Source organism: Hesperophylax consimilis, unplaced genomic scaffold (genome assembly GCF_061612785.1).
Source record: "Hesperophylax consimilis isolate HC1 unplaced genomic scaffold, BYU_Hcon_1.0 scaffold_38, whole genome shotgun sequence".
In the NCBI taxonomy this organism is placed as follows: domain Eukaryota; kingdom Metazoa; phylum Arthropoda; class Insecta; order Trichoptera; family Limnephilidae; genus Hesperophylax; species Hesperophylax consimilis.
The window spans coordinates 463,466-607,644 of NW_028301268.1; the positions used below are offsets into that span (position 1 = coordinate 463,466).

Below are 144,179 nucleotides of genomic sequence, written 5' to 3' on the forward strand. Positions count from 1 at the left end.
AATTATATACGAATACATCTATTATTACAAAATTGTTTATGTGGCATTTTTGTCTAAATGATTAAAATACGTTAAAACTTAGTGTCAAAATGTTAAAAAACAAAATTGAAACACTTATCATCATTTACTTCTCAGTTTATCACTACATCAATTAATTGAATATAATTTTTTTTTCACGTAAACAAATTAACAATTTTGGATTTTTTAAATTTATTTTATAAAATACAATATAATTATTTAACTTTACATAATACGAAAATATTTCAAATACTAATTAAACATGTTTACCATTACAAGAGTCTAACACTCGAGTGTAAAGGGAAAAAAATAAAAATTAAAACTTAACATACATATGTATGTAAGTGAAAAGATTTTTGTTTTTTATGTAATAATATAATATAAAATAAAATTATGAGATCTCACCATGATTCAAATTAGCCAAATTATTTAAGGTAGTAAAGTTTTTTATTTTTAAATTTATTAGAATTATTGCTTAAAATATTCCGTTGAGGGAATAATTTGATTAATTATAACGATTTTAGATAAAAGAAATAACACAATTTTAAACAATTAAACTAAAACTGTAAATTTCATTTAAAAATGTGTGAAATTGACCGGAAAGGAAATCTATACCGGCAACAAAGGATTTCAAAAATATATAAAAAAAAATTATAAAATCATAATAATATGTATTTTTAAACGAAAAAATAAACCAAAACAACGCAAAATACTAGATAATTCATCAAATTATTTATAAATGTAATAGATTTGATTCGAAGGGTAGAAAAGAGAAATGAATTTACGAAAAATATACAACACTGAATGAAATAATTACTAGAAAATAATAATTTTGACTTACCATTATTTTGATTCTTAAAACAAACAACACATGTTTACGATATTAAATTGTGATATTAAGCACTGAATATATGACTGAGATGTTTAGTTGTTCACTACACGAGCTCTGTGTTCAAACTGATTTTGTAAGGGCGCGAACCTTCTAAGGTAAACTCAGGAAACAGCCCTAATGATATTTCTGGAAAGGTGTGCCAATGACAGCCTTAATCCCGTTTCGAGCGCCGCGGCGGCGAAACTTGTAAGCTACATTCAACGTTGGCGATCATAACTAACTAACTAACCATCACGCCGTTTCCCCGCAGGGGTAGGCAGAGAGGACGGACCGCCAAACAACTCGGTCTTGGCACACACTCCTTGCCTCATTCACATTCATACATCGTCTCATACATACTCTTCTATTATTCTGACTCTTGACATGGCCCGACTCGAGTATCTGATTCACTTGATCGTGCCATGTCTTCCTCGGGCGTCCCCGACTTCTGCTACCATTCACATTTGCATCATATATCCTCCTTACACTCCTATCTTCGCTCATTCGCTCTACATGCCCAAACCATCTAAGCGTCCCTTTCTTAATCTTACTCATTACGCTTACATCAGCCTTGCACTCTTTGCGGATCTCCACATTCCTCACACGATCAAACATGGTTTTACCACACATACGCCTCAGGGATCTCATTTCAAGTTGGCGATCATAGCGGCAAAAATGCGCACTATCGAAATAATACATTTGGAATTTGATTGTTTGATAATATTTTATATTGAGATTTTGTAAGTTATATGTTTGCCCATAAAATCGCTAGTTAAAAATGTTACATTTTGATGACGTTACATGTCGCATTGACGGCGAACACGCATATTTGCGATCGGAATTGCAAAAATGTAGTATTCAAATAATTCGTATGAAAAAATATATATTCCGATGAAAATATTATCCGATATAGCTCCTTGGTCTTTGACCCAGAGGTCACGGGTTCGAATCCCGGCGTTAGATTTTTTTTGTTTTTGTTTTCGTGTTTGTTTTTGTTATATTATCAATAATATAGTGTACGAAATATTTATGTATCGAGTTCCAGAGTGATACTCTTAGCATCCCCCTGGTGAGTGGCAATGACTTAAGGAGATGCCATACGTAGTAATGCAAAATCATATGTTTTTGTTTGAAAATGTTTCAGATGCTTTAATTAAATACTGCGAGTAAAATACATATTGGCCTTTGAAACAGTCGAGTATTTTTTAGGTAAGTCTTTTTATAAGCCCAGAAAAAAAAATGTATAAGGCCTATGAAAACTGCTTTAAAGTTCAAAATCTCCTACTTACGAACCCATTTTCGGTTATGATTTTATTGTATAATGTGGCAAATTAAGTTATTTATATAAAATGATCGGAAAAAATATATGTATGCCTGAACATCCACAAAATAAAATAAAAGGCACTTTTTGGCCATGTTTTTTCTTGCATAAATCAAAACAGGCGGATGGTGTTAAGCGGGAATTTAAACCTTATCGCCATCTACGTAGGGGTTATTATTGATAGCGGCTCAATTTAAAATATTACACGACGTAGTGCATCGCCTTAAGCAATGTTTAGTAACAAAATGCTTCACAATCTTCCACTTCTCTATCTCCTTCCCATCCCTACCCCCTCATCTTCAAAACGGTTCGATGATATTTCATCAAAATGACAACACACCTTTAAAAAGTGATATAGTCATTAAAAGTGATGAACTGTCATTTTCATGAGATACCCGATCACCCTTCAAAACATACCCCAATTGGGAATGTCACAGTCTCACTGGCTCCTAATAAAATAATGAATAATAAAACTTTTTGATGCACCTTAATTACTATAAAAGGCAACTATATACATTTGGGAATTTTTAATTTTAATTTTCAATTAAGTAAAATGAAAATTCGATTTCGTTGTACGGGATGACAGCTATTTACAATAATTTAATCCTTTCTCCCTTCCTTTCCACTAAAAACACCCTCCACACAGCATCCCAGAGATGACATAGGCCCTGAGGGAAATTACTTTCCTCGGGGTCTTCTTTGCGGAGTTAAGAGGAGCTACAAGCCAAAAATGTGTATATTCTTGGTATACCTTATATCGTAGGTAATACGGCATCACAATCGCTTGACAAAAGGAGTCTAGAAACGTTCGATTTCAAGCACAAAACTAGTTTAAATTCTGGTAAGTTTTTAGATTCTCACGGCCAAAAGCATTTTTGTTGTTTGTTTTTGGGGTGTTATGCCGTGTTGCGCTAACTCCTTCTTTACACATCTTCGGATCTACTGGATCTGCCCTGATGATGGACACTGCAACGCTGTCCGAAACGTCGGCTAAAGAAGGAGTTAGCGCAACACGGCATAACACCCCAAAAACAAACAACAAAACTAAATTTAATTCTTTTCGTAAATAATTTTATAAGAAAGAAAAAAAGTTGATCAAGTGAAACTGTCACAGATAATCTTAGCTAGAATACTGTATTTTTTAAAGTTGTTTCCTTTGTGCGTTCATACATTTCTATAAAAAAATTATGTTTTTTAGTAGTTTGCATATTTAATGGTATTCATAATGTACACCAATTCGTTACAGAGATTAATCAAAATAGTGATTTGGCATTAAGCTTCATCTTAATGCTAATAATCTTAAAAATATATTCATTTCAGGTAAGTACTTAATAATAATGTAGGCTTAAAATAGATACTTTTATGAACGTGATTTACCAAACGAATGCACTTAATTTTTTGAATTTCCTTAAATACCTGCGTAATTATAATATGGTGGGTTTTATTTATGCACTTAAGTACTCGGTAACTGCAATGCGTCCAATACTAATTAGGTAGGAACCAAATTTCGCCGAAAGATATTATAACCATAACAGAAACTCACAAAAGGTTGGTACCTACTTAACGAAAGCCATGGGTTTTACTGCAATTTAATGGCCACTGTTAATGTGAACTACATAATAATAATTATTTCGTGAAAATCCAATAAAAGGATGAGTCACTACCACAATTACTTTACCTGCCCTACAAGCAAACGAAGATTAAAAATAAACAAATCGAAAATATAATTCTAAACTAAACTAAATACATTTTCCTGTAGATTTGTATGTTTTGAATTCTTATTTATGTTCGTTAACCCCTCAGTCCTCTGGAATATTGACCGTTATATTTCCTAAAGACCGAAATAAATTTAATATTTCTAAACGTATCCAACAATTAAAATCTGTTTTTGAAAGGTGATGAAAGAGGAGTTTAATTTTTATTATCTCTAAATAGTATAAAATAAAGTCGCTATTCGCGTCTGTCTGTTTCTGCGCTTATTTCTTCTAAACTACGCAACGGATTTTTATAGGGTTTTCACTAACATTTAGAGAATTTCTTCCGGAATGTTTATATATACAATACATGCATAGGTATTATATTTATAAAAAAGTATAGAAAAGTCGTAAAAAATATATTTAACATTGTTAACGCTGGCTAAACCTTATGAAATATAACGAAATAATGTACCGCGGAATTGTATATCTTAAAAATGCCTACAGAAAAGTCCGTTTTGGTTTATGTCTATCTCCTAAAGATAACCCCCAGCAACGCCGGGTACACGTTGGCTAGTTAGGAATAGACATACTTTTTGAAAACAAACGAAAAAAAATTAACATGGTCAATCTTACGTTTTTTCGTCAAAACACTAAATTAAAATTACTGAAACGAACAAACGACAAAAACAACATATTTTAATAAAAAAATGTATTTATATGAATAGTGCACATATAATAGGAATTGGGGAATTTTTTCGAATGTTTGTTCTACACGAGGGTAGATAAAATAAATCAGATTGTCGGGTTGATCTAGACGGAATATGAAGATTTATTAAATTGGTAAGTTCTGGTAATAATTAATTATAACAATGCTTAGATATTTGATTTGTTCGTCATTGAAAGGATGAATAATTATTCTTCTCAGTTTGTATCAAATATTTATAAATTATTAGGTACATTTGATAAGATAAAATAAAATGTCAAAGTGCGTGATTACGAATTGGTGGGATTTTTTCATTGAGAGTTGAAAGTTAACACAATATTAATATTTTTTTATTCTATAAACGGTATGAAAAGTGATGTGACAGTTTTCTTACTCATTACCTACACAAAATAAATGTGTTATAAACATATCGAATTCTATCAAAATTGAGGACGTTTTGAGTCAAAATGTTCCGCTAAGTTTTTTTGTTAACATTTTCATATTAAAAAAATATTTTTTAGAAATACCTATCAATGTGTATTTCATCAAGTAGAAACATTTCAAAGGTATTTTTATTTAATTTCTAAAATGGTATTTCTTTTTACGACAACTTTTAAAATAAGCAAAATATAGAACATTTTAGATAGGTACCTCGGGAGCATTCTTGTTGGTAAAAACATTTTAAAACCTCTTGTGTTAAATACCTGATGGCGCGGATACGCTTGCGAGCCGTTAATATTAGTACGAGAGCCCACGACCAAAATTTTTGTCTCATAGCAATACGGCCAAAACCGCATCAAATCGATAGATACGATTATCCTGAACTCGAAAATACCAATATCAGACATTTTCCGCGTAGCGTTTGATCTGACCGAATTTTCAAAATTGTCAAAGAATTTTACCGAACTGCATCATAGCAATAGGTATGTCTGATTTGCAGACTGTAGTTGAATGATAGTTCTGAGATACCGGAAACATATTTTTCAGATGTTAGTGGTGTAGCGCAAACCCGTAAAATCACTTAAAAAAATTAAAAAATGAGACAAAAAAAAATGTCTCATAGCAATACGTCTGAAAATCTTTTTTATTAGTAAATTTTGGTTATTTGATGCGAACAAAACAATTTTCAGACGGAAATGTGAACGCATTAAATTTTGAGACCGTTTTGAAAATGTTAACAAATTTTACCGATCGGTATCATAGCAATATGTCTGAAAATTGTTGGACATGATAAAATAAGTTGTCCACATGTGCAAAAAATTTATATCAGACAAATTAAGTGTAGCACCTTCTCTATCAGACAACTTTTCGATACTCAGATATCATTTAAAAATCGTATTAAGGCATCTTGAATTTTCTGTTACAAACCAATGAATACGTTGCGACCCTGAATTTATTAGATGATAATAATAAGTAATGACATCTGTCATCTGTCAATAAAGAAATAAGTAATGACATCTGTCATCTGTCAAAGTACATATAATAGACAAGGGAGATTCTTGAATATCTATGAAGGCTGTAAATTTAAAAAAAAACATTTAACAGAGGCGTCGGCCAGGCGACTCCGAAACGTTATTTTCGTTTTTGGGAGTATATGCTACACTTAAAGTGTCTGAAAACAGGTTTTTGGTAATCATGGCAGCAAAACGAGAAGTTGAAAAAAAAAATTATCCGTATTGCTATGATACAGGTCGGCTAAATTTGTTGACATTTTCAAAAATGCGCTCAGGCTATATGCTACGCGCAAAATGCCTGAAAACAAACTTTTTCGTAATACAATTATAAAATCTATGTAAATTTTCACTATCAGACGTATTGCTATAATACCGACTGTCTTTTTTTTGACACAGCAGAAATGGCCTCCCACGCAGTTGCTACACTTTCGACCGTTACTACACACCTAGTCGGGTTCAGAATCATACAATCTAACGATTTTATAGGGTTTTTGCCGTATTGCTATGAGACATGGTTTTGGTCGTGGGCTCTCGTACAACCAGGGACGAATTAAAATGTAGAACAGTAAATACATTTACATTTTGTATTAAAACCTTAACCAGGGACGAATTAAAATGTAGAACAGTAAATACATTTACATTTTGTATTAAAACCTTAACCAGGGACGAATTAAAATGTAGAACAGTAAATACATTTACATTTTGTATTAAAATCTTAGGGACAAATTATAATGTAGAAAAGAAAAATACCATGCTCTGTATTCAAATCTTAACCAGGGACGAATTAGAATGTACAACTCTATGAAACCAAAGGTTCCAACCACAATTTGTGAAAAAAATATAAATCTTTACTGTTATTTATTTATTTATTTGGAAAAGTTGACAGCAAATCTTTAATTATATAATGATACAATAATAACATTATTAATTATGCCAATTATAAACTTTCCACTGATGAATAGTTAATGGTGTTACAATGGTGTACAACGGCATAGAGATGTTCTCTTAAATTAATTTCTTGTTTAGTTAGAAAATATTAAAATAAAGGAGGGTGGGGGGGAGGAGGGGGAAATATAGGATAAGGATTAAGAGGCAAAGGACGGGAATATATAGGAATTGACCTTCTAGTTTGAGTTTTGTTGATTATTGAGTTTTTGTTTTATGTCGCGTAAAGTCGAGTTAAATATGTCAATATGGTAATAATTTATGTTAAGAGAGTGTGTGTGAATTATTTTTATATGAAACGAAATAAAGTGATTGTGACTATTTTGTAAAAAAATACATTTGTCTAAATAAGTGTTTTTTGTTTTTCGTTGTCAGTGATTTACATTTTTAAGATGAAAAACGTAAGATGACCAATGTTGATGTAAGATGTCCTGTTTTATTTTATGAATTCAATTTTTTGATTGTTTTCTAATCTTAAAAAATTCTAAAGTGCATTTCATCACTTTTCAACAGTTTTCGAATATGTTTTATTCATTATCAGGATTTTATTGCAAAGCAGAAATATATTCATATACACTCGGAAGGAATATGCAAGAGGCCTGAGAGGTTAAAACTTATATTATAATATGCAAAAAGAAAAATAATTATATACGAATACATCTATTATTACAAAATTGTTTATGTGGCATTTTTGTCTAAATGATTAAAATACGTTAAAACTTAGTGTCAAAATGTTAAAAAACAAAATTGAAACACTTATCATCATTTACTTCTCAGTTTATCACTACATCAATTAATTGAATATAATTTTTTTTTCACGTAAACAAATTAACAATTTTGGATTTTTTAAATTTATTTTATAAAATACAATATAATTATTTAACTTTACATAATACGAAAATATTTCAAATACTAATTAAACATGTTTACCATTACAAGAGTCTAACACTCGAGTGTAAAGGGAAAAAAATAAAAATTAAAACTTAACATACATATGTATGTAAGTGAAAAGATTTTTGTTTTTTATGTAATAATATAATATAAAATAAAATTATGAGATCTCACCATGATTCAAATTAGCCAAATTATTTAAGGTAGTAAAGTTTTTTATTTTTAAATTTATTAGAATTATTGCTTAAAATATTCCGTTGAGGGAATAATTTGATTAATTATAACGATTTTAGATAAAAGAAATAACACAATTTTAAACAATTAAACTAAAACTGTAAATTTCATTTAAAAATGTGTGAAATTGACCGGAAAGGAAATCTATACCGGCAACAAAGGATTTCAAAAATATATAAAAAAAAATTATAAAATCATAATAATATGTATTTTTAAACGAAAAAATAAACCAAAACAACGCAAAATACTAGATAATTCATCAAATTATTTATAAATGTAATAGATTTGATTCGAAGGGTAGAAAAGAGAAATGAATTTACGAAAAATATACAACACTGAATGAAATAATTACTAGAAAATAATAATTTTGACTTACCATTATTTTGATTCTTAAAACAAACAACACATGTTTACGATATTAAATTGTGATATTAAGCACTGAATATATGACTGAGATGTTTAGTTGTTCACTACACGAGCTCTGTGTTCAAACTGATTTTGTAAGGGCGCGAACCTTCTAAGGTAAACTCAGGAAACAGCCCTAATGATATTTCTGGAAAGGTGTGCCAATGACAGCCTTAATCCCGTTTCGAGCGCCGCGGCGGCGAAACTTGTAAGCTACATTCAACGTTGGCGATCATAACTAACTAACTAACCATCACGCCGTTTCCCCGCAGGGGTAGGCAGAGAGGACGGACCGCCAAACAACTCGGTCTTGGCACACACTCCTTGCCTCATTCACATTCATACATCGTCTCATACATACTCTTCTATTATTCTGACTCTTGACATGGCCCGACTCGAGTATCTGATTCACTTGATCGTGCCATGTCTTCCTCGGGCGTCCCCGACTTCTGCTACCATTCACATTTGCATCATATATCCTCCTTACACTCCTATCTTCGCTCATTCGCTCTACATGCCCAAACCATCTAAGCGTCCCTTTCTTAATCTTACTCATTACGCTTACATCAGCCTTGCACTATTTGCGGATCTCCACATTCCTCACACGATCAAACATGGTTTTACCACACATACGCCTCAGGGATCTCATTTCAAGTTGGCGATCATAGCGGCAAAAATGCGCACTATCGAAATAATACATTTGGAATTTGATTGTTTGATAATATTTTATATTGAGATTTTGTAAGTTATATGTTTGCCCATAAAATCGCTAGTTAAAAATGTTACATTTTGATGACGTTACATGTCGCATTGACGGCGAACACGCATATTTGCGATCGGAATTGCAAAAATGTAGTATTCAAATAATTCGTATGAAAAAATATATATTCCGATGAAAATATTATCCGATATAGCTCCTTGGTCTTTGACCCAGAGGTCACGGGTTCGAATCCCGGCGTTAGATTTTTTTTGTTTTTGTTTTCGTGTTTGTTTTTGTTATATTATCAATAATATAGTGTACGAAATATTTATGTATCGAGTTCCAGAGTGATACTCTTAGCATCCCCCTGGTGAGTGGCAATGACTTAAGGAGATGCCATACGTAGTAATGCAAAATCATATGTTTTTGTTTGAAAATGTTTCAGATGCTTTAATTAAATACTGCGAGTAAAATACATATTGGCCTTTGAAACAGTCGAGTATTTTTTAGGTAAGTCTTTTTATAAGCCCAGAAAAAAAAATGTATAAGGCCTATGAAAACTGCTTTAAAGTTCAAAATCTCCTACTTACGAACCCATTTTCGGTTATGATTTTATTGTATAATGTGGCAAATTAAGTTATTTATATAAAATGATCGGAAAAAATATATGTATGCCTGAACATCCACAAAATAAAATAAAAGGCACTTTTTGGCCATGTTTTTTCTTGCATAAATCAAAACAGGCGGATGGTGTTAAGCGGGAATTTAAACCTTATCGCCATCTACGTAGGGGTTATTATTGATAGCGGCTCAATTTAAAATATTACACGACGTAGTGCATCGCCTTAAGCAATGTTTAGTAACAAAATGCTTCACAATCTTCCACTTCTCTATCTCCTTCCCATCCCTACCCCCTCATCTTCAAAACGGTTCGATGATATTTCATCAAAATGACAACACACCTTTAAAAAGTGATATAGTCATTAAAAGTGATGAACTGTCATTTTCATGAGATACCCGATCACCCTTCAAAACATACCCCAATTGGGAATGTCACAGTCTCACTGGCTCCTAATAAAATAATGAATAATAAAACTTTTTGATGCACCTTAATTACTATAAAAGGCAACTATATACATTTGGGAATTTTTAATTTTAATTTTCAATTAAGTAAAATGAAAATTCGATTTCGTTGTACGGGATGACAGCTATTTACAATAATTTAATCCTTTCTCCCTTCCTTTCCACTAAAAACACCCTCCACACAGCATCCCAGAGATGACATAGGCCCTGAGGGAAATTACTTTCCTCGGGGTCTTCTTTGCGGAGTTAAGAGGAGCTACAAGCCAAAAATGTGTATATTCTTGGTATACCTTATATCGTAGGTAATACGGCATCACAATCGCTTGACAAAAGGAGTCTAGAAACGTTCGATTTCAAGCACAAAACTAGTTTAAATTCTGGTAAGTTTTTAGATTCTCACGGCCAAAAGCATTTTTGTTGTTTGTTTTTGGGGTGTTATGCCGTGTTGCGCTAACTCCTTCTTTACACATCTTCGGATCTACTGGATCTGCCCTGATGATGGACACTGCAACGCTGTCCGAAACGTCGGCTAAAGAAGGAGTTAGCGCAACACGGCATAACACCCCAAAAACAAACAACAAAACTAGTTTTAATTCTTTTCGTAAATAATTTTATAAGAAAGAAAAAAAGTTGATCAAGTGAAACTGTCACAGATAATCTTAGCTAGAATACTGTATTTTTTAAAGTTGTTTCCTATGTGCGTTCATACATTTCTATAAAAAAATTATGTTTTTTAGTAGTTTGCATATTTAATGGTATTCATAATGTACACCAATTCGTTACAGAGATTAATCAAAATAGTGATTTGGCATTAAGCTTCATCTTAATGCTAATAATCTTAAAAATATATTCATTTCAGGTAAGTACTTAATAATAATGTAGGCTTAAAATAGATACTTTTATGAACGTGATTTACCAAACGAATGCACTTAATTTTTTGAATTTCCTTAAATACCTGCGTAATTATAATATGGTGGGTTTTATTTATGCACTTAAGTACTCGGTAACTGCAATGCGTCCAATACTAATTAGGTAGGAACCAAATTTCGCCGAAAGATATTATAACCATAACAGAAACTCACAAAAGGTTGGTACCTACTTAACGAAAGCCATGGGTTTTACTGCAATTTAATGGCCACTGTTAATGTGAACTACATAATAATAATTATTTCGTGAAAATCCAATAAAAGGATGAGTCACTACCACAATTACTTTACCTGCCCTACAAGCAAACGAAGATTAAAAATAAACAAATCGAAAATATAATTCTAAACTAAACTAAATACATTTTCCTGTAGATTTGTATGTTTTGAATTCTTATTTATGTTCGTTAACCCCTCAGTCCTCTGGAATATTGACCGTTATATTTCCTAAAGACCGAAATAAATTTAATATTTCTAAACGTATCCAACAATTAAAATCTGTTTTTGAAAGGTGATGAAAGAGGAGTTTAATTTTTATTATCTCTAAATAGTATAAAATAAAGTCGCTATTCGCGTCTGTCTGTTTCTGCGCTTATTTCTTCTAAACTACGCAACGGATTTTTATAGGGTTTTCACTAACATTTAGAGAATTTCTTCCGGAATGTTTATATATACAATACATGCATAGGTATTATATTTATAAAAAAGTATAGAAAAGTCGTAAAAAATATATTTAACATTGTTAACGCTGGCTAAACCTTATGAAATATAACGAAATAATGTACCGCGGAATTGTATATCTTAAAAATGCCTACAGAAAAGTCCGTTTTGGTTTATGTCTATCTCCTAAAGATAACCCCCAGCAACGCCGGGTACACGTTGGCTAGTTAGGAATAGACATACTTTTTGAAAACAAACGAAAAAAAATTAACATGGTCAATCTTACGTTTTTTCGTCAAAACACTAAATTAAAATTACTGAAACGAACAAACGACAAAAACAACATATCTTAATAAAAAAATGTATTTATATGAATAGTGCACATATAATAGGAATTGGGGAATTTTTTCGAATGTTTGTTCTACACGAGGGTAGATAAAATAAATCAGATTGTCGGGTTGATCTAGACGGAATATGAAGATTTATTAAATTGGTAAGTTCTGGTAATAATTAATTATAACAATGCTTAGATATTTGATTTGTTCGTCATTGAAAGGATGAATAATTATTCTTCTCAGTTTGTATCAAATATTTATAAATTATTAGGTACATTTGATAAGATAAAATAAAATGTCAAAGTGCGTGATTACGAATTGGTGGGATTTTTTCATTGAGAGTTGAAAGTTAACACAATATTAATATTTTTTTATTCTATAAACGGTATGAAAAGTGATGTGACAGTTTTCTTACTCATTACCTACACAAAATAAATGTGTTATAAACATATCGAATTCTATCAAAATTGAGGACGTTTTGAGTCAAAATGTTCCGCTAAGTTTTTTTGTTAACATTTTCATATTAAAAAAATATTTTTTAGAAATACCTATCAATGTGTATTTCATCAAGTAGAAACATTTCAAAGGTATTTTTATTTAATTTCTAAAATGGTATTTCTTTTTACGACAACTTTTAAAATAAGCAAAATATAGAACATTTTAGATAGGTACCTCGGGAGCATTCTTGTTGGTAAAAACATTTTAAAACCTCTTGTGTTAAATACCTGATGGCGCGGATACGCTTGCGAGCCGTTAATATTAGTACGAGAGCCCACGACCAAAATTTTTGTCTCATAGCAATACGGCCAAAACCGCATCAAATCGATAGATACGATTATCCTGAACTCGAAAATACCAATATCAGACATTTTCCGCGTAGCGTTTGATCTGACCGAATTTTCAAAATTGTCAAAGAATTTTACCGAACTGCATCATAGCAATAGGTATGTCTGATTTGCAGACTGTAGTTGAATGATAGTTCTGAGATACCGGAAACATATTTTTCAGATGTTAGTGGTGTAGCGCAAACCCGTAAAATCACTTAAAAAAATTAAAAAATGAGACAAAAAAAAATGTCTCATAGCAATACGTCTGAAAATCTTTTTTATTAGTAAATTTTGGTTATTTGATGCGAACAAAACAATTTTCAGACGGAAATGTGAACGCATTAAATTTTGAGACCGTTTTGAAAATGTTAACAAATTTTACCGATCGGTATCATAGCAATATGTCTGAAAATTGTTGGACATGATAAAATAAGTTGTCCACATGTGCAAAAAATTTATATCAGACAAATTAAGTGTAGCACCTTCTCTATCAGACAACTTTTCGATACTCAGATATCATTTAAAAATCGTATTAAGGCATCTTGAATTTTCTGTTACAAACCAATGAATACGTTGCGACCCTGAATTTATTAGATGATAATAATAAGTAATGACATCTGTCATCTGTCAATAAAGAAATAAGTAATGACATCTGTCATCTGTCAAAGTACATATAATAGACAAGGGAGATTCTTGAATATCTATGAAGGCTGTAAATTTAAAAAAAAACATTTAACAGAGGCGTCGGCCAGGCGACTCCGAAACGTTATTTTCGTTTTTGGGAGTATATGCTACACTTAAAGTGTCTGAAAACAGGTTTTTGGTAATCATGGCAGCAAAACGAGAAGTTGAAAAAAAAAATTATCCGTATTGCTATGATACAGGTCGGCTAAATTTGTTGACATTTTCAAAAATGCGCTCAGGCTATATGCTACGCGCAAAATGCCTGAAAACAAACTTTTTCGTAATACAATTATAAAATCTATGTAAATTTTCACTATCAGACGTATTGCTATAATACCGACTGTCTTTTTTTTGACACAGCAGAAATGGCCTCCCACGCAGTTGCTACACTTTCGACCGTTACTACACACCTAGTCGGGTTCAGAATCATACAATCTAACGATTTTATAGGGTTTTTGCCGTATTGCTATGAGACATGGTTTTGGTCGTGGGCTCTCGTACAACCAGGGACGAATTAAAATGTAGAACAGTAAATACATTTACATTTTGTATTAAAACCTTAACCAGGGACGAATTAAAATGTAGAACAGTAAATACATTTACATTTTGTATTAAAACCTTAACCAGGGACGAATTAAAATGTAGAACAGTAAATACATTTACATTTTGTATTAAAATCTTAGGGACAAATTATAATGTAGAAAAGAAAAATACCATGCTCTGTATTCAAATCTTAACCAGGGACGAATTAGAATGTACAACTCTATGAAACCAAAGGTTCCAACCACAATTTGTGAAAAAAATATAAATCTTTACTGTTATTTATTTATTTATTTGGAAAAGTTGACAGCAAATCTTTAATTATATAATGATACAATAATAACATTATTAATTATGCCAATTATAAACTTTCCACTGATGAATAGTTAATGGTGTTACAATGGTGTACAACGGCATAGAGATGTTCTCTTAAATTAATTTCTTGTTTAGTTAGAAAATATTAAAATAAAGGAGGGTGGGGGGGAGGAGGGGGAAATATAGGATAAGGATTAAGAGGCAAAGGACGGGAATATATAGGAATTGACCTTCTAGTTTGAGTTTTGTTGATTATTGAGTTTTTGTTTTATGTCGCGTAAAGTCGAGTTAAATATGTCAATATGGTAATAATTTATGTTAAGAGAGTGTGTGTGAATTATTTTTATATGAAACGAAATAAAGTGATTGTGACTATTTTGTAAAAAAATACATTTGTCTAAATAAGTGTTTTTTGTTTTTCGTTGTCAGTGATTTACATTTTTAAGATGAAAAACGTAAGATGACCAATGTTGATGTAAGATGTCCTGTTTTATTTTATGAATTCAATTTTTTGATTGTTTTCTAATCTTAAAAAATTCTAAAGTGCATTTCATCACTTTTCAACAGTTTTCGAATATGTTTTATTCATTATCAGGATTTTATTGCAAAGCAGAAATATATTCATATACACTCGGAAGGAATATGCAAGAGGCCTGAGAGGTTAAAACTTATATTATAATATGCAAAAAGAAAAATAATTATATACGAATACATCTATTATTACAAAATTGTTTATGTGGCATTTTTGTCTAAATGATTAAAATACGTTAAAACTTAGTGTCAAAATGTTAAAAAACAAAATTGAAACACTTATCATCATTTACTTCTCAGTTTATCACTACATCAATTAATTGAATATAATTTTTTTTTCACGTAAACAAATTAACAATTTTGGATTTTTTAAATTTATTTTATAAAATACAATATAATTATTTAACTTTACATAATACGAAAATATTTCAAATACTAATTAAACATGTTTACCATTACAAGAGTCTAACACTCGAGTGTAAAGGGAAAAAAATAAAAATTAAAACTTAACATACATATGTATGTAAGTGAAAAGATTTTTGTTTTTTATGTAATAATATAATATAAAATAAAATTATGAGATCTCACCATGATTCAAATTAGCCAAATTATTTAAGGTAGTAAAGTTTTTTATTTTTAAATTTATTAGAATTATTGCTTAAAATATTCCGTTGAGGGAATAATTTGATTAATTATAACGATTTTAGATAAAAGAAATAACACAATTTTAAACAATTAAACTAAAACTGTAAATTTCATTTAAAAATGTGTGAAATTGACCGGAAAGGAAATCTATACCGGCAACAAAGGATTTCAAAAATATATAAAAAAAAATTATAAAATCATAATAATATGTATTTTTAAACGAAAAAATAAACCAAAACAACGCAAAATACTAGATAATTCATCAAATTATTTATAAATGTAATAGATTTGATTCGAAGGGTAGAAAAGAGAAATGAATTTACGAAAAATATACAACACTGAATGAAATAATTACTAGAAAATAATAATTTTGACTTACCATTATTTTGATTCTTAAAACAAACAACACATGTTTACGATATTAAATTGTGATATTAAGCACTGAATATATGACTGAGATGTTTAGTTGTTCACTACACGAGCTCTGTGTTCAAACTGATTTTGTAAGGGCGCGAACCTTCTAAGGTAAACTCAGGAAACAGCCCTAATGATATTTCTGGAAAGGTGTGCCAATGACAGCCTTAATCCCGTTTCGAGCGCCGCGGCGGCGAAACTTGTAAGCTACATTCAACGTTGGCGATCATAACTAACTAACTAACCATCACGCCGTTTCCCCGCAGGGGTAGGCAGAGAGGACGGACCGCCAAACAACTCGGTCTTGGCACACACTCCTTGCCTCATTCACATTCATACATCGTCTCATACATACTCTTCTATTATTCTGACTCTTGACATGGCCCGACTCGAGTATCTGATTCACTTGATCGTGCCATGTCTTCCTCGGGCGTCCCCGACTTCTGCTACCATTCACATTTGCATCATATATCCTCCTTACACTCCTATCTTCGCTCATTCGCTCTACATGCCCAAACCATCTAAGCGTCCCTTTCTTAATCTTACTCATTACGCTTACATCAGCCTTGCACTATTTGCGGATCTCCACATTCCTCACACGATCAAACATGGTTTTACCACACATACGCCTCAGGGATCTCATTTCAAGTTGGCGATCATAGCGGCAAAAATGCGCACTATCGAAATAATACATTTGGAATTTGATTGTTTGATAATATTTTATATTGAGATTTTGTAAGTTATATGTTTGCCCATAAAATCGCTAGTTAAAAATGTTACATTTTGATGACGTTACATGTCGCATTGACGGCGAACACGCATATTTGCGATCGGAATTGCAAAAATGTAGTATTCAAATAATTCGTATGAAAAAATATATATTCCGATGAAAATATTATCCGATATAGCTCCTTGGTCTTTGACCCAGAGGTCACGGGTTCGAATCCCGGCGTTAGATTTTTTTTGTTTTTGTTTTCGTGTTTGTTTTTGTTATATTATCAATAATATAGTGTACGAAATATTTATGTATCGAGTTCCAGAGTGATACTCTTAGCATCCCCCTGGTGAGTGGCAATGACTTAAGGAGATGCCATACGTAGTAATGCAAAATCATATGTTTTTGTTTGAAAATGTTTCAGATGCTTTAATTAAATACTGCGAGTAAAATACATATTGGCCTTTGAAACAGTCGAGTATTTTTTAGGTAAGTCTTTTTATAAGCCCAGAAAAAAAAATGTATAAGGCCTATGAAAACTGCTTTAAAGTTCAAAATCTCCTACTTACGAACCCATTTTCGGTTATGATTTTATTGTATAATGTGGCAAATTAAGTTATTTATATAAAATGATCGGAAAAAATATATGTATGCCTGAACATCCACAAAATAAAATAAAAGGCACTTTTTGGCCATGTTTTTTCTTGCATAAATCAAAACAGGCGGATGGTGTTAAGCGGGAATTTAAACCTTATCGCCATCTACGTAGGGGTTATTATTGATAGCGGCTCAATTTAAAATATTACACGACGTAGTGCATCGCCTTAAGCAATGTTTAGTAACAAAATGCTTCACAATCTTCCACTTCTCTATCTCCTTCCCATCCCTACCCCCTCATCTTCAAAACGGTTCGATGATATTTCATCAAAATGACAACACACCTTTAAAAAGTGATATAGTCATTAAAAGTGATGAACTGTCATTTTCATGAGATACCCGATCACCCTTCAAAACATACCCCAATTGGGAATGTCACAGTCTCACTGGCTCCTAATAAAATAATGAATAATAAAACTTTTTGATGCACCTTAATTACTATAAAAGGCAACTATATACATTTGGGAATTTTTAATTTTAATTTTCAATTAAGTAAAATGAAAATTCGATTTCGTTGTACGGGATGACAGCTATTTACAATAATTTAATCCTTTCTCCCTTCCTTTCCACTAAAAACACCCTCCACACAGCATCCCAGAGATGACATAGGCCCTGAGGGAAATTACTTTCCTCGGGGTCTTCTTTGCGGAGTTAAGAGGAGCTACAAGCCAAAAATGTGTATATTCTTGGTATACCTTATATCGTAGGTAATACGGCATCACAATCGCTTGACAAAAGGAGTCTAGAAACGTTCGATTTCAAGCACAAAACTAGTTTAAATTCTGGTAAGTTTTTAGATTCTCACGGCCAAAAGCATTTTTGTTGTTTGTTTTTGGGGTGTTATGCCGTGTTGCGCTAACTCCTTCTTTACACATCTTCGGATCTACTGGATCTGCCCTGATGATGGACACTGCAACGCTGTCCGAAACGTCGGCTAAAGAAGGAGTTAGCGCAACACGGCATAACACCCCAAAAACAAACAACAAAACTAGTTTTAATTCTTTTCGTAAATAATTTTATAAGAAAGAAAAAAAGTTGATCAAGTGAAACTGTCACAGATAATCTTAGCTAGAATACTGTATTTTTTAAAGTTGTTTCCTATGTGCGTTCATACATTTCTATAAAAAAATTATGTTTTTTAGTAGTTTGCATATTTAATGGTATTCATAATGTACACCAATTCGTTACAGAGATTAATCAAAATAGTGATTTGGCATTAAGCTTCATCTTAATGCTAATAATCTTAAAAATATATTCATTTCAGGTAAGTACTTAATAATAATGTAGGCTTAAAATAGATACTTTTATGAACGTGATTTACCAAACGAATGCACTTAATTTTTTGAATTTCCTTAAATACCTGCGTAATTATAATATGGTGGGTTTTATTTATGCACTTAAGTACTCGGTAACTGCAATGCGTCCAATACTAATTAGGTAGGAACCAAATTTCGCCGAAAGATATTATAACCATAACAGAAACTCACAAAAGGTTGGTACCTACTTAACGAAAGCCATGGGTTTTACTGCAATTTAATGGCCACTGTTAATGTGAACTACATAATAATAATTATTTCGTGAAAATCCAATAAAAGGATGAGTCACTACCACAATTACTTTACCTGCCCTACAAGCAAACGAAGATTAAAAATAAACAAATCGAAAATATAATTCTAAACTAAACTAAATACATTTTCCTGTAGATTTGTATGTTTTGAATTCTTATTTATGTTCGTTAACCCCTCAGTCCTCTGGAATATTGACCGTTATATTTCCTAAAGACCGAAATAAATTTAATATTTCTAAACGTATCCAACAATTAAAATCTGTTTTTGAAAGGTGATGAAAGAGGAGTTTAATTTTTATTATCTCTAAATAGTATAAAATAAAGTCGCTATTCGCGTCTGTCTGTTTCTGCGCTTATTTCTTCTAAACTACGCAACGGATTTTTATAGGGTTTTCACTAACATTTAGAGAATTTCTTCCGGAATGTTTATATATACAATACATGCATAGGTATTATATTTATAAAAAAGTATAGAAAAGTCGTAAAAAATATATTTAACATTGTTAACGCTGGCTAAACCTTATGAAATATAACGAAATAATGTACCGCGGAATTGTATATCTTAAAAATGCCTACAGAAAAGTCCGTTTTGGTTTATGTCTATCTCCTAAAGATAACCCCCAGCAACGCCGGGTACACGTTGGCTAGTTAGGAATAGACATACTTTTTGAAAACAAACGAAAAAAAATTAACATGGTCAATCTTACGTTTTTTCGTCAAAACACTAAATTAAAATTACTGAAACGAACAAACGACAAAAACAACATATCTTAATAAAAAAATGTATTTATATGAATAGTGCACATATAATAGGAATTGGGGAATTTTTTCGAATGTTTGTTCTACACGAGGGTAGATAAAATAAATCAGATTGTCGGGTTGATCTAGACGGAATATGAAGATTTATTAAATTGGTAAGTTCTGGTAATAATTAATTATAACAATGCTTAGATATTTGATTTGTTCGTCATTGAAAGGATGAATAATTATTCTTCTCAGTTTGTATCAAATATTTATAAATTATTAGGTACATTTGATAAGATAAAATAAAATGTCAAAGTGCGTGATTACGAATTGGTGGGATTTTTTCATTGAGAGTTGAAAGTTAACACAATATTAATATTTTTTTATTCTATAAACGGTATGAAAAGTGATGTGACAGTTTTCTTACTCATTACCTACACAAAATAAATGTGTTATAAACATATCGAATTCTATCAAAATTGAGGACGTTTTGAGTCAAAATGTTCCGCTAAGTTTTTTTGTTAACATTTTCATATTAAAAAAATATTTTTTAGAAATACCTATCAATGTGTATTTCATCAAGTAGAAACATTTCAAAGGTATTTTTATTTAATTTCTAAAATGGTATTTCTTTTTACGACAACTTTTAAAATAAGCAAAATATAGAACATTTTAGATAGGTACCTCGGGAGCATTCTTGTTGGTAAAAACATTTTAAAACCTCTTGTGTTAAATACCTGATGGCGCGGATACGCTTGCGAGCCGTTAATATTAGTACGAGAGCCCACGACCAAAATTTTTGTCTCATAGCAATACGGCCAAAACCGCATCAAATCGATAGATACGATTATCCTGAACTCGAAAATACCAATATCAGACATTTTCCGCGTAGCGTTTGATCTGACCGAATTTTCAAAATTGTCAAAGAATTTTACCGAACTGCATCATAGCAATAGGTATGTCTGATTTGCAGACTGTAGTTGAATGATAGTTCTGAGATACCGGAAACATATTTTTCAGATGTTAGTGGTGTAGCGCAAACCCGTAAAATCACTTAAAAAAATTAAAAAATGAGACAAAAAAAAATGTCTCATAGCAATACGTCTGAAAATCTTTTTTATTAGTAAATTTTGGTTATTTGATGCGAACAAAACAATTTTCAGACGGAAATGTGAACGCATTAAATTTTGAGACCGTTTTGAAAATGTTAACAAATTTTACCGATCGGTATCATAGCAATATGTCTGAAAATTGTTGGACATGATAAAATAAGTTGTCCACATGTGCAAAAAATTTATATCAGACAAATTAAGTGTAGCACCTTCTCTATCAGACAACTTTTCGATACTCAGATATCATTTAAAAATCGTATTAAGGCATCTTGAATTTTCTGTTACAAACCAATGAATACGTTGCGACCCTGAATTTATTAGATGATAATAATAAGTAATGACATCTGTCATCTGTCAATAAAGAAATAAGTAATGACATCTGTCATCTGTCAAAGTACATATAATAGACAAGGGAGATTCTTGAATATCTATGAAGGCTGTAAATTTAAAAAAAAACATTTAACAGAGGCGTCGGCCAGGCGACTCCGAAACGTTATTTTCGTTTTTGGGAGTATATGCTACACTTAAAGTGTCTGAAAACAGGTTTTTGGTAATCATGGCAGCAAAACGAGAAGTTGAAAAAAAAAATTATCCGTATTGCTATGATACAGGTCGGCTAAATTTGTTGACATTTTCAAAAATGCGCTCAGGCTATATGCTACGCGCAAAATGCCTGAAAACAAACTTTTTCGTAATACAATTATAAAATCTATGTAAATTTTCACTATCAGACGTATTGCTATAATACCGACTGTCTTTTTTTTGACACAGCAGAAATGGCCTCCCACGCAGTTGCTACACTTTCGACCGTTACTACACACCTAGTCGGGTTCAGAATCATACAATCTAACGATTTTATAGGGTTTTTGCCGTATTGCTATGAGACATGGTTTTGGTCGTGGGCTCTCGTACAACCAGGGACGAATTAAAATGTAGAACAGTAAATACATTTACATTTTGTATTAAAACCTTAACCAGGGACGAATTAAAATGTAGAACAGTAAATACATTTACATTTTGTATTAAAACCTTAACCAGGGACGAATTAAAATGTAGAACAGTAAATACATTTACATTTTGTATTAAAATCTTAGGGACAAATTATAATGTAGAAAAGAAAAATACCATGCTCTGTATTCAAATCTTAACCAGGGACGAATTAGAATGTACAACTCTATGAAACCAAAGGTTCCAACCACAATTTGTGAAAAAAATATAAATCTTTACTGTTATTTATTTATTTATTTGGAAAAGTTGACAGCAAATCTTTAATTATATAATGATACAATAATAACATTATTAATTATGCCAATTATAAACTTTCCACTGATGAATAGTTAATGGTGTTACAATGGTGTACAACGGCATAGAGATGTTCTCTTAAATTAATTTCTTGTTTAGTTAGAAAATATTAAAATAAAGGAGGGTGGGGGGGAGGAGGGGGAAATATAGGATAAGGATTAAGAGGCAAAGGACGGGAATATATAGGAATTGACCTTCTAGTTTGAGTTTTGTTGATTATTGAGTTTTTGTTTTATGTCGCGTAAAGTCGAGTTAAATATGTCAATATGGTAATAATTTATGTTAAGAGAGTGTGTGTGAATTATTTTTATATGAAACGAAATAAAGTGATTGTGACTATTTTGTAAAAAAATACATTTGTCTAAATAAGTGTTTTTTGTTTTTCGTTGTCAGTGATTTACATTTTTAAGATGAAAAACGTAAGATGACCAATGTTGATGTAAGATGTCCTGTTTTATTTTATGAATTCAATTTTTTGATTGTTTTCTAATCTTAAAAAATTCTAAAGTGCATTTCATCACTTTTCAACAGTTTTCGAATATGTTTTATTCATTATCAGGATTTTATTGCAAAGCAGAAATATATTCATATACACTCGGAAGGAATATGCAAGAGGCCTGAGAGGTTAAAACTTATATTATAATATGCAAAAAGAAAAATAATTATATACGAATACATCTATTATTACAAAATTGTTTATGTGGCATTTTTGTCTAAATGATTAAAATACGTTAAAACTTAGTGTCAAAATGTTAAAAAACAAAATTGAAACACTTATCATCATTTACTTCTCAGTTTATCACTACATCAATTAATTGAATATAATTTTTTTTTCACGTAAACAAATTAACAATTTTGGATTTTTTAAATTTATTTTATAAAATACAATATAATTATTTAACTTTACATAATACGAAAATATTTCAAATACTAATTAAACATGTTTACCATTACAAGAGTCTAACACTCGAGTGTAAAGGGAAAAAAATAAAAATTAAAACTTAACATACATATGTATGTAAGTGAAAAGATTTTTGTTTTTTATGTAATAATATAATATAAAATAAAATTATGAGATCTCACCATGATTCAAATTAGCCAAATTATTTAAGGTAGTAAAGTTTTTTATTTTTAAATTTATTAGAATTATTGCTTAAAATATTCCGTTGAGGGAATAATTTGATTAATTATAACGATTTTAGATAAAAGAAATAACACAATTTTAAACAATTAAACTAAAACTGTAAATTTCATTTAAAAATGTGTGAAATTGACCGGAAAGGAAATCTATACCGGCAACAAAGGATTTCAAAAATATATAAAAAAAAATTATAAAATCATAATAATATGTATTTTTAAACGAAAAAATAAACCAAAACAACGCAAAATACTAGATAATTCATCAAATTATTTATAAATGTAATAGATTTGATTCGAAGGGTAGAAAAGAGAAATGAATTTACGAAAAATATACAACACTGAATGAAATAATTACTAGAAAATAATAATTTTGACTTACCATTATTTTGATTCTTAAAACAAACAACACATGTTTACGATATTAAATTGTGATATTAAGCACTGAATATATGACTGAGATGTTTAGTTGTTCACTACACGAGCTCTGTGTTCAAACTGATTTTGTAAGGGCGCGAACCTTCTAAGGTAAACTCAGGAAACAGCCCTAATGATATTTCTGGAAAGGTGTGCCAATGACAGCCTTAATCCCGTTTCGAGCGCCGCGGCGGCGAAACTTGTAAGCTACATTCAACGTTGGCGATCATAACTAACTAACTAACCATCACGCCGTTTCCCCGCAGGGGTAGGCAGAGAGGACGGACCGCCAAACAACTCGGTCTTGGCACACACTCCTTGCCTCATTCACATTCATACATCGTCTCATACATACTCTTCTATTATTCTGACTCTTGACATGGCCCGACTCGAGTATCTGATTCACTTGATCGTGCCATGTCTTCCTCGGGCGTCCCCGACTTCTGCTACCATTCACATTTGCATCATATATCCTCCTTACACTCCTATCTTCGCTCATTCGCTCTACATGCCCAAACCATCTAAGCGTCCCTTTCTTAATCTTACTCATTACGCTTACATCAGCCTTGCACTATTTGCGGATCTCCACATTCCTCACACGATCAAACATGGTTTTACCACACATACGCCTCAGGGATCTCATTTCAAGTTGGCGATCATAGCGGCAAAAATGCGCACTATCGAAATAATACATTTGGAATTTGATTGTTTGATAATATTTTATATTGAGATTTTGTAAGTTATATGTTTGCCCATAAAATCGCTAGTTAAAAATGTTACATTTTGATGACGTTACATGTCGCATTGACGGCGAACACGCATATTTGCGATCGGAATTGCAAAAATGTAGTATTCAAATAATTCGTATGAAAAAATATATATTCCGATGAAAATATTATCCGATATAGCTCCTTGGTCTTTGACCCAGAGGTCACGGGTTCGAATCCCGGCGTTAGATTTTTTTTGTTTTTGTTTTCGTGTTTGTTTTTGTTATATTATCAATAATATAGTGTACGAAATATTTATGTATCGAGTTCCAGAGTGATACTCTTAGCATCCCCCTGGTGAGTGGCAATGACTTAAGGAGATGCCATACGTAGTAATGCAAAATCATATGTTTTTGTTTGAAAATGTTTCAGATGCTTTAATTAAATACTGCGAGTAAAATACATATTGGCCTTTGAAACAGTCGAGTATTTTTTAGGTAAGTCTTTTTATAAGCCCAGAAAAAAAAATGTATAAGGCCTATGAAAACTGCTTTAAAGTTCAAAATCTCCTACTTACGAACCCATTTTCGGTTATGATTTTATTGTATAATGTGGCAAATTAAGTTATTTATATAAAATGATCGGAAAAAATATATGTATGCCTGAACATCCACAAAATAAAATAAAAGGCACTTTTTGGCCATGTTTTTTCTTGCATAAATCAAAACAGGCGGATGGTGTTAAGCGGGAATTTAAACCTTATCGCCATCTACGTAGGGGTTATTATTGATAGCGGCTCAATTTAAAATATTACACGACGTAGTGCATCGCCTTAAGCAATGTTTAGTAACAAAATGCTTCACAATCTTCCACTTCTCTATCTCCTTCCCATCCCTACCCCCTCATCTTCAAAACGGTTCGATGATATTTCATCAAAATGACAACACACCTTTAAAAAGTGATATAGTCATTAAAAGTGATGAACTGTCATTTTCATGAGATACCCGATCACCCTTCAAAACATACCCCAATTGGGAATGTCACAGTCTCACTGGCTCCTAATAAAATAATGAATAATAAAACTTTTTGATGCACCTTAATTACTATAAAAGGCAACTATATACATTTGGGAATTTTTAATTTTAATTTTCAATTAAGTAAAATGAAAATTCGATTTCGTTGTACGGGATGACAGCTATTTACAATAATTTAATCCTTTCTCCCTTCCTTTCCACTAAAAACACCCTCCACACAGCATCCCAGAGATGACATAGGCCCTGAGGGAAATTACTTTCCTCGGGGTCTTCTTTGCGGAGTTAAGAGGAGCTACAAGCCAAAAATGTGTATATTCTTGGTATACCTTATATCGTAGGTAATACGGCATCACAATCGCTTGACAAAAGGAGTCTAGAAACGTTCGATTTCAAGCACAAAACTAGTTTAAATTCTGGTAAGTTTTTAGATTCTCACGGCCAAAAGCATTTTTGTTGTTTGTTTTTGGGGTGTTATGCCGTGTTGCGCTAACTCCTTCTTTACACATCTTCGGATCTACTGGATCTGCCCTGATGATGGACACTGCAACGCTGTCCGAAACGTCGGCTAAAGAAGGAGTTAGCGCAACACGGCATAACACCCCAAAAACAAACAACAAAACTAAATTTAATTCTTTTCGTAAATAATTTTATAAGAAAGAAAAAAAGTTGATCAAGTGAAACTGTCACAGATAATCTTAGCTAGAATACTGTATTTTTTAAAGTTGTTTCCTTTGTGCGTTCATACATTTCTATAAAAAAATTATGTTTTTTAGTAGTTTGCATATTTAATGGTATTCATAATGTACACCAATTCGTTACAGAGATTAATCAAAATAGTGATTTGGCATTAAGCTTCATCTTAATGCTAATAATCTTAAAAATATATTCATTTCAGGTAAGTACTTAATAATAATGTAGGCTTAAAATAGATACTTTTATGAACGTGATTTACCAAACGAATGCACTTAATTTTTTGAATTTCCTTAAATACCTGCGTAATTATAATATGGTGGGTTTTATTTATGCACTTAAGTACTCGGTAACTGCAATGCGTCCAATACTAATTAGGTAGGAACCAAATTTCGCCGAAAGATATTATAACCATAACAGAAACTCACAAAAGGTTGGTACCTACTTAACGAAAGCCATGGGTTTTACTGCAATTTAATGGCCACTGTTAATGTGAACTACATAATAATAATTATTTCGTGAAAATCCAATAAAAGGATGAGTCACTACCACAATTACTTTACCTGCCCTACAAGCAAACGAAGATTAAAAATAAACAAATCGAAAATATAATTCTAAACTAAACTAAATACATTTTCCTGTAGATTTGTATGTTTTGAATTCTTATTTATGTTCGTTAACCCCTCAGTCCTCTGGAATATTGACCGTTATATTTCCTAAAGACCGAAATAAATTTAATATTTCTAAACGTATCCAACAATTAAAATCTGTTTTTGAAAGGTGATGAAAGAGGAGTTTAATTTTTATTATCTCTAAATAGTATAAAATAAAGTCGCTATTCGCGTCTGTCTGTTTCTGCGCTTATTTCTTCTAAACTACGCAACGGATTTTTATAGGGTTTTCACTAACATTTAGAGAATTTCTTCCGGAATGTTTATATATACAATACATGCATAGGTATTAGGTATATTTATAAAAAAGTATAGAAAAGTCGTAAAAAATATATTTAACATTGTTAACGCTGGCTAAACCTTATGAAATATAACGAAATAATGTACCGCGGAATTGTATATCTTAAAAATGCCTACAGAAAAGTCCGTTTTGGTTTATGTCTATCTCCTAAAGATAACCCCCAGCAACGCCGGGTACACGTTGGCTAGTTAGGAATAGACATACTTTTTGAAAACAAACGAAAAAAAATTAACATGGTCAATCTTACGTTTTTTCGTCAAAACACTAAATTAAAATTACTGAAACGAACAAACGACAAAAACAACATATTTTAATAAAAAAATGTATTTATATGAATAGTGCACATATAATAGGAATTGGGGAATTTTTTCGAATGTTTGTTCTACACGAGGGTAGATAAAATAAATCAGATTGTCGGGTTGATCTAGACGGAATATGAAGATTTATTAAATTGGTAAGTTCTGGTAATAATTAATTATAACAATGCTTAGATATTTGATTTGTTCGTCATTGAAAGGATGAATAATTATTCTTCTCAGTTTGTATCAAATATTTATAAATTATTAGGTACATTTGATAAGATAAAATAAAATGTCAAAGTGCGTGATTACGAATTGGTGGGATTTTTTCATTGAGAGTTGAAAGTTAACACAATATTAATATTTTTTTATTCTATAAACGGTATGAAAAGTGATGTGACAGTTTTCTTACTCATTACCTACACAAAATAAATGTGTTATAAACATATCGAATTCTATCAAAATTGAGGACGTTTTGAGTCAAAATGTTCCGCTAAGTTTTTTTGTTAACATTTTCATCTTAAAAAAATATTTTTTAGAAATACCTATCAATGTGTATTTCATCAAGTAGAAACATTTCAAAGGTATTTTTATTTAATTTCTAAAATGGTATTTCTTTTTACGACAACTTTTAAAATAAGCAAAATATAGAACATTTTAGATAGGTACCTCGGGAGCATTCTTGTTGGTAAAAACATTTTAAAACCTCTTGTGTTAAATACCTGATGGCGCGGATACGCTTGCGAGCCGTTAATATTAGTACGAGAGCCCACGACCAAAATTTTTGTCTCATAGCAATACGGCCAAAACCGCATCAAATCGATAGATACGATTATCCTGAACTCGAAAATACCAATATCAGACATTTTCCGCGTAGCGTTTGATCTGACCGAATTTTCAAAATTGTCAAAGAATTTTACCGAACTGCATCATAGCAATAGGTATGTCTGATTTGCAGACTGTAGTTGAATGATAGTTCTGAGATACCGGAAACATATTTTTCAGATGTTAGTGGTGTAGCGCAAACCCGTAAAATCACTTAAAAAAATTAAAAATGAGACAAAAAAATGTCTCATAGCAATACGTCTGAAAATCTTTTTTATTAGTAAATTTTGGTTATTTGATGCGAACAAAACAATTTTCAGACGGAAATGTGAACGCATTAAATTTTGAGACCGTTTTGAAAATGTTAACAAATTTTACCGATCGGTATCATAGCAATATGTCTGAAAATTGTTGGACATGATAAAATAAGTTGTCCACATGTGCAAACAATTTATATCAGACAAATTAAGTGTAGCAACTTCTCTATCAGACAACTTTTCGATACTCAGATATCATTTAAAAATCGTATTGAGGCATCTTGAATTTTCTGTTACAAACCAATGAATACGTTGCGACCCTGAATTTATTAGATGATAATAATAAGTAATGACATCTGTCATCTGTCAATAAAGAAATAAGTAATGACATCTGTCATCTGTCAAAGTACATATAATAGACAAGGGAGATTCTTGAATATCTATGAAGGCTGTAAATTTAAAAAAAACATTTAACAGAGGCGTCGGCCAGGCGACTCCGAAACGTTATTTTCGTTTTTGGGAGTATATGCTACACTTAAAGTGTCTGAAAACAGGTTTTTGGTAATCATGGCAGCAAAACGAGAAGTTGAAAAAAAAAATTATCCGTATTGCTATGATACAGGTCGGCTAAATTTGTTGACATTTTCAAAAATGCGCTCAGGCTATATGCTACGCGCAAAATGCCTGAAAACAAACTTTTTCGTAATACAATTATAAAATCTATGTAAATTTTCACTATCAGACGTATTGCTATAATACCGACTGTCTTTTTTTTGACACAGCAGAAATGGCCTCCCACGCAGTTGCTACACTTTCGACCGTTACTACACACCTAGTCGGGTTCAGAATCATACAATCTAACGATTTTATAGGGTTTTTGCCGTATTGCTATGAGACATGGTTTTGGTCGTGGGCTCTCGTACAACCAGGGACGAATTAAAATGTAGAACAGTAAATACATTTACATTTTGTATTAAAACCTTAACCAGGGACGAATTAAAATGTAGAACAGTAAATACATTTACATTTTGTATTAAAACCTTAACCAGGGACGAATTAAAATGTAGAACAGTAAATACATTTACATTTTGTATTAAAATCTTAGGGACAAATTATAATGTAGAAAAGAAAAATACCATGCTCTGTATTCAAATCTTAACCAGGGACGAATTAGAATGTACAACTCTATGAAACCAAAGGTTCCAACCACAATTTGTGAAAAAAATATAAATCTTTACTGTTATTTATTTATTTATTTGGAAAAGTTGACAGCAAATCTTTAATTATATAATGATACAATAATAACATTATTAATTATGCCAATTATAAACTTTCCACTGATGAATAGTTAATGGTGTTACAATGGTGTACAACGGCATAGAGATGTTCTCTTAAATTAATTTCTTGTTTAGTTAGAAAATATTAAAATAAAGGAGGGTGGGGGGGAGGAGGGGGAAATATAGGATAAGGATTAAGAGGCAAAGGACGGGAATATATAGGAATTGAACTTCTAGTTTGAGTTTTGTTGATTATTGAGTTTTTGTTTTATGTCGCGTAAAGTCGAGTTAAATATGTCAATATGGTAATAATTTATGTTAAGAGAGTGTGTGTGAATTATTTTTATATGAAACGAAATAAAGTGATTGTGACTATTTTGTAAAAAAATACATTTGTCTAAATAAGTGTTTTTTGTTTTTCGTTGTCAGTGATTTACATTTTTAAGATGAAAAACGTAAGATGACCAATGTTGATGTAAGATGTCCTGTTTTATTTTATGAATTCAATTTTTTGATTGTTTTCTAATCTTAAAAAATTCTAAAGTGCATTTCATCACTTTTCAACAGTTTTCGAATATGTTTTATTCATTATCAGGATTTTATTGCAAAGCAGAAATATATTCATATACACTCGGAAGGAATATGCAAGAGGCCTGAGAGGTTAAAACTTATATTATAATATGCAAAAAGAAAAATAATTATATACGAATACATCTATTATTACAAAATTGTTTATGTGGCATTTTTGTCTAAATGATTAAAATACGTTAAAACTTAGTGTCAAAATGTTAAAAAACAAAATTGAAACACTTATCATCATTTACTTCTCAGTTTATCACTACATCAATTAATTGAATATAATTTTTTTTTCACGTAAACAAATTAACAATTTTGGATTTTTTAAATTTATTTTATAAAATACAATATAATTATTTAACTTTACATAATACGAAAATATTTCAAATACTAATTAAACATGTTTACCATTACAAGAGTCTAACACTCGAGTGTAAAGGGAAAAAAATAAAAATTAAAACTTAACATACATATGTATGTAAGTGAAAAGATTTTTGTTTTTTATGTAATAATATAATATAAAATAAAATTATGAGATCTCACCATGATTCAAATTAGCCAAATTATTTAAGGTAGTAAAGTTTTTTATTTTTAAATTTATTAGAATTATTGCTTAAAATATTCCGTTGAGGGAATAATTTGATTAATTATAACGATTTTAGATAAAAGAAATAACACAATTTTAAACAATTAAACAAAAACTGTAAATTTCATTTAAAAATGTGTGAAATTGACCGGAAAGGAAATCTATACCGGCAACAAAGGATTTCAAAAATATATAAAAAAAAATTATAAAATCATAATAATATGTATTTTTAAACGAAAAAATAAACCAAAACAACGCAAAATACTAGATAATTCATCAAATTATTTATAAATGTAATAGATTTGATTCGAAGGGTAGAAAAGAGAAATGAATTTACGAAAAATATACAACACTGAATGAAATAATTACTAGAAAATAATAATTTTGACTTACCATTATTTTGATTCTTAAAACAAACAACACATGTTTACGATATTAAATTGTGATATTAAGCACTGAATATATGACTGAGATGTTTAGTTGTTCACTACACGAGCTCTGTGTTCAAACTGATTTTGTAAGGGCGCGAACCTTCTAAGGTAAACTCAGGAAACAGCCCTAATGATATTTCTGGAAAGGTGTGCCAATGACAGCCTTAATCCCGTTTCGAGCGCCGCGGCGGCGAAACTTGTAAGCTACATTCAACGTTGGCGATCATAACTAACTAACTAACCATCACGCCGTTTCCCCGCAGGGGTAGGCAGAGAGGACGGACCGCCAAACAACTCGGTCTTGGCACACACTCCTTGCCTCATTCACATTCATACATCGTCTCATACATACTCTTCTATTATTCTGACTCTTGACATGGCCCGACTCGAGTATCTGATTCACTTGATCGTGCCATGTCTTCCTCGGGCGTCCCCGACTTCTGCTACCATTCACATTTGCATCATATATCCTCCTTACACTCCTATCTTCGCTCATTCGCTCTACATGCCCAAACCATCTAAGCGTCCCTTTCTTAATCTTACTCATTACGCTTACATCAGCCTTGCACTATTTGCGGATCTCCACATTCCTCACACGATCAAACATGGTTTTACCACACATACGCCTCAGGGATCTCATTTCAAGTTGGCGATCATAGCGGCAAAAATGCGCACTATCGAAATAATACATTTGGAATTTGATTGTTTGATAATATTTTATATTGAGATTTTGTAAGTTATATGTTTGCCCATAAAATCGCTAGTTAAAAATGTTACATTTTGATGACGTTACATGTCGCATTGACGGCGAACACGCATATTTGCGATCGGAATTGCAAAAATGTAGTATTCAAATAATTCGTATGAAAAAATATATATTCCGATGAAAATATTATCCGATATAGCTCCTTGGTCTTTGACCCAGAGGTCACGGGTTCGAATCCCGGCGTTAGATTTTTTTTGTTTTTGTTTTCGTGTTTGTTTTTGTTATATTATCAATAATATAGTGTACGAAATATTTATGTATCGAGTTCCAGAGTGATACTCTTAGCATCCCCCTGGTGAGTGGCAATGACTTAAGGAGATGCCATACGTAGTAATGCAAAATCATATGTTTTTGTTTGAAAATGTTTCAGATGCTTTAATTAAATACTGCGAGTAAAATACATATTGGCCTTTGAAACAGTCGAGTATTTTTTAGGTAAGTCTTTTTATAAGCCCAGAAAAAAAAATGTATAAGGCCTATGAAAACTGCTTTAAAGTTCAAAATCTCCTACTTACGAACCCATTTTCGGTTATGATTTTATTGTATAATGTGGCAAATTAAGTTATTTATATAAAATGATCGGAAAAAATATATGTATGCCTGAACATCCACAAAATAAAATAAAAGGCACTTTTTGGCCATGTTTTTTCTTGCATAAATCAAAACAGGCGGATGGTGTTAAGCGGGAATTTAAACCTTATCGCCATCTACGTAGGGGTTATTATTGATAGCGGCTCAATTTAAAATATTACACGACGTAGTGCATCGCCTTAAGCAATGTTTAGTAACAAAATGCTTCACAATCTTCCACTTCTCTATCTCCTTCCCATCCCTACCCCCTCATCTTCAAAACGGTTCGATGATATTTCATCAAAATGACAACACACCTTTAAAAAGTGATATAGTCATTAAAAGTGATGAACTGTCATTTTCATGAGATACCCGATCACCCTTCAAAACATACCCCAATTGGGAATGTCACAGTCTCACTGGCTCCTAATAAAATAATGAATAATAAAACTTTTTGATGCACCTTAATTACTATAAAAGGCAACTATATACATTTGGGAATTTTTAATTTTAATTTTCAATTAAGTAAAATGAAAATTCGATTTCGTTGTACGGGATGACAGCTATTTACAATAATTTAATCCTTTCTCCCTTCCTTTCCACTAAAAACACCCTCCACACAGCATCCCAGAGATGACATAGGCCCTGAGGGAAATTACTTTCCTCGGGGTCTTCTTTGCGGAGTTAAGAGGAGCTACAAGCCAAAAATGTGTATATTCTTGGTATACCTTATATCGTAGGTAATACGGCATCACAATCGCTTGACAAAAGGAGTCTAGAAACGTTCGATTTCAAGCACAAAACTAGTTTAAATTCTGGTAAGTTTTTAGATTCTCACGGCCAAAAGCATTTTTGTTGTTTGTTTTTGGGGTGTTATGCCGTGTTGCGCTAACTCCTTCTTTACACATCTTCGGATCTACTGGATCTGCCCTGATGATGGACACTGCAACGCTGTCCGAAACGTCGGCTAAAGAAGGAGTTAGCGCAACACGGCATAACACCCCAAAAACAAACAACAAAACTAGTTTTAATTCTTTTCGTAAATAATTTTATAAGAAAGAAAAAAAGTTGATCAAGTGAAACTGTCACAGATAATCTTAGCTAGAATACTGTATTTTTTAAAGTTGTTTCCTTTGTGCGTTCATACATTTCTATAAAAAAATTATGTTTTTTAGTAGTTTGCATATTTAATGGTATTCATAATGTACACCAATTCGTTACAGAGATTAATCAAAATAGTGATTTGGCATTAAGCTTCATCTTAATGCTAATAATCTTAAAAATATATTCATTTCAGGTAAGTACTTAATAATAATGTAGGCTTAAAATAGATACTTTTATGAACGTGATTTACCAAACGAATGCACTTAATTTTTTGAATTTCCTTAAATACCTGCGTAATTATAATATGGTGGGTTTTATTTATGCACTTAAGTACTCGGTAACTGCAATGCGTCCAATACTAATTAGGTAGGAACCAAATTTCGCCGAAAGATATTATAACCATAACAGAAACTCACAAAAGGTTGGTACCTACTTAACGAAAGCCATGGGTTTTACTGCAATTTAATGGCCACTGTTAATGTGAACTACATAATAATAATTATTTCGTGAAAATCCAATAAAAGGATGAGTCACTACCACAATTACTTTACCTGCCCTACAAGCAAACGAAGATTAAAAATAAACAAATCGAAAATATAATTCTAAACTAAACTAAATACATTTTCCTGTAGATTTGTATGTTTTGAATTCTTATTTATGTTCGTTAACCCCTCAGTCCTCTGGAATATTGACCGTTATATTTCCTAAAGACCGAAATAAATTTAATATTTCTAAACGTATCCAACAATTAAAATCTGTTTTTGAAAGGTGATGAAAGAGGAGTTTAATTTTTATTATCTCTAAATAGTATAAAATAAAGTCGCTATTCGCGTCTGTCTGTTTCTGCGCTTATTTCTTCTAAACTACGCAACGGATTTTTATAGGGTTTTCACTAACATTTAGAGAATTTCTTCCGGAATGTTTATATATACAATACATGCATAGGTATTATATTTATAAAAAAGTATAGAAAAGTCGTAAAAAATATATTTAACATTGTTAACGCTGGCTAAACCTTATGAAATATAACGAAATAATGTACCGCGGAATTGTATATCTTAAAAATGCCTACAGAAAAGTCCGTTTTGGTTTATGTCTATCTCCTAAAGATAACCCCCAGCAACGCCGGGTACACGTTGGCTAGTTAGGAATAGACATACTTTTTGAAAACAAACGAAAAAAAATTAACATGGTCAATCTTACGTTTTTTCGTCAAAACACTAAATTAAAATTACTGAAACGAACAAACGACAAAAACTAAATAAATAAATGTGTTTTAAACATATCGAATTCTATCAAAATTGAGGACGTTTTGAGTCAAAATGTTCCGGTAAGTTTTTTTGTTAACATTTTCATCTTAAAAAAATATTTTTTAGAAATACCTATCAAATGTCATCAAGTAGAAACATTTCAAAGGTATTTTTATTTAATTTCTAAAATGGTATTTCTTTTAACGACAACTTTAAAAATAAGCGAAATATAGAACATCTTAGATAGGTACCTCGGGAGCATTCTTGTTGGTAAAAACATTTTAAAACCTCTAGTATTAAATACCTAATGGCGCGGATACGCTTGCGAGCCGTTAGATGTTAACCAGGGACGAATTAAAATGTAGAAGAGTAAATACATTTACATTTGGTATTAAAATCTTAACCAGGGACGAATTAGAATGTACAACTCTATGAAACCAAAGGTTCCAACCACAATTTGAGAAAAAAATATAAAACTTTACTGTTATTAATTATTTTTATATGAAACGAAATAAAGTGATTGTGACTATTTTGTTAAAAATACATTTGTCTAATTATAAAAACCTATGTATTCAAGGAAAATAATACAAAATTTGCGACATAGAACTCAGCTAATTAGGTACAATACTTATGTTACCCTGCAAAAATAATTTACAATTTTTTTTATTTTTTTTTTTTATAAATTTAATTTAGATTAAATTTGATAATATTATTATTAAGTTCTGAAAGTGTTTTAGTTTTTTATTATTGTGACAGCTGTTTCGGCTTACAAGGCCATTTTCAAACTGTGGTTAGTCCACATTGAGACGACGTATTTATGCTTTTTCAAATGTAAATTTTGAAGGTGATTTATTACTGGTTACACCGATGACAATATGATCTATTGTTGGTTAAACCAATCTATGTTTTCCCCTCAGTAAATGGTAATGAGTTCTTAATTATTTACTAATGACTTTATTGCTATGAATTATTTGGGTGCATTATACTGCTTGGGTTTTGTGAAAATACTGAGAAGTGGTGAGTAAATTATTTTCCGTACTTTATTAATTAGTGTTAAGTTTGGGTCATTCGTTCGTTTATTGATTTCTAATTGTTCAAGTAAATTTAATCTAATGCCCTTTTTTTCTATATGCAATGGTTTAGGACCCTTGTTGTTAAGTGGGGTATGATTATTCACCAGGAGATGTTCTGCGAATTTTGAGGATGTGTTTTTATTATTATAACATCGTATATGTTCCTTGAATCTAGTTGAGAATGCCCTCCCCGTTTGTCCGATGTAAGTGGCGTTACAATCGGCGTGGTCACATTTTAATTCATATATGCCACTGTTATTGAGTATAGGGATTTTACTTTTAGAGTTTTTAAGGCTTGTTCCTAAATTATTGTTTGTTCGAAAAGCTATATTTAAACCACATTTTTTAATTTCTTTTGCAATTTTTGGTAAGCTGATAATTTATGGGACCAAGGATGATTTGAATTTATTGTTGTATCTGTAAAAGTTGGTTTTCTCAATATTTCAAAGGTATGTTTATTATTACTTTTACCAATTGTCAGATCTAAAAACTTAACACTAATTAATAAAGTACGGAAAATAATTAACTCACCACTTCTCAGTATTTTCACAAAACCCAAGCAAAATAATTCATAGCAATAAAGTCATTAGTAAATAATTAAGAACTCATTACCATTTACTGAGGAGAAAACATAGATTGGTTTAATCAACAATAGATCATATTGTCATCGGTGTAACCAGTAATAAATCACCTTCAAAATTTACATTTGAAATAGCATAAATACGTCGTCTCAATGTGGACTAACCACAGTTTGAAAATGGCCTTGTAAGCCGAAACAGCTGTCACAATAATAAAAAACTAAAACACTTGCAGAACTTAATAATAATGTTATCAAATTTAATCTAAATTAAATTTATAAAAAAATTAAATGGAGTTCTACGAACTAAACACAAAAACAATAAATAAATAAAAAAATAATAAAAAAAATAAAAAATTTACAATTTTGTTACGAAAGAAAATAACATCATCAATCATACATATAATTAACATTTTTGTAATCAAATTCTCCACAAACAAGTTGTTGGTATTTTGTTGTTTTTCGATTGAATTCCTAGATCCGTGAAAAATCACGCCATATAAAGTTAAACACAACTTTTAAAGTAAAAGATAAAATACATATTTTTTTAAATGCCATGGCCGATAATTGAACTCGGTCAACTGCTTGGAAGGCAACAATGATGTCCATAAATTCATGATAAGTATGTACGGACAGCATAATATACAAACTATGTATTATTGAAATTTCGTGGATATGATTTGTTTAAAAATGTAATTCTGAGGTTGATGAAATTTTGCACACTTGACCTTCAAAACAAGAAGAAGATTTCTGCTGGGGAATTTAGCCAGTAAAATATAAACAACATTGATCTTAGAGGAACATCAGATTAACCAATTAAACTATGGTGATTAATTGTGGTATCCTTTATATATTAGGGTAAGTAATTAAGAATTCCAGCTCCGATTCATAACGTACGTTATATATATCTGTAATTAGCCCTTTACATACACCCGACTGTCACCCGTAACCACAGAATAGCAATGGCGCCTTTATTAAAACCATGCGCACAAGCATTCGCGCTCTCATTCTCTCAAAATCACGTAATTACTACTTGGTAAGGGTAAACTAGGTAAACCTAACCTAACTATTAAATCATTAATGTGGCAAATACGTGCTATAAAAAATATAACAACACTGTTACAATATGAGTTTGATATTGTGTGCAAGCTGACTCATTAGTATGCATAATATTTTAATATGTACATAGATACTTATAACCGAGACGTTTTTTTAATAATACAAGAACAGTGTTACAATATGAGTTTGATACTGTGCGCAAGCTGACACATTAGTATTCATATTATTATAATACGTACATATATACTTTTAACGGCGCTGGTCTATTAAAATATTTTTAAAATGCAAGTAAAGTGTTCAATTTTACCGAATGTATTAAAAAAACCTCAATCTATAAATAGTTGTAGGTAAATTTTGTTCTCACCTATTTCGGAAATAACCAGATAAATATAATTTGTGATGAAGTCACATTATGAGGATAATTTGCAAACGTAATAATAACGTCAACTGGGATATTATCATAAGAGTCATAAAACGGGAGAAACTGGCGAGACGAGAGATAAGTGACGAAGAATACCTGCATATTTCCGTCTCTTTCCGACACCCATTGAAATGAGTCAAGTAAAAAATAGTTAAAAGTTAAATAATTTACCTCAGCCAGGCATCGGAATTTGTTATCGTCGAACATTTTGGCTTCGATGTTATCACTGGGATCATTCCAACCCATTTTTTAATTAATCGAAAAATCGGTACGAATTAGTTTCACAATGATGTTCACTGGATTTATAAACTGTTCACAATAATAAAGTATTTAAAAAAAACGTAGTCTATATTTTAATTTCCGATAAACTCGTAAAATGCTGGCAATCAAACTTTTTTATTTCCCCGATCAACTCGTAAAAAGTTGGCAATCGTGTTAAGGTTGCTAAAACGCTTAATTGCTTCGCGCTCGACCACGTGCTTCCACCTGCACACCTGAACACAAACTGAGGTGCATTTACCTCTAGGGGCGGGGGTATATTCTGCCCTGGCCGAAAGGGACGTGTCCGAATGGAAAATACCAACAAATGAGCAATTAACGGTCAATGTTGTCTCCGACGCGACGTCAGATTTCTCCAGAGCCATTTGTATTTCCGAGCATTAATGTAGCAGAAGATGCAGCCCAGAATATGAAGTCGTAAATTATGGAATTGAAAACGATGCCCTCGTGGCCAGTGGCCAATATCATAACATCATAAGATACATATAACATTGCATAGTCCTGCCAATGAGAGACATATATCCATCACTCAAATAATAATAATTGAATCATCTGTACAACGCAGTTTTTATGACAATATCACCACAAGGGCGCTATAAAAATATGACTAAGTTTTTCTTTTACATATTCAATAATATTATTATTCAATACACAAAAAACAGCGTATTTCTAAACAGGCTCTGCCGTATAATTATTATTACGCGTGGCTGTTGTTTTGCTTCTGAAGACATTATCAAACTGTTCTGAAGTCACTTACAGACAATACATGAATTTTATTTCCATATAGGTACTTATTTTTTATGAAAACCAAATTCATTTAATTTTTATTACCTTACCATTATTGATTTCCGTGTTTAATATCGGAAATTATTAATGATTTACCTGTTAAAAGTTTCCCTCAATCGTTGCATTGTTTAAATTTGACTGAAGGTCGTTAAAGTAGGTGTTTCAGGTTAAAAAAATAATTAAAAAATGGTTTTCTAGACTCTATTTACGTATTTGGAAACAGGTATACAAACAATACTTACCTGGCAGGTTCCTTCGTTTATATAGTTTAAGCTTGGAGAAGATATGAATTAGAGCGTAGAATACACTATGTCTATTAAACACACTGGACATTGTATGATTTGACTCCTATCGTATATATTAGGAGAGTGTACGTAAAAAATATAATATATTATTTTATTTTTTCGGAATAACTTTATTGAGTAAAACCTCTACATAAAGATAGTTGCCAATAAAAATGTGCGGTGAAAAAATGAAGACAATGTTGGTAGTTCTTATTCGAAGTATGATACAGTTAAAAGTGACCGAGGGGAATAGGGTCCCATTAGCGCAGTTGGTAGAGCACTGTCCCGGAAAGACAAGGGTCCTGGGTTCGAGTCCCAGATGTGACCGTTTCCTTTTCTGATTTTTCTGTTTCAGATTTTCGTTTAGAAATCACTAATATTGTCTTCAATATTTAATATATTATTATTGTACTTGTATTATTATTTTTTTTAAACTAAAATATATATGAGAAGATTAGTGGCAATCTGAGAAACGTTTTCGGTATCCGTTGTACCAACAATTGTATCACGCTAGAATTAGGTCAAAATTCAACAAGTTATTTATTTATTTATTTATTGGATGATTTTTATAGCGCCGCTTTTTCGAAATATCACCTCAGGGGCGCTGTACAGTTAATGCAGATATTACAAAAAAATATATAAATATTACAACTTTTATCAGGCTCTAAGGGACCAAAGGGGCTGAAATTTTGGAATTGTGATGAGAATTCTAGTCGAAATCGGATTCAGTCATAAAATCTCCATAAAGTTGTATTTTTAGAAAAATCATGATTTTTATGGACGCTCATTTCAGACTTGGGTTCGAACTTCGCAAACAATTTTATCAGGCTCTATGGGACCGAACGGGCTGAAATTTTGGAATGGTGATGAGAATTGTAGTCGAAATCGAATTCAGTCACAAAATCTCCATAAAGTTGTATTTTAAGAAATATGGACGCTAATTTGTGACTTGGTTTCGAACTTTGGAAGCACTTTTATCAGGCTCTAAGGGACCAAACGGGCTGAAGTTTTGGAATTGTGATGAGAATTGTAGTCGAAATTGATTTTACTATATGCATGTATTTTGTCTTATTTACATTTAGTTTTAATTTATTTAGTTTGAGCCATTTTGACAATGTTTCTAAGTCACTCTTTATCTTTTTGATTGCTTTCTCATAATTATCTTCTGCAATATAAATTAGTGCGTCGTCTGCAAACAGTCTTATTTTGCAATGTTTTAATATTTTTACCATATCATTTATGTAGAGTATAAACAATATCGGACCCAATATAGATTCTTGCGGTACACCCAGCTTATTTTCAATCGGATTTGATATATTGTTTCTTATCTTTGTTGTTTGTTGTCTGTTGCTTAAGTAGTTTTTAAACCATTCCAGTTCTTTCCCTTTTATTCCATATTTTTTTAAATTTTTTAATAACTCTTTTTCTATCTATTGTTTCAAAAGCTCTCTGAAAATCTAAAAACACCGCAACAATATGCAAGCTTTTTATCTATATCTTCCTTCCAATCATCAATTACTAAATTTAACGCTGTTTCACATGAATTATTGTTCCTAAATCCAGATTGTTTGTCACAAAGGATGCTATTATTTTCCGGATATTCTTTAAGTTGAGATTTAATTATGTATTCCATCACTTGCTCATATTTTGGTAACATATTTACAGGTCGAAAGTCTTCACATTTTTTTGTGTTCGAAATCTTTGGAATCGGTATCACCATAGACGTTTTCCATGATTCAGGAAACTTCCCTGTTTCTAACGATTCGTTTATCAAACTAAGAAACTCTTCTCCTATTACAGGTAATGCATGTTCTAATATTTGAATAGTGATCCCATCTTGGCTGGGCTTTGATTTGATTTTGGACAGTATGTTTTGGAGTTTCTGGCCGTCTATTTTCTTAAACTTTAATTCGCAAGTTTTTTCTTCAAAATTGAAAATTTCTTCTTCTTCTATGATTGGGATATTTTTGTTAATTTCTTCTATACTTGTCACAAAATATTTATTAAACTTATCAGCCATGTTGTTTTCGCCAGCCAATTTGGTTCGGAATATGATATCTTTTTCCACATCTTCACATTTATTTTTCATCATTGACTTAAGTGTTTTCCACATTTTCGTTGGATCTCCCCTTTCGCGTTGAATTTTGTTGGTGAAATGTTCATTTTTTGTATCCTTTATAAGTTTTGAGTACTTGTTTCGAATTGTTTTAAATCTATTCCAATGTTCGTTATCCTTTGTAATTTTTGCTATTTTATAAGAAGTATCTCGTTCATATTGCATTTGTCTTAGTTTTTTGGAATACCATTGATTATTGGTTTTAATTACTATACGTTGTTCAGGCATTATTTTATTTATTGCATCAGTCACATTGGTTATTATAGTTTCACTTTTTTTGTGAAAATCTAAGTTATTTATATCTTTCCAATCTTGAATCAATAATACTCTTATCGTATCTTTTCATGTTTCTTCTTTTAATAACTTTTTCGATATTTTTGATGTTTTTATTTTTTGCCATCACTATATTAATGATGCTATGATCTGTTATTTTAGGTGTATCTAATAATTTTACATTTAGTTGATAATCATTTGATAAAACAAGATCTATGAGTGTACAGGTTGATTGTGTTATCCTAGTGTATTCTTTGACCAACTGTTTCATTCCTGTAATGTTGATGATGCTTTTCATTTTCTTTGTATGAAAATCTGTTTCGCATTTCATGTTTATATTAAAGTCTCCAATAATTATATTGAGATCAGTTTCGTTTAAAAAATTTGAACACCAGTTTTCAAAATAATTTATAAAGTCACTTTTACTGGCATTTGGGGAGTGATAAATTTCGCAGTATACTCCTGGTCTAAATCCTTTCTTAATTTTTATTGCTAAGATCCAGGTACAGTTTTTGTGATTTTCGTTAGAAATTGTTTCATAATTTATATTATCTTTCAGTAACATTATTACTCCGCCTGTATGCCGACTAGTCAAAAATTTTTTGGAGCACGTTCGTTTATTATTTATCGTTTATTTATGTGAGTATTCAAAACATCACACTGTGAATTTTAGTATTATTATGTATGAAAATGTTAATATTTTTAGGAGTATCATTTGTATGGATTACAAATGGAATTACAAATGTCTTTTCATTATTAAGTGACAGTAAATTAGTGTCGAAAAAATTCTTGAGCGTGTTGACTGTTGATGTCTTCTGTGGCCTTTAATTCTACTTTTTCCCAAGTCTTATCACTTATTATTAATACTGTATCATCAGCGTATGACGTAATTTGACCATGTAAAGGTTGAAAAAAAAATCGTTTACATATATAGTAAATAGAATTGGTCCAAGCACTGTACCTTGGGGGATTCCAAAGCTTGTAATCTCTTGATCACTATTAACATGATTGATTTTTACTACTTGAGGACGGTTTTTTAAGTAGTCGGTGATCCATTTAATCGCGTTGCCTTTTATGCCGATATTATTCAATTTTTTTCATAGCATCTCATGGGATATGCTATTGAATGCCGTTCTAAGGTCAATAAATATACCCGCACATTTTCTACCTTTATCTAATGATTTGTTAATGTATGAAGTTACGTTAGCAATAGCATCTAGTGTGCTGAGTGATTTTATAAAGCCGAACTGGTTTTTGTGTAATATTTTATTATTATCTAGAAAATTTACCAATTGTTTTTTACTATTTTTTCAAAGATCTTTCCTATTTTAGAAATTAGACATATTGAGCGATAATTAGTTGCTTGATGTGGATCTCCAGATTTGTAAATAGGTGAGATTATTGTGGTTTTGTAGTTCATTGGAAAAATTCCATTTGTTAAACTTAAGTTTATTAGATTACAACGATTGAAAGATTCTTGCTATTTGATAGGAATTTGCCAAATTCAAGAGGGTGGATGGTTTTTCCTTGCTCAGTTTTTTGGGCGTATACTATGAATGGGCCACGGGAATGAAGAGAATAAAAGTTTGTTGGAGGAAGTTGAGAACGTGCTGGTGGGGACTGTGAAGTCGAAGGCGAGTCAAGTTTTATTGGGGAAGAAGGAGTAAATTTCCTTTTTTTGGTAGAAGTCAAAATGACAGAATCACTGTCAGAAATTTCTACATTTTCCCCGTCTGGGGGGTCTGGAGAGGGATCTGGGGGCTTTGTAGGGGGTCCAGGAGGGAAATCTTCCTCCATTATTCACAACAGTAAACAACTACAATAATAGTATGGAAAATGACAGAAGTAAAAAAAGTTTATAAATATCTGGAAATCAGCAGCGAAAAGTGACTCCTGGAAGATCAGGAGGGAGAAGAAACCTCAAGGCACAACACACTACACTTTTTTTTGCCAGAAAACAAAAAAGAATGGTAAAAAATTAATTTTAGATAGAGCAAAACAAAACAACTGATGACAGCCAAATGTTATTGTTGCAATCTATAAACAAGTTCTGCTGTGTAATTATTATTACGTGTGACAGCTGTTTCGCCTTCTGAAAGCTTTATCAAACTGTGGTGAAGCCAGTTAAAGACTGTATATTTGATAATAATAATAATAATAATAATTGGATAATTTGTAGAGCGCCGTTTTTGTGAAAAATCACCTCAAGGGCGCTGTACAATTTATTTATTTTATTTCTTAGGATCTACATTTGTTATTGATAGTATTATTATATTAATGACTACAGTTTAGGATTGTTTTAAACGGAAGTGGCGCCCTCCGTTATTTTCATCATGAAGTTTCAAACCACGGCAGTGGATTTATAGTTTATATTATGAGCACCGGCCAATTACACATAAAACTTACCCTGTTCCGGCCCATTTTTGTGAAGGTATTCTTAAAAGTGTTATAATTATGAAAACACTGGGTTAAACCAATTTAAACTTCTCGTATTTATTTAAAACACCTTTATATATAATTTTTGTATGGTAGTTTTGCAAACATTGGCCTTTATGGAGAGCCACATTGCAATGTTTGCACATATACCGGGTCTCACTCGTTGTTTTGTGCTTTGCACACACCTTGCAGGTTCAACAGGGTATCGCACATCAGATGACAGTTTTGGAATGGTTCGAGTAGTTGCTATTCACAGAACTACGAAAAAGTTATCATAGAAGTCACTAGATGCCACTAAAATGCACATTTTTAGACGGCTGGTCAATCACGTAAAAATACGGGACCGGAATCATTGACTATTACGACTACATCAATGACCGGGTGTAAGAAGAGGGTCTGCGTGAAATTCTTGAATGGGGTAAGAGAAACAGGCTGAACTTCGCTCCCCATAAGACCGTGGGACTCTTGATGAAGGGTATGCTCAGTCGTGCCAGTAACCCTACCATCAGAATGGGAGGCTCCACTATTCGTTTCGTTGAAAGCACCAGGTATTTAGGCGTCACTTTAGATAGATCTTCTTCGTTCCTAGCGCACGTCAAGAGCGTTTCTAGCAGGGCCCAGGCCCTATTCTTGAAATTGAGAAGGCTCTCAACGGCTGAGTGGGGATTGCGGACTCCGGCTCTTCGCCTCATATATAGGGGTGTTTACGTGACGCATGTCTCGTATGCAGCTTCTGTGTGGGAGCACCGGCTGGATAATGCATTGATCCACTTGGCCCTCAAGCGGGGCCAACGGACTCCCCTGTTGGCTCTTTCGGGCGCATATAGAACTGTGGCTAATGATGCATTACCGGTTCTGGCTGGTACACTGCCGATTGACTTAGAAATTAGGGAAGTTTTGACAAAAAAGGCATTGACAAGAGGTTAGGCCGCTGTCCACCTGGGAGTCGAACTGACACCCGGTGGAGCGGTGTCCCTTCCTGGCTTATTGAAAGCCATGCGAGATAGAACGCTGAGTGTATGGCAAGAGCGATGGGATAGGTCGACGAAGGGTAGATTGACTTTCTCTTTCTTCCCTTCAGTTAAAAGCAGAATGGAAGGGGCGCACATAAAACTGGATCACTATATGACGCAATTGGTGTCCGGTCATGGGGAGCTCAGGGGGCGGCTACATAGTTTCGCCTTGTCTCCTCATCCGAACTGTTCATGTGGTGACACTAACCAGACAGCCGAGCACATTCTGTGGCACTGCGAGTTGATGAAGGATGCCCGAGAGGAAATGTTGGATGGCTTGAGAGGAATTACAAGACCGGCATGGAATGCCGATCTCGTGTTGAACAGAGAGAATTTTGAATGTTTCAAAAAGTTTGTAAAGTCCTGGGTAGAGAGATGGCCTGTGCTTAGAGTTGCTGATTTAGATTAAAATCATCTTTGTTTCAGGTGCCAAGCGTATTGTTCCTGTCACTCCACGGTTACTCCTCTATAACAACTTTAATATTGTTTATGCGCGATTGCTTTATATTTTATTTTTATTTTAATATACTCATTGGTTTTACTATCTTTGTCTTATGGCATGATCGCAATGCATTTATTATTTTATTTGTTTGTTTTATTATTTCTTATTCATTTATTGTGTATATTGGCTTTTTACACCGTTTTTTCCAGTTCTTCACACTGTTTTTTTTTTTTTTTTATGCACATTCTTCCTTTTACTTTTGAATTTGGGCCTTATTTATTAGGAACGCGTTGATAAAGATAATAATGTCTCTTTTTGTGTTTTAGCTCTTTAATACTATGTTAATCTTTTTTTCCCTTCTTTTTTTTCTTTTATGAACGGTCAATTTGTTGTTGATCACAACTTATTTTCTACGTTTGTTATTTGCCTTTTTATTTGTTACTAACAAATTGGTTTGTGAATAGGTTGTCGAACTGAACTCTATCGTACTGTATTGTTCATATCCCCACCACGGGGGCGGAAAGACCCTGTTCCTGTATCCAGTAAGGTGACATTAATCCGGGACGGCTGTCCCACGAACCACGGGTGCCTCCCCCGGCATCATGAGCGTGCCTGGGGAATGTTTGCGCGAGCCCGGTCCCCTTCCGTCCTGCCTCCGGTGACCTGAGGTTCACTTCATTCCCTAGGGTCTTTGGGAGTATCTCCCCCCCCCCTGCCCCCATTTACATTTCTTCGAGGGTACTCTCGGAAAACTGGCTAAGGGACGCGGGTGCTTGGGATCGTTGTGGCCAGGCCGCTTGCCACGCTCATTCTTGCCGGGACCGCCCCGTGATAGTGAGGTAAACTGCCCTCGATAAGCGGCTTGTATATTTTTATGTTTCAATCATACTTTCAATTATAAAATTTGTGCTCCTTATTTATTATTTAATTTTAGATGCCAAACCACCAGGCGAACACATTTCATATGTGTTCTTATTTTGTGTTACTATTAATGTAAGTATGCATACATTATTTCGTACTAACAATCATTGAAAAAACTGCTTCCAATTTTCGAACCCAAGTCTGAAATTATCGTCCATAAAACTCATGATTTTTCTAAAAATACAACTTTATTAAAATGTTGTGACTGAATTCGTTTTGGCTAAGGATTCTAATCTTTATTTCAAAATTTCAGCCCGTTTGGTACCATAGAGGCTGAAAAAATTGTTTCCATAGATCGAACCCAAGTCTGAAATAGCGTCCATAAAAATCATTTTTCCTAACTTAATGCAAATTTTGTGAATGAAATCGTTTTGAATCGAAAAAATTTCTTATAAAGTTCGAACCCAAGTCTGAAATTAGCGTACATAAAAATCATTTTTCTAAAAATACAACTTGATGTAGATTTTGTGACTGAATTCGTTTGGATAACGATTCTTATGACTATTTCAAAATTTCAGCCCGTTTGGTACCATAGAGCCTGAAAAAACTGTTTCGATAGTTCGAACCCAAGTCTGAAATTAGCGTCGATAAAAATCATTTTTCTTAAATTTATGCAAATTTTGTGACTGAAATCGTTTTGGATCATGATTCTTATCACTATTCCTAAATTTCAGCCCGTTTGGTACCATAGAGCTTGAAAAAACTGCTTCCAATTTTCGAACCCAAGTCTGAAATTATCGTACATAAAACTGGTGATTTTTCTAAAAATCCAAATTTATGGAAATTTTGTGACTGAAAACGTTTTGGATAACGATTCTGATCACAATTTAAAAAAATTAGCCCGTTTGGTACCATAGAGCTTGAAAAAACTGTTTCCATAGTTCGAACCCAAGTCTGAAATTAGCGTCCATAAAACTCATGATTTTTCTAAAACTACAACTTTATGTAGATTTTGTGACTGATTTCGTTTTGGATAACGATTCTTGTCTTTATTTCAAAATTTCAGCCCGTTTGGTACCATAGAGCCTGAAAAAACTGTATCCATAGTTCGAACCCAAGTCTGAAATTAGCGTCCATAAAACTCATGATTTTTCTAAATATACAATTATATGTAGATTTTATGACTGATTTCGTTTTTGTGATGAATCAAGGTCTCTCCCGAGGTAGATGATATAATCAGTCATAGTAGTGCCATCTGTCGGCACAGTCGCATATGAATTACAGGGAACTGCATACAAAGGTGGGGGAGTTTCCTTTAGGGTTGCGACAAAAGGGGTAGGCGTGACTTGCTGACAGGACAAAGGAAATTACAGATAGGGGGCGTGTTTAGGCTTTGATTTATATAGCATCGACCTTGGAAATATTCCCACAAAATGAATAGGTGAACGAACGGGGCTAGGATCAAGGTTGAGTCACTTGACATCTTAGGGGTTCAAAACCTTTTTTGAACGGCATAACATCACTCGGACGAAGCGAGATTTGGTGGAAACAGGTCTGTTACTCGAGGTTAAAAGAAGTAAGAGGGTTGCCAATTTCAGACACTTGAGAGTGTTGATTTTGGGAAAATTTCGATCATGGTTCTTCGTCATTTAGTCGGTAATAACCGTTATCGAAGGTACTTAATTTTATACGTGGCTTATGGAAGACGAAAATACATTAAAATTAATGTATAAACGCTTGGCAGAGGAATTATGACCGAGTACATACGGGTTTGTTGTGAAGGGAACTTGAGACCTCTGATTGATGTGAAACGAGTTGAGGGACGAAGAGAGAAGATAGGCGTGTGATAGAATCATTAGGACCAACACCCATAATTGCAGAGAGGAATCGTGAAAATTCAGTAATAGTTCTTAAAATTAAACTGGCCAAAGAAATAAACAGGTTATCAAACCGATGCGATCTCGGACGAAAGGCAAAGGGTGAGCGACATGATGTGTACTGGGACATTTCAACTAGAACAAGTACCGAAAAGACCTTAGGAGGTTGGAATAATCAGTGAAAAGTGTGATTATTATACTAAACTACGAAAGGGGAAGGTGAATAAATGTGCAATGTAAGAGACGACCTTACGCAAGGGATTTATCATACGGAGGAAGGGGAATGGTTGTCAGAAGTGATCGATTAGGAAGGTAAAGGGAGGGACGGACGTGTACAGCATTCAATTCGACAAAAGGCGAGTTGCGAGTTCTATTTTCACACGGAAGAAAGAAGACTGAAGGTAGGCTGTAGGAAATGTCCACGAAAACGGAAAGTTGAAAGGAAAATTTTGGCTAGTTACGCGTAAGAGGGTGTCTTAGCGCGCTAAAGGGAACGTCATCAGAACACATATCACGGACCAAATAGGAACGCGAAAAATTTAAATTAGAAAAACAGGTCAATTTTGATGGATTCGAAGACACCTGCCAGATGAGGCAAACTTCAGAATTTCACCAGTACGGGCCTGTGTTGTGAGACAGCAAATGCCCATTTTTTCTGAGAAACGCAGAAGGGTAGGTCTGATAAGTTTTAAGTCACACAGGGGATATTGGGCAAGGAAGATAAGACCGTAACGCTTCAATAAAGGTTGGATCGCAATGACAAGCGTAGTTAATTACTGTTATAAAACATCATGCGCGGGCACAAATCGGGATAGTTCGTCACAAGTCGCCGAGGACCTTTTAATGGAGTATACGCGCCGCGCTAGGAGGAATTATCACTTGATAACTTATTCTGGACTTAGAATTTTCTGGTCAAAGCATACAGTTCAATTCAGTGTTTGAAGAAATTAGACTCAGTGTCCCTGACGTAATAATTAAATTCAGGTTGAAAGGTTTAATTGGTTTAAATTCAGTAATTAAAATTAATAAACGCTAAAAATTCCTTCTCGAATAAAGTTGAACGCGATTTTTTATGTTTTAAATAAAGTCACGGATTATAAACGAGTTGTAATTAAAATTAATAAACGCTAAATTTCTTCTCAAATAAAGTTGAACGCGATTTTTTATGTTTTAAATAAAGTCACGGATTATAAATGAGTTGTAATTAAAATTAATAAACGCTAAATTTCTTCTCGAATAAAGTTGAACGCGATTTTTATGTTTTAAATAAAGTCACGGATTATAAATGAATTGTAATTAAAATTAATAAACGCTAAGTTTCTTCTCGAATAAAATAGAACGCCAGAGTTAAAATCTCTCGCTTCACTTTGATGAAGCCTCGGACTAAAGGTTAAATTTATAATTGGAAATCTATATACCTAAGTTTCTTGCTATTCGCGTGATGGTCTCGATCGAAGCCGTGTTACAACGAAATTTTTCAATAACTACCAGGTTAGGGAGGAGATATCGAAGCACATTCATTACGGCCGGTAGAGAGGGTAACACAATAAAAATTAGGAAAATAAGGTTGAGGATGTATCAGGTGGAGGTAAAAATATTATGTATAAGCTCAGGGTAAATCTAGTGATATTCGCGAACACCCCGCCCAAAATGGAAACGGTTGTGTAAAACCCAACCCGGATGTTGTTATTTAGCGGATAGGGACTGGGCAAGTGTTTTTATTTCCAATTCAATTCAACCAAATTCCCAGATGGACTTGGAACGCGTGAAGCTGATATTTGCCGACTGACAGTTATTACTAATCCACTTTAATATGTACATAAAACCAACATGCCAATTTTCAGGATTCCCCCGACAATATCAATATAATTACCCTCAAGCCCAACCCCATTCCCAAATTTACCCTTCGAATAAACTTCATAGTTGGGTAATGTCTGATAGTGTCGCTGCAAATCCGTTTCCCACAAACACGGACTAGACAGAAGGATTTTTTTTCTCACGCTATCACGTGAGAGGGGTTGTCAGCGTGGACGGATCGGGCCAACGAAGCGCTGGATGGACTACACCCTCTGACGGAGCCGTGTGGAGTTATTGGGCACGAAAGTGGAATGGAAATAGTGATGCCAATTGGTAATGAACGGGAACATGGCCTGCAGTTGGGGCGTGTAGGACGAAGGCACTTTGAACGTCTGTGAAAATCCACGTGGAGGGCGGCGGCGTGAGATGACGTGGGGATAAGTCCGCAGCACTATCACATTATCCAATGGTGTCGACCGAGAGGCTGATGTAAGCCAACTGGAACGCTCCCTTGGCGGAATTACAGCAGCTTCTTTGAGGTGAACTGTAGGTCTGACGGCACGTGGGAGTTTGAGTTTCATCAGGAAAAACCTACACGACACACTTTTCGCGTTAGTATCATGATATGGGATGCAATTACCTTCCCCATCTAGACTCAGTAAAGTAGTTCGTCCGGAGGAATGGGCGTTGGAGCGATTTCGGAAGTGGCGTGATGACTTAATTCGCTTTCTCTTGGACGTGAATGGATCCGATAGGTCAGGGTACCTTTATGAAGTGGGTCGCCAGCTATGGGGTATAGTCTAGCCACGTCGGAGTCAGCGTTTGATTTCTGATCACCATCCACCGTTTTCGTATTTGGTCAGCGGAGGAGCCAACGTAATTTGCAAAAAAAAACATTTCGATCACATAGTTTACCCTTCCTCTCCCCCCCCTTCTCATTGCTTCCCTTTAAAATATTAAGTGTCGAGTAACAAAATTAATATATGTAAAACAGAATGGAGGCGACCCCGGAGCTGAGATGACGAAAACCGTCGCACTATGCATGTCAACACCATACTATACTAATTTATGCAATAACGAAACTATTTCATGTCCTCGGATTTATTAAAGGTAGGAAAGAGCTTAAAAGGAAAGGGTTACAAGCGATTACCACTGTATAAGAGATAGGCGTACTGCAGGTGACAGGAGTAGACTAAACACGCGGTCTTGTAAGAAAGTTTTAAAAATTTCAATGGTAAAGGAATCATTCACTCTAATTTAAACGAACCAGGATTACCACAAATATATGCATTAATAGCCCGTTCATATCTCATATGAATTTCAAAACCAAAAAATACACAACGCTGAAAAAGGGGCATTATTGCGAATTAAATCTTAAGATCTTCTGCCGTATGTTCCATACGGGGGTCGAAAGACTTAGCTAGGATTTCTTCTTAAGGTAGTCCTTAAGGGCGCCACCAACAGCTTAGGAAAATCGAAGGGCAATGACCAGGATGTTACAACATTTTGCAGATCAGACAGGAGAAATAACCATTATTTCAATATAGGTATAAATGTAGAAGGATGGAACCATTACATTTTGGAAAACGATTCTTATCACTTTTTCAAAAAATTAGCCCGTTTGGTACCATAGAGCCTGAAAAAACTGTTTCGATAAATCGAACCCAAGTCTGAAAATATCGTCCATAAAACTCGTGATTTTTCTAAAAATCCAACTTTATGGAAATTTTGTGACTGAAAACGTTTTGGATAACGATTCTGATCACAATTTAAAAAAATTAGCCCGTTTGGTACCATAGAGCCTGAAAAAACTGTATCCATAGTTCGAACCCATTTCTAAAATTATCGTCCATAAAACTCGTGATTTTTCTAAAAATATAACTTTATGTAGATTTTATGACTGATTTCGTTTTGGATAACGATTCTTATCACTTTTTCAAAAAATTAGCCCGTTTGGTACCATAGAGCCTGAAATAACTGTTTCCATAGATCGAACCCAAGTCTGAAATTATCGTCCATAAAACTCATGATTTTTCTAAAAATACAACTTTATAAAAATGTTGTGACTGAATTCGTTTTGGCTAACGATTCTTATCTTTATTTCAAAATTTCAGCCCGTTTGGTACCATAGAGGCTGAAAAAATTGTTTCCATAGATCGAACCCAAGTCTGTAATTAGCGTCCATAAAAATCATTTTTCCTAACTTAATGCAAATTATGTGAATGAAATCGTTTTGAATCGAAAAAATTTCTTATAAAGTTCGAACCCAAGTCTGAAATTATCGTCCATAAAACTCATGATTTTTCTAAAAATACAACTTTATAAAAATGTTATGACTGAATTCGTTTTGGCTAACGATTCTTATCTTTATTTCAAAATTTCAGCCCGTTTGGTACCATAGAGGCTGAAAAAATTGTTTCCATAGATCGAACCCAAGTCTGTAATTAGCGTCCATAAAAATCATTTTTCCTAACTTAATGCAAATTATGTGAATGAAATCGTTTTGAATCGAAAAAATTTCTTATAAAGTTCGAACCCAAGTCTGAAATTAGCGTACATAAAAATCATTTTTCTAAAAATACAACTTGATGTAAATTTTATGACTGATTTCGTTTTGAATAACGATTCTTTTCATTTTTTCAAAAAATCATCCCGTTTGGTACCATAGAGCCTGAAAAAACTGTTTCCATAGATCGAACCCAAGTCTGTAATTATCGTCCAAAAATCAGAAATTATCGTCCTGTAAAGGAAACCGCGTCTGCACAATTTCAAATTTTATGCAAATCTTCCATGCTTTGTACAGATTTAATATAAGAAGGTATTTGGGGGGTCAAGCCTTTGTTTTTTGTCTATAATGATGACTGCTTGACCCCGTGGTTTTATTTATTGATCAGTTTTGCATATAAGATTTACAGTTTTTTATACAAGTGCAGATAAGATTACAGATTTTTATAGAGAGAATTTTGTTGCATAAATTCGAAGGTGCGCAGAGGTTAGTTTGTAAAGGAACTGCCTCTGCGTAAATTCAGATTTATGCAAATTAATATAAAGTCGGTGTACACTTCCGGTACACCGCTGATTGTCCAAACTGAATCAACATCGTAAATTAAACACGTAAAACAAAATAATCTATTCAATTGATCACATGCACAGAGCTACGAAGCTTTGTTATACATTGTTTTGTTAAATGATCGAGTAAACTTCTTCGATCCAGATTTTCACTCTTGTTTTATTATCAGTTCAGGTTTTAGGTGGAACGGCATTTTTTATTATCACTTTATTTTCAAAACTCGACCTATTGTTCGTATTCCACATTCGAACTCATTATTAATTTATACTTTGAACAAACACAAAAGTAATCATAAATTAGTATAACCTGCAAATGATATGCCTTATTTATAATTGATATACAAGATCGATATAACCTGCAATTAAACATCAAAACGTTCGCAGAGTAAGAAAAGTTTTAAATTCAACAGACAATTGAGACGATGCCCGGCAACGGCGAGTACTGACTTAACTGATAATAAGTTATCTGACCATCACTCATCTCTTAATGACAAGTTTTATCGTGTATGCTTGTATCGAAGAAGCGGCACATTCGCCGAAAAATAGCAGATGGTTAATTGAAACCACGATATCGACAATAATATCAAACATACGCGTTTTAGTTTAAATTTCTACTGAATAAACCGTTCCTTCTGATGTGGTGGTACAACCCCGAACGCCGTCCTTGATATGATATTATTTGCAAAGAATAGTATGAATTGGTATGTACCCACGCTTTCGACTGTTCCACAGAATATGCGACAAAGCAGTTAAATTTTGGATCGCAATCGAAAACGAACTGCTACGAACATAGGCACAAGTCAAAAGCGGTCTGCAAGTTGCGCGCTTAATAAGTAGGTACCTTTTGAATGAGATATTATAACCGAACCAAGTTTCGTATTGTGATTAGCCATGTCGGAAATCTTGTTGGTTGTTCGGCGCTCGGGAGCACATATTAGCTGGCCGCCACTGATCTTAGGTGTTCTTTGACTCGCGTTTTGATATTACGCGCTGTTTTGCCTATGTAAAACGCGGGACAGTCACTACATTGCAGTGAGTAAATACCTGAGTGATTTAACCGATAGTCTTTGTCTTTAACGTTAATCAAAAATTTACCCATACTATTGTTAGTGTAAAAAGCTGGTTTGATATCTGGTGGGAGGTTTTTGATGCTTTTTTGAGAGAAATTATCGATGTACAAAATTCTACGCCATTGTTGAGGTTGATTATTATTAGTTGATATATTATTATTATGAGGGGAGCTGTTAAATAGAAATTTACTTGTCGATAATCTTTTTAATTTCTTGTTTAGGATGTTATTGACCATATTTGGATTATAGCCATTATTAATCGCGATTTGTTTAATCGTCGCTAATTCTAATAAGAAGTTGGAATTTGATAACGGGACGGTAACTAATCTATGGATCATGGAATGGAAAGCAGAATGTTTGTGGGAGATGGGATGGTTAGATGAATTATTATTAGTTTTATCCACTTTGTTAAACACCACTTTTATTTTGAATTAATATTAACAACCAACCAGGTTTCGCTAAGCTCAAGTGTTGCGGCGTGAATGGACTGTAATTGCGGTATTTGTGATATTGTTTGATTGACTTACCAATATCTCCAAACTGTCGGCACCTTCCACTTTGCTCTGCTTTAATCACCGGTGGGGGTAATTGTTAGTATTGGAGGAGGTCAAGGAAAAGGAATAGTGATATTAGAATTGCGAAATGGTTCAATGCGTTATAGATTGCTATTTTTATGCACTTTTCACGGCGTTCTTTGCGGTATAACATTTGCCGTTTATAGCGCGGCGCGGTGGTTTTAATAACTCAAGATAGGTTATGCGGAAGCGGTTGCACTTGCGGCGCGGTTACTTAAACAACTGACTTGATGTAGGTAAACGCGCGGAACGCGGGCGGGAAACAACTCGAACCAAATACTATGCAACAATAACTGGCCCGAGCATGCCCCCCGCCTTGACCAATGGTCAAAGTAACTAATACAACAAAGAAAAAAAATGAAAAACAAAAACACGTTATGAAAGGATTCAATAAACAATACTGAACCCGCGGTAGAACTAAATTCTAAATTAACTAAATCTAAGATAACGTTAAAGTTATTGTGTAGGCAGGGGACAGAGTTTAACGACTGCCCTGCGATATGTTCCGGAGTTAGTCTTAACGTCCGCAACGCGGATCACCCCATCTACGCCGGGGTGGACGTTTACCACTACGCCAATAGGCCATTGTAGTGGTGCGATATTGTCACTCTTAATTATTACCACGGTGCCTTTCGTTATTGGATTCGAATTTGTATTCCATTTCTGACGCGATTGCAGCGTGTTCAGATACTCCATTCGCCATCGATTCCAGAAAGTCTGGACGAGACGATCGACAAGATGTTTTCGTTGCAGCAAATTTACTGGCGCATCTGACAAATCAGCAGCGGGTAAAGATTGTAATAGAGTGAGCGTTAAAAAATGCGCGGGTGTCAAAGGCAATGGAGCCGAAACATCGGTAACGCTGAGCACTGATAATGGGCGTGAATTTAGAATAGCTTCAATCTGATGAAGAACCGTTTGCATCTCTTCGTATGTGAGAAGAGATATACCCACAACTTTATTTAAGTAACATTTAATGCACTTAATGTTACTCTCCCAGATCCCACCGAAGTGGGGTGCTTGTGGAGGATTCATCTTCCACTCGATACGGTTTTCCAACAAATTTTCTGAGAATTCTTTCTTGTAGTCCGGTGACTCTAAAAGTTCGAATAAAGCCTTCAAATGCGATTTAGCTCCTACGAAATTTGTCCCATTATCAGAATACATTACATTTACAGGCCCTCGACGGGATAGAAAACGTTTGAACGCGTTGAGAAAGACTTCGGTCGAGAGGTCTGAAGCGAGTTCAATGTGAACCGCGCGGGTCACCAGACAGATAAATAAGCAAATGTATGCCTTTTGGCTTCTAACACCCCGACGTCTATGCGGGATTATTTGAAGCGGCCCAGCGTAGTCGACCCCCGTGTGCAGAAAGGCCTTAGCTTCGCGGACGCGGCAAGCGGGTAAATCTCCCATTATTGGGAATTGCGGTTTGGGATTGACTCTAAAGCATGTATTGCACTGATGCACGCGTTTCCGAATCAAATTGCGCGAAGAAAGTATCCAAAACCTTTGCCTCAACAGAGACATAAGTAAGGTGTGTCCCGTATGCAAGTTCTTAGTGTGGTAATAATCTACTATTAAATCAACTATATGATCATGAGCGGGTAATAAAATAGGATGACGACTATCAAATTCGAGTTCGGCGTTTCTCAATCTGCCTCCTACTCTTAGGAGACCGTCCTGAATAAATGGATTTAATTTAGCAAGAACTTGCCGTACTTTCTTGCCATCGTTCACTGACTTCATATCATCGGAAAAATGTACTTGCTGAACTGCCTTTATAATAGCGGTTTCTGCAATGTCAATATGGCTTAACTCAAATTTACGCGGCAATTTCCTAATGAAGCGAAACACGTAAATGACAATTCGAATCAATTTCGACCACGAATGAATGCGAGAAGCCAATGTGCATAATAAAGGTGACACGATTGTCTTGAGGCGATTATCGGTTTTAGGTTTCATTTCGGGTGGATCAGCTACACGAGAGCACAAGCCAAAAGTGGTTGGCTGTTCATACTGATTGGGTTTCAATTCCGGTAACTGTTCTGAATTTGCGTGCTTAAATGGTGAAATAGGCCACTCGAAATGCGGCTGGCAAAGCCATTTTGGACCATTCCACCAAATGTCATTTGCTATCAATTGCGATGGTAGCATACCTCTTGACAGGCAGTCGCTAGGGTTATCAGCACCTGCGACATGATAAAAATGACTATAACTGTTTAAATTTTCGTGTATTTTTGCTACGCGATTGGCAACAAAGGTTTGCCAGCGGTGAGGTGATGAATGAATCCAACTTAAAGTTACAGTCGAATCAGAAAAGGCAAATGTTGAATGAATAGTAAACCTCGCGGAGTAATTATCAATTACCTTTTTTAACAGGTGCGATAACAATAATGCAGCGCATAATTCTAGGCGTGCTAAGGAGACGATTTTTAGCGGTGCTACCTTTGATTTTGCGCAAACTAATTGAACCTTAATTCGGTTATCAGGAGTGGTCACATGAGCGTATACCACTCCTCCATATGCCTTTTCGCTTGCATCCGCAAATCCAACAAGTATTAACGTGCATCCTTCCGTGACTCCTATATGACGTGGAATACGAATCGACGATATTGACGGCAATTCCGCGTTGAACTGCTGCCACTGTTGTGATATCCTTGCGGGTGGGATTTCGTCCCAATCGATTTTCAAATTCCACAGCTCCTTTGTTAGAAGCTTGGCTTGTACAATTATAGGTGCTACCAGACCCATCACGTCAAAGAGTCTAGCGACAGATGATAAAATATTGCGTTTCGTACAAGTTCGATTGTCTGGAGTAACTTCAAATGCGAAAATGTCATCCGAAGAATGCCATCGTAGCCCAAGGATTTTTAGCGATGCATCATTATCGAAAGTTACACTTTGCGACAGGCGAAGTTCCAATGGAACGTTTTCTAAAACTGTGCTGGAATTGGATGCCCACTTAGCGAGTTGAAAACCTCCTGACTGGAAGAGCTCAATCAACTCTTCAGCCGCGCGGATAGCTTCTTGCTCATTTAAAGCAGAGCTAGCGATGTCGTCTACATAAACATCTCTATTAATAATATCCCTTGCAAGAGGGAAGCGAGCGCCTTCATCTAACATTAATTGTTTGATTGCTCGAAGGGCTAAGAACGGACTACATTTAAGACTGAATGTTACGCGATTGTATTGGTAAGCCTGAAGCGGCTTTTGCGGATCGAATCTATATAAAATTCGTTGATAATGACGATCTTCTTTGCGAACATTTATACATAAATACATTTGACGAACGTCTGCGGATATTGCGATAGGAAAAAGGCGTAAATTCAGAAGAATGCAAAATAAATCATTCTGTAGGCTTGGTCCCGTGTGTAAAATATCGTTCAAAGATAAACCAGTTTTTGTCTTTGCGCTTGCGTCCAGAACCACTCTCACCATTGTTGTCAATTTATCTTCACGCCTAACTGCGTGATGCGGGATGTAGTATGCGTTTTCTGACGGTAAGGCTTCCACCTGGGACAGATAACCTTTATGAATATGTTCTCTTATTACTTCATCATAAAGCGGTTTTAGTTCTGGCAGATGATTAAATTTTCTTTCTAGTGCGTAAAACCGATTTTGCGCAGCTTGCAATGAATCACCTAAGTCACAAGGGTTGCTTTTGAATGGCAAAGCCACTTCATAAGAACCGTCCTCGAGGCGAGTTGTGGTGCCTTTAAAAATGTCTTCAGCTTCTTTTTCTTCGAGGCTGTGAACTGGTTCCGAACCAATATCTTCGATTTCCCAGAATTTTTGCATTAAGTTCTCAATTTCGTGCGTAGCGCAGAAAGTGAATGCGGTGTTTGGTTGAGAATTTACTGGGGCGTCACCCATAAAAACATAACCTAATGTGGTTTGAATCGCGACTGGAAAACCGGGGGTGATTATCTTATTTGGTAGCAACAGTTGAGAGAACAGACTGACGCCAATTAGCAAATCGATTGGGCCTGGCATTGCCCAGGTGTCGTCTGCCAGCGGAACATTTATAAATTTATATGACGTCAAGTCCACCTTGCAAGTAGGTAAATGAGCGGTAATTTTTTCTAAAACTAGAGCGGTTATGGAGTATTTGAAGTAGGGATCAATCCTAGATTGAATTGTCAATGTGACACTTCCTCTTATTGATTGCGTTTTGCCACCTAAACCCTGGACTGCGAAGCGCGTTCCTGAACTGACTGCCAGGCCTAATTTTTCACAACATTGTGAAGTTATATAATGTTTTTGTGAGCCTGGGTCTAGAAGACAGCGGACGGTATTCTCTTCACCGTTTCGATCAACAGTGTGAACTTTGGCGGTAGCAAGAACTTCAGTGGTTGCCCCTTGTCGCGTGGTTGCTGACATAGTACATATCGGCGGTTCTGCATCGTTAGGTTGAGTTTCTCCATTGGATGTGGAGGCGTTTGCTTGACTGGGTTTATCAAAATGAAGAAAAGTATGGTGCTTGCCATGACACTTATGACAAGTGCCTTTTGATTTACATTTTGTAGATGTATGTTGCGGGCTCAAGCAATTATAACACAAAGATTTTTCCTTTGCGAAGGAAAACCTTTCCTTTGGTGATAATTTTAAAAATTGTGTACAAGTGTACAGTTGCGTGTGGTTCTCATTTTGACAATAAAGGCATTTTGATTGCGTACTCGTGTAAGTATGATGTGTGCGGAGTTGAGCTGTGCGACCAGTTCCACCGGAACTGGTTGAATGTGTGTTGGCGGTGTTAGGTCCACGAGTTGTTGAAGTTCGTTGCAGAATTTTGACCTGATCTTGCACAAACGACACCAATTGCTTGCAGGTGGAAATCTCAATTTCTCGAACTGAGAGCTCAAATGCTTGTGCAGTTTGCGACTCTAACTTCTGCAAAGCGCATTGTAGTAATATAAAATCCGAAAGGTCTTCTATTCCCAATTGTTTTAGTGCGGCGATAGATGCTGAATATTTTTCTATAAAAACTGTCAGATTGTTTGCGTTGTGAGCTACGGTTTTTGAATGAAATATGTTATTCAGGTAATAAGTGGCAAGAGATCGCTTATCTTGATATTTATTGACTAGCGTATCCCAGATTATTTTATATGTGTCTCCAGTTGGCACTAAACCTGACGTAACATTTTTCGCGGTTCCAGTTAATTTTCCAATTAAATATTGTACGCGTTGCGAATCAGATAGTTGTGAATTTAAATGAACATTTGTTTTGAATGTTTCATAAAATAGGTGCCAATTTTCCATCCGTCCATCAAACGTAGGTAATTCTATAGCGGGTAACTTAATAAAATTATTATTATTAGTCGTAGCAGCACACGCAGATGTAGATGTTTGCGGTTTTGTAGCTAAATTTTGTTTAAAATTATTTCGTGCGCGAATAATACGTGTGTATAATTCTTCAAACTGTTCCCAGCTTGAATAATCTGGTTCAGAATTCGGGTCTGACGTAAGAGTATTCTCGTTAATTTGATCAATAATTAATTCAAATTTATTTTTAATTTCTAAAATACTTTCAGATTCGGACATAAATGCTTCACCTGAGCGTGACGCGTCGAAATTGATTGGCAAATTATTTGCAAGCAAAACTAAATTTTGAACCCTTGTTAGAATAATATCTCTTTTCCCTTTTAGTAAAACTAATTGTCTTTTTAGTTTGTCTTCCATTTTTAGAATTATTTGCAAACTAAAAGTTTAATTATTTATAAAATAATGCACAAGAACCACAAGTGTACTGGGCGACAATTTGTAGCGACGAATTATAGTGGAGAAGTTATTTTCCAAATAATTAAATATATTGTGCCATAAACTCAAGCGATGTTTACGTACGTACTTAGGTTGGCATTAATACATAGACGAATATATTACGCTGGAATATCTTTGCGATTTGCACCGAATAAATTTGCTACAACAACATCGATAAATAATTTAATTACCCAAAATATCAAAGAGTACCTATACCTAGGCATGTAATTTCAAATAGCGGGCGAGTATTGCTAACTGAATTCTTACACAAAATGAATGCGATTTGCGATTGAATAGGAATAAATGGTTCTAGAATTACCAAAATGTAATTCTCAATTTAAATAATCCGGCTCGAAGGACCAAATGTTGCGGCGTGAATGGACTGTAATTTGCGGTATTTTGTGATATTGTTTGATTGACTTACCAATATCTCCAAACTGTCGGCACCTTCCACTTTGCTCTGCTTTAATCACCGGTGGGGGTAATTGTTAGTATTGGAGGAGGTCAAGGAAAAGGAATAGTGATATTAGAATTGCGAAATGGTTCAATGCGTTATAGATTGCTATTTTTATGCACTTTTCACGGCGTTCTTTGCGGTATAACATTTGCCGTTTATAGCGCGGCGCGGTGGTTTTAATAACTCAAGATAGGTTATGCGGAAGCGGTTGCACTTGCGGCGCGGTTACTTAAACAACTGACTTGATGTAGGTAAACGCGCGGAACGCGGGCGGGAAACAACTCGAACCAAATACTATGCAAAAATAACTGGCCCGAGCATCAAGCTTCATCAGGGCTTATTATATCAACTGAAAATCATACAAAATTATATCAACATCAGTTGATATCCTAATAAGCCCTGATGAAGCTTGAGCTAAGCGAAACCTGGTTGGTTGTTAATATTAATTCAAAATAAAAGTGGTGTTTTACAAAGTGTATTTTTCATTTGATTTACTTGTTGGTATGAATTGTCTTGAATGATTGGGGATTTGCATGAATTCAAAGCACTTTTAATGTTATCTAGGTATTTGGAAGTGGGGTCTTTACGTAGAATGTCAAATTTGTCCGTCTTAATAAAGTCTTGCACTTTGGAATTACAGTCACTTTTATTCATTATAATTATCGTGTTGCCTTTATCAGCCTTTGTTAAAATTAATTGTTCATCCTTTAATTTCTTCCTGATGTTCAGCATAATGGATGTTTCGCGATTATAGTTGACTTTAAGTGTAGGAACGAGCTTTTTTATTGTTTCTGCACTTTTTTATAGAGGTGGTGAGTGATTAGTGCAGTGGAAAACGTTGCGGTGGACATCGAGACCGCGTTATATAATAAACCGAACAAGTAAAATTTCTAACAAAAAATCCAAAATCCCCTAAATTATATGGTTTCTTAAAAATCCATAAAAGTGACAAACCTATTAGGCCGGTCGTGTCAAGTTGTAATTCTCGAATTTCAAAACAGCTTCATTTATAACTGAAGTATTTAATAATTCTAAAGTGTTTGCTCCGAAATTCACCATTAAGAATTCATTCGCTTTGATGAACTGAAAAATCTACATATTCCGAATAATTCAAAATTAGTCTCATTTGATGTTGTTAACTTATTTCCAAATATTCCCAAAAACTCCACTCGAACATAAAATTTGATAAATTGTATTCAAATGTAAATCCATTTTAGACAGTTACAGCTGGAAGATGGTAGCATAAATAAATATAAATCAAAAATAATTTTGAACATTCCCTCGTTCTCTCTGACTCTCTCAGTTCCCTCCAAAAACTTAAATCCAGTCCTCTTCTTCATCCTGATGATCACTTTGTATGCCTTATTCGAGTGATGATAATAATAATAATAATAATTGGATAATTTGTAGAGCGCCGTTTATGTGAAAAATCACCTCAAGGGCGCTGTAGAATTTATTTACTAGGATCTACATTTGTTATTTAGTATTGATAGCCTCCATTCAAAGCTCTGGTAAAACTGTAACTCTGATTTGGATTCCTGGACATGTTGGTTAGGGTGGAACACTTTTGTATGAAAAAATTTTTTTTTTCGAAATTCGAATTGGAATACCAGGTCAAATATGCTTTATGTAATTCTAAATAACACTTCTCAATTTGGAACTTCTAGCTCGACATCTTGAGGTCCCGCCATAGACTTGAAATTTTATTTTTTAAGGTTTTATAGACGTTTTGTATTAAACACCCTATAAACAAAATAATAAGTAAATATAATAATATGTTATGCACGAAATGATAAAATAATAGTAGATTTTAATTAATAAAAAAAAATTGTCAAAAATAAACACAGATTAAGAAAGTTATGTTGGTATGAAAAAAATCATTTTTTATACCAAAAAACCATTTTTAGGTTCATACTTTGGCATGAGTTTTCGAGATGCTAATTTAGATTTTATGAATCCCTCTCGTCTTGTCTTGTCGAATACACTCAGAACTGCTTCTGTCACAACTTTTACAAATCTTTCCACAGCCTGGGTGTGGCAAGGCAGTCTCATAAACTTCAACATTGTATCTTCTCCATTTTCAATAAGATCTTGTAACTGATCATCGGAAATATTCATCAGTATTGAGGGTTCGTATATATTTTCATGCCAGTCAATCATGTCTACGTAAGAAAATGCATTTAAGTTCACTTTTGGCACCTCAAAAATGCGCGAAACAGATTTTTTATTAACTTGACGAGCCTTTAAAATGCGTCTTGCAGCGAGTTCTCTAATGTGCTTACGTGAATCTGTTATCATACTCAATAACAAGTTTTCTGGATGAGCGAAGTAACTGTTTCAAATTATAACAGGGTCCACTATCACTAACAACTCGTCGGACAAATGTCTAGTGCCGTTAATGAGCTTCCATAAATGATTTGAACCATATTTGCAGGATGAAAGTGTTTTGATAGCAAACCAGACAGGAGCGTATGATTATACTACAAACGTTGCTAAAGTCACAAGATTATACAAATATACAAATGCAGTATGCGATTAGCTCTTGTCAACCAGCGGGCATAGGGTAGTTTACCTTGGCTTCACTTTAATAAATCCAGGAGACCAGGATCCATTTATGACAGCAGTAGTAATTTCTTGTAAATATTTCTGGTCTGTACTGAGATCTGTGGATATTTGTGGAGGTAGTTCACCTTCTATCTTCTCAAAGTTAGCCAACGGCAGTGTTTCACATATTTCTAATGCTTTACCAATTCGACCTGCAAATGATTTAGGTCCTGCAGTAGGGCCATCCAAATAGGTAAACGAATACCTCAATGGTAACTCATTGGCTTGTAAGAGACAAATTATCCATTGCAATGGTCGAGATAGTCTGTTTTCCCTTTATTTGTGTTTGTTCCATCACAGCCAACAGCCATTAAACCATCTAGTGATATCTTTTCAGTCGTTTAAAATCTGTGGATAGTTCTTTCAATATTTCTTGCACTGCCCGATGTTGGAACCCCATACCCAACATAAACAGTACCTGGTTCTTTTATAATCAAAATATGTTCCTCTTGTATAATCACTCTAAGCCTCTTCGATCTTTTTAAAACAGTTTTAGCCGTCTTGTCTTTCCTTCCATCGAAATATAATGAAGGAATTTCTGTTACTCGTTCTTCGGTTATAATTTGCTCGGGTCTCATTCTGTCTTATTGTTCTTAGTTTCATCCTATCTATTATGCCTAATTTCTTGTTTGAGAGTACGTAATCTTCTATTCAGCAATTTTTTACTATGGATAAGATCAGTTCTTCCTAAAGCCATTAGTCAGTTAGTGCGTTGGTCTTCTAAAAACACTTGTTCCTCTTTTGGAACTTTTTTTTTCTCTCAAACAAGTACAGCTTACAAATTCTTGACATTTACTTGCAGCTATGTCAAAAATCTTTCTTCTCTGTACTCTGAACTCTTCTAACTTTTCTTCCTTAAGTTTCTTCAAAGACTTTTTCAAATTATAACACTTCGAGTGATAAATTTTTAGTAATTGTAAGATTATTTTGTGTGTGACAATTGGAATAGAAGATTTTATCCACAGTTCTTCAATTTTCGTTCAAACTACTTCGGCAATTTCAAAATACGTAGGTTCTGTTGTTGTGTTATTCTTTATTTTTAAGTCTTATCTAACCCATTCGTAGAATTTCATCTCTTTTTCATATGTAGGTGGGATATTCTCTTTCAACTCTGCACTTACACCAAATATCGGACATTTTAAATTTTGTCTTCTAAAAATCAATTTAATTCACTTAAAAAATGTTTAACAATAAGTACTCGTGAATATAATTGACGCGCGACCTTTCACCTGAGACAATTATGTACAGTAGTTTAAACAAAACAATGCATTTTGTGGATTGTCAGGTGCCGCCCCCCGCTTCGTCCCGCACTTTGCACCTCTGTTACAGCGCCAACGTATATTAAAATAAAGAAATATTTGATTGCAATAGCTATTTAACTATATTTGGATATGTTTTTAAATCAAATAAACCTATTTTAATAAATTCTGTACTATTTTCTAGGCCGCGCAAATATCCCCTAAACTGTCGTTTTTGTAAATTTTCGATGTCTTGGCGGGGGCTCTTACCATTATTTTTAATTGAGGTAATTGATGGCAATTGGCAACTTAATACAACTATTCCAAATCAAAATTAGAAAAAAAAAATTCGTTCCGCCCTATTGTTGGTATCATGGGTAATGATATTGCGGATGCCTTGGCAAAACAAGGAGCGTCCAACCCTGTTGTTACCCTCGTAAACCACATTCTCTTATCTGACATTTTTTCCATCATCAAAGAAAGATCCCGCAATGTTTGGGCAGAGTATTGGCACATTGCTAGTCAATCCAAGGGACTATTCTCAATACAAAGGACTATTCCATCAAAACCGTGGTTTCAGCAATTCCCTCATTTTTCCAAAAAAGAAATTTCTTCACTCATTCGAATGAGGATCGGACATTGTTCCGTTCCTTCCCACCTTTTTAAAATTCACGTCCTTGACTCCCCAGATTGTACATTCTGTGGTCTAGAAGTGGGAACTTTAGATCACATATTTTTTGGTTGTCCCTCTCTAAACAAATATCCTCTCTTCTATCAAGCCTTAACTAAAATTGCCTCCCCTCCATTCAACATTTCATCTCTTTTAAGTCTGAACTCGACTCCAATTTTCATCATAATTTTGAAATTTGCCTATTTAAATAAAATTAATATTTAAATTCACCTTTCATTTCTCAATAATTTTAAATGATGGCCAAGAACACCCTTGAAGGGTGAAAGCCAGTAATTTTTATAAAAAAAAAAAACTCCACTCGAACATAAAATTTGATAAATTGTATTCAAATGTAAATCCATTTTAGACAGTTACAGCTGGAAGATGGTAGCGTATTTATTGAATAGAAATTTGTTAATTTTTATGCCAATTTTATGTGAGGGTCAGGTACCTATTAATTTTATTCTCATCTGTGTCTGATTACATAATTTTATTAGATACATTTATATAATATTACGAATTCATACATTCATTCAAAGACGATATGTTCTTGCAGACAAAGTAACAAACAGTAAAATAGATTGAGATAGATACACACTCGATTTTCTAAAATTAACCATTTTGTCCGGAAACGGAACTAACGTGTTTTTGTTTGATCAATTTTAATCTTATCTATTATTCGTACCAACTTTCTCTAGGTCGCTTGGTGTTGTGTATATTTTATTTTATTTGGAAAACCAACAGTTATAATAATTACAAAGTATGGTGTATTAAGTGTTAATTATTTCACAAATTAAAAAATATCTTTGTTTTAAACCACTTTATTACATTTATAGACGTCGACCGGTTTCGGTTGAACTCAACCTTCATCAGGACAGTACAAATATAAACTAAAATATAATACAGAGGAAGATTATTAAGAAAACAATAAAGAAAGAGAAAGTATATAAATGTGAGGGAGAGAGGATCAGGGCAGCGGAGTAGGTAGTGGGTTCGGGGAGGGGTGGGGATTACCCAGGGAGAAAGGAAACATCTTTAAAATAGGGCTTTTAGTGAGTTCTATCTGTTTGTTTAAAATTGGGAAATTATTTTTATTTTTACTTGCTTTTGAGATTTCCAATGATTCTAGATTATTGAGACGTATTCCTATTTTATTTTTATGTAGTATTTGAACTCCTGACGTTTTATTAAATGTATGATTAGTGTTAATTAGGTGTTCGGCGAATTCTGAAAAACCGGTATTTTTTAAACACCTGACATGTTCTTTTACTCGAATATTTACATTACGCGCGGTTTTACCAATATATATTGCCGGGCAATCGTTGCAATTAAGTTTGTAGATCCCAGAGTGGCTAAACGTATCTTCTTTATCTTTACAATTATTTAAAAATTTGGCTAAGTTATTATTAGTATAGAAGGCCGGCCTAATTTCTGATGGAAGTTTAGATGTGCAAAGGGAAGAGAATTTACTTATGAACAAAATTCTACGCCATTGGGTAGTTAAATTATTATTATTAATAGTTGGTAGAGCATTATATAGAAATTTATTTGTTGCGATTCGGCGAAGTTTTTTTGAAAGGATTTTATCAATAAGATCAGAGTGATAACCGTTGTTATTAGCTATTTGTTTTATTGTAAGGAGTTCGTTAGAAAAATTATTATTAGATAATGGGATGGTTACTAGCCGGTGGATCATGCTGTGAAAGGAGGAATGTTTATGTGAGATAGGGTGATTGGAGGTATTATGGATTACGGTGTCTGTAAATGTAGGTTTTCTAAAAATGTTGAAGTTAATTCTATTTTTAACGATAGACAAAGAAAGATCTAGAAAGTTTAAGCTGGAATTTATGCCCATCTCTAATGTGAACTGGATTTGTGAGTGGAAGGAATTAAGGAGTGTCAGGAAAGTGTTTAACTGGCGCTCTGTGCCCGTCCAAATACAAAAAATGTCATCCACATAACGTTTCCACAAGAGAACATTTTTTAATAATGGGGATTTACATGCAAATATTTTATTTTCTATATTATCCATAAAGATATCAGCTAGTACAGGGCTAGTAGGAGCGCCCATTGGTAGACCAGATCGTTGTTGGAAAACAACATCGTTAAATTTAAAGTAATTTTGGTTTAAACACAGGTTAAAAAGGCGAGTAAGATCGTTAGAGAAGTCATCAGGTAAATTGGAACTATTTAGTAAGTTAGCTATTAAAGATTTACATTCTATTATAGGTATATTAGGGAACAAATTGACAACATCAAAAGAAATAAGTTTAGAATTAGCTTAATTATTTAACCAATAATAGGTTTTCACTTAAGTATTTTAATTATTTAGTGAATACCTATATAATATTTATGTAAGAAAAAAAGTTACATTAGCATATAGGGATGGGATGGGGAAGGGAGGGGTATGGGATGGATCTTGCTATTGTGAATATGTTTTTACATTACCCCTCATAGGAGACTCTGAGGAAAGTAATTTCCCTCAGAGCCTATGTCATCTTTAATGATGCTGTGTGGAGGGTCTTTTTAACAAAAAGAAGGAGAGGAAATTCTGGGAAGGGAAAAGGTACGAGGAGTGGGTAAGAGCATAAGGATCAGTATGTCCAGGAGTGACGGACGTATGAATCTATTCCTCCCGCTGCGGCGCAAGGCGGTGGGTCAAGAGAGACCAGTTGGAGAGTTCAAAGGGTCAAGTGGGCAGGCGCACCCGATGAACCCGGGCACCCCTGCTAAATCACCAAACGTAGCGACCCACTTGGGGTGACCTATGTTAGACGTGTTGGTTACCCAATAATTGATTCTCGGGGCGGTGGTACCCAACCCCGCCTCCCAAATTGTAATATACTCTACTAAGGTATCTACTAATTCTGTAATATAAATATTATTGCGCCTATAACTTATAATATATAGGTAGTATATTTGTAGGAATGATTCATATGAATTAATTAAAAGGAAGGAAGAACATGTAGGTAATAATTTAGGTTTAGAAAATCTGCGTAGGTAATCACCCCACTGAAAAAATAACTTTTCGTCAGAAGAGCATCCCCGAACAGATTACCTAAGCAAATGTTTCTACCAAACTAATAATTGGTCATGTATTTAGAGTCAATTTCAATTTGGGTGGTCATTTGAGCTATTTTTATAATTATTCATTAATTGCCACCCACAAAGTATCCTTAGAGATTCACCAGTCTAATTCTCCGAATACAATATATTGGTGGGCACTTCCATCCCAGAGATAGCGGTAAACAAAACATTGCAGGTATCCTTGGGGAAAAGCGTTAATTAATTTTGGCAATCTTTTGTTAAACTGCAATGGACGAATCAAGACATCCTAACTACCTGGGTATCTGCCTATCGGGTGTGGTCAATGTATTATTATCGATTATGAATTCTTTTTTATTTATTTTTTTTATTTTTTATTATTGTACGACAGACAGGTTAGTCCAATTATGGTACAATTTTATTAAAACTAACAATACATGTACATATATTTTTTAAAACATGGTATAGTGATATTAAACACATCTATATCCGCTGGTAGGGCATTTAGTAAGGTCATACCTCTTGTCATGCTATGTCGGGCAATGACATCTGTCCGACCCTGCGGTATACAGAATAGGTCGTGGCTACGATTTCGACAGTATTTATCAGGAACGAATAATCCACAGCATGACAGGAGATATGGGCAATCGATAAGGTTTTTTAGTAACTTTAATTCAAATACCATGAGTCCGGCATTACGCCTAGTCTCCAGGCTTTGGTAATTTGTCTCCTTTAGCAGTTCCACGTGATGCATGAATTTCGGATATATTCCGTATGATCGCATGTAAACACACCTTAGGAATTTTTTTTGAATTTGTTCAATCATATTTATGTATTTAAGTTGATAAGGTATCCAGACAGTACTGGCGTACTCCAGCTTGCTTCTGACCACTCCGTTGAACATGGAGGACATTGCTTCTTTGTTATTGAATTGTTTGCAAGTTCTAATTACAAAACCAAGAGTTTTGAAGCAAGCCGAGGTAAGCTGGACTATGTGGTTTGAAAATGTCAGCTTGGGATCAAAGATCACCCCAAGGTCCTTGATGATGTTTACGCGTGTAAGTACTTCACCATTCATTCTATACTGGCAGAATACCGGATTTTGTGAACGACTATAAGTCATAACGACTATAAGTCGACTATAAGTTAATCGGTTTAATTGTTGGCAGATGAATCATCTAAATGCGTTTAAGATTGGCGATTGATTGATTTTATTCATTAATTTAATTCATTTAACATATAATATATCCAGCTAACAATAAATCCACCCTAATATAATAGAACTTCCTTCTTCTTCTGGCGTTAGTAAGATTAAATTGTTAATTTTAATTTTAGTTGTAAGTTGCCAAATATGTAAATACTCGTGTATATGTCGTTAAGATAGTAGTTATAGGCCTTAGTCGTAAGTCACTAGATATAAGTCAGTAGTTCTAGTATTAAATATTTAAGAAATATATTTGTACAGCGCCCTTGAGGTGATTTCTCACGAAAACGGCGCTATATAAATTAGCCAAATATTATTATTATAACAACGCATTTTTTAATATTGAAGTTAAGTTTATTTTCTACCGACCATATCATGATTGAATCGAGGTCGGCCTGCAGTTTCGAATAATCATAATCTGATTCGATTTCCTTCATCAGTTTCATGTCATCTGCGAATAGTAGACATGAGCTGTGACGTATGCAATCCTGAATGTCATCAATCAGAATGAGGAATAACATGGGACCGAGATTCGATCCTTGAGGAATTCCTGACAGAGCTGCGAACTTATGGGAGTCGTATACATTTATATTTACATACTGACTTCTATCTTTTAAATATGACGCAAAAAATGTCAGTAAGGGTTGATTAAAACCTATTTTATGCATCTTTTTATAATTATAACTGTTCACTATAACTGGAATTCATAGCATTTTTCGAAAAAGTTTTTAAAATTTAGGTACCTACCCACTCTTCAATAATGAATAACTAAATCCGTATTAGATATTTTGGGATTTTTTTTTAAAGAAAGACAAACACTTTACGAATACAAACACGTTACAAATAACCTGACAATATTTGAAAATCTCCTACTACCACCACGCTAAGCGGAAAATGTTGATTGTGTTGTGATGGAGGACTTAGCCAGCCGAGGAATCACAGACGCGATGTTAACTCGGCCACTATCTTATCAAGTCATACAAAATTACGTTTTTATTTTTATTATATTCCTATAAAATGTACTAATTCGCTGTCGGTGTAGTGAAATTATATAGTGGAATCATAAATGTAGTTTTTGTCCTATAAAAGACACCGGTGATTTATGAAGCATAAAATACATGTTTTAACCTAATAATCAATCAATGGGAGTTTTAGTGCAAAGGAGTCAAATCATACAATGTCCAGTGTGTTTAATAGATATGGTGTATTCTACGCTCTAATTCATATCTTCTCCAAGCTTAAACTATATAAACGAAGGAACCTGCCAGGTAAGTATTGTTTGTATACCTGTTTCCAAATACGTAAATAGAGTCTAGAAAACCATTTTTTAACACCTACTTTAACGACCTTCCGTCAAACTTAAACAATGCAACGATTGAGGGAAACTTTTAACAGGTAATTCATTAATAATTTCCGATATTAAACACGGAAATCAATAATGGTAAGGTAATAAAAATTAAATGAATTTGGTTTTCATAAAAAATAAGTACCTATATGGAAATAAAATTCATGTATTGTCTGTAAGTGGCTTCAGAACAGTTTGATAATGTCTTTAGAAGCATATGTAAAAGAAAAACTTAGTCATATTTTTATAGCGCCCTTGTGGTGATATTGTCATAAAAACTGCGTTGTACAGATGATTCAATTATTATTATTTGAGTGATGGATATATGTCTCTCATTGGCAGGACTATGCAATGTTATATGTATCTTATGATGTTATGATATTGGCCACTGGCCACGAGGGCATCGTTTTCAATTCCATAATTTACGACTTCATATTCTGGGCTGCATCTTCTGCTACATTAATGCTCGGAAATACAAATGGCTCTGGAGAAATCTGACGTCGCGTCGGAGACAACATTGACCGTTAATTGCTCATTTGTTGGTATTTTCCATTCGGACACGTCCCTTTCGGCCAGGGCAGAATATACCCCCGCCCCTAGAGGTAAATGCACCTCAGTTTGTGTTCAGGTGTGCAGGTGGAAGCACGTGGTCGAGCGCGAAGCAATTAAGCGTTTTAGCAACCTTAACACGATTGCCAACTTTTTACGAGTTGATCGGGGAAATAAAAAAGTTTGATTGCCAGCATTTTACGAGTTTATCGGAAATTAAAATATAGACTACGTTTTTTTTAAATAATTTATTATTGTGAACAGTTTATAAATCCAGTGAACATCATTGTGAAACTAATTCGTACCGATTTTTCGATTAATTAAAAAATGGGTTGGAATGATCCCAGTGATAACATCGAAGCCAAAATGTTCGACGATAACACATTCCGATGCCTGGCTGAGGTAAATTATTTAACTTTTTACTATTTTTTACTTGACTCATTTCAATGGGTGTCGGAAAGAGACGGAAATATGCAGGTATTCTTCGTCACTTATCTCTCGTCTCGCCAGTTTCTCCCGTTTTATGACTCTTATGATAATATCCCAGTTGACGTTATTATTACGTTTGCAAATTATTCTCATAATGTGACTTCATCACAAATTATATTTATCTGGTTATTTCCGAAATAGGTGAGAACAAAATTTACCTACAACTATTTATAGATTGAGGTTTTTTTAATACATTCGGTAAAATTGAACACTTTACTTGCATTTTAAAAATATTTTAATAGACCAGCGCCGTTAAAAGTATATATGTACGTATTATAATAATATGAATACTAATGTGTCAGCTTGCGCACAGTATCAAACTCATATTGTAACACTGTTCTTGTATTATAAAAAAAACGTCTCGGTTATAAGTATCTATGTACAAGAAGATCATCCCATCTCCGAGTGTAAATCCCTGGAACTGCCACCCAAATGCGCTAACTGCAACTCAGCTAACAAGAAGAAAGAAATAAACTCCTTGAACAGTAAAATGAATGAAGTAGACCACCGAACAAACAGCGAAACATGTAAGTTCCGATCTTACATGCTTAAATTAGCCAAAGAAAGAATTAACTACGACATTGAATAAAAATCTTATAAATAATTTTGTAAAATACAACCGAAAATGCATTAAATGGATGATTTCTCAAATAACGAATTAGAGTTAAATATTAAAATTCAAGAATATGAATGTATATGTACCGATTCGTGTAACAAAATTATTTCTAAAAACATCAATGATATAATTATTATGCACATAAACATCCGTAGCGCTCAAAAAAATTTAGATGAATTAATTCTAAAAATAAATAATTTAATTAAAAAACCGGACTTTATAGTGTTATCCGAAACATTTACAAACGATGAGTCACCGTCTTATCACTTACCTGAGTACAACTATATTTCTACCAAATTAGACATCAATAAAAATTCGGGAATAATAATATTTGCAAGCAATAAATTTAGTATTGTTAACATAATAGAACATCCAATACACTTAGTAAACTGCATCGAAGTACATTTCAAACTCGGCAAATCAATATACCATCTAATAGCTATCTATAGAACGCATGGCTCGAATATTATTACATTTATTAATGACCTCAAATACATATTATTAAAATTAAAAAATAAACTTTGCTTCGTCGTAGGAGATTTTAACGTTAATATTAATGAAAAAATAGAAAATAATAACAAAAATGAATACATCAATTGTATGACTGAACAAAATTTTATATCTTGCATAAATAAAAATACTAGGGAAATAAAAGAACATACTCCATCTTGTTTAGACCACATTTGGACAAATGTAAACATTAAAGATCTTCACAAAATAAAATCAATTGTTTGGAAAACTAACATAACTGATCATCACTCATGCTTACTTCTGTATAATAATAATACTAAACATAAAAAACATAATTTAATAACCAAAAAATCAACAATAGATATGACTATTCTCTCTGAAAAATTAAAAAAGGAGGGTTGGAATAATGTTTTAAACAGTGATGATACTGAAATTTGTTCGACTAACTTCGAAAATATTATGTCACAACACATTAAAAATTCGATAACTGAGATAACAACACACATAAAATCAAAATTAAGATGTTTAAAGCCTTGGATTACCAAAGGGCTTATTATATCTAAAATAGACCAATAATAAATACTACTTACCAAATGGCCTCATTCAATTCACTCTTGCAATTTCAAAAAGAAACTATAAGTTCTTAAATGAATTGAATCAATATAGGCCACGATGAAAATATATAATGACATCATTGTCGCATAGTGACATGCAGCGACGTATTACATTTCTAGACATTACCTACCCTGCAGTAGTATACTGTATACAAAGTTTGCGACACAATTGAAATTTGAACTGACTCAATTATTTTTGATTATATATTTGAGAGATTCTATTATAGCAATGCACTCGGCTGAAAATATTGAAAATTGATTTGAAATTGAATGAAATATTCTGTCATTAGAATTATTGTGGTAAACGTTAATACCTATACCACAGTTAGGAGAGTCGGGAGATTTGGATCCATCAGTAAATAAAAGAGAAAAGTTGGGCCATTTAGATGAAATAATGTCATTGAACATATTATTGACAGTTCGGGCCGGGAGATTGGAATGACTTTTAAGGATTCCGATCCCTTCTATTATTGTTGGGGATAGGGTGACGTGACTATATTTTAATTTGTATAAGGGTAGTAGATCATTTTGGATGATGTGAAGCTCTGAGAGAGACTTAAAATTTTTACAGATGTCAGGAAGAGGTTTAGTTGAAGCTCGGTTTGTAGATGAATGGGTTGAGTCAATGAACAACGAGACGCTGGGGATAACCTGATGACATTTAGAATTTAAACATTTAAGAACAAATTTGTCAGCAAATAGTTGACGCCTTAAATAAAGAGGAGGATCAGAACATTCTACTTGAAGGGAATTGATGGGTGACGATTGCATCGCTCCAGTTATAATTTGCAAAGATTTAGATTGAATTTTGTCTAATTTATCAAGTACATTTTTTGAGGCAGTACTAAAAAGTGGGCAGGCATAGTCAAGATGGCTTCGAATAAGTGCGTTGTAAAGCAACTTAATGCAAGTAGGGTGAGCACCCCACCAAACGCCAGATAATGATCTGATGATATTTAAATTTTTTTCGCATTTAGTAACTAAATTATTAATATGGGAAGACCATTTAAGTTTCCTATCAAATGTTACTCCCAAAAATTTTACTTCAGAAGCGTTGGGGATTGGAGAATTTTTTAAATAAAATTTGAACGGGGGGGTTTTTATGGCGGTTTGAGAAGGTGACACACTGAGTCTTTTGGATTGAAAGTTCAAGACCATTTAAGGTGAGCCATGTGCAAAGGGCATTCATGGCTTCGTTAAGATATTTGACGGCGAGAGGGATAATTTTGGATGATAAGAAGAAAGCTATGTCATCTGCGAACTCAATAACTTTTACTTGTGGGGGAATAGCGACATGCATATCATATGTGTATATATTATACAGTAAGGGGGACAATACATCGCCTTGTGGTAAACCCTTCCAAATAGACCTACTTTGAGGAAAAATATCTGGAAGTTCAATGAAAATTTTTCTATCTAGAAATAGATTAATAATAGATTGGACAAACATGGGGGGAAGGCCAAGGCCAAGAAGTTTTTTTTTCAAGATTGGGATGGAAACATTGTCAAAGGCGCCTTCTATATCTATAAAGACGGCAAGACAAACTTCCTGTTTAGAAATTGATAAATTAATATCAGTACTGATGATGGCAAGGTTATCTTGAGTGGATTTTTTTTTCCTAAATCCAAATTGAGATGGAGAGAGAAGCTGTTTACTCTCGACAAAAAATTCTAATCGGTTTTTAATTAATTTTTCATAAAGTTTACTGAGGGTGGATGAAAGAGCGATTGGCCTGTAGTTGGATCCAGAATTTGGTGATTTGTTTGTTTTTAAAATAGGGATGATTATTTGACAACTCCAGTCATCAGGCATTATACCAGTCTGGAAGATTTTATTTAAGATGCTTAAGAAGTGGTTTAGAACATTATCATTACTATTTTTGATTATGCTGTAAGGTATACCATCTCTGCCTGGAGATGAGTCCTTGACTGTTGATAAACAATTTTTTAGCTCAATTAAGGTGAAGAGTCTAGCCAATGATTAGACATAGGAGTATTATAGATGGGCGTTATTTCATCTAAGTTAGGTACAGAAGGGGGGGCAATTTTGTCCAAAAATTCATCGATCCATTTAGAATGAGACGCTCGAGGAGATGGTGAACTGAAGGAAGATCTAAATCTTCGGATCATAGACCAAACTTCCGAAATTGGAGTGTTCGGAGATACTGAACTGCAGAAGTTGTACCACCCGGATCTTTTTTTTGACCTCAATACCCTTTTGGCATTGGATTCAGCGTTTTTGTATACAAGATAGTTCTCCATAGTCATATTGTAACGATAGGAAAGAGATTTAGCTTTCCGAATTCTTACTACTTTGGAACATTCCTCATCCCACCAGGGAGTTGGAGGGAGTTTTTTGAGAGATTTAGTTTTAGGGGGAGGATTTGATTTATTTATTGCAGTTATGAGCATTGATTTGAAGTTATTATAATCATCTTTGACGGAAAATATATCGGTGGCGGGTGAATTTAATAGGAACTTGTCCATATGAGAGTTAAATTCATCCCATTTGGTGTGTTTCGTTTTAATTTTTGTCGAAATATGAGACTTGTCTGATTGGAAAGAAGTTTGATAAGTAATGGTGATCGGGAAATGATCACTGGAGCAAGGGTCGGGGGACACCACCCACCCACGAGGAGAGAGAAGCCAGACTAGTAGAACATATCGAGAGATCCACTGCACTGGGGTTTGTGCTGGGGCGTGAGATCCTAGTAGGAGATCCGTCATTCAAAAGGAAAAGGTTGGATTGATCTAGGAAATCCATCACACTTCGACCATCTCGGTCGGAGAAAGCAGAACCCCAGACGGGGGAATGGGCATTAAAATCGCCTAATATAAAGAAAGGAGGGCTTAGTTGACTTACAATTTGCAACCAAGTTTGTTTATTGAAGTGGGCTGTTGGGGGAAGATAGACTGAAATAAAGGATGTGTCCTTTATTTTAGCTGCAACCATTTGGAAGTCAGCATTGGGGGGTTTGATATTATCGAAGATTTTATACCTGACTCAAGTGTCAAGTGGTGTTGGGATTTACGGGACCTTTTCAACCGAGGATGTCTGCATGGAGGACAGATAAGCCATATTTTGTTTAAAGTTTTTGTCTTTGTTTTTATTTTCTGTTTTTGTTTATGTATTTTGTTACAGATGACACTCATAAACTTCACTTTGACTTTGGTTCAAGATTTTGCTTATGATAGCCTGCGATAAGCGAGCCCTAAGGGTCTGAGACAGAGGTGTGAAATCGTCGGATCACGACAATAGAAAGAATGTATTGGAGCCAGGAAGGAGTCTGAAAGGGTCGAGAAGATGCACTAGGTGGCATGAAAGGCTGGGAGGTGACTGGAGAGACTAAGGTAAACTAGGATGAGGTGATTTTGCACAGCGGTGCTGCCAAGGTCTGTTATCTATGTGAGGATATTGTGTCGGCGCTCTTTATTGGCAGCAGACACATGTCAGCGCTATATTAGCGGCGGACACATGCCTGAACGGATGACGAGCCTCGTGCTGGCACAGTTGGTGGACGGGGTAGTCTCTCTCCCTGCAGCAGCTGGTACAGTTCCTTCGCTACCTAGGACTCTTGCAGCAGAGTCTCCATCTTCTGTCTTCGTCGAGCGTCACAGCGGTGCTGCCAAGGTTTGTTGTCTATGTGAGGATGTTGTGTCAGCGCTCTTTATTGGCAGCAGATACATGTCAGCGCTATATTGGCGGCAGACACATGCCTGAACGGATGACGAACCTCGTGCTGGCACAGTTGGTCTAAATAACAAATGTAGATCCTAGGAAATAAATTGTACAGCGCCCTTGAGGTGATTTATCACAAAAACGGCGCTATACAAATTATCCAATTATTATTATTATTATTATTATCAGAAATAAAGAAAAACTTTACAAAATAACTTTAAAAAATCCCCAAGATGAAAAAGCATATATTTTCTATAAAAAATATAAAAATAAATTAACATCTTATATTAAAAAAAGTAAGGAAGAGTATTTTAAAAATAAAATATTATCTTCAGAAAATAACCATAAACAAATGTGGAAAACTGTTAATTTTGCCATAGAAAATACAAAAAAAACACAAAACATTAAGTACATTGAACATGATAAAAAAATTATAGATGCCAATATACAGCCTAAACAATGTGCAAACATACTTAATTCCTTCTTTGCAAATGTTGGGAAAAATCTTGCGAAAAATATCCATAAGCCTTCAAACCAAGAAAACCATAAAAATAAAAATATACAGAAACATAATATACTTTCAATGTTTGAAACAACAACAGAATGTGAAATCTCGAAAATAATAGAAAATATGAAAGGAGGTTCGTCTCCCGGTTTTGATTCTATTACGACACACATGTTAAAAACTATGAAACCTCACATAATAAAACCTATCACTCATTTAATAAACTTAAGTTTAACAAATGGAATTTTTCCAATGAACTACAAAACCACAATAATCTCACCTATTTACAAATCTGGAGATCCACATCAAGCAACGAACTATCGCCCAATATGTCTAATTTCTAATATAGGAAAGATCTTTGAAAAAATAGTAAAAAAACAATTGGTAAATTTTCTAGATAATAATAAAATATTACACAAAAACCAGTTTGGCTTTATAAAATCACTCAGCACACAAGATGCTATTGCTAACGTAACTTCATACATTCACGAATCATTAGATAAAGGTAAAAAATGTGCGGGTATATTTATTGACCTTAGAAAGGCATTCGATAGCATATCCCATGAGATGCTATTAAAAAAATTGAATAATATCGGCATAAAAGGCAACGTGATTAAATGGATCACCGACTACTTAAAAAACCGTCCTCAAGTGGTAAAAATCAATCGTGTTAAAAGTGATCAAGAGATTACAAGCTTTGGAATCCCCCAAGGTACAGTGCTTGGACCAATTCTATTTACTATATATGTAAACGATATTTTTTTTCAACCTTTACATGGTCAAATCACGTCATACGCCGATGATACAGTATTAATAATAAGTGATAAGACTTGGGAAAAAGTAGAATTAAAGGCCACAGAAGACATCAACACGCTCAAGAATTTTTTCGACACTAATTTACTGTCACTTAATAATGAAAAGACATTTGTAATTCCATTTGCAATCCATACAAATGATACTCCTAAAAATTTTAACATTGTCATACATAATAATACTAAAATTCACAGCCAAAACTATTGCAATCCAAACTGTACAGTACTAAAAACAACAAATGAAATTAAATATCTAGGAGTAATTATTGATAAAAATCTGAAATGGAAGGAACAAATATGTCAAGTAGTAAAAAAAATTAGAAAATTAATATATATATATTTTTAAGAATTAGAAACTTTCTGTCGATAAAAAATCTATATTTAATTTACTATGCCTTAGTTCAATCCACTTTACAATACGCTATTATTAGTTGGGGATCCGCGTATAAATGTAACCTTCTTCCAATTGAAATTATACAAAGAACAATTATTAAAATTATATTAAAAAAATCCTTTGACTACCCAACAGAACGCCTGTTTGAAGAATTTCAAGTACCTACATTTAAAGACCTATATATTAAAAACTCATTAATCCAAATTATAAAAGAAAAAGACAAATATCAATTTTTAAATGAAAACAGAACGCGACTTAGACATGTTTTTCTATGCCCAAAACTAAATACGTCTTTTGCACAACATCATTATACTTACCAGGGAAGAACTTTTTTCAATCGTCTACCAGAAGAAATCAGAAGCATTAATGATAAAACCCAAATACTGCTCTCTGTCAAGAGACACTTTAAAAATATTCTGAAAAAAAAAACTACTGTCACTTAATTAATCTCAAAAATATCCTTAGTTTTCCATAACTTTCTTTCTTTATTAAAATTTATTATATTAATATATTATCCTTCACTACTATCAAAAAAAATACTACAGCAAACATACATTTATGTACAATGAATTATCTAAGTACTAACTAACAACAACATTTATGTACACTCCCCTTCCATACACAAGCAAATGCTTTCAATGGAAGAGTAGTAAAAAAACCCAAGATGTAAAATGAATTATGTACCATGTAAACTTATTATTAAAAATAAAAAATAATTCCAAAAAAAAAAAAAAAATATTAAAATATTATGCATACTAATGAGTCAGCTTGCACACAATATCAAACTCATATTGTAACAGTGTTGTTATATTTTTTATAGCACGTATTTGCCACATTAATGATTTAATAGTTAGGTTAGGTTTACGTAGTTTACCCTTACCAAGTAGTAATTACGTGATTTTGAGAGAATGAGAGCGCGAATGCTTGTGCGCATAATAATAATAATAATTGGATAATTTGTATAGCGCCGTTTTTGTGAAAAATCACCTCAAAGGCGCCATTGCTATTCTGTGGTTACGGGTGACAGTCGGGTGTATGTAAAGGGCTAATTACAGATATATATAACGTACGTTATGAATCGGAGCTGGAATTCTTAATTACTTACCCTAATATATAAAGGATACCACAATTAATCACCATAGTTTAATTGGTTAATCTGATGTTCCTCTAAGATCAATGTTGTTTATATTTTACTGGCTAAATTCCCCGGCAGAAATCTTCTTCTTGTTTTGAAGGTCAAGTGTGCAAAATTTCATCAACCTCAGAATTACATTTTTAAACAAATCATATCCACGAAATTTCAATAATACATAGTTTGTATATTATGCTGTCCGTACATACTTATCATGAATTTATGGACATCATTGTTGCCTTCCAAGCAGTTGACCGAGTTCAATTATCGGCCATGGCATTTAAAAAAATATGTATTTTATCTTTTACTTTAAAAGTTGTGTTTAACTTTATATGGCGTGATTTTTCACGGATCTAGGAATTCAATCGAAAAACAACAAAATACCAACAACTTGTTTGTGGAGAATTTGATTACAAAAATGTTAATTATATGTATGATTGATGATGTTATTTTCTTTCGTAACAAAATTGTAAATTTTTTATTTTTTTTTTAAATTTTTTTATTTATTTATTGTTTTTGTGTTTAGTTCGTAGAACTCCATTTAATTTTTTTATAAATTTAATTTAGATTAAATTTGATAATATTATTATTAAGTTCTGCAAGTGTTTTAGTTTTTTATAATTGTGACAGCTGTTTCGGCTTACAAGGCCATTTTCAAACTGTGGTTAGTCCACATTGAGACGACGTATTTATGCTATTTCAAATGTAAATTTTGAAGGTGATTTATTACTGGTTACACCGATGACAATATGATCTATTGTTGATTAAACCAATCTATGTTTTCTCCTCAGTAAATGGTAATGAGTTCTTAATTATTTACTAATGACTTTATTGCTATGAATTATTTTGCTTGGGTTTTGTGAAAATACTGAGAAGTGGTGAGTTAATTATTTTCCGTACTTTATTAATTAGTGTTAAGTTTTTAGATCTGACAATTGGTAAAAGTAATAATAAACATACCTTTGAAATATTGAGAAAACCAACTTTTACAGATACAACAATAAATTCAAATCATCCTTGGTCCCATAAATTATCAGCTTACCAAAAATTGCAAAAGAAATTAAAAAATGTGGTTTAAATATAGCTTTTCGAACAAACAATAATTTAGGAACAAGCCTTAAAAACTCTAAAAGTAAAATCCCTATACTCAATAACAGTGGCATATATGAATTAAAATGTGACCACGCCGATTGTAACGCCACTGACATCGGACAAACGGGGAGGGCATTCTCAACTAGATTCAAGGAACATATACGATGTTATAATAATAAAAACACATCCTCAAAATTCGCAGAACATCTCCTGGTGAATAATCATACCCCACTTAACAACAAGGGTCCTAAACCATTGCATATAGAAAAAAAGGGCATTAGATTAAATTTACTTGAACAATTAGAAATCAATAAACGAACGAATGACCCAAACTTAACACTAATTAATAAAGTACGGAAAATAATTTACTCACCACTTCTCAGTATTTTCACAAAACCCAAGCAGTATAATGCACCCAAATAATTCATAGCAATAAAGTCATTAGTAAATAATTAAGAACTCATTACCATTTACTGAGGGGAAAACATAGATTGGTTTAACCAACAATAGATCATATTGTCATCGGTGTAACCAGTAATAAATCACCTTCAAAATTTACATTTGAAATAGCATAAATACGTCGTCTCAATGTGGACTAACCACAGTTTGAAAATGGCCTTGTAAGCCGAAACAGCTGTCACAATAATAAAAAACTAAAACACTTTCAGAACTTAATAATAATATTATCAAATTTAATCTAAATTAAATTTATAAAAAAAAAAAAAAAAAAAAATTGTAAATTATTTTTGCAGGGTAACATAAGTATTGTACCTAATTAGCTGAGTTCTATGTCGCAAATTTTGTATTATTTTCCTTGAATACATAGGTTTTTATAATTAGACAAATGTATTTTTAACAAAATAGTCACAATCACTTTATTTCGTTTCATATAAAAATAATTAATAACAGTAAAGTTTTATATTTTTTTCTCAAATTGTGGTTGGAACCTTTGGTTTCATAGAGTTGTACATTCTAATTCGTCCCTGGTTAAGATTTTAATACCAAATGTAAATGTATTTACTCTTCTACATTTTAATTCGTCCCTGGTTAACATCTAACGGCTCGCAAGCGTATCCGCGCCATTAGGTATTTAACCCTATAGTCCAGTCAGCCTGTGTTTTTATATGTAACTAAATAGTATAAAGCTAATTTTTTCCCCATCGACTACTACCATTTAGACAAGTGTTTAGAAAAAAGTCCCCGCCCCTACCCCCCTTGCTTCCCCCCCTGTGCCCCCCCAAACATGAAAAGTGTAAGGGTTTCGTAAATCGCGTCTATCTCAATTATTAAACAACATATCGGATTTAAATTTGTTTTATTCTCTTTGTTGTAACATTTTCTACAAAAAAAGTTCAGTTAACTTTCGTCGTAACTTTTACCGTTTGTTTGTAATTCGTATGATAAGGTAAAAAATTGTATATTTTTTGGCACATAATTTTATATTTTGTCACAGAACTTTTCAGGCCGACATTTTATGAAAAAATATTTCCCACAAAAGTTGTAGCCCCTATTATTACCTTTAAAATGATATAAAATAATACTTGCTTTGTTGGAGATCCAGCGAGATTATCATGGCGGGTTCGGTCGAGGTGGGGCCGGCCGGCGCGGCGTTGCAATGCAGATATTGTTGTATAGTGATAGTGTTTTTTATCTTCAAGGTACACTATTGCATTTTCCATAAATAAAACTAATCGAGTCTCGGTGAAACCTAAATTCCCCACTTTTTAAATTTGTTTCAAATAATAATAAGTCCTTGTATACAGCGAAAATAGGTATTTTAAATAGTTTTTGGTTTGAAAATGCATGTAATATTTTTTAAAGATGTTATTTTAGAACAAAATAATTGCGGTATCTTAATTTGATCATATCCTAAACTTCCATGAGAGGTTCTTCATTTTCCTCGACTTCAACCAAAGTTACATTGCTGCATGATCCACCACAGCTTACGCTTCTAAAGAGAGCAAGTTAGCTGGCCAGCCGTGTATTGTCACTTTTGACCAACCACTTTTCCTGAAAGCAGTAGACATTGTTGCAAGTTCTTCTACAGAAAGTGAAATATCTGGAGTAATCGTCAGACTAGGCGGATTCCATCTTCTAATGAGTTTCCTTGGTTGCTTAGGAAAGTTTATGGAAGGTAGTGGAATCGAAGAAATGTGGACCTCTGTTTATGGAAAATCAACGATTCCTCACCTTATGTCAGGACATGCTTACGCAAGGTCTTATAGAGCTCACATGATGACCCAGGCAGCTTTGATGTTACTGCTATTCGAGGAATGTTCATCTCTTAAAGAAATGATTACAAACGACTTTAATGATATTCATATCCAAACAATTAACAAACAAACAACTGTTGAAGACGCCATGAGAGAGTGTAAAACAAATGAAATAATGACAAGACTAGAAGAAGTGTATGAAGATTTGGCTAAAACTAGTAGAACTTCAAAACTGTGGCTACAAGAGTTTAAATTGGTGAATTTGGCTCTAGACTTTATTCTGGCAGAGAGAATCGGCGATTGGAATTTGCACATTAATACAGTCAAGCAAATGATACCGTATTTCCATGCTGCTGGACATTTGCTCTACGCCAAATCCGCACACATATACCTACAACAAATGTTGAGTCTACAATCGAAGATGTCAAATGAAGACTTCGAAAGGTTCGTCAATAAAGGTTTTTTTACAGTTCGGCGTACAGATGGATTTTTTACCGGTATCTGGACGGACATGACCATAGAGCAGACATTAATGCGATCATCAAAATCCATAGGTGGCCTTACTCATGGACGAGGATTAAGCGAGAGGACGCTAACCAAGTTCATTGCTTGCGCTCCTGCATCCCTACAAATTTGTGAGGCTTTCGAGAAGTTCTCTGGCTGCTTAACTCAGTTTAACGAACAGCACACTGAACTTAGATGCAGTAGAAGAGAAAGGGACTTGCAAGATATTAATAAGTTTCTCGGGTGGCTGCGTATCCATAATCCTTTCCGACAGAGCAACGATTTAATTTCTTTATCCTCTGGTCTAGTAGTGACAAGTTCGGGTGTAAACTGCGATGAAGCGTATGATGTAGGAATGAAATGCTTGAAAGACATCGAAGGAAATAATTTTGCAGATGTTAAATTGAAAAGAAAAAATAAAGTTAAAACTATAGGCTCCGTAGTAAGTGGTATAAATGTGAGATCTGAAGAAGTGCCAATTAATCCTGATCAGCTGTTTAATAGGGTTATATGTATGTCTCAAGGAACAAATAATCTCAAACAATACTTCAACTATGAACTTAGCCCATACCCTTTGTCTTTATTTGAAAACAATAAAATGATAAGAAAGGGAACTAAATCAAGTCTTATGAAAATATTTGAAAAGTGGACAGTTAGCAACGAAGTTTTTAAAAATTTGCCCCCAAAAATATATGTAGTAGATGGAGGGTATCTTTTGCATAATGTTATTTGGCCTGACAAAGTAACATATAGCAGCATCATAGAGAAGTATGTTGATACTGTAATGAAACGGTATGGGAAAGATTGTCATGTCGTGTTCGATGGGTATCCTGACTATCCCACCACAAAAGGGGTCGAACATATGCGGAGAAGTAAAAAAACATCTCTAGAAATGAAATTCAACGTTAATATGGAATGCTCTGTGAAGCAAAATGAATTTTTGGCAAATCCAAAAAACAAAAGCCAGCTTATTGAACAGCTCTCTCAGAAGCTTAATGAAGCAAACATTCCAACCATTGTGGCGGAGGAAGATGCAGATACTAAAGTGGTCGGAAGAGCAATAGATGTCTCCCAGATTCAAAGTGGGAGGCCTGTAGTTGTTGTCGGACAGGATACTGATCTTTTCGTTCTATTGTTAGGGCTACCACAGTGTCAAAATGTGCAACTATTCTTTCACAAACCCTCTGGCACACCATCAACGTATGACATCAGCAAGATTCGTGAAGAGATTGGTGATATGAAGGATGTGGTATTATTTTTGCATGCTATCACAGGATGTGTTACCACATCTTATTTATTCGGTAAAGGCAAAATTAACGCGTACAAATTGCTAAGTTCATCAAATGATCTCCGCACAAAAGTTTTACAGTTTTATGAAAAACAGGCAGACAAAAATATTCTCAAAGAGGTAGGAGAGACTTTTGTCTTGAAACTATATGGATGCACAAGGTCTGCAAGTCTGAATGACAGTAGATATTCAATGTACCTTAAAGCTGTTGCAAAAATGTCATTAAAATCCAAATTTAAAATGGCGTCCCTCCCTCCAACATCTGATGCTGCTGAACAACACGCCTATCGAACATACTATCAGATTCAAAAATGGATTGGAGATAAGGAAATCAGCGCTACGGACTGGGGATGGATTTTAACAGACAACATGCTGTACCCAGTGCACTAAAAAAAACCACCGGTACCTGAAGAAGTTATAAACTTAGTTTCCTGCAACTGCAAAAAGGCTTGCAAAAATAATTGTAGCTGCTTTAAAGCATCACTTGATTGCACAGAAATGTGCGGGAGCTGTGGTGGATCATGCAGCAATGTAACTTTGGTTGAAGTCGAGGAAAATGAAGAACCTCTCATGGAAGTTTAGGATATGATCAAATTAAGATACCGCAATTATTTTGTTCTAAAATAACATCTTTAAAAAATATTACATGCATTTTCAAACCAAAAACTATTTAAAATACCTATTTTCGCTGTATACAAGGACTTATTATTATTTGAAACAAATTTAAAAAGTGGGGAATTTAGGTTTCACCGAGACTCGATTAGTTTTATTTATGGAAAATGCAATAGTGTACCTTGAAGATAAAAAACACTATCACTATACAACAATATCTGCATTGCAACGCCGCGCCGGCCGGCCCCACCTCGACCGAACCCGCCATGATAATCTCGCTGGATCTCCAACAAAGTAAGTACTATTTTATATCATTTTAAAGGTAATAATAGGGGCTACAACTTTTGTAGGAAATATTTTTTCATAAAATGTCGGCCTGAAAAGTTCTGTGACAAAATATAAAATTATGTGCCAAAAAATATACATTTTTTTACCTTATCATACGAATTACAAACAAACGGTAAAAGTTACGACGAAAGTTAACTGAACTTTTTTTGTAGAAAATGTTACAACAAAGAGAATAAAACAAATTTCAATCCGATATGTTGTTTAATAATTGAGATAGACGCGATTTACGAAACCCTTACACTTTTCATGTTTGGGGGGGCACAGGGGGGGAAGCAAGGGGGGTAGGGGCGGGGACTTTTTTCTAAACACTTGTCTAAATGGTAGTAGTCGATGGGGAAAAAATTAGCTTTATACTATTTAGTTGGTCTAAATGGTGTTCTACGACACAGGCTGACTGGACTACTAGAGGTTTTAAAATGTTTTTACCAACAAGAATAACATTGTTAACGCTGGCTAAACCTTATGAAATATAACGAAATAATGTACCGCGGAATTGTATATCTTAAAAATGCCTACAGAAAAGTCCGTTTTGGTTTATGTCTATCTCCTAAAGATAACCCCCAGCAACGCCGGGTACACGTTGGCTAGTTAGGAATAGACATACTTTTTGAAAACAAACGAAAAAAAATTAACATGGTCAATCTTACGTTTTTTCGTCAAAACACTAAATTAAAATTACTGAAACGAACAAACGACAAAAACTAAATAAATAAATGTGTTTTAAACATATCGAATTCTATCAAAATTGAGGACGTTTTGAGTCAAAATGTTCCGGTAAGTTTTTTTGTTAACATTTTCATCTTAAAAAAATATTTTTTAGAAATACCTATCAAATGTCATCAAGTAGAAACATTTCAAAGGTATTTTTATTTAATTTCTAAAATGGTATTTCTTTTAACGACAACTTTAAAAATAAGCGAAATATAGAACATCTTAGATAGGTACCTCAACTCTTTTTAAAAATGAAAATGTGAATAGTATGGTGATCTTGTTCTATGAAAAATTATGGGAAATAATTGACAAACACTTTAAAAAATATATTACTAAAACAAAAAATCAATATCCTGTCTGGTTTAATCAGCATTTGATTGCTCTTCTTAAGAAAAAAAACAGCATTAGACTTAAGGTAAAAAAACATGGTAACGAGTCAGATTATAGAGAATTTTCTTATTTAAGGAAAGTTACAAAAAAAAATACAAAGCGAATGTTATAAATCATACATCAACTCTGTCGAAAGTGGTCTGCAAGGTAACATAAAGGTGTTCTGGTCATACTCAAAATCATTACGAAAAACCAATTGTATTCCTAAAGTAATGCATCTTGACGATATTTCCGCAAATGACGGTGAACACATAGCAAACATTCTTCACTCAATTTGGTAGGCGGGAATGGGTACCGCCGCCCTGGGAACCATTTATTGGATGACCAACACCTCTGCCACAGGTCACCCCAAGTGGTTCGCTACGTTTGGTGACTTAGCAGGGGTGCCCGGGTTCATGGGTTAGGGTTTGCCCGGGTCTTGGTGGCGGGTGCGTCGGCCCACCTTCTGCGTGGCGGGCCGGTTGGGAGATGCTGGTTGAGGGAGACCCTTTACAACCGGTTACCGTTGTCCGGGCCGCTCGATAGTACAGGGGCCCGACCCTCAGGCTCACGACTAAGGGTGGGCTGCCCCATCAGCGAGTGAAAAAACCCCGCCACTGCTGTTGTGCCGGTTCGTGACCGGAGGGGACCCAGCAGCAGCGTTTGGGGCGCATTGGATGCCCTCTCCAGCCGGACTCTCCCAGCCTATCGCCTAGCACCGCAGTGGGTGGGCTGGAACCAAACGCTCATCACTCCTGGACAGCCTGAACCCCAGATTCCTACCCACCCCTCATACCTTTCCTTTCCAGACCTTTCCTTTCACCTCCTACCCTACAAAAAAAAAAATATAAATAAATTCATGAACATACAACACAACAATTTTAACATCATTACAGCGGCGAGTAGCAGGCGTCCCCGGTGCGGGCCAAAACTGTTGGTAAATTTTGCCAACATTCGCGGCCTGCACACAAATTTAAATTCCGTCCATCACCATCTTTTGTCCCAACGTCCCAACCTTCTTTTCCTATCCGAAACTCAGATAGCCGAGCCGCCAGACTCCTCCTATCTGGACTGCCCGGGCTTTACCCTCGCAAGCAAATTCCGACTGAAAGGAGGAGTCTGCCTCTATAGTCGAGCTGACGTCAACTGTGTGCGACTATTGAGTCTGGAAAACTCCAGATTCGACGTAATGTGGGTGCGCGTCAATCTTGCCAGTACGGCAAGATTCTACGCATGTCTATACCGCTCACCGAACCATAGCGAATCAGACACTTCCGAGCTCTTCAAACATTTGAGCGATACTATTGATGATCTCTTGCCCCGCTACCCTTCGGCCGAGTTTGTTGTTCTGGGGGACTTCAACGTTCATAACGAACCATGGTTGAAGTTCTCAGGCCCAACGGACTCGGCTGGCCGACAGGCGGAATCCTTTGCCATTTGCTACGGATTAGAGCAATTGGTTCAGGAGCCTACAAGAGTTCCTGATGTCCAGACTCACCGCTCCAATCTGTTAGACCTATTCTTAACTACTGTGCCACACGGTTATAAGATTGACGTCACAGCGCCTCTGGGATCATCTGACCACTGCCTAGTGACGACATCAATCCCCGTTAGCCTCAGACCAACCAATGAGAGGCTGAGGAGAAAAGTGTGGCACTATAGGTCAGCAGATTGGTTCGGTATGCGGGCCCATTTCAATGCTTTTCCGTGGTCAGCTGTTTGTTTTCGGACTTCGGACCCTTCAAGATGTGCCCAGGAGATTGGTGAAGTCATCAAATCGGCGATGGATGGCTTCATACAATCGACTACTAAAGAAACTGGTGTGGGCTCAAAGCCGTGGTTCAGTCGACAATGCTCCGAAGCAGTTCGACGAAAAAACGCGGCTTACCGAGCCTACAACACATCTCGAACGCCCGAAAGCAGATCAGCATACAACAAATCGGCAAAGGAATGCAAGAGAATCATCAATAGGTCAAAATTCGAACACGACCTGCAGATCAGCAAAAAGCTGGCTGCGTGCCCGCATGGCAGCAGAGCATTCTGGTCGCTTGCGGGCTCAATAGGTCGAAATTTTTGCAAACCCAGTTTGCCACCTCTTACCAGACCTGACGGCTCACTAGCAAACACCGCCACCGAAAAGGCAAACCTTTTAGGGATAATGTTTGCGGAAAACTCGACCCTCGACGACGGGAGTGCTGTTCCGCCGTCGGTTCCTCACTGCGGCTTCTATATGAAAAAGCTGAGGATCCGGCATCGGGATGTACTCCACGTCATACGGGGGCTCGATGTTAACAAAGCTAGTGGACCTGATGGAATACCTGCCCTGGTATTGCAGAGGTGTGCTGCGGAAATAGTTCCAGTTTTGACAAAGCTCTTCAAAATGTCCCTGAAGTGTGGTACTGTGCCCTCTGGTTGGAAAAAAGCGGTAATTCACCCTATTCCCAAGAAAGGTGACCGCTCCAACCCGGCCAACTACCGCCCCATAGCGATCACATCAGTTCTGTCCAAAGTGATGGAACGTGTGATCAACGACAAACTGCTCACATACCTCGAGAAGAACAAAATTATCAACGACCGTCAATACGGATTCCGGCGGAACCGCTCGTGCGGTGATCTTCTCGCGTATGTGACGCATGTTTGGGGGCGGTGCCTGGAACGTCACGGTGAGACCCAAACGGTCGCACTAGACATATCCAAGGCCTTTGACCGGGTCTGGCACCGAGGACTTGTCAACAAATTGCATTCTTACGGACTTCCCGCATCCCTGTGTACGTGGATTGCTGACTTTTTAAGGGATAGGTCGATTCAGGCGGTTGCTGACGGTTTCACCTCTTCCTCGCACTCCATAAATGCTGGCGTCCCACAGGGATCGGTTCTGTCTCCGACTTTGTTTTTGTTGCACATCAATGACCTTTTGACATGTGCACCGATTCATTGTTACGCGGATGACAGTACAGTTCATGATAGCTTTTTGTTTGACAAGCCCCCAAAGGGCACACAAACTCCAATGGCTCGGAGGGCTTTGAAGCAGAGAATGGACGGTTATCTCGAGAGTATTTCCTCCTGGGGTAAAAATAATCTCGTCGAATTTAATGTTTCAAAGACCCAATCCTGTCTGATTACGTCTAAAAGGGATCCAAATGATAATCTAGTCTCCTTCAACGGAAGCAATCTTCCGAACAGGCCTTCCATTGATATGCTTGGTGTAACTATAAGTGACCAGCTCAGGTACGGGGGCTCCATCGAAGCCAGAGTAAAGTTGGCCTCTCAGAAGCTGGGCGTACTGTACAGGGCCCGCAGATACTTTAATAGTACACAACTGCTCACCCTGTACAAATCGCAAGTGCGCCCTACTGTCGAATTTGGCAGCCATCTCTGGTCTGGAGCCCCAAAATACCTGAAAAAAACCCTTGACTCTGTGCAGAAACGGGCGGTCCGTTTGATAGATTCCCCAATCTTAACAAACGGACTGCAATCTTTAGAGCACAGGCGTCAGGTAGGTATGCTGTCCTTGTTCTATCGGTATTACAATGGAAGATGCTCTGAGGAACTAGCGTCATTGATCCCTTCGGCACCGGTGCGTAGTCGGGATACACGCCAAACGCGCGCCCAACATTTGTACACAGTTGACACTTGTCACATGAGAACGGGTCGCTTCTACGATTCGTTCTTAAGTTCAACAGCTCGGCTGTGGAACGAACTGCCGGCCTCTGTGTTTCCTCCCTCCTACAACATGGGACTCTTCAAGACCCATGTTCACTCCTTCCTCTCCACAAAAAGACCCTCCACACAGCATCCCCAAAGATGACATAGGCCCTGAGGGAAATTATTTTCTTCAGGGCCTCCTGTGTGGAGTAAATATTAAAAAAAAAAAAAAAAAAAAAAAAAAAAAAAAAAAAAAAAAAAACATATTTTCTAAATATTTTTCATCTGTTTATACCAATTCGGTTCAATGCCAAACATAACTGAACACAATCAAAGCAATTTGGGTAAAATACATATTGGTGCAGATGAAATAAAATGTTTTTTGAGTAAAATAGATTCCAACAAGGGTCCAGGCCCAGATAATATTCCTCCTTTCTTTGTCAGTTGCTTTGCAGACTCTTTATGTTTACCGCTTTTTATAATTTTTAATACATCCCTAACCACGGGAACTTTTCCTGATCTGTGGAAAAAAGAACATGTGGTACCAGTATTAAAATTGGGAGACCAATCTTTAGTAAAAAATTATAGACCAATCAGTATATTATCCTGTTTTGCTAAGGTTTTTGAATCTTTGATATATAAAAATATTTTTTCGCATTTTAAGCCCCTTCTCTGCACTAGGCAACATGGGTTTGTTCCTCAAAGATCTATTAACTCAAATCTTTTGGAATTTTGTAATTATGTATGTAATTCTTTTAATGAAAGATTACAAGTAGATGCAATTTATACTGATTTCCAAAAAGCTTTTGATAAAGTTAATCACTCCATCTTATTAAAAAACTTGAACAAATAGGAATACATGTTCACCATTATTTCAAATGAAGGGTGATATTGATCCAATTTGGTTAAGCCTGGTGCTATATGTATATCTATGTTAACTTTATCAGAGAAAACAAGATCCAATAAATTTTCATTTGTATTTAGTACATTATTGAATTGATACAAGTTGCAAATTGATGAAAGGTTGACAAGACTGTGTGCTTTCATGCTTTTATTATTAGAAGGTGAAAGTACATTATTTTTAAATGAATTGTCAGGTAACCATTTTATTTCGGGCAAATTGAAATCACCAATAATAATAAACTGTGAATTGGAAATTGAATACTTTAAATACAGATCTTGTAATTTTTCAAACTGATTACAATAATTGTCTACAGTTACACTAGGAGGAATATAGAGGATGCAAATAAAGATGAGCGAGTTGGAACGAGACTTAATTACAAGCCACAAATCTTCATTGTCACTCTCCCATTCCGTTTTTCTGGACACAAGCAGTTTTTAAGAAACGGCGGCTAGAACTCCGCCACCTTCTTTAGACGCAGATTTGGTTGACTCACGATCTCTCCTAAATACTATATATCTGTCATCAAACAGTTCTTCACTAAACACTGTTGAGTTCAGCCATGTTTCAGAAAAACAAATAATGTCATAATTATTGATTAAAATTTCATTGCGCACACTTACGGTCTTTGTTCGAATACCCCTCACGTTTTGATATAGTATATTTAATGCATCAACAGCAACTACCTCGTAATCTTTTTCCGTATGATTAAACGCCATAGTCGATGGTGGAGAGATCCTTCAATAAAGCCGCTTTGTACGCCGGGCAGTCCTTATCTCCAGTGGGGTGGGCCCGGGAAACTGCAGGCTTTCCAAAACGTGCGCATGTAGCGCAACTGGGTGCTGCAGCAGCAGCGGGGCAGGCCTCGCGCGCGTGTCCTTCTACACCGCAATGAGAGCATCTCTTTGTATCTTTGCAGTAGGTACTTGTGAGAATGTCCAACCATTTGACAGTTCAGACACACTGTAAGTCCTACAAAGTCACGCACACCGCAAACGGTCCAGTCCACGAATACACGACCTTGTTGCACCAATGCATGACGAATGTTAGCGGGCACCGAGTACACTCTGTGGCAAGACGGTCCGGTTCGAGCTCCAGCCATATGACTAAGTTTGCACTTGGATGCACACTCTTTAAAGTTGTCACCTTCAGAGATTCCAGAGAGGGCATTCTCTAAAAATTTCTCATCCGATAGTTCACGGGGCACGTTAAAAAATATTAACCTTGGCTGCCTCCTAACTGGAAGACGGGCACTCAGCAAGTCAGAGCTGGATATAACAGGATCATTTAAAAGCCTTTCTTGTTCCTGGCTGCTGGCAGTGTGGATAATGACTCCTTTGTTTTTTTATGTTTTTTACTCCCGTTATCCTCACTCCTAATTGCGATGGCTTAACGATGTCCTTAATAATTTTTTTTAGTCCCATCGCTATCATCGACCCCCGGTTGTTTGGGAAAAAAACATACAGATGGTCTTGGTTTCCCTATTTTGATACTGGTACGAGTGAGTGGTGGAGGCACTGGGAGTTTTTTCTTTGTAACTTCAGCAAATGAAAGGCTAGCCTCTGTTGCATCAGCCACACGGCGCATTACTGGACCCAGATCTGACTCAAGCTGTTGAATTTTGTCCAGCAGCTGTTTTGTATAATTTTCGGCCATTGTTTTCTCGGCCTGCAAGACCTTGATATTAGCTAGGGCCGAATTAAGGTCTCCTCTAAGCTCTTCCTTCTCCAGCAAAAGTTGGGCAACGGAACCGAGAACATTTGTCACGTTTCTCGATACTTTGAGCTGCTGCTCTTTAGACACTTTGGATGGCTTTTCAGCCAATGCGTCCTGTAAGGCTTTTAGGGCAATTTGAGTCCCGGATAATATTTTATGTCCTGATACATGACTCAGGTCAGGGTTATTTTCGGCTTCAATCTCATCAGCGTCGGAGTCCGATTCTTCAGACTGGGAGGTGTAAGGGGAAGCAATTATAGGGCTTTTATCAGAGTTCTTTTTTTCCCCATAATTTTAAAACATATGCATCAACGGCAAAGGTTAAACGAAGTATTTTTTTTAAATAAAATAATTATTTTCGATTTGTTAGAATGCAGAAGTTATTTAAAGTTTCAAAACACTATGACAACCAATTGGAGCCTAGAAAAGTGAGCTCATAATCAAAGGCAACCAATTGGAGCCCAGAAAAGTGAGCTCATAATCAAAGGCAGCCAATGAACGCACTTGTTGTTGTAAATATCACTTGGTAGGTACTTCTGTTAGTGAAACAATTATTTTGGATGATTAGTTTATAACTTTAAAAATGTGCTTAAAAGCAAATGATTTAAGAGATAACACTTCCACAAGTTGAACTTTCGTTGTTTTTCACGATAGATAGTCTTTTACTTTCGGCGGATTAGTTAAACTTGTGTTTTTCTTAGTATAAATAACAGCTTGACAGAACACGACAGGTACTTTACGTACTTGATGTTGACTTGATTATGATTCATTACTATATCAATAACTTTATTTTTTATATTTTTAACATTACACGAGGTACCTACAATGTAAGTTTATTTTTTTTACATAAAAATATATTTTTTTTTCCATTATTTCTGGCTTTCACCCTTCAAGGGTGTTCTTGGCCATCATTTAAAATTATTTAGAAATGAAAGGTGAATTTAAATATTAATTTTATTTAAATAGGCAAATTTCAAAATTATAATGAAAATTGGAGTCGAGTTCAGACTTAAAAGAGATGAAATGTTGAATGGAGGGGAGGCAATTTTAGTTAAGGCTTGATAGAAGAGAGGATATTTGTTTAGAGAGGGACAACCAAAAAATATGTGATCTAAAGTTCCCACTTCTAGACCACAGAATGTACAATCTGGGGAGTCAAGCACGTGAATTTTAAAAAGGTGGGAAGGAACGGAACAATGTCCGATCCTCATTCGAATGAGTGAAGAATTTTCTTTTTTGGAAAAATGAGGGAATTGCTGAAACCACGGTTTTGATGGAATAGTCCTTTGTATTGAGTTTTTTTTTTTTTTTTTTTGTATTGAGGCATAGCAGGCTCCCTTGGATTGGCTAGAAATGTGCCAATACTCTGCCCACACATTGCGGGATCTTTCTTTGATGATGGAAAAAATGTCAGATAAGGGAATGTGGTTTACGAGGGTAACAACAGGGTTGGACGCTCCTTGTTTTGCCAAGGCATCCGCAATATCATTACCCATGATACCAACATGTCCAGGAATTCAAATCAGAGTTACAGTTTTACCAGAGCTTTGAATGGAGGCTATCATCACTCGAATAAGGCATACAAAGTGATCATCAGGATGAAAAAGAGGACTGGATTTAAGTTTTTGGAGGGAACTGAGAGAGTCAGAGAGAACGAGGGAATGTTCAAAATTATTTTTGATTATATATTTGAGAGATTCTATTATTGCAATGCACTCAGCTGAAAATATTGAAAATTGATTTGAAATTGAATGAAATATTCTATCATTAGAATTATTGTGGTAAACGTTAATACCTATACCACAGTTAGGAGAGTCGGGAGATTTGGATCCATCAGTAAATAAAAGAGAAAAGTTGGGCCATTTAGATAAAATAATGTCATTGAACATATTATTGACAGTTCGGGCCGGGAGATTGGAATGACTTTTAAAGATTCCGATCCCTTCTAATATTGTCGGGGATAGGGTGACGTGACTATATTTTAGTTTGTATAAGGGAAGTAGATCATTTTGGATGATGTGGAGCTCTGAGAGAGACTTAAAATTTTTACAGATGTCAGGAATAGGTTTAGTTGAAGCTCTGATTGTAGATGAATGTGTTGAGTCAATGAACAACGAGACGCTGGGGATAACCTGATGACATTTAGAATTTAAACATTTAAGAACAAATTTGTCAGCAAATAGTTGACGCCTTAAATAAAGAGGAGGATCAGAACATTCTACTTGAAGGGAATTGATGGGTGACGATTGCATCGCTCCAGTTATTATTCGCAAAGATTTAGATTGAATTTTGTCTAATTTATTAAGTACATTTTTTGAGGCAGTACTAAAAAGTGGGCAGGCATAGTCGAGATGGCTTCGAATAAGTGCATTGTAAAGCAACTTAATGCAAGTAGGGTGAGCTCCCCACCAAACGCCAGATAATGATCTGATGATATTTAAATTTTTTTCGCATTTAGTAACTAAATTATTAATATGGGAAGACCATTTAAGTTTCCTATCAAATGTTACTCCCAAAAATTTTACTTCAGAAACGTTGGAGATTGGAGAATTTTTAAATAAAATTTGAACGGGGGGTTTTTATGGCGGTTTGAGAAGGTGACACACTGAGTCTTTTGGATTGAAAGTTCAAGACCATTTAACGTGAGCCATGTGCAAAGGGCATTCATGGCTTCGTTAAGATATTTGACGGCAAGAGGGATGATTTTGGATGATAAGAAGAAAGCTATGTCATCTGCGAACTCGATAATTTTTATTTGTGGGGGAATAGTGACATGCATATCACATGTGTATATATTATACAGTAAGGGGGACAATACATCGCCTTGTGGTAAACCCTTCCAAATAGACCTACTTTGAGGAGAAATATCTGGAAGTTCAATGAAAATTTTTCTATCTAGAAATAGATTAATAATAGATTGGACAAACATGGGGGGAAGGCCAAGGCCTAGAAGTTTTTTTTTCAGGATTGGGATGGAAACATTGTCAAAGGCGCCTTCTATATCTATAAAGACGGCAAGACAAACTTCCTGTTTAGAAATTTATAAATTAATATCAGTGCTGATGATGGCAAGGTTATCCTGAGTGGATTTTTTTTTCCTAAATCCAAATTGAGATGGAGAGAGAAGCTGTTTACTCTCGACAAAAAATTCTAATCGGTTTTTAATTAATTTTTCATAAAGTTTACTGAGGGTGGATGAAAGAGCGATTGGCCTGTAGTTGGATCAAAAATTTGGAGATTTGTTTGTTTTTAAAATAGGGATGATTATTTGAGAACTCCAGTCATCAGGCATTATACAAGTCTGGAAGGTTTTATTTAAGATGCTTAAGAAGTGGTTTACAACATTATCATTACTATTTTTGATTTTGCTGTAAGGTATACCATCTCTGCCTGGAGATGAGTCCTTGACTGTTGATAAACAATTTTTTAGCTCAATTAAGGTGAATGGAGAGTTTAGCCAATGATTAGACATGGGAGTATTATAGATGGGCGTTATTTCATCTAAGTTAGGAACAGAAGGGGGGGCAATTTTGTCCAAGAATTCATCTATCCATTTAGAATGAGACGCTCGAGGAGATGGTGAACTGAAAGAGGATCGAAATCTTCGGATCATAGACCAAACTTCCGAAATTGGAGTGTTCGGAGATACTGAACTGCAGAAGTTGTACCACCGGATCTTTTTTTTGACCTCAATACCCTTTTGGCATTGGATTCAGCGTTTTTGTATATAAGATAGTTCTCCATAGTCATATTGTAACGATAGGAAAGAGATTTAGCTTTCCGAATTCTTACTACTTTGGAACATTCCTCATCCCACCAGGGAGTTGGAGGGAGTTTTTTGAGAGATTTAGTTTTAGGGGGAGGATTTGATTTATTTATTGCAGTTATGAGCATTGATTTGAAGTTATTATAATCATCTTTGACGGAAAATATATCGGTGGCAGGTGAATTTAGTAGGAACTTGTCCATATGAGAGTTAAATTCATCCCATTTGGTGTGTTTCGTTTTAATCTTTGTCGAAATATGAGACTTGTCCGATTGGAAAGAAGTTTGATAAGTAATGATGATCGGGAAATGATCACTGGAGCAAGGGTCGGGGGACACCACCCACGAGGAGAGAGAAGCCAGACTAGTAGAACATATCGAGAGATCCACTGTACTGGGGTTTGTGCTGGGGCGTGAGATCCTAGTAGGAGATCCGTCATTCAAAAGGAAAAGGTTGGACTGATCTAGGAAATCCATCACACTTCGACCATCTCGGTCGGAGAAAGCAGAACCCCAGACGGGGGAATGGGCATTAAAATCGCCTAATATAAAGAAAGGAGGGCTTAGTTGACTTACAATTTGCAACCAAGTTTGTTTATTGAAGTGGGCTGTTGGGGGAAGATAGACTGAAATAAAGGATGTGTCCTTTATTTTAGCTGCAACCATTTAGAAGTCAGCATTGGGGGGTTTGATATTATTTATTGGGGAAAATGATATGGATTTTTTAATAAAAAGGGCAGCACCGCCGCCCGAACCTTCCGGGCGATCGTCGCGGAGACAGGAATACCCTCCCACATTAAAGTGGGTGGATGGAGTAAACCAAGTCTCCGAGATAGCAGCCAAAGAAATAAAGTTGGAATTTAATAGGTTAAGGAGATCAGATTTGTTAGAAATAGCACTTCGGCTATTCCACTGAAGTATTCTGACATCCTGAAGAGTCATTTTGAATAAATGATTTTAATGTGGAAATAATAGTAGCAGCGTTGGACGGTAGATTAGTTTGAGAAGAAATAAGGTCAATTAGAAGCATAATAAGAGTTTGGATAAATGTAGAATTGTCTTGGGAGAGTTTTTCAGAAAGTTTAAGAGAGTTCATTGAGGACGCATTATAATTATTTGCACACCCATTTGTGGCATTTGAAAGAGGTGAAACATTGGGATTTAAGAGCAGTGAGTTGTGTTGTTGCTGATCGTATTCAGGAGCCAGTTTAGAGGTAGCGTTTTTGTATGTGAATTTAGTTGAACGAGAAGAAGTTGTTGTAGTGGAGGGAAGAGGGTTGGATGAGGAGTTGCTGGATAAAGCCTCAGCAAATGATTTTTTAACAGGCGGGAATAGTTTAGAAGCCTGTAGAAAAGACAAGTTCTGAGAGGCCATAGAAATTTTAATATTTTTTTGGCGAGATTGTTCTGGGCAAGATGTGTTGACAGCTGTATGTGAGCCTGAGCAGTTAAAACATTTAGGTGAGGAGGAAGAAGGACATTGGTCAGCTGCGTGGTTTTCTCCACATTTAAAACATCTGGGTTGAGATCTGCATGCAGCTTTGGTATGACCAAAACGAAGAAGGACATTGGTCAGCTGCGTGGTTTTCTCCACATTTAAAACATCTGGGTTGAGATCTGCATGCAGCTTTGGTATGACCAAAACGGCAGCAATTGAAACATTGAGTGGTGGGATATGTATACATTTCAACTGGTAATGAGTTGAAGAATAAATATATATGGGAGGGAAGAGATTGACCTTCAAAGGTGATAACAACAGATTGAGAGGGCTTCCAGGTAATTATACCCTCAGAGGAGTCCTTGTAATTTAGCCTCCTGGCTTTTATGGGATTGCCAATGTGTTGGGGGGTTGAAAGTGAAGACAGAATTTCTTCGATGGACAGATCGGTCGAGATACCTCTGACCAGGCCCATGCGAGTGACATTGAAAGTAGGGATATATGCCTTGAACTTTGAATTAGATGAAATGAAGATATTTTTGATGAAACTGTTGGCAGCTGGCCCTGAGAGGAATTCGACGGAGATTCGGAAGCGACCCTCGGCTTTTACACCTCCAGGTTTGATTGAAAGATTCTTGCTATTTGATAGGAATTTGCCAAATTCAAGAGGGTGGATGGTTTTTCCTTGCTCAGTTTTTTGGGCGTATGCTATGAATGGGCCACGGGAATGAGGAGAATAAAAGTTTGTTGGAGGAAGTTGAGAAAGTGCTGGTGGGGACAGTGAAGTCGAAGGCGAGTCAAGTTTTATTGGGGAAGAAGGAGTAAATTTCCTTTTTTTGGTAGAAGTCAAAATGACAGAATCACTGTCAGAAATTTCTACATTTTCCCCGTCTGGGGGGTCTGGAGAGGGATCTGGGGGCTTTGTAGGGGGTCCAGGAGGGAAATCTTCCTCCATTATTCACAACAGTAAACAACTACAATAATAGTATGAAAAATGACAGAAGTAAAAAAGTTTATAAATATCTGGAAATCAGCAGCGAAAAGTGACTCCTGGAAGATCAGGAGGGAGAAGAAACCTCAAGGCACAACACACAACACTTTTTTTTTGCCAGAAAACAAAAAAGAATGGTGAAAATTTAATTTTAGATAGAGCAAAACAAAACAACTGATGACAGCCAAATGTTATTGTTGCAATCCTCATAAAAATATTGATGAGCTTAATTTTTACGTTGATGATTGTCGGTGTCATTGAGTAACTAATAATTTTGTGTATGTTTATGATAAGGTACCTATCTACTATTTTATTTGTCTAAATAATGTCATGTAACATAATATTACTTTGTTGTAAAATATTATTATTATTAAAAATAAAAAAATAACATTTGTTTCCACGTTTCCGTGTTTTAAAACTATAATGATGGAGTTTTACCTACCATTAAAACTCTTATTATGTTGCCTTCCTCATCCAGAACATATATATTATGTGAGAGACGACATGTCGATTCTTGTCATAGTGGTCTGATCCTACTTCCTTTTTCCTGTTTTGGTAATCCTGGGATGACATCATCTACTCGCTCTGTGATTGGTTGTTTGTTTTGTCACCGGCAGTTGGCGTCTCGCGTCGTTTCATTTGTCAATTATAATCTCACCAAGCAGTGATTAAATATATGTTCTGGATGAGGAAGGCAACATAATAAGAGTTTTAATGGTAGGTAAAACTCCATCATTATGTACTGCCGTTCCTCATCCAGAACATATATATTATGTGAGAAGTGTTTGTTATCGCCTTGGTGACAGAACTGATGTCAATTGTGAGAGGTTATAGGTTCAAACAGATTTGTGAGAGATGGCAATGTCAAAGAGTTACCTCCTTCCATTACCTCCCTTCTGTAATGTTTTGCAAAAGTGTTCTCGCTCTTCCAATTTCCTCTTTCCAGGATCTTTTCAATGGGGCAATTTTCTAACCAGCTCAGTGATGCTACAGCAGACCTTGTACTCCCTGCTGATTTATCAATGCCAGCACTTTTTAGTACTGTTTTCACCCATCCTCCAATTATTGTTCTTGAGGCAGGTTTTGGCGGGCCCGTCGTTGAAATAAATAAATTTGGTATGGAATTTGATTCTTGTCTTCTTACTCTAGATAAGGTGCATACTTTACGGAGCCAATATACTGGATCTGTAGCTCGGTCTGAGGAAGCTTTAAGCTTCCATCCCGACTGCTGACGAGTAGTAGTATCAGTTTTAGATCCAAAAGCTGGCCAAAGTATAATATGGTCCCCATTGTCCACGAAACTGTCTGGTGTGTATCGTAACAGAGTAAGATCGTGCACTCTTCGTCCAGATGCGAGTAAAAGAATGACAGCGCATCTTCGAGAAGCCTCAAACAGAGTAACTGTTTCTGTAAGGTTTTCTTTCAACCATACAGTAACTTGTCTAGGGTCCCAGATAGGCAATGCTTTCTTCTTTCTAGAAGTATTAACTATACCTTTCATCACTTGTTTAACTAAGGTATGGCTGCTTAGCGATTCACACTCTGGGTTGGTTAATGTTGAAATGGCTGACTTATGAAGAGCAATGGTACTAGGAGCCAAGCCTTCTTTAAGTTTTAAATTGGCTAAAAATCTTGCCAACTGGGAACCTGAAGGATCAGCTATATCCACCTTATTCTTGACACACCATTGGCCCCACCTCTTCCATGCTAATTTATATGCGGTGACCGTTGAAGATCGCCATCCAGCATTGAGGAGGCCTCTCTCGTGTTCTGACCATTCATTGAGCGCTCCTCTCCAGCCCCAATCTTCCATACTTCCATCTCCAGTTTTTGAATCTGAGGAGGATGAAGACCTGTCGAGATATCCACCAGGTTGTCGAGTAGGTTGGTTATTTGTAAAGGTGGAGCTAGTGCTCTCGACTGGAGATCTGGCAGCCAGAACACCTTGGGCCACCTCGGTACTACCAATAGGTAAATACCGACACACTTGTTTAGATGTTCCAGGACTCTCGGTATCAAGCAAGGCGGTGGAAATACCCATGCCAGTGGGAAGCACCAAATCCTGCTGAAAGCATTGTGATATAGGGCTGCTGTGTCGGTGGGGTCTATGCATACATAACTGTTTACAACATGAGCTCTCTTGGATGCAAATAGGTCCACCATGGGTCTGCCCCAAAGGCAGAATATCTGGTCGGTCGCTGTAGGTAGAAGGTGCCATTCTGGTAACAAGGTCCCTCGGGAAAGATGATCGGCGAGTCCATTGTATCGTCCCGGGAGGTAATACACTTCCATCCTTATGTTGTGCCTGTCCGCTACTTCCAGAATCTGATACGTTAACTGAAGGAGGTTCACTGATTTCGTACCTCCTTCGTTGCGTAGATATGCTAGTACCGTTCTGTTGTCCGATTGAATGAGACAAGTAGAATTGCTCAAACTGGCTCTCTGGTACTTCAATGCATGGAGAATAGCAAACATTTCTTTTAGGTTGCTGTGCCATTTGGTTTGTTGTTGTGTCCAACAGCCTGAGAGTGGGATGTCGTCTACCTGCGCCCCCCACCCGCTGTCTGCTGCGTCTGTCGCAATGAAGTGGCATGCTTTGGGGAAATGGATAAGGGAATGCATACTCACGTTGTGCCTCCACCAATCTAGATCCTCCAGTACTGCAAGGTTTACAGGTACCTTCTTCCGGAGTGGGAGCTTTGTCATGGCAAGTGACTGGAGCTGCATCTGCCTGCAGTGCAAGCGACCCCTGGGAACCACAAACGCTGCAAAGTTCAGTTGTCCTAGGATGCTCTGCGCCTCCCTCAGGGACCATTCCTTCCTTGTCGTAACCTTTTGCAACGACTTCCATATTGCCCGGCACTTGTTCCTGGTTAGCATCTTCTGATTGAGGCCAGTGTTCCATAACACTCCCAGATATTCTATCGCCTGTGTCGGTAGGTGAACACATTTCTTTATGTTGATGGTCCAGCCGAGCGACTGTAAGAAATCCAACACTACTAGTGTCTGCAGTCGGAGAGTTTCTTGACTCTGATGAGCCAGGAGAAAATCGTCCAAGTACACAATAACTCGAATGCCCTTTTTTCGAAGGATCTCTGCGATCCAATTGGTTATTGCTGCGAAAATTTGAGGGGAACTGCTCAAGCCCTGGGGCAAACATGTCATCTGCAGACATTGACCTCTGTACACGACACGCAGAAAACGTCGATGGGTCTTTGCCACTGGTATATGAAAGTACGCATGCGCCAGATCTACTTTTGTCATATAGTCTCCGGGTTGCAAAAAGTCGGGTACTTTGAAGTGGGAGATCAGGGAAAACTTTTTTCCCTCGCACAAAATCGTTCAACACTTTCAGATTGATGATGGGACGATTGGTCCCGTCGCTCTTCTGCACCAGAAACATCTGGGAGAGAAAACCCCGATTCATGGGTGCTGGTTCCAGCACTCCCATCTTCAGCAACTCCTTTATTTGTATGTCCATTTCGGGTGTTTGTCTTGTGGTGAAATTGTGCAACCTCACCTGAGTGGGTCTGGACAATGGAGGTCTCAACCAAAATGGGATCCGATAGCCATTGAGGATTTTTAGGGCGAAGTCGGGGGCATTTGCGATACGCCATTGTTCTAAAGAACTTCGCAATTGCCCTCCCTGAAATCGCCTGGGCTGATTGTCAATTGTTTCGGGGACGACGGTGCGAGGTCTGCCCACGCCCCGTCGGCCTCCGAAATTTCCGTCCTCTGCTGGAAGAGGAGGAAGGGCCAGAGTGGTGACCGGGGTCTGCCCGCCGGTACTGATATGGAAATTGGGTGGAACCCAGATTTCCTGCAGAAGCACATTGAGTCTGTGTTCTGTTATTTGGCCTTGACACAGATTCCAAGTCAGATCTCGCAGACCCCAAGGGTTGCCTCGCAACCCTTGGGGTCTGCGAGATCTGAGCCCTGAAGACTTTGCTTGCCCCACCAAGTCTCTGCAACTGGGAGACAAGCTTGTCTTCATTAAAAAGGTGCGATACCGTTGGAGGAATTTTATCCAGGGCTGATTTCTCCGATGGAGTTTTGCACAACTCCAGGATACGATGGCGTCGCCGCTCAACGATTTCCGCCCACTTCCCACAAGCTATCTGAAGGATTGCATCGTTTTTTGCAATACTTCCCCCAAGGACATCCTGAAATTTCTCCGCTAGGGTCTTCGGCGAAAGTTCGGTGTCAGGCTGACAGCTCCAGGTTAGGACGCTCTGTATAGAGTCCTGGATGACCTGCCTTTGTTGGAGCGCCACGTGAGTGATTGCTGCAAAGGCCCTTTCCATTCCTGTGAGTTGAGCACATGCCGGCGTGAGGGAATTGAGCTCGCAATTTACTTCCAACTCTTTGAATCCCGGGTCTGCTGCATATTCTTTTAATGCCTTTGCGTAGCGTACGTTACACCAACCGGGAGTATCAAAATTTTGCAGGCGCTCCACCATCTTTAACATAGCATCTGTCGGTGCTCCCATTAACGGTTCCTTTAACGCAACTGTGGGATCCGGCACACGAAAAATCGGAGCAGCGGATGTACCACAAGCACTGGTGCCTGGCGCGCGTCTATAGGGGTTGACAAAGACTCGCCGTCAATTTCGGAACCCTCAAACTCACTCGCGTCAGAATTGCCGGCGGCCGCGGCATCTCGCCTGAACACGAAACGCTGCAGATCGCTTAACTGGCGCGTCAATTTCTTGAGCATCTTCTTTTGCGATCTCTTTTTGCGCCTTTTGTTTTTAGGCCGCGAACAACCCGAACTCGAAGACGAATCCGAATTCTCGCTGCGACGTCTGTGTGTAGAGGAGGAATCGATATCCTCGCTACGGCGTTTGTGCGTAGATTTCGTCGGAACTACGGTAGACATTATGACGCAACAAATCTGACCGTTATACTGCGTTCTTCCCGCCAAATGCACAACGCGTAATCTACACAAAGCACTATTTTTTCTTTTCACGAAAAGGAAACACTCTCAAGGAAGTTATTTCACTCGTTTTTGAGTTATCTCAGCACTTATGTATTTGAAAAAACTTAGCGCGAGATAATTCGACCACATTCGAAAGAATTTCGATGTCAATTGACAAATGAAACGACGCGAGACGCCAACTGCCGGTGACAAAACAAACAACCAATCACAGAGCGAGTAGATGATGTCATCCCAGGATTACCAAAACAGGAAAAAGGAAGTAGGATCAGACCACTATGACAAGAATCGACATGTCGTCTCTCACATAATATATATGTTCTGGATGAGGAACGGCAGTACATAATGATATTATTTACCTAACTCCCAACAAGAATAAATTTCCGCGTAAGTCTAAACTTTTGCCGTATTTTACTGAACATCACCGCTTAAGTCATTTATTATTTTATTTTCGGTTAAAAACGTATATGTGTTTAAATACATAATTGTAAAGACAATTGAACATGAAAAATAAAATGATTTGCCGCGATTTCGATGTAAATATATTAATAAAAGTTGTTTTATGTCTCTCCTGAAAAGTGGCCAAATATGATTTACGCGGTGATGGATTGCCGTCGACGATATACTGGAAGGAAATAGCAGGAGTGGAGGTTTTCCTGGAGACAGGCAAGACTCTCCAAGGGTTGTACTCATAGATAGAAACAAGGGGAAATATGACATTGAAGCGTGCCAACTGTCACCGAGATACGATAAAACGGAATGGATTATCAAAGTGGCGTAGCCAATGAAAGATATGCATTTGGTGGTGGGTAGAAATAGAGGCGGGGCGCAGCTGTGCGTAGATGTGATTTGCAGCTGTATGACTAAATAAATTTGGCGATCTGCATTGTGTGCACGGTTTCATTCTAATAATGGTTCATAGTCCATCTCCCCTGTGTCTATTATCTATGGTCGTAGGGCTCATGATACATGTATGTGGTATGTATGAAGTATGTACAAAGAAACCATATTTAAAGTGTAGTGACGTGTGGCAATGAGGCGTCCTACCCACTGTGTGGGCAATAACATATTGTACCGCCAGTTCTAGAATAAACTCCTTTGCAAGCTGATGTGCCTTTCAATTATACCTTCATACATTACATATACATATACAAATAATTTATTGTTTTATCTTACAAATCAAATAATATATTTATTAAAAACACAAGGCAGGTATAAAACACTGGAATGTCATAATGCCTTCATTTTCTATGAATAAGTTCACTATTTTCTTGTGGGACATTGAACAGAGGACCTTTGAATGTGTGATTTGGTCCGCACTTAGAAACATGGCAAATTTCTTTATGTCTATTCTGCAAACTATGAATGATTCATCTCTCTGGTCATCGTCTTCTTCTTCTTTATCGGCATCTGAAAACAACATTAAATAATTACATTGCGGTCTATTTGATAGTTCCCCTATCTCGACAGATTGGGATTGCAATATTAAGAGCAGAGGCGTCAGGTGGGAATGTTGGCCTTGTTCTTCCGGTATTTCAATATAAAATGATTAGAGGAACTGGCATCATTGATCTCTTCGGCAACAGTGCATAGTCAGGAAAAACAACAAATGTTTTCTACACGGTTGACATTTGTCGCAAGAGAATGGGTAATTTCTACGACTTGTTCTTGAGTTCAACAATTCGGCTGTGGAACAATTTGCCAGACTCCGTCTGCCATTCAAGACCCATGTTCACTCATTCCTCTCCTTAAAATGACCCTCGACACAGCATCTCCAAAATCGACATAGTTCCTAAGAGAAATTATTTACCTCATGGCCTCCTAATAAAGAAAACAATACAGCAAATATAATGGGGAATTACACCATCATCATAATGTGTATAGCGCCCTTCGTGGCAGCAGGACGCGTTCCAACGCGTCCTACAACCGCTTTGTGTTTTTTTTTGTATTTTCAAGGGAAATGAGGCAAAATCCCTTAAATTATCCTTTCCCTTATTTTTAAAATCAATAAAATAACATTTTAACTTAAATAAAAATAAACTTAACAACCAGTTATTAGAACTTTATAATATGTGATTTGAATGCAGTGCTTTAAAAGTGAATATTCGGAAATTTTGCGCAAAAATATTCGATATTCGAAACGAACGTCGGTCGGTAAATGCACCCCAGATGTTTTAAATGGAATGGATTCTCGGAAACTCTGAAGGCAAGTGTTTTGCTAAGCCCATGGTAATTTACTATCCCGTCGTTTTTTATTGCGGGCAGAATGCACCACTTCAACAATCACCAGGAACAGGATTACATGGAGATGAATGATGAACTCGCCGAACGTCACAGCAGTGCTGCCAGGGTCTCTTATCCATGTGAGGTGTCAGCGCTTTATTAGCAGCAGACACACACCTGGACGGATGACGAACCTCGTGCTGGCACTGTTGGTGGATGCGGTGGACTCTCTCGCTGCAGCAGCTGGTCCAGTTTCATCACCACCAAAGATTCTTGCTGCAGAGTCTCCATTTTCTATCTTCGTCGAACGTCACAGCGGTGCTGCCAAGGTCTGGTATCTGTGAGAGGATATTGTGTCAGCGCTTTGTTAGCAGCAGACACATACCTGGACGGATGACGAACCTCGTGCTGGCACTGTTGGTGGACGCGGTGGACTCTTTCGCTGCAGCAGCTGGACCAGTTTCTTCACCACCTGGGATTCTTGCTGCAGAGTCTCCATCTTCTATCTTCGTGTCACCTGTTTCTGTACTTCATTTTACTTAACTTAAATTCAGTTTATTTTTGTAATATTTATATTTTTTTGTAATACCTACCTGCATCAACTGTAAAGCGCCCCTGAGGTGATATCTCACAAAAGCGGCACTATACAAATTGTCCAATAAATAAAATAAACGTCTGCTTTCTGAAGCGGCAAAAGCTCTCGAGCGAAGAAATCCGGCGTGATGAAATTTGTACAGTTAGAATTCGCAATGATATTTCAATCATGAGCTTGACAATTTGACAATTCATAACTGTAGAAAAAATTGTTTTTCTTGGTGATACTTGCGATTATATCATTTTCTTTTTAAAATATTACATACCATTAAAATTATCCACAGTCATATTTTGGAATCTTGAGGACACAGTAGCCATATCAGTCTTAATTTGTAAAATAAATTGCCCCGAAGCATTGGCCTTCACAATGAGTTCAGGAGACATACTTTTCATTCTATCCACGGTAGAACGTAATTGCTTTAGCGCAGGCATCACTATTGAAATCTGAAATAAAGCAATGACAAAATTATGATTGATAATTATAATTATTATAACTAGATGTAACTCGCCACGCGTTGCTGTGGCTCAGTCTATCGGTGCAGACAGAGAAATAATAGCGTATGTTGCTTTTACGTCCAACAGATGGCGCTGTTTTTTATTATTTTTAAAAGCATGTTTTTACCTATCACAGGTGACATCTTTATAATATAGGCGTATAAAAACACACGCGTATTCGAATGCGACGTTGTGTCAAAATTTTACAGCAATCGGTGACGAACTTACCAAGTTTTAAGATTTTTAACAAATGAACATTTACATTTTTATTCATATAGATTTCTGCCTCGCTTCTGAAATCAATATAAATAATCAAAACAGCATAAGCGGTTTTAGTGATTCTAACATTTGATTGAAAGTTTTTCGTGCAGTGGAATCTCATTTTATTACTAAAAATTAAAAAATCTCTTTTCATAAACATTACGTTGCGGTGATTATATAGTGCTACAGTCTCACTCAGGCAGAGAATATATTAATATCTAATAATGAAAAGTAACACAAGATCTATGAAACAAAATGCAGAAGATTCTCCACAAATCGTAATAATAATTTTCTAAATCAATTCACTAAAACAATTGACGAAAAGTTAAAGCAGATGGAAAAAAACATCATGGATAAATTCAAAGATATTGTGAAGTCTGTTGACTTTCTTAGCACACAAATTGAAGAAATCAACCACCAAATGAATAGTGAAATCTCGCAAATTAAAGAAGACATCAAGAAATTACAAATCTCCTAAGACGTACATCTTAAAAAAATAGTGGATTACCTAGAAAGTAAAGTTGAAGCTCAAGAAAATATGAGTCACAATCTAACAACGTGAAGATACAAAACATCCCGGTAAACCCACTGAAAAACCTGGTAGCTATGTTCCATAATTTATCTTCAAATGTATTAAAATCGGTCATACAACCCAAGGATGAGACGTATACATAGCGACAATATAACGAGTGTGTTAAGATTTGTTTGGGCTTGATGAAGTCTTCAATAACAGATGCATGGTTTTTTGTGTTTACTGCACAAAACTGCATTTCACTTTATTTAATGTTACAAAGAGTTAAATTATTCCCGACCCGGACAAAACACTTTTACTAATGGTCTGTAGACCATAATGACTGCTTGTTACTATTTTATAGGAGAGAAGAAGAAGGAATCCAGCCGGCGAGGCTTTTTATAATCTAACCAAGTAAAACACATTGACAAGCTAATTGTAAACAAACACTGTCAAAGAAAGCCAATTGATAAGGCAAAACATCTGTTTTATCTGTTAGCCCTAGTTTTACCTCTGACCACTAGGTGCTAGGCAGGAGCCTGTAAAGTAACTGGTGGTGAACTTTGCTAATGGTTCCATTTTTAATAGAGCGCTTAACAAAGTTAGAAAATAATTTGTGGTTAAAATTTAAAATTATGGGCTGATACTAATTATGTATCTGTACCCAAAGGGGTTTTTACATGTATACTTAACAGGATACACGTTAAAGCAATACAGGGAGTATATTAAAATGTTTTTGCTAACAGTGTGATAGTTGGAGCTACAAGACATAGATGGCTCTAGTGTAGATAGAACTTAGACTTTAGAGGTTATATTAGATCTTAGACTTATCCGACAGATGTCAGTAATATAGTTTTCCCCTCTATGCTCGGTACCGAGGTGGACTGGTAGTTAGGTTTCTAGCAATAGACAGAGATTTTGAAAGAATAATATAGAGGACTTTAGCCTACAGGCCGTCCTACACACTTGTTACTGATTCCAAGAGTTTTTAGTCTAAATAAGGACAAAGTATTCCAGCAAATAACTTGAAAGTTTTGCTTCTTCACTATGGATATACTCATGGAACTAAAGCCCTAAAGAGCGGAAGAGCGAAGCACTCCCTGAATTTCTTCCCACATGCCTTATCACAAATAAATCCACAAAACTCGATTCGGATATAACATAACGCATAGGTACAAATAGGTGTCTATACAATGTGTGCTGCATGCTGAACAAAAGCATAGCGTTTTGTACCTATATTCAGAGCAGTGGTTCGTTTCACATATCGCTCAAAGAAATTTACGAGAATGTTCACATATATTGTTATTGAGTCAAAACCGTGGGTAAGTACATTGCCCAGGGAGAATGGTGTCCATAATTTTACCACCACATCAAAAGGAACAGTTTGCCAGTAGCATTTTAACCGGGATTTTTTGTGTCATATTGTTGTCGACATTGTGGCTCTAATTTAACATCTACTCTTTTTCATTCAATGACTTTTGACTTTTGAATAAATGGCATACAGAGCTCCGGGCCAAAAAGGCCCCTTTCTCTTTCAACATGAGTTAAAATTGGTTGTAGGAGTAGAATTATTTAGTTGTTTGTGAAAATTTTTTTGCTAGAATGGCTGCAGATGGGGGGGAGATTTGACGAAAGATTTTAGTGGTTGTTGGGGGGGGGGGATGAATGTTGATTGTGGAGTTTTGGATTTGGATGGAGCTGAGGAGTGAATTGACGTGGGCGACGAGACGGCTGTTTGATTCAAGCGCTGATCTCAGTTGGGAGGCCGCGTTGGACAGGGCCAGAATGATTTGGGGGGTTAGAGTTATGAGGTGGGGTGAAGGGGGAGGGGTGGCAGAGACGTGAGAGAATAGGGGGGCGTGGGGTGGACGCGAGGGTCCGGGGGGTGGGTTGAAGTGACAGGGGGGGGGTAGGGGGGACTTGTAGGTTCGTGAGCGAGAGTGTGGCGACAGGGGGGGGGTAGGGGGGGCTCGACGGGACTGTTGGGAGAGTGAGGTGGTAGGGGGGAGGGTAGGGGGGAGGGTAGGGGGGAGGGTAGAGGGGACTCGTATCTTCGCGAGCAAGAGTGTGGTGACAGGGGGGGGGTAGGGGGGGCTCGTTTGAACTGTTGAGAGAGTGAAGTGGTAGGGGGGGGGTTAGGGGGGACCTTTAGGTTCGGGAGTGAGAGTGTGGTAACAGGGAGGGGGGTAGGGGGGGCTCGTTTAAACTGTTGAGAGAGTGAGGTGGTAGGGGGGATTTGAAGAATCGTGACAGAAGGTGAAGAGGTGGGGGGGGGGGGTAGAGATAGGGGTTAGATGGTGTTGGGGGAAAGAGGGGGAGGGCGCAGTGGTGGAGTAGGAAGGGAGGGGCCAATTGTTGGGAATAGAGATGGGAGTATGCATGAGGGGGCGTAGGTTAAAGGGGTGGGAGGGGGGAAATCTATATGATGGGCGGGGGGTGGGGCGTTCGGGGCAGCCTCGGTAGTTGGCAGGGTGGGGGCCGGTGCAAAGGGCACATGTAGCTGGGGTATCGGGGGATTTGGTGCATGAGGTGGTTGGGTGAGGTTCGCCGCATTTGACGCAGCGAAAAGTGGCGTTGCAGCAGGAAGAGGAGTGGCCAAAGGCTTGGCAACAGTGGCATTGGCTGACTGAGGGGGGTCTGCGTTAGGGTTCAACGGTAATTTGGAGGTGAAGGATGGAAGTGAGGTCGGTGAATATTTTTTTTGCCACCTCATTTTTGGTCAGGTTGACCAGCATGAGGGGTATTTCACGACGGGAGGGGCCGGACCGCATGCGGTGGACTGAGAGGACGGGGTAGGTGAGGCAAAGGATGTTGTGAATATCTTGGGTTGATATATCTTCAGGGATACCTCTGAGGACAACCCTTAGGGGTTTGTCTTCAGGCAATTTGAAAGAGTGGTGGTCGATGTTGCGCTCGAGGAGGATTGGGATGATGCGATTGAGGTCGCGGGCGGATTTGGGGTGAATGGTGATAAACTTCGCTTGATTTTTTGCGAAGAAGTCTATCCCTTTGTCTGTGAGGGTACGCTCGAGTGAGGCCCATCCCGATTTGGAATGGAGCACCACTGGAGGGATCTTTTCGGTCGAAACGACCACCCGGGGGGAGTTGGGGGGGGTAGAGAAGCCTTGGGAGGGTTACAGGTGAAGAGGGGGATTGGGGGGGGGATGAATGGGGTTAGAGGGGGTGATAGATGGGGCGAGGGGGGGTGGCAAGTTGACTGGGGGACAGTTGGGAGGTGGGGGGAGGGGGGGGGGGAGCGTTGGGGAGATTTAACTGAAGTGAACAGGAGTTGTTTTTTTTTGATGGGGGATGAGGGGACTTTTTTGGGGGAGGAGCTGGGCGACTACCAGGCTCGATTTCTTTTGCGGGAGAGCTTTGTGGCTACCCAAGCCATGTCTTCAGCACCAGAGGGAGCTGATGCTGAAGATTTGGAGCCAGAGTATTCTGGCCCCGAATTGTTGGAGTAGTCGCTGGAGTGTGACGAGAATGAGGAGGCAAGACGCTTGCGGGCGCTGGTCGGGGGGGAGGTATTGCCTGCGAGGGAGGGGGTGCATTGGGTATGGTGAGGGGGGGTGGAAATGTCTGAGGAGGGGGGGGTACTTTGGGTAGAGGGCGGGGGGGTGGCAGTGCCTGAGGAAGAGGGGGTGCTTTGGGTGGAGGGCGGGGGGTTGGCTGTGACTGAGGAGGAGGGGGTATTTTGGGTTGAGGGCGGGGGGGTGGTGGAGCGGTTGGTGGGGGTGACGTTGCCGTCATTGGGGGGGGAGTTGGGTGGGGATGATTGAGACCGGGAGTCGATTAGTTCCAATCTACGGTGGTTTAGATCGATGAAATAGGTTTTTTCCTCAGGAGTGATGGATTTTTTGTCTGGGTGTGATTCAACGAATTTTTTTATTTGAAGATCGATGTTTTCGAGTACCAACTCGATGGGTCTGGATGTTTGGGAATGGGTGATGACGCGGTTTGTGGGGGTGACATTACCGTCGTTGGGCGGCGAAGTGCAAGGGGAGTGGGCAGGGGAGCGGGCTAGTTCGAGACGGCGGGATTGTAGACGGTATATGTAGGATATATCCTCGTCGGTGGCGGAATCTCGGACGGGGTGAGAATCAAAGAAAGTTTCTAATTCAAGTTGGATTTTTGCGATTTCCATATCGATGGGGATGGATGTTTGGGAACGGGAAATAGACATGGTAGGTGGTTGGGGGGAGAGAGAGGCGAAAGATTGTTGCAATTGAATGAAAGAATGAAAATAATGACTTTAAAAACTTGGAGAGAACTGTATGCCAGATAAAACAATAAGACAAATAAAGCACTTACAGGTGGGCGGCTGGCGTGGTAGACTGGCTGAGTTGGTAGCGGTAGGTGTGATGGTGAATCTGGAGTGATGGCAGTTCTGATTTCGGCGAAAACCCGGGTTTGAGCGAGCAACGAGCCCTACTCGTCGTTCAGGCGGCTAATACTCTGTTGAAACCCGGATTCACGGCAAAAGTTCAAAGACACTGTATGTTGATTAGCACTTGACTGTAGGTAGGAACCGGAAAGGTTTGGGAACTGAAGTGATTTTGGAACTGGAGTGATTTGGAACTGGTTAAATTTTTGGAACTGGATGATGTGAGAAAAAGTTTGTTTGGAACTGGAACTGGGGTGATTTTTGAACGGGAATGTGAGTGTGGAAGGCTGGAAACAGACACGAGGCGGTGGCACTTTGTACGGCGTAGATTACGTGAATGAAGTGAAATTTGAAATGTTGGTTTGAATGAGATTGCACTGAACTGTGTGAGGGCGAGAAATTGCACAATAACTGGGGCGGTGGGCACTTGCGCGAAAAAACTTTAATAAGAAAAACGCGAAGGCAGAATGAACGTGTTGCACGACACAATGGGGCACGGGCACGGTGGGCACGTGAGGTTGGTTGATGGCGGAGCACTGAACACGGCGTGGGCGCGTGATAAAATGTATGTGGCACAATTTGGCTGCGCGGGGGGCACTTGCACGAAAAAACTTGATTTGGCAAAGAAAAACGTGAAGGCAAGATGACTTGTTGTACTTCGATTATTTAAAAACTTCGATTATAACCACTCTGGGGGCACGTGGCAATCGGTAAACTGTAGATAGGCACAGTATGGAGAGGCGCGCACGGGAACGTGTTGATGGCGGCGCTGTAGAAACGTGACTGTGGGAATACTTTTTTTTTGATTTTTGCTCAGTGTTTGCTCAATGAGTTCCGCTCAGTGTCGACCAAAGACAGAATTCTACAAACACCAGCATAACAATGCAGAGACACATTCTGACAAGTCAATATGTTACATGTTTAGGATGCGACAGGAAGAAACAAAAATGAGTAGTCGTTCTATTTATAAAAAAAACAATGCTCTGAACTAGGCCCATTTTATGTATTACAGGAGTGCAAGTCAAAAACATAAACCTAAAACCGTAGTTTTTAAAAGGAGTTTTATAAATAATAAAGCAGAGTGTTTGTGCGGGTGCGATAAACAGAACAGTTTTTGTTTTTGTTTTCCGTGCTTAGTGTTGTGAGTGTTTTTTAAGTGTGTGATTTTATATTATCTCAAGGATTTAGAAAATCAGGATTTCAGTTCACAGATCACCTTTCACCAGATACGTTACTCTTTTGTGATCATTTTCCTGAGTATAGAACAACTTTTCCTGATCTCGATTTTTGTGCCTATACATATAAATTGGCAATTTTTTGGATAGGAATGAACTGTTCACAAATGCCGATGGTTCAATATGTATTTGACAACTATTTAAATGGATGCTTTTTTCAAGGTATTTTCATGTGGTTTAAATTGTTAAAAAAAAATATGTGTACAATCCCTGTTACATCGGTAGAGAGCAAACGGTATTTTTCTACTTTAGTCAAGATAGACTTTAGTCAAGATAGACCAGTAGAGATAACGGAGGATTGACCTAATCTACAAATAGATAGGATTTTTTTCGTTTTTAAATTTATTTTCACTACAGTAGGTGTTTAAATTAGTTTTAAGAACAAAAGGATAGATTTTCTTTGAATAAAACACTTTGTGGAAGTTGAAATTACACCGAATTTATTGTTGCTTTTTTCCAAAGTTTATATTGCTACCGACACTCTGTGGAGATCACTCCACCAACGAAGAGCTAAATATAATTGTCACTTTGGGTTCCTTTAGCTAGAAACTATCGAAGAGAAGTGAGTTCCCTAATCAAAATTGGGACTTAATTGGCCGCCCCTACGGAGGCGTTGGTATCTTATGGCGCAATACAATTAAAACTACTCTTATTGATTGTAGAGAACCTCGAATCGCGGCTATTGAAATAGAGTCATCCAATGGAACTCTCCTTATAGTAACAGTTTATATGCCAACCAATTCAGCTGAAAACTTACCGGAATTCTCAAACTGTTTGGGAAAAATAAACGCCATTATTGAGGAACAAAACAGTTCCAACTCAATTATTATAGGAGATTTTAATGCAGATCCGAGATCTCTTTTTGGACGTGAACTTGCACAATTTTGTACAGAGAATAACTATACATACACTGATATGGTGCATCTAGGCTCTGATACTTTCACTTACGTAAGCGATGTACGATGTACTTTCTTATATTATAAAACATACAAAAGAAATTTATTATAAACATAAGTTGGATCAGGCTGAAAATGATAGTAAAAGAGTATGGACGGTGATAAATGAAATAATTGACAAAAAAAAATACAGGAATAATGAAATCGGTGCTATTAATCATGATAACTCGAAAATATGTTGTAAAGAAAACCCATCAAAAGCTGCAAATATATTTAACACATATTTTGCAAATGTAGGGAAAAATCTAGCCAATCTTATACATATTGACCCATATATAACATCTCCAGACAGTAATATTGATGCTGAAAAAAAAATGGCAACATTTGAAATCACCACAGAGGACGAAATAGTTTCTATTATAACTGAAATGATAGGAGGTTCTGCTCCGGGCTTTGATGCAATTACAGTTGATATTTTAAAAAACATTAAAAAACTAATTTCCAAACCATTAATGCATATAATAAATACAAGTTTTCAAAGCGGAGTATTCCCATCAATCTACAAACAAACTACCATTACTCCAATATTTAAATCTGGTAACCCAGAAGAAGTTAGCAATTACCGACCCATATCAGTAATCTCGAACATAGCAAAAAATTTTGAAAGGATAGTTAAAAAAAGGATAAATCAATTTGTAAAATGTAATAAATTAATTAATGAAAATCAGTTCGGTTTTATGGAAGGTAGAAGCACTCAGGATGCAATTGCAAAATTAACTAGTCTTGTTCATAATTCATTAGATAAATCATTAAAATGCTTTGGAATTTTCATAGTTCTTAAAAAAGCTTTTGATAGCATATCACACGACAAACTTATAAGTAAATTAAGAAACATTGGATTAAGTGGTACAGCTATAGAATGGATAAAAAGCTACCTTTTCAAACGCCCTCAAGTCGTAAAAATCAACGATGTACTTAGTCAACAAAAAACAAGTCACTTCGGCATACCTCAAGGTACAGTCCTGGGACCGTTACTGTTTATCATTTATGTAAATGACATATTCAATCAAAGATTAAATGGAAAAATAATATCTTATGCTGATGACACTATTATAATAATTGAAGGTACTGATTGGAATAATGTTAATAACTTAGCAAATACTGATATTAATATACTGAAAAATTGGTTCGATAAAAACCTCCTCTCATTAAATACTGAAAAACAAAATGTATCCCATTCTCTATCAACAAATTTAAATCAATTCCAGAATTAAAAATTATAATACATCAACTTAAATGTAACAGAACTAATTGCAATCAAGAATGTTCTATACTTAGTCTAACTTCTGAAATTAAATATCTTGGTATATACATAGATCAACATTTTAAATGGAAAAAACAAATTTGTGAACTTGTCAAAAGAATTAGAAAATGTATTTATATATTTATAAGACTTAGAAATATTCTTAGACAAGAAAACCTAAAAAGAGTGTACTATGCAATTGTACAATCTATATTACAATATGGTATTATTGGCTGGGGAGGAACTTATAAGAATATATTAAATCCACTTAAAATAGTTCAAAGATTGATAATTAAAGTAATATTGAAAAAACCATCCAAATTTGCTACTGAGATTCTCTTTTCAATATTCAATGTACCCACAATAGACAATATATATAAAAAAATATTCAATTCTACAAATTTATAAAGAAATACAGTTAAATAACTTACAATTCAATTCATCAGCAAGATATCAAAAAACTATCAAAATCCCAAAACTTAATACAAAGCACACACAAAATACCTATCTCTATCTAGGTATAACATATTTTAACATCCTTCCATTATATCTAAAAAATATTGAAGATATTCAGGAATTTAAAATTAAATTAAAAAATTACCTAAAAGTACTATAAAAGTCCATATCTTACTCTTATTATTATTTCCTTCAAATCTTGAAACTGTATTATTGATAAATCTTGCCTATTTCTTACTTATCCCTTTTGATTTTGCAAATATATTATGTACTTACTTACATGATTCCATATAATTAGGCTAGGATTCACTCACCAAACACAAGAGCCTCGTCTCTTTATGGTGAGGAAAAGCTTTTATTATTTACCTTTATAACACTTTATAATATGTATAAATTGTATATTTATTGTAAAAAACATACAAATATTAAATAATAAAAAAAAAATAAATAAAAAAAAAATAAAAATGTATTATGTATACTCAATAATAAAATACGGTATTATTTTTTGGGGAAACTCGGTAAACGCTAAAGATGTTTTCATCATACAAAAGAGATGCATAAGAAAAATTACAAACTCTGATCGTTTAGATTCATGTAGACCTATGTTTAAAAATCTGAAAATTCTGACAGTCACAGACATATATATATTGGAGTTATGCATGTTAGTGCGATCATCTACAGACAAGTTCCCACTAAAAAACTCAACACATAAATACGCTACAAGGCTCACAGAAAACTTACTAATACCAAAAGCAAACAAAACAATATTCCAAAAAGGACCATACTACATGGCCATTAAAGTATATAACAACCTACCACATAACATTAAACAAATACAAGATACACACAAATTCAAATCCTTACTAAACACTTTCCTTGTTAATAAATGTCACTACACGTTGAGTGAATACCTCACGTAAATGAAACGCCTATTTTTATTGGTATATATATATTTGTATTTTTTTTATTTTTTCATTGGTATATTGTTATTTTATCTGTATAAACATTGTAATTAAATAAATGTGGTTAGCTGGAAGAAATGGGTCTACCCATAAGCTATACCTTTTGTAATTTTAATTTTAATTTTACAATAAATAATTTTTTGATTTTTGATTTTGATTTTGATTTTGATGCCCATGGAACCACCAGATGGCTTGATCACTGTATTATGACACAGGGGTTGAGCAGTGCAGTGAGGAATGTGAACATCACAGCCAATGCGACATGGTCAGATCATCTCCCACTAAATGTCGAAATAGATGTGGATCTAATCCCTATTATATCTAACAGACAAAATCCACCAAGAGATTTTGGAAAATGGGCGGCAAAGTCCGAAAATGATGTAAAAACTTACAACGCCTGTGCGGAAAAATTATTGCCTAAAATAAAACCTCCAGATGCCATAAGATGTCAGAGATTTAACTGTGATAACAGAGTTCACAAAATGGAACTAGATTCTCTCTACGACACTATCGTGAAAACACTGAGAAACTCCGCTATAAAAGCATTCAAAAATAAAGGACCCAAAAAAAGTATGACATTGTTCCAGGGTGGAATGATCAAGTATCAACTCTGTATCGCCACTCAAGGCATGCATTCCTTTGCTGGGTCCAAGCCGGAAAGCCTACGGAAGGTTGTATTGCAGACGAAAGAAAAACTAGTAAGAAATCTTTTAAAATTGCTCTCCGAAAATGTCAGCACTCGGAAAATCAAGCAAGAATGGATAGCATAGCTACGGCTATGCACAACAAAGACTTCAAAAAGTTTTGGCAAAAAACTTCAACTGTGCTGAAAGCCAAGAGCAAAGCTCCACTAAGTGTCAACAACATCACGGGGGATGAAAACATTGCTAACGAATTTAAAGACTTTTTTTCTTTAAGCGCGGATCAAGGAGATAGCATGAAACTAAATATGATGACATGTCTGCCTGCGGCAAATGATGACCTGATCATGAACATTACTCCTGAAATGATCGAATGCGCGATTAAGCAAACCGCCCTAGGTAAAAGTCCAGGATACGACGGTATTGGTATCGAGCACATAAGGTACGCAGGAAATCATCTCCATACTATTCTAGCCGCCCTGTACTCAAGCCTCTTACGACACACACATATGCCTATGGACATGAGTCGAGCTGATATCATACCAATCTTAAAATCCAACCAACTGGATGCATCGATACTAGGAAACTACCGACCTATTTATAGAGGCGTTGTCCCTGTAAAATAGAGATCTTGGGTTCGATTTCCAGCTGAGACCGTTTCCTTTTTATTTTTCTTTGTCATGTTGTGTCCCATGCTTTGTTTAGATTTGTTTCTCCGACTTTATGTCCGGGTTAAATCTTCCCACAGGAAAAACTAAACCCTTCCACACGCTTTTCCAAAAATGATAATCTAGTCAATCCTTATTATGCATGTGCATTATATAAGCATAGTAAATACAAAACAATACAAAAACAACACGTCAAATCACCAGAGATCAAATGGGAAAATAATTAGCGAAGTATTAAAAAAAAAGTAATTAAAAAACTTAAATATTTACTAATATCACGCTTGAAACAAAAGTATTTAAATTTGTAAAACTCTATGTCATCTTGCCAAATTATTTTTAAAAAGTCTTAAAAAACAATTAAACCATTAAAAAAAGATTGACATTCCTAACTCACCCAAACATTGTGCGAAGGGAAATATTATCTTCGTCCACTCACAAAATAATTGAGTGCCAAACAATAATGATCAGGTGTTTTATCGAAAAGATGGGGTTTGAATTAACAATTTAATTGAAAAAAGAATTTCATAGTTGGCAGGAAAATACCTACCTACCAGTTAATTACTTAAACATCACATTAACCTGCATTTTTTTTAAATAGTATAATAATAAGTTTGGAATTTTGAATAATAATGTTTATAAAAAATATTTCAATGAACAATAATTATGGATACCAATTAATATTATGATGATCTTCTCGGTATGAAGATGAACATATGCAATTTATACATTTTACCGGAAAAATAATATTTTTTAAATATCTAACAAAATTCACAAATAATTTCCCAGTTACATACACAAGTTAAAAAGGCCTTTGTCAAATAATATTAACCGGAAAAATAATATTTTTTAAATATCTACCGATCTTATTGATATTTATATCGTTTATTAACAAAAATTCATAAATAATTTCACAGTTACATACACAAGATAAAAGGCCTTTGTCAAATAATACTACTTGTATCATAATAAAAATACATTTCTTTATGTTTAACCCCTCGATTCGAGATGAATATTAATTCGGTGGCGATTTTTCGACTGTAGATTGTGGGTAAAAAATAAATTATGGTAATTTCTGATGTGATGGCAAATAATGGGTTATTGTTATTACTAATTCGGGTACACCAATATATAGATTCTTCCTTTTATGAAGGAAAAACCAGAACAGCATTTGTAGTGATTGAACCGTCAAAAGCCCAATGTCGGTGGACCCTTATGTGAATAGGGTGTAGCCGGGGAACTTCATTTGAATATTTTCAAATGTTTTTCAGAAACTTTTAAGAGTCGATTTTTTGTAATCTTGTTAAAATTTTAATGGAGATACTGCAGATTTCATTTGAGATTATTATTTTTGAGTAGGTATTATCGTGATTCATTTTTGGGCTACTATGCTTCCTCCTTGTTTATCTAACATTTCGAAAAGCATTACAGTGTGTACATCATCAGAGCAGACGTGTAGATCCTGTGTATGTTTATGCATGTATGGGCCGGTATTTCACTACAATATTTAGTAAAATTAATGTGCCTTTCGGCGTTTAGTTTTGGTATAGTCGCCACGTACCGGATAACAAGAACTAGTATGCTTAACTCATCCGTCGTATTAATTGGTTTTTATGGATTTCAATTGCCTCTGTAATTAGATGTGCTCTGTGTTTTGGATCCTCCTAGGACATCAGGAACAAATTTAATCTTTGTAATTTAAGTATTTAGGGATGACATTTTTTTCAGCACAACCCCTTAACTATTGTATCTTATGTGAACAACGCACATGAGTCTGAATTGTTTGGAGCCAAAGTATGTTGGAAGGCTTGCATGGAATAGAAAAACGAATGATATGGTATTGGTCACTAATCAAATATAAGCCATTTCAAGCAACTTTACCATTCGGAATGATGGTCTTTCACCTGGGTGATACTGATAGTATCTACCACTTTTAATACGTAACTTACTATGTTTTATAAACTATCAATTAAAGTATCTGATTTTAAAAATCAACTTAATATTAAATTTATGTAAACCAAATTTAATATAAGACAGTCAAATTGGTTAATATTTCCAAATGCACCCCATTTGGTTTCTAGCCTAGCTAAAATAGTGGCTTTCCCAGGCGGTAACTTTGAAGCTCTGTTTTCCCCATTTACCGATAAGATTATGTGGATTTTATTTCACAATGGTGTACATAAAGGATTAAATATTCTGTTGGCACCTAGCATCGTGGTACCTACCTTTCGACTTAGTAAACGTTATCAGTACTTCAGTCATGCGTCAGTGATGCTTTCGGGACGTTTATTTCGGGAGAGAGGCCGTTTATTTCGTGAATTTCGCTGAGAATAATATTTTATTATTATATTCCGTGGTGTTTTGAAAGCGGAAGACAATAGTGTGCTTGCATTAGTTAATTAATGAACAACAATTACTATAACATTCGTCGCAAACGTGTTTTTAATCTGTTTTAATTAATTTCAGTGTGTTCGTGTTAATTTGTATCGCGTTTCCATTGAAGTCGTAAAACCCTTGATTTCGGGCTGTCATTTTTGTTTATTTTTTCCTCAATTTGTTTGTTGTCGTCGTACACATGGACACCATTAGGATTTGAGAATTTGGCTGAAATTTCCCATTTCGTAAGTAATTATTGTGATTCAAATTTATGTTGAGATAAACCACCCGAAACACATTTTTTTAGTGAAACAAATATTTAAATTAATAATTTTCCATTTGTTAATAAACACATATATTTTCGGATGGGAAGTACGCAGCATTTTAAATTTCAATAATATATAGTTTGTATATTATGCTGTCCGTACATACTAATCATGAATTTATGGACATCATTGTTGCCTTCCAAGCAGTTGACCGAGTTCAATTATTGGCTATTGCATTTAAAAAAATATATATTTAATCGTTTACTTTAAAAATTGTGTTTAACTTTATATGGCGTGATTTTTCACGGATCTAGGAATTCAATCGAAAAACAACAAAATACCAACAACTTGTTTGTGGAGAATTTGATTACAAAAATGTTAATTATACCTATGTATGATTGATGATGTTATTTATTTTCGTAACAAAATTGTAAATTATTTTTGCAGGGTAACATAAGTATGGTACCTAATTAGCTGTGTTCTATGTCGCAAATATTGTATTATTTTCCTTGAGTACATAGGTTTTTATAAATAATACAACCTTTGGGACCTGTTGACTTCAGCTGTCGCACCCTATTAAGTCAATTGTTATTTCTTGCGAGCGAATTATAAAGTTATTATATAATTATCTACAGATGATAAACTCATTACTGGTTTGTTTGAAGTTTGTACTCTTGATTACAGAGTCTCAACGATGCTGTTTATAAACGTAAATTATTCAAAGAAATACCTTCATTTCAAATTTTGGTTTAGGAGTGGGTTAATGGATTGGGTAATATAAATTACATTTACTTGATCACGGTAGGCAATTAAATTAATGACTAGCGCATACCCCTGAAATCAAGGGATATTATTATTGTAGGATTTGTGAAACAAAACAAAGTATCATTGCATTTCAAAAGAGGAAATATACCTTTCGTATGTTAGAAAATTTGAAAAATTACGACATCTATTCACATCTGTCGAACATTTTAACAAAACAAATACACATTTCGAATAAAGAATTATAATTTAATTCAATACTTTTGGTATCGCTTGTCGGATATGATTTATCTGAATGTCTTCAAATTATTCGGAATCTGATTGAAAACGGAATTGCAGGCCTTTAAAGAATGAATTGATAGTTTCCTAATATACTTTCAGTAAAAAACGAATGTGTTATCGCGATGTCGGAACACGTGTTCGTGAAAAATCTAATATTTTCGCATTTCGTTATTGTATATTATCCGGACAAATGCAGGTGCATGAACCCGTGTTGAGATATATTAGAAATTTACTAGAAATTAAGTTAAATAGGAAATGGCCTGCAATCCCGATTATAACCGGATTTTAATAAATCAGCACTTGGTCTGGCTCTAAATAATTAGTTAATTTATCCGTCGACTGTTGAATAGTATTATTATTATTATTATTATTATGAAATTGCCAACACAGCTGTCGTACGTGATATTGTCAAATATGTTTACCTGCGTTTCTGTGCTTGCAATTTAAAAGTTCTTCACCCTTTATCCCTGGGAGGTTTATAACCTGCAACGGGACCTCGCTACAAGACAAAGCGGCACCTTTCCTAAATTACTCCGGGAATTTGAATTTGTGGGGATACCTGGCTGTATTATCCTGTCCATGTGTATCAGAAGGCTCGTTGGCTTTGTTGACTTATCCTCTTACCATTAATGTTGAAACGGTGAAATAATATCGTTATCTACCCCTTTTATTGGAGTTTAGTATTGTTTCAGAAAGGTTCATTATGTTGTTCTGAAAATCGGTATGTAAAGTTATTATAATTTTATAACCATCATGCACACACAATTTTCAATAAGTTTTATAAACTTATTCATCTCCGTTGGGTGCAACGGTCAAAAATTTAAATGTTTTGAGCCACACATCCTTAATTCATCCGTATAAAATAATAAATATCACACACTCTTTGCTTCATCCACATTCAAACATCAAATCGTAAATAAAAAAAGTAGGCACACACTTCTTCCTTCATCCATATTTAAACGTCAAATCATAAATATAAAAGTAGGCACACACTTCTTCCTTCATCCACATTTAAACGTTAAATCATAAATATAAAAGTAGGCACACACTTCTTCCTTCATCCACATTTAAACGTCAAATCATAAATATAAAAGTAGGCACACACTTCTTCCTTCATCCACATTTAAACGTTAAATCATAAATATAAAAGTAGGCACACACTTCTTCCTTCATCCACATTTAAACGTCAAATCATAAATATAAAAGTAGGCACACACTTCTTCCTTCATCCACATTTTAACGTCAAATCATAAATATAAAAGTAGGCACACACTTCTTCCTTCATCCACATTTAAACGTCAAATCATAAATATAAAAGTAGGCACACACTTCTTCCTTCATCCACATTTAAACGTTAAATCATAAATATAAAAGTAGGCACACACTTCTTCCTTCATCCACATTTAAACGTTAAATCATAAATATAAAAGTAGGCACACACTTCTTCCTTCATCCACATTTAAACGTTAAATCATTAATATAAAAGTAGGCACACACTTCTTCCTTCATCCACATTTAAACGTTAAATCATAAATATAAAAGTAGGCACACACTTCTTCCTTCATCCACATTTAAACGTTAAATCATAAATATAAAAGTAAGCACACACTTCATCCTTCATCCACATTTAAACGTTAAATCATAAATATAAAAGTAGGCACACGCTCCTCGCTTTATCCACAATCAAATATCAAATAATCAATGTAAAGTGGGCACACACTTCTTGCAAATTCAAAGGTCAAATCATAAATATAAAAATAAATGCACACTCCCGTTGCTTCATCCACATTCAAACATTATATCAGACATAATTTTTTAACAATTAGTAGCCCAATGGGCTAAAAGCTAGTTATAAAATAATTCTTTTCATTGTAAATATGTATTTGTATTCGAAAAATAATGAATAAACTATGTTTAAAAGGAACTAGGCATCCGTTACTTAACGGTTACAACAAAACTAAACGCCGAAAACCACATTAATTTCACTAATAATTATTATTAGTATTATGTACTGAAATACCGGCCGTACGAGGATTAACTCTTGCAACACGGTATCACTTCTACATACACATACACACAATTCTCCACCATTCTCATCTGCCCTGATAAAGTACACTGTAACGCTAACAGAAACGTTGGCTAAATAATAACGAAGCTCTTAATGTGACATAATCACCCAAAAATTAACCACGATAAATTCAAAAGGGCCTCGCTAATAAACGTGTTTTAAATTTTATACATCTGATAGATAAATAGATCAATTGTTGTTTTAAATTTAAAACACGTTTATTAGTAAAGGGTAAGAATTTATAACGGGAAATTATTTATTGTTCTTGTACCTCCAAGTAGGTAATTACAAATTAGTCTGTGTTTGTTTGTTTGCTTACATTCTACTTAAATTGTTTTATTGTATTTTGAAATATTACGCATTAGAAGTCAGGGGACAGTAAAATGACGCTCTGTTATCTACCTGATAAATATAATTTATTAGAAACTTATAAATAAACATGCACATTACATTTAGTCACAGTTTGACAAACATAATTCTATAGGCGGCCAAATGAGAAACTAACGAACGATCGAACTGTTTTTAATTTTTTATGTCCATAAAATCTACATCTGTGACGCCACCAAATTTAAGCATTTCTTATAACATTTGATTTTACCAAATATTTATAAAAGTTAATTTTCTTCTTAACATCACTTTCCAATATCAATGTTATTAAAAGTGAAACCTATGACAGATAGACGAAGAAAATATTCAGTTGTTTTTTGTTGTTGTTGTTGTTGTACTTAAATAATATTTAGACAGGTCTCTAATCGGAGGTTGGGGAAAATAGGTACCTATATTCCCTATACACCGTGTCCGGAAACTCGTATTACAAGCGGGAAACTGATGAATCTACATCACATTTAGAGTCGATTTTCTAGGATATTTTTTGTTTTGATTTAAGCTTTTGTTTTCCAGAAAATCGAATCCGAAGATGGAATCAAATTTTAAAAAATATCAACTGTTTAATGTATTTTAAATTGCACCGATCCGTAAATCCGGCTCCAAAATTTTTTTTACACTTTAGTGGTCAAAAATTGAAATGATGAGATCTTTAAAAAATATTTTTTGGGTCCTGGATGGGACTGAGGTAGATCACCATTTTCTCGCTTGTACTGCGAGTTTCTTGACACCGTGTATAAAGCCTCTTAATCGTAGGATTAATTATCTATTTCCTTAATTCCTCTGTCTGCCTTATAAAGAAAAATAATACACACATGATTTGGGATTTTCACGAATTTTTTTAATGAAATTTGTACAGTTTTTGCGTTTTTTCTTCTCGCATGTCATTTTAACTATGATCTGTGAAGCTTTGCAATATACATTTATTTGCTTAATTAAAAAAGGCTTAATACAATAAAATCATTTGCCGCTTAGCTCACTACGGAATTCCTGTCCCGAGATGTGCAGCTTTTCAATTAAAGAAATAAAAAAATAATACATACAAACTTAATATAATATTCTAAATATAAACCTACAAAATGATTACAAAAATAAACACTAAATACAGTTACTCAAATTAAAATTTCATTTGGGAAGTACGTTTATAGTTGGAAACAATAACATTGTACTGTAAATTAAGTATAACAAAGTACCTGGGTGGCTTGTCAGCCACAATCATAGGGTGACCATACTGACAATGGCAAGAGGTTTATTATGATTAATTATAAACAAATAATAACAATAAGTAAATGAAAATCGGTAAGAACTAATAGATCAGACAATAATAATTCAACGGTCAAAAGAGTGGAAGATACCCTCAGTATCGTCCTGATGACCAATAAGAGTATCGAAACATTGCTTGAAACGGCGTTAGCGTTCTTTCTTCCTTCTTCGTTCCTTCTTCTATTCCATATGCCTAGTGCCTACCCCGCAGAGAATTTTTTTGAGTTATTTGATATAAGATGCAGTTTTGATGCTTTTTTTTACAAATATGTCTTTGAAAAAAATATCTAATATAAGTCATCAACTTCAAAATCGCAAGAAGAAGAAAAAACGCAAAAACTGTACAAATTTCATTAAAAAAATTCGTGAAAATCCCAAATCATGTGTGTATTATTTTTCTTTATAAGGCAGACAGAGGAATTAAGGAAATAGATAATTAATCCTACGATTAAGAGGCTTTATACACGGTGTCAAGAAACTCGCAGTACAAGCGAGAAAATGGTGATCTACCTCAGTCCCATCCAGGACCCAAAAAATATTTTTTAAAGATCTCATCATTTCAATTTTTGACCACTAAAGTGTAAAAAAAATTTTGGAGCCGGATTTACGGATCGGTGCAATTTAAAATACATTAAACAGTTGATATTTTTTAAAATTTGATCCCATCTTCGGATTCGATTTTCTGGAAAACAAAAGCTTAAATCAAAACAAAAAATATCCTAGAAAATCGACTCTAAATGTGATGTAGATTCATCAGTTTCCCGCTTGTAATACGAGTTTCCGGACACGGTGTATAGGGAATATAGGTACCTATTTTCCCCAACCTCCGATTAGAGACCTGTCTAAATATTATTTAAGAACAACAACAACAACAAAAAACAACTGAATATTTTCTTCGTCTATCTGTCATAGGTTTCACTTTTAATAACATTGATATTGGAAAGTGATGTTAAGAAGAAAATTAAATTTATAAATATTTGGTAAAATCAAATGTTATAAGAAATGCTTAAATTTGGTGGCGTCACAGATGTAGATTTTATGAACATAAAAAATTAAAAACAGTTCGATCGTTCGTTAGTTTCTCATATGGCCGCCTATAGAATTATGTTTGTCAAACTGTGACTAAATGTAATGTGCATGTTTATTTATAAGTTTCTAATAAATTATATTTATCAGGTAGATAACAGAGCGTCATTTTACTGTCCCCTGATTTCTAATGCGTAATATTTCAAAATACAATAAAACAATTTAAGTAGAATGTAAGCAAACAAACAAACACAGACTAATTTGTAATTACCTACTTGGAGGTACAAGAACAATAAATAATTTCCCGTTATAAATTCTTACCCTTTACTAATAAACGTGTTTTAAATTTAAAACAACAATTGATTTATTTATCTATCAGATGTATAAAATTTAAAACACGTTTATTAGCGAGGCCCTTTTGAATTTATCGTGGTTAATTTTTGGGTGATTATGTCACATTAAGAGCTTCGTTATTATTTAGCCAACGTTTCTGTTAGCGTTACAGTGTACTTTATCAGGGCAGATGAGAATGATGGAGAATTGTGTGTATGTAGTAGAAATGATACCGTGTTGCAAGAGTTAATCCTCGTAGGGCCGGTATTTCAGTACATAATACTAATAATAATTATTAGTGAAATTAATGTGGTTTTCGGCGTTTAGTTTTGGTGTAACCGTTAAGTAACGGATGTCTAGTTCCTTTTGAACATAGTTTATTCAATATTTTTCGAATACAAATACATATTTACAATGAAAAGAATTATTTTATAACTAGCTTTTAGCCCATTGGGCTACTAATTGTTAAAAAATTATGTCTGATATAATGTTTGAATGTGGATGAAGCAACGGGAGTGTGCATTTATTTTTATATTTATGATTTGACCTTTGAATTTGCAAGAAGTGTGTGCCCACTTTACATTGATTATTTGATATTTGATTGTGGATAAAGCGAGGAGCGTGTGCCTACTTTTATATTTATGATTTAACGTTTAAATGTGTATGAAGGAAGAAGTGTGTGCTTACTTTTATATTTATGATTTAACGTTTAAATGTGGATGAAGGAAGAAGTGTGTGCCTACTTTTATATTTATAATTTGACGTTTAAATGTGGATGAAGGAAGAAGTGTGTGCCTACTTTTATATTTATAATTTAACGTTTAAATGTGGATGAAGGAAGAAGTGTGTGCCTTCTTTTATATTTATGATTTAACGTTTATATGTGGATGAAGGATGAAGTGTGTGCTTACTTTTATATTTATGATTTAACGTTTAAATTTGGATGAAGGAAGAAGTGTGTGCCTACTTTTATATTTATGATTTAACGTTTAAATGTGGATGAAGGAAGAAGTGTGTGCCTACTTTTATATTTATGATTTAACGTTTAAATGTGGATGAAGGAAGAAGTGTGTGCCTACTTTTATATTTATGATTTAACGTTTAAATGTGGATGAAGGAAGAAGTGTGTGCCTACTTTTATATTTATGATTCAACGTTTAAATGTGGATGAAGGAAGAAGTGTGTGCCTACTTTTATATTTATGATTTAACGTTTAAATGTGGATGAAGGAAGAAGTGTGTGCCTACTTTTATATTTATGATTTAACGTTTAAATGTGGATGAAGGAAGAAGTGTGTGCCTACTTTTATATTTATGATTTAACTTTTAAATGTGGATGAAGGAAGAAGTGTGTGCCTACTTTTATATTTATGATTTGACGTTTAAATGTGGATGAAGGAAGAAGTGTGTGCCTACTTTTATATTTATGATTTGACGTTAAAATGTGGATGAAGGAAGAAGTGTGTGCCTACTTTTATATTTATGATTTGACGTTTAAATGTGGATGAAGGAAGAAGTGTGTGCCTACTTTTATATTTATGATTTAACGTTTAAATGTGGATGAAGGAAGAAGTGTGTGCCTACTTTTATATTTATGATTTGACGTTTAAATGTGGATGAAGGAAGAAGTGTGTGCCTACTTTTATATTTATGATTTAACGTTTAAATGTGGATGAAGGAAGAAGTGTGTGCCTACTTTTATATTTATGATTTGACGTTTAAATATGGATGAAGGAAGAAGTGTGTGCCTACTTTTTTTATTTACGATTTGATGTTTGAATGTGGATGAAGCAAAGAGTGTGTGATATTTATTATTTTATACGGATGAATTAAGGATGTGTGGCTCAAAACATTTAAATTTTTGACCGTTGCACCCAACGGAGATGAATAAGTTTATAAAACTTATTGAAAATTGTGTGTGCATGATGGTTATAAAATTATAATAACTTTACATACCGATTTTCAGAACAACATAATGAACCTTTCTGAAACAATACTAAACTCCAATAAAAGGGGTAGATAACGATATTATTTCACCGTTTCAACATTAATGGTAAGAGGATAAGTCAACAAAGCCAACGAGCCTTCTGATACACATGGACAGGATAATACAGCCAGGTATCCCCACAAATTCAAATTCCCGGAGTAATTTAGGAAAGGTGCCGCTTTGTCTTGTAGCGAGGTCCCGTTGCAGGTTATAAACCTCCCAGGGATAAAGGGTGAAGAACTTTTAAATTGCAAGCACAGAAACGCAGGTAAACATATTTGACAATATCACGTACGACAGCTGTGTTGGCAATTTCATAATAATAATAATAATAATACTATTCAACAGTCGACGGATAAATAAACTAATTATTTAGAGCCAGACCAAGTGCTGATTTATTTTTTGTAATCAAATTCTCCACAAACAAGTTGTTGGTATTTTGTTGTTTTTCGATTGAATTCCTAGATCCGTGAAAAATCACGCCATATAAAGTTAAACACAACTTTTAAAGTAAAAGATAAAATACATATTTTTTTAAATGCCATGGCCAATAATTGAACTCGGTCAACTGCTTGGAAGGCAACAATGATGTCCATAAATTCATGATAAGTATGTACGGAGAGCATAATATACAAACTATATATTATTGAAATTTCGTGGATATGATTTGTTTAAAAATGTAATTCTGAGGTTGATGAAATTTTGCACACTTGACCTTCAAAACAAGAAGAAGATTTCTGCCGGGGAATTTAGCCAGTAAAATATAAATAACATTGATCTTTGAGGAACATCAGATTAACCAATTAAACTATGGTGATTAATTGTGGTATCCTTTATATATTAGGGTAAGTAATTAAGAATTCCAGCTCCGATTCATAACGTACGTTATATATATCTGTAATTAGCCCTTTACATACACCCGACTGTCACCCGTAACCACAGAATAGCAATGGCGCCTTTATTAAAACCATGCGCACAAGCATTCGCGCTCTCATTCTCTCAAACTCACGTAATTACTACTAGGTAAGGGTAAACTAGGTAAACCTAACCTAACTATTAAATCATTAATGTGGCAAATACGTGCTATAAAAAAATATAACAACACTGTTAAAAATATGAGTTTGATATTGTGTGCAAGCTGACTCATTAGTATGCATAATATTTTAATATGTACATAGATACTTATAACCGAGACGTTTTCTTAATAATACAAGAACAGTGTTACAATATGAGTTTGATACTGTGCGCAAGCTGACACAATAGTATTCATATTATTATAATACGTACATTAGGGTGTCCCAGGACATAAGGAAGAATTTTTTTTCATGAATTAAAATATGCATACCCTCTTATTTTATTCCATTTGATCCCAATAACTCATATAATAAATATTATTTTGATTAAACACCGACAACCCGTGCCGACTTGATGCCAAACATATGGTACAGAGTTAATATGGAAGGATTTTCAACTTTCATTTTTGTCGGATAAATAAAATTTAAAAATGCACAAATGTTCAATTATGTAGTATTTTATATTTAAAAATGGTTTATTGATTGAATTTTTTCTTCATAGTTTGTTTTTTACAGTCAGGATAAATCTTCCGGTGTTCCTGAACGCATCGTAACAAAAATTATTTTTGTTCCTCTTCGACCGTGAGATTAAGTCTTGAAAATCTTGCTCTAACTTAACAGTTCTTTCAGCTGTATCATTCACTGCCCTCAGCGGCGACACCTTCTTTCTGACTTCTTAATACGAAGCATTCTTTGACCACATCGCAGGGAATTCGTTAAGAAAACTGGCATTTGTTTTCAGACGATCAAACAAATACTTGTTCTTGACTGAAATGAAGTCGTAAATATTTTTCTCTGAAACAAAAGTCACTAAATTATGATATGAACAAAAACCTCAATACAAAACATAATTTAAACCACTTAATAAACTTACCATACAATTTACCATCAAGATCTTCCTTCGATGGGATGTAACGTTTGTCATGGGTTGATAATTTTTTTTTTTTGATATTTCGAGCATTTTTATTTTAGTTGTTTGATCCACAGCGTCGTCAAACAGCGATAAAATAGATCCTTCATCGGTCAAATACCATAACTGCTTACTGAACAGAAATAAAGCTGCCATTGAGATGTTTTCATCAATTTTTTCTTAAGCCTTCATCGATTTCAAAAAGCACAAGTCATGGTGAGGTGCTTTAACTGCTATAATACATTGTAACCGTGGCTTTACATAGGATGTTACTATGAACATGCAAACGTCTAAAAGTGCCGCCTTATCCTTACCGGTAATTTTAAATTGCGCACAAATTAATGATATCTTCAAGGAATAAAGCGCCTTTGCCATCCATCGAGCACCTGGAGGCCGAATCTTAAATTTTATCGCTGTATCTCCTCCTAAAACTATCACACAGAGCTCTTAAACCTCTCAATAGTCATCTCCAAGTATTTTTGTTGTCAGTGCAGTACGGTAAAAGTCAAGCAAATCATCGATTTCGGAAGCGGTTAGGTGCAATGTGAAATTTTCTCTGTAGCACTGAATTTTATCGGGATCAACATTTTTACAGTTATTTCGAAATTTTTTGAAGAGTGGTAAGTCAGGGCTTGTAGTCACTTGACTGATTTTTACTTCAAACACAGCTTTTAATACCAACTATGGCTATATTTGGTATATATTGACAGTCAAATTCACTTTCCAGATATTGTAGAACAAAACTTCAAGAACTTGTCCATTAGATGGCAGTTTAGAACCCGATATTTGGTGTTTTACGACTCCTTTTAAAAATTTACTCTTTTTAGAAGTGCGTAAATCTTACAACATCTTTCCCGAACGAGTGATTTTCGTTTACTAAGAAAATAGCAACACGTTTGTTCGCTGGCGTCTTAATGTGCAAGTACTGACATCTTTCAATGCAAGTCGGCACGGGTTGCAGTTGTCCAAAGTAAACGAAAATTTTTTTATAAGTGTTTTGTCATTATTAAAACAAAATTAGAGGGTATGCGTTCAAAAATAAAAACTTTAATTTTTTTGGGACACCCTAACGTACATATATACTTATAACGGCGCTGGTCTATTAAAATATTTTTAAAATGCAAGTAAAGTGTTCAATTTTTCCGAATGTATTAAAAAAACCTCAATCTATAAATAGTTGTAGGTAAATTTTGTTCTCACCTATTTCGGAAATAACCAGATAAATATAATTTGTGATGAAGTCACATTATGAGAATAATTTGCAAACGTAATAATAACGTCAACTGTGCTTGTAAGGATATTATCATAAGAGTCATAAAACGGGAGAAACTGGCGAGACGAGAGATAAGTGACGAAGAATACCTGCATATTTCCGTCTCTTTCCGACACCCATTGAAATGAGTCAAGTAAAAAATAGTAAAAAGTTAAATAATTTACCTCAGCCAGGCATCGGAATGTGTTATCGTCGAACATTTTGGCTTCGATGTTATCACTGGGATCATTCCAACCCATTTTTTAATTAATCGAAAAATCGGTACGAATTAGTTTCACAATGATGTTCACTGGATTTATAAACTGTTCACAATAATAAATAATTTTAAAAAAACGTAGTCTATATTTTAATTTCCGATAAACTCGTAAAATGCTGGCAATCAAACTTTTTTATTTCCCCGATCAACTCGTAAAAAGTTGGCAATCGTGTTAAGGTTGCTAAAACGCTTAATTGCTTCGCGCTCGACCACGTGCTTCCACCTGCACACCTGAACACAAACTGAGGTGCATTTACCTCTAGGGGCGGGGGTATATTCTGCCCTGGCCGAAAGGGACGTGTCCGAATGGAAAATACCAACAAATGAGCAATTAACGGTCAATGTTGTCTCCGACGCGACGTCAGATTTCTCCAGAGCCATTTGTATTTCCGAGCATTAATGTAGCAGAAGATGCAGCCCAGAATATGAAGTCGTAAATTATGGAATTGAAAACGATGCCCTCGTGGCCAGTGGCCAATATCATAACATCATAAGATACATAATATAACATTGCATAGTCCTGCCAATGAGAGACATATATCCATCACTCAAATAATAATAATTGAATCATTTGTACAACGCAGTTTTTATGACAATATCACCACAAGGGCGCTATAAAAATATGACTAAGTTTTTCTTTTACATATTCAATAAAATTATTATTCAATACACAAAAAACAGCGTATTTCTAAACAGGCTCTGCCGTATAATTATTATTACGCGTGGCTCTTGTTTTGCTTCTGAAGACATTATCAAACTGTTCTGAAGCCACTTACAGACAATACATGAATTTTATTTCCATATAGGTACTTATTTTTTATGAAAACCAAATTCATTTAATTTTTATAACCTTACCATTATTGATTTCCGTGTTTAATATCGGAAATTATTAATGAATTACCTGTTAAAAGTTTCCCTCAATCGTTGCATTGTTTAAGTTTGACGGAAGGTCGTTAAAGTAGGTGTTAAAAAATGGTTTTCTAGACTCTATTTACGTATTTGGAAACAGGTATACAAACAATACTTACCTGGCAGGTTCCTTCGTTTATATAGTTTAAGCTTGGAGAAGATATGACTTAGAGCGTAGAATACACCATATCTATTAAACACACTGGACATTGTATGATTTGACTCCTTTGCACTAAAACTCTCATTGATTGATTATTAGGTTAAAACATGTATTTTATGCTTCATAAATCACCGGTGTCTTTTATAGGACAAAAACTACATTTATGATTCCACTATATAATTTCACTACACCGACAGCGAATTAGTACATTTTATAGGAATATAATAAAAATAAAAACGTAATTTTGTATGACTTGATTAGATAGTGGCCGAGTTAACATCGCGTCTGTGATTCCTCGGCTGGCTAAGTCCTCCATCACAACACAATCAACATTTTCCGCTTAGCGTGGTGGTAGTAGGAGATTTTCAAATATTGTCAGGTTATTTGTAACGTGTTTGTATTCGTAAAGTGTTTGTCTTTCTTTAAAAAAAAATCCCAAAATATCTAATACGGATTTAGTTATTCATTATTGAAGAGTGGGTAGGTACCTAAATTTTAAAAACTTTTTCGAAAAATGCTATGAATTCCAGTTATAGTGAACAGTTATAATTGAATTCATAATCGATAATAATACATTGACCACACCCGATAGGCAGATACCCAGGTAGTTAGGATGTCTTGATTCGTCCATTGCAGTTTAACAAAAGATTGCCAAAATTAATTAACGCTTTTCCCCAAGGATACCTGCAATGTTTTGTTTACCGCTATCTCTGGGATGGAAGTGCCCACCAATATATTGTATTCGGAGAATTAGACTGGTGAATCTCTAAGGATACTTTGTGGGTGGCAATTAATGAATAATTATAAAAATAGCTCAAATGACCACCCAAATTGAAATTGACTCTAAATACATGACCAATTATTAGTTTGGTAGAAACATTTGCTTAGGTAATCTGTTCGGGGATGCTCTTCTGACGAAAAGTTATTTCTTCAGTGGGGTGATTACCTACGCAGATTTTCTAAACCTAAATTACCTATTACCTACATGTTCTTCCTTCCTTTTAATTAATTCATATGAATCATTCCTACAAATATACTACCTATATATTATAAGTTATAGGCGCAATAATATTTATATTACAGAATTAGTAGATACCTTAGTAGAGTATATTACAATTTGGGAGGCGGGGTTGGGTACCACCGCCCCGAGAATCAATTATTGGGTAACCAACACGTCTAACATAGGTCACCCCAAGTGGGTCGCTACGTTTGGTGATTTAGCAGGGGTGCCCGGGTTCATCGGGTGCGCCTGCCCACTTGACCCTTTGAACTCTCCAACTGGTCTCTCTTGACCCACCGCCTTGCGCCGCAGCGGGAGGAATAGATTCATACGTCCGTCACTCCTGGACATACTGATCCTTATGCTCTTACCCACTCCTCGTACCTTTTCCCTTCCCAGAATTTCCTCTCCTTCTTTTTGTTAAAAAGACCCTCCACACAGCATCATTAAAGATGACATAGGACAGAGACCTCAGGGTCTCCTATGAGGGGTAATGTAAAAACATATTCACAATTTACACAACACCAAGCGACATAGAGAAAGTTGGTACGAATAATAGATAAGATTAAAATTGATCAAACAAAAACACGTTAGTTCCGTTTCCGGACAAAATGGTTAATTTTAGAAAATCGAGTGTGTATCTATCTCAATCTATTTTACTGTTTGTTACTTTGTCTGCAAGAACATATCGTCTTTGAATGAATGTATGAATTCGTAATATTATATAAATGTATCTAATAAAATTATGTAATCAGACACAGATGAGAATAAAATTAATAGGTACCTGACTCTCACATAAAATTGGCATAAAAATTAACAAATTTCTATTCAATAAATACGCTACCATCTTCCAGCTGTAACTGTCTAAAATGGATTTACATTTGAATACAATTTATCAAATTTTATGTTCGAGTGGAGTTTTTTTTTTTTTTATAAAAATTTCTGGCTTTCACCCTTCAAGGGTGTTCTTGGCCATCATTTAAAATTATTGAGAAATGAAAGGTGAATTTAAATATTAATTTTATTTAAATAGGCAAATTTCAAAATTATAATGAAAATTGGAGTCGAGTTCAGACTTAAAAGAGATGAAATGTTGAATGGAGTGGAGGCAATTTTAGTTAAGGCTTGATAGAAGAGAGGATATTTGTTTAGAGAGGGACAACCAAAAAATATGTGATCTAAAGTTCCCACTTCTAGACCACAGAATGTACAATCTGGGGAGTCAAGGACGTGAATTTTAAAAAGGTGGGAAGGAACGGAACAATGTCCGATCCTCATTCGAATGAGTGAAGAAATTTCTTTTTTGGAAAAATGAGGGAATTGCTGAAACCACGGTTTTGATGGAATAGTCCTTTGTATTGAGAATAGTCCCTTGGATTGACTAGCAATGTGCCAATACTCTGCCCAAACATTGCGGGATCTTTCTTTGATGATGGAAAAAATGTCAGATAAGAGAATGTGGTTTACGAGGGTAACAACAGGGTTGGACGCTCCTTGTTTTGCCAAGGCATCCGCAATATCATTACCCATGATACCAACATTAGGGCGGAACGAAATTTTTTTTTTCTAATTTTGGTTTGGAATAGTTGTATTAAGTTGCCAATTGCCATCAATTACCTCAATTAAAAATAATGGTAAGAGCCCCCGCCAAGACATCGAAAATTTACAAAAACGACAGTTTAGGGGATATTTGCGCGGCCTAGAAAATAGTACAGAATTTATTAAAATAGGTTTATTTGATTTAAAAACATATCCAAATATAGTTAAATAGCTATTGCAATCAAATATTTCTTTATTTTAATATACTTTGGCGCTGTAACAGAGGTGCAAAGTGCGGGACGAAGCGGGGGGCGGCACCTGACAATCCACAAAATGCATTGTTTTGTTTAAACTACTGTAGATAATTGTCTCAGGTGAAAGGTCGCGCGTCAATTATATTCACGAGTACTTATTGTTAAACATTTTTTAAGTGAATTAAATTGATTTCTAGAAGACAAAATTTAAAATGTCCGATATTTGGTGTAAGTGCAGAGTTGAAAGAGAATATCCCACCTACATATGAAAAAGAGATGAAATTCTACGAATGGGTTAGATAAGACTTAAAAATAAGGAATAACACAACAACAGAACCTACGTATTTTGAAATTGCCGAAGTAGTTTGAACGAAAATTGAAGAACTGTGGATAAAATCTTCTATTCCAATTGTCACACACAAAATAATCTTACAATTACTAAAAATTTATCACTCGAAGTGTTATAATTTGAAAAAGTCTTTGAAGAAACTTAAGGAAGAAAAGTTAGAAGAGTTCAGAGTACAGAGAAGAAAGATTTTTGACATAGCTGCAAGTAAATGTCAAGAATTTGTAAGCTGTACTTTGTACCCGACTAAATGTCGTGTGCATACAGACTGAAAAAATAGGGGTTAGTTACACGACTCAAACGACTTTGTAAATGCCAATCAATTGACTTTCGTCCTGAAAAGGACGTTTCTGGAATATACACGACTTTGTGCAAAATGCAAATCAATTGAACCTCGTCCTGAAAAGGACGTTTCTGGTATATAGACGACTTTGTGCAAATGCAAATAAATGAAAGATTGCCTTTAAAAAGGCAGTTAAGTATGTCAGCTTCTTAAGCCACGTGGTGCCCGCCGGAATCTTGTAGATGCAGGATTCTTCAGTTGAAGGAGAAAGGCCAATAAAATTCTCAGAACTCGGCAGAAAGGGGCAGCGGCAGGTAGCTCGTAGATGCGAAGGTCCGAGGCGTGACCCAATGGAGAAAGAGAGTTTAGAATTTAAAAATGCTGCTTTTTGTCAAAGTTGCGACTCGGCAACGGCACATAAAAAAAGGTCAGCCAAGGTCCAGCGGACCGTTTTATGGCTTCTCATTGGTCGGATTTCTATAGCCGTTGGAGCGTACCAGCCAGCCTTGGACCCCACACTTTCTAATTTGCTACCCGCCGGCCAATTGTTTATTGTTTATTTTTTTACAAGTTACATTTTTTACATTTCAAGGAATTTGACAATCTTAAAGCTAGGTACACAATGCAGAGTTCCGTGAATGTGGACAATTTCAAAATAGTTTATTAATGTCACATCCACGGATTAACATTATACGCAAACAATATTTATTTATTTCTTATAGTAGTAAATAGTAGCGAAAGATGTAAACAAAAACAATATAAAGTCATTCTTAAATTATAATGAACAAGCGTCCGATATATACTTGTTTGAGAGAAAAAAAAAGTTCCAAAAGAGGAACAAGTGTTTTTAGAAGACCAACGCACTAACTGACTAATGGCTTTAGCAAGAACTGATCTTATCCATAGTAAAAAATTGCTGAATAGAAGATTACGTACTCTCAAACAAGAAATTAGGCATAATAGATAGGATGAAACTAAGAACAATAAGACAGAATGAGACCCGAGCAAATTATAACCGAAGAACGAGTAACAGAAATTCCTTCATTATATTTCGATGGAAGGAAAGACAAGACGGCTAAAACTGTTTTAAAAATATCGAAGAGGCTTAGAGTGATTATACAAGAGGAACATATTTCGATTATAAAAGAACCAGGTACTGTTTATGTTGGGTATGGGGTTCCAACATCGGGCAGTGCAAGAAATATTGAAAGAACTATCCACAGATTTTAAACGACTGAAAAGATATCACTAGATGGTTTAATGGCTGTTGGCTGTGATGGAACAAACACAAATAAAGGGAAAACAGACTATCTCGACCATTGCAATGGATAATTTGTCTCTTACACGCCAATGAGTTACCATTGAGGTATTCGTTTACCTATTTGGATGGCCCTACTGCAGGACCTAAATCATTTGCAGGTCGAATTGGTAAAGCATTAGAAATATGTGAAACACTGCCGTTGGCTAACTTTGAGAAGATAGAAGGTGAACTACCTCCACAAATATCCACAGATCTCAGTACAGACCAGAAATATTTACAAGAAATTACTACTGCTGTCATAAATGGATCCTGGTCTCCTGGATTTATTAAAGTGAAGCCCAGGTAAACTACCCTATGCCCGCTGGTTGACAAGTAGTCCAGTCAAGATGTACATCCGTGCTTGCAAAAGGTCCAGTCATTCTGATTTTTTTAATGTTGTTAGGACCTAAACCAGTATTAAAAAAAAATTTTGCAACTTCGAAAGTGCTGTGCGAGCGGCGGTGGACCTAAGAAACCAGGAAATTTTCGGATTTTTTCAGTTTTTGCTCAATATCTCAGCAAAGGAAGGGTCTGACCGGTGTAGTCTATATGGATATTTTTAAAGTAAACTAAATTTGCTATAATTTGAAACCAAAGCAAGCTATATAAAGCCATTGGTTTTCAAGATACAGTTCTTCAAAAATAGGCAATTTTTTCCAAAAAGTGAAATTTTTTCGAAATGGTCACTTATTTTGTAAAATAATTTCTAAAATACGCATCTCACGTCAAATATTGTATGAAATAAAGTTGTTGTAAATTTAATAAGCTTTTATTAAAGACTAGATTGATATCTATAGACTAAACGGTTCTCTCAAAAATGACAGATAACCAAAAACAGTCATAAGTGGGTTTTGGGTGAAATGCAAATAAACTGTTCTCGCGTCTTTTTATGGTTTTATTGTGCTGTGAAGTAAATCCATTAATCATCGTGGGTTTATCCTAGGGTTATAATATAATTACGACTATTTCAAATTTCAAGTACCCATTAGTACCTATACCCATGGGTACCCATATGAATGGGCACGCATATTCACGCGCTGTTCGAGCCCACATTTTGGCAAACCTCACACTGGCCAGCATTGTTTTTTATGAGGTTGACATAACTCCTGAGGAGCGAGACGAGACTGAAAAATTGCTGCGAGACACTGAAAGGTCTCTCACTATATCAGCAGAAGAAATTGATACCTACCAAATACTAAAGGCAAAATTTAAAAGTGCCTTGGAGAAAATTGAAGCGAATGGTCCAACATCACAGTTGTGGGTCCAATACTTTCGTATGACCACTTTGATAAAACTATTCATCCAGGCAGAGCGTGTTGGTGATTGGAACCTTCATTTGTACACTGTCCACAAGATGCTCCCTTTTTTCCACGCAGCTGGACATTTTTTGTATGTTAAGAGCGCGCACCTCTATCTTCAGGATATGATGGCTCTATAAGATCGGATGGATAAAAGTGAATACGACATGTTCACAAAAGGATCCTTCACCATTTGCCGGTCTGACAAGTTTTGGCCTGGGTTGTGGTCAGACCTAACAATTGAGCAGAAGCTGATGCGATCCATGAAAACCTACGGTGGGTTGACTCAAGGAAGAGGAATCTCCGAAAGTGTTCTGGCAAGGTGGACAACAGGAATGGTGATTATGTTGAACATTTGTGAAGAACTGGAAAGTTTTTGCAGCTTATCATGTCATACTGGAGAGCAGCATGGAGACATGAGACCTTCTCGAATCATCCGAGATAATAGTGATGTGGAAAAACTAAAAAACTGGTTCCCTCCATTTCCCAAAACTGACAGCTTAATTTCTATCAGTAGTGGTTTACTGGCAGGTCCTGAAATTAATTGCCACACAGCCCAGAGAGTTGGAACGGAAGGAGTAATGAAAATTGTGGGGAAAATGTACGACAAGGTAGTAATAAAACGGAAAAATAAAGTTACCACGCTGGCATTGATCACCTCTACCGTTAAACTGCCGGACAAAAACAGAAGAGTGGCTGTGGATCCGCTCACAATTTTTCAGCGAGTGTGTATTGCAAAGAAATCTGAACAGGATTTACAGGATGACTTCAAGTATGAGTTGGCCCCGTTCCCGATGTCTCTGTTCAATGAACAAGGGATGCGCAAGGGCACAAAATCTACTCTGTACTCTTCCTTCACTCCTCTTTCCAGCCACACGCCGATAGATGCCAGCACTCACGTCATTTTGGATGTTGGTTACCTCTTGCACAAGGTCGTGTGGCAGCGAAAAAGCACGGTTCGAGCACTTTTGGCGCGTTATACCACCTACGTCCGAAACCACTTTGGGAAGAACGTCTCCATCGTTTTTGACGGCTACCCCGAAGATGCTACCAAAAAAAAACACCAAAACAGCGGAACGACTCCGGCGCTACGCAGCTCATTCCAGCTAGGAATTGACTTTCGATGAATCCACAGTAATTCAAATTGCTCAAGAGCATGTTTTGGGCAATGAAAACAATAAGAGACGCCTTATAACTCTTCTCTGTGACGCTTTTCAGAAGGAGGGAGTAGAAGTGGCTGTTGCCGAAGAAGATGCTGATCGAGAGATCGTCATGATGGCGTTATCAAAAAGAGCAGATGCCGATCGGGTCGTCATAGTGGGAGAAGATGTCGACCTGCTCGTTCTTCTCAATGGTTTAGGCGCTGAAGAGACAAACGTCTATCTTCAGAAGAGCACGAAGGGTGAAGCTGGTTGCTGTCACTACTCTACGACCTCCTACAATAACCAGGACTCCCGAAAATTACCAGGAACGGTACTATTTACCCACGCGTTTGCCGGGTGCGATACCACCTCAGCACCGTTTGGCCAAGGAAAGACCAAAATCAGCACACTTCTGAGTAAGAGTGAACCACTTGCTGAGCAAGTGGAGGTCTTCCTTCGGCCAGACTCTACCCCACAAGCCGTGAGTGAAGCAGGTATCAAGTGCTTCGTGGCTCTATATGGGGGTGACATCGCGAGGGATACTTTGGATTTCCTGAGGTATAAGACGTTTGTCACTTCAACAAACATAAACCTCGCCCGTTTGCCACCGACGGAAGATGCTGCAGGCCACCATGCAGCAAGGTGCTACCTCCAAGTGCAGAAGTGGCGGGGAGTCAACTTGAATCCCACTGAATGGGGGTGGAAGCTGTCTTCTCAAGGACTCACCCCCATCCCCACCACGATGGATCCCGCACCTCCTGCCCTTTTGCGAAAAATTTCGTGTAAATGCAATACAGGATGCTCTGGGAGCTGCTCGTGTAGAAAGGCTGGGCTCCACTGCTCAGTCCTCAGTCAGTCATGCGGTGGCAAATTTTGCATTAACGTCCCGGATGTGGAGCTGAAATGCTCGGACGATGAAGATGACCCGACTACCGACTGGGCGCCTCTCTCAGCTAAGATAAAAAGAAAGACATGATTTGGCAACCGAGACACAATACCTACATGATTTATATTAGTTTTATTTTTTGTGTACATGTAATTTGTCCTTATAGTAGGTACCATGATGTTTGTACAAGCATTTTGGTATGTAGGTATATAAAACAATGTTTGAAGATGACGTAATTCCCGATAGATGTAATATCTTTTCTTTTTTTTCGTCAAAAATCTGTTAACTGTTTGATAAATAAAACCATAAAAAGACGTGAGAACAGTTTATTTGCATTTCACCCAAAACCCACTTATGACTGTTTTTGGTTATCTGTCATTTTTGAGAGAACCGTTTAGTTTACAGATATTAATCTAGTCTCAAATAAAAGTTTATTAAATTTACAACAACTTTATTTCATACAATATTTGACGTGAGATGCGTATTTTAGAAATTATTTTACAAAATAAGTGACCATTTCGAAAAAATTTCACTTTTTGGAAAAAATTGTCTATTTTTGAAGAACTGTATCTTGAAAACCAATGGCTTTATATAGCTTGCTTTATTTATTTATTTATTTATTGGATGATTTTTATAGCGCCGCTTTTGCGAAATATCACCTCAGGGGCGCTGTACAGTTAATGCAGATATTACAAAAAAAATATATAAATATTACAAATTGAAATTTAGTTTAGTTTCGCTTTAGTCTCAAATTATAGCAAATTTAGTGTACTTTAAAAGTATTTCTAAAGACTACACCGGTCAGACCCTTCCTTTACTGAGATATTGAGCAAAAACTGAAAAAAAATTCGAAAATTTCCTGG

General features: G+C 35.3%; 1 long non-coding RNA gene across 1 annotated transcript; it reads right to left on the reverse strand.

The window, feature by feature from the left end:
• Positions 1-105,886: 105,886 nt before the first annotated feature.
• Positions 105,887-109,836, reverse strand: LOC149409025 (uncharacterized). The gene is made up of 3 exons (XR_016305301.1): positions 109,394-109,836; positions 108,396-108,573; positions 105,887-106,722 (listed from the first exon to the last, which is right to left on the reverse strand). It is a non-coding gene; the product is annotated as an uncharacterized LOC149409025 (long non-coding RNA).
• Positions 109,837-144,179: the final 34,343 nt, after the last annotated feature.